The following is a 144,179-nucleotide window of genomic DNA, read 5'->3' as shown; positions in this document are numbered from 1 at the left end:
TGTACTCAATTGACTATTGATTACTAAAGGTTTATATCAAATTGAGGATTTCTGTGGTTAATCACTGCTGAGCTTGACAAGCATTAGTTCCCCGTACATTATTAGAGCGCTGAACATCCTGGAGGGTTGTTCAGAGGATAACAATCTACACAATTAGAAAGAATTCACAGTAAGTGTCTAATGATTAGCTTGCCCCTGTCCTTATGGCCAACAGGACGTTATCCGTTACTTTTGATGCAGTTATCCAAAAACAGAGTAATGGAAGGACGGAGCCAGCATAAACATGGGAACACCACCCTCCGGAGGTTGCCCTCCAAGCCACGCACCACCCTGACTTGGAAGTACATCGCCGTTCCTTCACCGTCGCTGGGTCACAATCCTGGAACTACACCAACCCCCCCAAGAGGATTGAGGGTACACCCACACCTCAAGGACTACAACGGCTCAAGGAGGCAGCTCACCTCCACCTGCTCAAGGGCAGCTAGGGACGGGCAATGAAATGCTGGCTCAGCCTGCGAAACCCACATCCCTCGAATGAAAAAAAAGGGCAACTTGATGGGTTTTGCAAAGTTTGCGAGAGAATTGGCGGAAGGGGTTAGTCTGCAGGACCTTTGGATGGAGTTATTGAGTACAGCACAGAAAGTGGCCCTTTGGCCCATCACGTCCATGCCAACCTTTCTGCCCATCTATACTAATCCCATTTGCCCACATTAGGCTCGTGTCCTTCTATGCCTTGCCCATTCAAGTGTTAGCTTGAATTGTCCCCAACAGTATCCAGCCCGGTACACCCGTTTGTGAGGGGAGCAACCACAGGGGGGACTCCTTCCCTCGCTGCCTGCACTTACGGCCCTCCCTGGTGGTCTCTCTTTCTGTGGTGTGACCGACTCACAAAATATACTCGCTACCACATGTCCCCATCCCGGATGCTCCACGGTGAGTCCAGCCATAGCTCCTCCTGCTCTCTGTGGTCTGATGGGACCTGCAGCCGGACACACTTCCCGCGACACTGGAGATGTCCCTGATCTCCCACACCCTACAGGAGGACCATCCCACAGCTCAAGCCCTCACTTTCTTTTATCTCCAGTCCCTTCTACTAAGAACCTTTCCCAGTCACTACTCACCTCTTCGTCAAAGCCCGATGCTTACCAAAGTCTTCACGTTGACCTCAACAGCAGCACTTCGACCTGACAGTCCCTCCCAAAGCGGCCTCTACCACGATACCTGGCATTCCTTTCGTTCCTCACTCACAGCAGTCCCACAGGTGCTACCGGAGCTTGCTCTACACCTTGCCTCTCCGTTTAGAAGGAACATTTTAAAGTGCTTAGGATAATGGGAATAAAAAAAAACTGCAGATGCTCGAATTCTGAAATATAAACAGAAAATGCTGAAACACTCAACAGGTCAGGCAGTGTCTGTGGAAGAAGAAACAGTTAAGGAACCCAGCGCCATGGACCCAGACCTGAAACGTTAACTGCTTCTCTCTCCAGAGATGCTGCCTGACCTGCTGAGTGCTTCCAGCATTTTCTGTTTTGATATAAGGCTGATGGAGCTGTCACAGTTACACAGAGGTGGGGCTGAACTGGGGGGCATTACTGTTGGAAAGGCAAAGGTGGATCATGCTGTATGGATGCTGGAGACCAGAGTGAAGGGATAGCAGAAAAAGGGTGGATTGAGGTCAGTGGGTAGGGTGAGAATTTTTATGTCAATCGGCAGCGAGCTAAATGCCATTGAAGGTTAGTCAGGGCAGGGTTTGTGTGTGCGTGCGTATGTGTGTGTGTGTGTGTGTGTGTGCTTGTGTGAGCATGCATGTGTGTGCGTGTTTGTGTGTGTGAACATGTCTGAGTGTGCGTTTGTGTGTGTGTGAGCATGTGTGTGTGCATGTGTCTGTGTGTATGCGAGCGTGCATGCGTGTGTGAGCATGCGTGTGTGCACGCGCACATGTATGCGGGCGTCCATGTGCACTTGTGTGTGTGGGCTGTCTGTGTATATGTGTGAGTGTGTGTGTGCGTGCATGTGTGTGTGTGGACATCCGTGTGTGCGTGTGTGTGTATGTGCGCGCATGTGTGTGGGCATTTGTGTGTGCGTGTGTGCGTGTGTGTGCGTGTGCGTGTGTTTGTGTGTGCGCGTGTGTGTGTGCATGTGTGCATGCGTGTGTGTGTGTGTGGGTGTGTGGACATCCGTGTGTGTGTGTGTGTGTGTGCGCGTGTGTGTGTGCATGCATGTGTGTGTGTGTGTGCGTGTGTGTGCGTGCGTGTGTGTGCGCGTGTGTGTGCGCGTGTGTGTGTGCGTGCACGTGTGTGTGCGTGTGTGTGTGTGCGTGCGCGTGTGTGCGTGTGTGTGTGTGTGTGTGCGTGTGTGTGCGCATTGTATTCATTCTTTCCCCCACTGCAGCTTTTCATCATCCAACCATAACCAGTCAACACTTACTTGCGACCACTCACCACGACACTACCCTCCTCAGTCTACGAATGATCCAGCTACCCCCCTCGCTCACACCTCCAGCCCTCTCCCCATCCCCAATAATCCCCCTTCCAGCACAAACCTCCAATGTACCTGGTCAAAGCTCAGCCCCTTCCTCTGTCTTAATCATTAATTTATTGTAAAGGCATAAAATGAGCATGCAGTCTGGCATTGTGGCCTATGACTGGTTTCAAGAAGCCTCTTAGTGACTAATTGCCATATAATTAACTGGTAATCTGAGGCAAGAGGCTTATTCCACAGCCCAGCATTTCATACTGATAGCCCAGAATGAAGAACTGTTGTACCTGCAGGCTACAGTCTGATCCACCGTTGCTAATTGGAAAAAGTGCGCAACGTGCTGCATTGATAAAGCACCTTCTCAAACAAAATCTCTCAAAGTTTCCAAGCCAGTGAAGTGTTCCTTCCGTGTAGCTGCTGCTGTACTGTAGGGAATACGGCAGCCAAAATGAGCACAGAAAAGTCACATTAATAGCAGTGAGATAAATGATTAAACTATCTGTTGCAAAGGAGTAGGTTGAGGGGTAAATGTTGCTCGGGACATGAAGAGAACTCCTCTGTAGAAGACCCTGGGACCTGACCGTGCAGGCAGGCTGCTTATTTCTCATCCAAAAGCTTACTCTGGAGCTTTCCCTCACCAAAGTGTCAGTGTATATCATGGGCCTGCAACTCTGGAGTGGGGCTTCAACACCTGACATTCACCAATTTTTACAGATGCACCGTAGAAAGCATCCTATCTGGATACATCACAGCTTGGTACGGTGACTGCTCTGCCCGAGACCACAAGACATTGCAGACAGTTGTGGACACAACCCAGTCCATCACACAAACCAGCCTCCCCCTAACTGACTCCGTCTACACTTCCCGCCGCCTCGGGAAAGCGGCCGACATAATCAAGGACCCCTCCCACCCCAATCATTCTCTCTGCTTCCCCCCTTCTATCGGGCAGAAGATATGAAAGATTGAAAACATGCACCTCTAGGCTCTAGGACGGTTTCTATCCCACAGTTGGACTGTTATAAGACTCTTGAACGGACCTCTTGTACGATAAAGATGAAGATCTCTCAGTCTACCTCGTCATGGCCCTTGCACCTTGCCTGCCTGCACTACACTTTCTCTGAAACTGTAACACTAAATTCTGTATTCTGTTATGGCTTTTCCCTTTGTGCTACCTCAACGTACTTATGTTTGGAATTATCTGTCTGCACGGCACGCAAACAAAGTTTTTCACTGTTATCTTGGTACATGTAACAATAATAAACCAATTATTAACCAGAGCTGAGGTTCTGCCGCCTGACCAATGGTGAAGCCTTTAATGCTGCTTCTAAATCTACTTCCACTATCTGATCTGCATAATCCCATCAGCCCTTCCTTCCTGGTGAAGCCGTCCCACCCGCCCTGCTTTCAAGTATGTTGTAATGCCCTACAGTGTAAGTGGTTCCACATTACTTTGGGATACTGGGACTGATGCTATTTCAAGTCACAGGCAACTGTTAGCTATTACCCTACTCTGTTGGATACTTTGTGCTGTATTTTTTATGCACTGACGATTAATTGTCTTGCCTCAGTGCTGCTGTGTTGCACAGCCATTCCCTACTCATGAATTCCAAAGTAGATTACCCTGCCAGCATATGTTACTCTCTGCCATTCACTGCAGTGACCAGCAGGATGAGATACAAATCCGTTGTTATGAAACACTTGCTCTACATAAGGTCTTTGCTTTGTGTGGAAAGTAAAAGAACACATTGTAAATTGAGGTCCTAAATGGGGTGAGGTACGGCAGGCTCTGGGAACATTCCAACGCCACGGCCAAATATCAAAATGTACGGCTCACAAAATTCTGACAGGTAATTTGTCACGGGGTTCGGGGTGACTGATGGGGGCAGTGGGCTGAGCCGAGGAGAGGTTCTCTCTTCAAAGCTGCTTTGCAGGGTTAATTTAACTCTGCCCCCACCCACCTATTTCCTCAGTGCTGCTGGGTTTGTGTCTCAATCCACCCACCGTTCACCGTGCATGAAGAGCTAGTGAGTAACCTCAGGCCCCCGAGGGCGGGCAGTGCCCACGAAGCCCAGTGATCCTCTCCCACCTTATTGAAAGCTGACGGTCCAAATTTTGAAGCAGGCGTGGTGATTTTGTCGTGCTGGAAAAAGGCAGCTCTGTGAAGTAGTGTCGGCTGTAAGTCGGAAGGTCACCTGCTCGTCCGTCCCCCTGTACACAACACAGGCTGACAGACCTGTGCAGACCTGAGGGAGTGCAGCTTCGTCAGACTATCATCTCCTGTTTATCTCCTTGGCAGGTTGCTCAGTTACATTCTGGCCGCAATGGCACATCAAAGGCAAACTCTGCTGGCTGGGAAATGTTCTGGGACATCCCCAGGAGTTTTTATAAAAGCTTTTGATTTTATACAATAGAGTCAGTGAGTCCTACAGCGTGGGAACAGGCCATGTCTATCCTGACTAGTGGATACCCATCCCCATGTTAATCCCATCCTCCTGCCACAGCCTTCTATGCCTAGGCAATGCAAGTGCTCGTCTAGACACTTTTTAAATGGTCTCAGTCACTCAGCTTCCACTATTTCTCTGGCAGTGTGTTCCCGGTACTCACCACTCTCCTGGTGAAAGAGTACCCCCTCAGGTCCCCTCCATTCTGGGCACTGTTGACACAATCAACGTCCTCAACAGACATCAGATGTCTTCCTTGCTCCAGCACTGTGCTCGGTCTCTGAGCAGAGGCAAGCACCTTCTGTATGTGGTTATCCACTGCCCGCACCAGATAACTGCTGTGAGGACATTGCGTCAGGGAGGCCTAGTACTAAACGTTGAAGACAGCTGGAAATACTTCCCCTCTATTTGTCCTCCATTTGCTCAAATTCTTTGAGGATCTAACAAGTAATCATGGGGAACTGCCCCTACTTCCTCAGGAGGCTAAGGAAATTCGGCATGTCCCCTTTGACACTCACCAACTTTTATCGATGCACCATAGAAAGCATCCTATCCAGATGCATCACAGCTTGGTACGGCAACTGCTCTGCCCAGGACCTCAAGAAACTGCAGAGAGTTGTGGACACAGCCCAACGCGTCATGGAAACCAGCCTCCATGGACTCTGTCTTTACCTCTTGCTGCCTTGGTGAAGCAGCCAGCATAATCAAAGACCCCACCCACCCGGGTCATTCTCCCTTCTCTCCTCTCCCATCAGGCAGAAGATACAGGAGCCGGAGGGCACATACCACCAGGCTCAAGGACAGCTTCTATCCCATGGTGATAAGACTATTGAGCGGTTCCCTTATACAATTAGATGGATTCTTGACCTCACAATTTACCTTGTTGTGACCTTGCACCTTATTGTCTACCTGCACTGCACTTCCTCTGTAGCTGTGACACTTTACTCTGTACTGTTGTTGTTTTTACCTGTACTACATCAATGCACTCTGTACTAACTCAATGTAACTGCACTGTAAAATGAATTGACCTGTACGATTGGTATGCAAAACAAGTTTTTCACTGTACCTCGGTACAGGTGACAATAATAAACCAATACTAATACCAATACCAATACCCGTAGATGTAGTGTATTTAGATTTCCAAAAGGCATTTGACAAGGTGCTACATAAGAGGTTGGTGCATAAATTAAAAGCCCATATCATGGGAGGAAGTGTGTTAGAATGGGTTGAACACTGGCTGTCACAGAAAACAGAGAGCTAGAATAAATGGGTTCTGTTCAGACTGGAAGGAGGTAACTAGTGGAGTACGGCAGCGATCAGTTCTTGGTCTGCAATTGTTCACGACTTACATCAATGACCTGGAGGAAGGGACAGTTTGTGAGGTTTCCAAATTTGCCGATGATACAATAAGAGGTGGAAGGGCTTGCTGTGATGAGGATGCTGTGATTCTGCAATGGGATACAGATAGATTGGGAGATTGGGCAAAAGATTAGCAAATGGAGTTTAATGTGGGGAAGTGTGAGGTCAAGGCATTTTATTATCTAAATAGAGAGAGACAGACTGCCAGTGAGTGAAGTACAGAGGGATCAATGTGTTCTGGTGCATGAATCACAGAAGGTTAGCAGGCAGGGCCAACGAGTAGTTTGGCCTTGATTGCAAATTGGTTGGAGATTAAAAATAGGGAGGTTTTGTTGCAATTGCACAAGGTGTTGGTGAGGTCTCACCTGGAATACTGTGCACCATTTTGATCCTCTTACCTAAAAAAAATGACACATCAACATTGGAGGCAGTACAAAGGAGATTCACCAGGCCACTTCCTGGGATGAGACGGTTATGCTACCAAGAGAGACTATAATAGCTTGGGCCTGTATTCCTTGGAGTTTAGAAGAATGAGGGGTGACTTTATTTAGACGTACAAGATCCTAAGGGGGCTTGACAGGGTAGATGTTGGGGCGTTTTCACTAGTGGGAGAGTCTCAAACATGGGGACATAACTACAAGATAAGGGCCGGTCATTTAAAACTGAGGTACATCGAAACGTCTTCTCACAGAGAGTAGTGAACCTCTGGAAACATCTGCCCCGGCAGGAGGTGGAAGCTGGATCATTAGAAGTACTTAAAGTGGAGGTGGATAAATATTTAATAAATGGAGGTACAGAGGGGAGTGGAAAAGTGGGACAGAAGAGGAGTTGAAGCCAGCATAGATCAGCCAGGATCATATTAAATGGTGGGGCAGGTTTGAGGGGCCTGATGGTCTACTCCTGCTCCGATCTTCTTGTGTCCTGAAGCTTCGCCTGCTTTTCGCTCTGCAAGGCTGGGAGTGGAGTGGGATTGCCTGCGATGTGACACGGGAGGCACCACAACGTGGTGAACGGGCAGGCAGATCAGGTGGCCCGTCAGATCCCATCATTGCGTTTGTGTCCAGCCCTCTCCCACTCCTCAACCCAGCACGGAGAAAGAAGCCATTCAGCCGCCTTGGCCAACATTCCTCCCTCGGCACGCCCACAGAAAATGCAGTGGAAGCAGATCAAAGGGAACTTGTCAAAAAGAATTAGACGCAAATTGAAAAAGAAGGGTTTGCAGAGTGAATTGGAAAAAGAACAGGACTGATTGGTTGACTGCTCCCTCAAGGCACCTGTTCTGCTGTGGTACAATGGGTCAATGTTCTCCTACAGTAATATTAGGTGTTAATATCCTGTAGATCTTGTGCTTTAAATGGCTAATAAGCTGCTTATTAAACAGTCCATAGTCTTCCATGACACTTTCAGGCAGTGAATTTCAGATCAAAGAAAAAATTGTGTTCAAAACAGAAAATGCCAAAAGCAAACAGCGGGGCAGGCAGCATCTGTCGAGGTAGAAGCAGGGTTAATGTTTCAGATCAGTGAGCTTTCCTTGGGATTGGAGTGTAAGAGTACTCATTGATTCACTTCTGGTGAATGATCGATGACCCAAAACGTTAACTTGTTTTCTCTCTCTGCAGACGCTTCCTGACCTGCAGAGTGTTCCCAGTATTTTCTGATTTTGTTTCAGATTTTCAGAATCTGGAGCGCTGTGCCTGAAAATTAAGTGTGTCCTGTTTCCTGAGGAGTTATGTGATAGTTGACCAGGTCTCCGGGCTGCATGGCTGTGCAGAGGGGACATTCACTTTGCAGGGACAGAGCCTTGTGCTGCTCTGTTCCTGAATGTGTACCTCAGACTGTTTCATACATATACTTGCAAATTAACAAATTAAATATAAAGTGAGTAGAAAATTCAACTAATTGAGTGCATAAAGCAAGCTCTGATTGAGATGTGTTGCAGCTGCAATATGTGCGAATTGCTGGAGGCCAGTGAGATGGATCCCCAGAAACCAGATCTGCACCTTGAGAAACTTCAGCTGAAGTAGTTCGGGAGCAGTTCAAGAGAGACGCAGGTTAGTTGAAAGCTTGACTCTTGGACGACTGAAATACAGTGAATTATGTAATTATGGAAGGGTTCATTGACTGAGGTAGATCGGAAGATTAGATTAATAGGTTTGCCAATAGATAAATCATGGGAAACACTTATAGAAATATTGTAAATTTCTCAATAAATTTTCATTCCATGGAGGAATAACTCCATGAAGAAATGATCCAACCGTGGCTAACCAAGAGTCAGGGACAGCATATGATTCAAAGTTTGGAATGTTTCCAAGAAGTTAGCCTGAGGATCAGTAGAGTTCTTGGAAACAGCTAGCAACGAACAAACAGAAATATAAATAAAAAATTAAGAGCTTTGAAATTAGAATTGATATCAGGGGAATCAACTAGTATGGGTCTAGCGTAGGAAGGGGACATTAAGGTAAAAGGTCAGACGTGAGCTTCTGGAATTAAAACAGTGACATTAAGAAAATGCTGGAGAAATTAATGAGGACTGTGGTGGAACAAGTTCCCTGGACCTGGTCGTAAATGGACAACAAATGGATTAATGACATGCTTCCAAATGCCCCAGGTTTTGGAGCACACACAGTTGTGCAGCTGGTACAGCCGCTGCCCCACAGTACCAGAGCCCTGGGTTCAATCCTGACCTCGGGTACTGTCCGCCTGGTTTCCGCCTTCTCCCTGTGACCACATGGGTTTCCACTGGATGCTCCATTTCCAAAGACATGCAGGTCGGCAGGCTAACTGGCCGCTGTAAATTGCCCTTAGTGTGTGGATGAGCAGCAGAATCTGGGGGTTTTGATGAGAATGTGGGAAAAATAACGGGATTAATGTAAGAATCATGTAAATGGGTGGGTGATGGTTGGTTGAAGGTGCCTCAGATTCTACCACTCATGTTCTGATGGGCTGAAAGGCCGGTTTCCATGCTGTATCCCTCTACAATTCCATAACAATCCCAACAGATCAGAAGGCCATAAAGTGACACTGCGACATAAAGAAGAAAGGAGACAGAACTATGGACAATTCCTCTGCCCCCAACTCACCCCCCAACAGATGCTGCTCGACTCACTGAGTTCCTCCAGTAGATTGCTTGTTGCTGTGGGACAGTTAGTCCGAGCAATGGCATCAGCAAAATGCTGAACGAGCAAAGCCATGCAAGAAATGGCAATATGGATAGGCGGAATCAGCAATTTTATGGAGGGAACCTCATATTTGACAATCTAATGAGTTTTTTAAGGATGTAATTGGAGAGATGGATGTAGAGAACTGGTGAATGTGCTACTGCTGAATTCTCATAACGCAATTGATAAGGGGCCGTACAAAGGACTATTAGTTACAATAAGGGCTCTCTGATTGAGGATGAGGTATTAGGGAGGATAGACGATTGATTACAAAGCAGGGAGCAGAGAACTGGTACAAACAGGAGCAAAAAGGTGCAGATGCTGCAAACCCGAAACAAATACAGAGAATGCTGGAAGCACTCAGTTGGTCAGGCAGCACGTGTGGGGAGAGAAACAGGTGTCATGTTGAGGTCCCCCTTCACCAGGACTGGAAGAGTGAGAGAACCAGCATGTTTTAAGTTGCAGAGAGACGGAGAGGTGGAGACAACAGAGAAACGTCTGTGACAGGTGCAGACCAAAGTTGGTGAGATGATGATTACTTTAAGATCCAGCAGTTGGAGACAGAAGAGGTAAAATGAAAGGAATTGAAGCAGAAAAGTACAGCCACAATGGAGAGAAATAAAGAGAGTTACCTGAAATTGTTAAATTAAGTGTTTAAGTTTGTAACCCACCTGCTGGAAGACCTTCCTTGAGCTTACATTGGGCACCTTTAGAGCACAGTAGGAGGTCTGGGGCAGAACAGTGGGAGTGGGACAGAGGATTAAAGTGACAGGAGACTGGAAGTTTAGAGTCGCTCTTGCGGACTTGTTCTGCCAGGCAGTCACGCATCTGTGTTTGTTGACACAAGGGAGACTACAACATGATCACTGGATTAGAAGAAGTTCCAGTGAATTGTTCATTTCACCTGGAAGAGCTGTTTGGCTCCCTAGGTGGTAGGGATTGAAGAGGTGGGTGTTGTATGTCCTGCAGTTGCACTGGAAGGTCTCATGAGAAGGAGGGTGGTTGATAGCGCTGGAAGGTCAAACCAGGGAGTTGTGGAGGGAACGGACCCTTTGGAAAGCAGAAGAAAGACATATCACGGTGGAATCCCTGGGAGATGATGGGAGTTGTGGAGGATGATCTGTTGGATGTGGGGGCGGGTGGGGTCAAGGTGGGGACAAGGGGAATCCTATCATTGGTCTGGCTGGATGGAAGTGGGAGTGAGGGGAGAAGTGTGGGAAATAGAGGAGGTGCAGCTGAGAGCCCCGACTACTGTCGTAGAAGAAGAGCCACGGTTAAATTGCTAAATTATCTTGGTAAATTGGTTTATTATTGTCACACGTACCGAGGTACAGTGATAAACGTTGTCTTGCATGTCATCCATATATCAGTATATCCAGGTAGTACAAGGGAAAACAATAACAGAATGCAGAATAATGTGTTACAGTTACAGAGAAGGTGCAGTGCAGGTAGACAATAAGGTGCAAGGGCCATGATGAGGTAGATTCTGAGGTCAAGAGTCCACCTTATTGTACAAGGAGACCATTCAATAGTCTTATAACAGTGGGATAGAAGCTGTCCTTGAGCCTTGTGGTACGTGCTTTCGGGCTTATCTTCTGCCTGATGGGAGGGTTTGAGAAGAGAGGATGTCTGCGATGGGTGGGGTCTTTGATGCTAAGGGCAAAGGAAGACTCCTAAAGGCACTGGTGTGTAAAATCTCATTGTCAGAGCAGATCAGCAGAGGGGAAAATCAGCCACAATCTTATTGAACAGCAGATTCGAGGGGCTGAATGGCCTGTTCCCATTCCTGTTCCTTGTTCTGATGGTGTGGAGCTGGGGTGTTGCAGAAATGCCTGGAGACAATGAACCCCCACAAAATATCTCGAGCTCATGCATTCTGCGAACCTTTCCAAAGCAGAGTGCAGAAGCGCTAGGGCCTATCAAAAATAAATCAACTGTGTCTATGTTGGGTTGGTGACCACATGAGACCAACTGAATTCTAAAGCCGGGTGGACTCACGGGCCATTATTACCATCAGGTTATTGCTGTGTTGGCTTTCTTTTTTTCCTCTTTGTTTCTTAATAACATTTTGTGCTTGTTGCCTGTTCCTGTGCGTTGTTCAATTTATCTTCCAGTGATCCAGATTAATTGATAGTCATAAACTGGAAGGAAACAATGAATATATCAGGGCCCACAGAACAGGTCTCAAGCAATTATAAGTCTCATTTATTCATTGTAAACTGCTCCTTGTTAACTCCTTCACTGCACAGAGCCTGCAGCTCTGTCAACCTCCACTTTCTACCCACACTGATTTCCATTTTTCATTATGGAAATAGGCTACTTAGGGTCATGGAGACATACAGCACTGAAACAGGCCCTTCAGCCCATCGAGTCTGTGCCAACCATCGCTACTCCTGCATTAATCGCATTTCATTCTCCCCACGTTCCAGGTTCTACCCCTCACCTACACACCTGGAGTAATTTACAGCGGTCAATTAACACAGTCTTTGGGATGTGGGAGGAAACCGAAGCATGTGGGGGAAGCCCACGTGGTCACAGGGAGAAAGGCAATTCCAACAGATTGGGACTCAAGAGGCTGCAGAGAGTTGTGGACACTGCCCTCCCCACCACTGACAGCATCCACAGGAGGTGCTGCCTCAAGAAGGCGGCATCTTCATCAAGGGCCCCCACCATCCCGATCATGCCCTCTTCTCACTGCTACCGCCTGAAGTCCCACACCACCAGGTTCAGGAACAGCAACTTTCCTACAACCATCAGGTTCTCGAACCAACCTGCACAACCCTAAACCTACCTGAGCAACGGAACTCTACAGACAACCTCTTGCACTACCGTGGACTTGTCTCTAACTGTGTCTTTATTTTTTGCACTAAGGTCTTGCTTTTGTACAGTTTTTTTTTGTCCTTCTTCACTGCCTTGTAATAATTGATGCATAATGGTAGTGTAGCGGTTAGCGTAATGCTTTACAGTGCCAACGACCTGGGTTCAAATCCGGCTGCTGTCTGTAAGGAGTTTGTACGTTCTCCCCGTGTCTGCGTGGGTTAGGAAGTTGTGGGCATGCTATGTTGGTGCCGGAAACGTGGCGACACTTGTGGGCTGCCCCCAGAACATTCTATGCAAAAAGATGAATTTCCCTGTGTGTTTTGATGTACATGTGACTAGTAAAGATACCTTATTCTCTGTATTGTCTGTACCTAAATGCCTGTGATGCTGCTGCAAGCAAGTTTTTCATTGTACCTGTACCTCACTGTACTTGTGCACATGACTATAAACTCGATTTGACTTGACTTGACCAATTCTGTACAGATAGCACCGGGGGTTGGGATCGAACCTGGGTCACTGGAACAATGAGACAGTGGCTCTACCAGCTGAGCTACTGTACCTCTCCTAAGTGCACCTCTGACTGGACAGGTGTAAATCACAGCACTGCACACCCCTACTCAGGCTGCTGTCCAAGCAGAAAATCTAAGCTGACATGTTTAATGGATCTTTGACACTAAATCTGTGTATTGTCCAGCACAGAAACAGGCTGCATGGCTGGTCAATATACAGCCGCAGTTTTGCTTCAAAAAAGCCACCTCGACTCCTCCTCATCTATCTCTGTTTTGTATCTGTGAATCACTTCCTATGCTGTTTGCAATGTCTTTCTGCATCACTTTATCCTGTGTTTGGGGCAGTGACCCCTCCCTCTCATATCAGCCCTTCCCTTTATGGGCTGCATTTTGAGGGTGAAGCTTCATGGGCACTTGGACGGTGTGATGGGGGAGGGAGAGGTACCTGCCCTCCCTTCAGCAGCTCACCCTCCCCAAGGCTCCACACTGATAGAACATTAAGATTGGAGGGGGTGGAAGGGGGTGCGGGGTATCTGTGCCAGGGGATTGCAAGGGTTGTTGGGGAGTGTGGAAAACCTTGTACAGCAGCACACCCTCCTGCTCCTCCCCACTCCCCGAAATACACTGTCCACCCCTTGGGCTGAACAGCTGCGCACATTCTCCGTACCTTCTGCCCAAAACCATTCGACAGTGGTCCCCAGGGTCCAGTGCCTCCAGAGTGCTGGAATCGCTCTGGTCCCTTGTGCTTGACCTGGGCTAGGACACTGGCTGCCGCACAGGGTGGTGAATCCTGTCCCAGGGCAACATTACCCATTCCTGTCAGATAGGCAGCGCAAGGTCACCCCAGTGTGGAACAGTGCTCCATCGTGTATCAGTCTGTTGTGTCACAGGATGGTGGGATGTAACATACAGTCAATCAATGGTGAGAATCACAGGTCACCATGTTAGACAAGCACAAGGGCTTGTCAGAGTGAGGCCTCGATCCTGGAACAAAGGAGCCTGGATAACCGGTTTGCTGAATGGGGATTGACAATCGCGCTCGTGCGCGTGCTTACGCACGCACACACACACACACACACACACACACACACACACACACACACACACACACACACACACACACACACACACACACACACACACACATTTCTCAATTGATTCTAGGCTTTTTGTCTCTGGTCCTGGCTCTGGGAGTTTATTCTACATGCTGATCATTTTGTTCGTGAAGAAAAGTGCCCTGATAAGTTTGGTTTACTTTCACTGCTGAACACCAGTGGGTGAGGTCGGGCTGCGAGTGCCAGGGTCCAACCTGTGGATCTTCAGGCCAGACTGTGCCATCACTTCGTTGTCAGCCGTCCTCCAGTCTTTTCAAGAAAATTTTTTTTTCACGTAAAATGACAGAGTAGTTTTCTTCACGGAAGACGTTTGTGTACTGCAAAGTATTATACAATTTACTTTGACATCTGTTGAGATGTAACTTGGACACGATGGTGTCCTGAAATAAACTTGTGACTGGGCTCCCGGCCTTTAATCCTTCAATACCAATATCAAACAGTTCACCAAACACGATGGCTGCGCCTCACCTAAATCAATTACTGATATTCCTGAATTCCCTGCTTCTCCACCTTTAACCGGGGAATCCGCCCTCTCAGATGGGAATGCGGATCTAGGCGGGAGCAGTGATGCAGAGAGGCAGCTCCATAAAGACACAGTGATTTTTTTGGAGGTGTTCGGGATTGCAGCTGTCCTCGTGTGTGTGAGACACTGAGATGAGTCACAGGGTCATTCTTTCACCAGGTAGTGAGAGCCATGACTTGGAGCGAGAAGCGGGACTCTTGGTCGCTAGTGCCTAGTTCAAGTAGTAACAGTGGATCCAGGGTCAGTGGTGTGTTCCTCCTGCCAGATGTGGGAGATCTGGGAGATCCAGTCTCCCTGATAGCTACATCTACGGGAGCTGCATCCAGCTGCAGCTCCTTACAGACCGTGTTAGGGAACTGGAGCTACAGCTGGATGACCTTCGGCTCATACGGGAGCATGAGGAGGGGATGGTAGCCACACCTAAGTTGCTGGGTGACTGTCAGGGGAGGGGAAGGGAATAAGCAGGTGGTGCAGAGTACCCCTGTGGCTGTTCCTCTCAATAACAGGTATGTCTCTATGGATACTGTTGTCGGGGGGGGGGGGGGGACCTACCAGGGGAAAGCCACAGTGGTCAGGTCGCTGGCACTAAGTCTGGCTCTGTGGCTCGAAGGGAAGGGAGGAGAAGAGGAGAACGGTTGTGATAGGGGACTCTATAGTTAGGGGAGAAGACGGGAGATTCTGTAGATGTGAAAGAGACTCCCGGATGGCATGTTGCTTCCCTGGTGCCAGGGTCAGGGACGTCTCAAATCGGGTCCACAGCATTCTAAAGGGGGAGGGTGAGCAGCCAGAAGTCGTGGTACACATTGGTCGGTAGTAAAAAGGATGAGGTCCTGAAAAGTGAACATGGGGAACTAGGTAGGAAGTTGAAAAGCAGGACCTCAAGGGTAGTAATCTCTGGAGTTCTGCCTGTGCCACGCGCCAGTGAAGGAAAGAATAGGATGACTTGGCAGATGAATGTGTGGCTGAGAAATTGGTGCAGGGGGCAGGGTTTCAGATGTGTGGATCATTGCGTTCTCTTCTGGGGAAGGTACAACCTGTACAAAAGGGATTGGTTGCACCTGAACTGGAGGGGGACCAATATCCTTGCGGCCAGGTTTGCTAGAACTGTTGGGGAGGGTTTAAACTAGTTTGGCAGGGGGATGGGAACCTGAGTGATGGGTCAGCGGATGGGGCAGTTGGTGTACTGGTTGATGCAGCATGTAGAGAGACTGTGAGGAAGGATAGGCATTTGAGTGGGCAAAATTGCAGTCAGTTGGTTGGGCTGAAGTGTGGCTATTTTAATGCAAGAAGTACTAGGAACAAGGGTGATGAAATTAGAGCATGGGTCAGTACATGGAACTATGATGTGGCCATTACAGAGTGTTGGCTATCACAAGGGCAGGAATGGCTGCTGGATATTCTGAAGTTTAGATGTTTCAAAAGGGACAGGGCGGGAGGTAAAAGAGGTGGGGGAGTGGCATTGCTAAACAGGGACTGCGTCACAGCTGCAGAAGGGGAAAATGTCCTGGAAGGATCATCAACTGAGTCAGTGTGGGTGGAGGTTGGAAGGGAGCGATCACTCTATTGGGAGTATTCTATAGACCCCCCCCCCCACCCCCCAACAGCAACAGAGACACTGAGGAACAGATCGGGAGGCAGATTTTGGAAAGGTGGAAAATTAACAGGGTTGTTGTCATGGGTGATTTCAACTTCCCTAATATTGATTGGCACCTCCTTAGTGCAAAAGCTTTGGATGGGGCAGAATTTCTTAGGTGTGTCCAGGAAGGATTCCTGGCACAATATGTACACAGGCCGACTAGAGGAGAGACCATTCTGGATCTGGTACTAGGCAATGAACCTGGTCAAGTGTCAGATCTCTCGGTGGGTGAGCATTTTGGAGACAGTGATCACAACTCCCTACCTTTACCCTTGCCTTGGAGAGGGATAGGAGCAGACGGTATGGGAAAGTATTTAATTGGGGGAGGGGCAATTATAATGCTATTAAGCAGGAACTTGGGAGTGTAAGTTGGGAGCAGATGTACTCAGGGAAATGCACAATGGAAATGTGGAGGTTGTTTAGAGATCACTTGCATGGTTTTCTGGATAGGCTTGTCCCATTGAGGCAGGAAAAGGATGGTAGGGTGAAGGAATCATGGTTGACAAGAGATGTGGAATATCTAGTGAAGAGGAAGAAAGAAGCTTGCTTGAGGTTCAGGAAGCAAGGATCAGACAGGGTTCTAGAGAATTACAAGGTATCCAGGAAGGAGCTTAAGAATGGACTTAGGAGAGCTAGAAGGGGTATGAGAAGGCCTTGGCAAGTAGGATTAAGGAAAACCCCAAAGTATTCTACTCATATGTGAGGAACAGGAGGATGACTAGAGTGAAGGTAGGACCGATTAGGGATAGAGGAGGAAACATGTGCCTGGAGTCGGAGGAGGTAGGAGAGGTCCTGAATGAATACTTTGCTTCAGTATTCACCTGTGAGAGAGACCTTGATGTTCGTGAGGACATCGTAAAACAGGCTGATAAGTTAGAACATGTCGATATTAAGAAGGAGGATGTGATGGAACTTCTGGAAAAACATTAGGATGGATAAGTCCTCAGGAACTTCTGGAAAAATATTAGGATGGATAAGTCCCCAGGATACTACAGGAAGTGAGGGAAGAGATTCCTGAGCCTTTGGTGATGATGTTTGTGTCCTCACTGGCCACAGGAGTAGTGCCAGATGATTGGAGGGTGGCAGATGTTACTCCTTTGCTCATGAAAGGGAATAGGGATAACCCTGGGAATTATAGACCAGTGAGTCTTACTTCAGTGGTAGGCAAATTATTGGAAAAGATTCTTAGGGACAGGATTTATGAGCATTTGGAGAAGCATAGGCTGATTAGGGACAGTCAGCATGGCTTTGTGAGGGGCAGGTCATGCCTCATGAACCTGACTGAATTCTTGGAAGATGTGACAAAACATATTGATGAGAGTAGAGCAGTGGGTGTGTATATGGATTTTAGTAAGGCGTTTGATAAGGTTCCCCATGATAGGCTCATTCAGAAGGTCAGGAGGCATGGGATCCAGGGAAACTTGGCTGTGGGGATTCAGAATTGCCTTGACCATAGAAGGCAGAGGGTAGTTGTAGATGGAGGTCAGTGACCAGTGGTGTTTCGCAGGGATCTTGTTCTGGGACCCCTGCTCTTTGTGATTTTATAAATGACTTGGATGAGGAAGTGGAAGGGTGGGTTAGTAAGTTTGCAGATGACACGAAGGTTGGTGGTGCTGTGAACAGTGTAGAAGGTTGTCGAAGTTTACAATAGGACATTGATAGGATGCAGAGCTGGGCTGAGAAGTGGCAGATGGAGTTCAACCCGGAAAAGTATGAAGTGATTTACTTTGGAAGGTTGAATTTGAAGGCAGAATACAGGAGTAATGGCAGGATTCTTCGCAGTGTGGAAGAACAGAGGGATCTTGGGATACAAGTCCATAGATCCCTCAAAATTGCTGCTCAAGTTGATAGGGTTATTAAGAAGGCGTATGGCGTGTTGGCCTTCATTTGTTGGGGGATTGAGTTCAAGAGCAGCTCTATAAGACCCCGGTTAGACCACACTTAGAATATTGTGTTCAGTTCTGGTCGCCTCACTATAAGAAGGATGTGCAAGTTTTAGAAAAAGTGCAGAGGAGATTTACCAGGATGCTGCCTGGATTGGAGAGCATGTCTTATGAGGATAGGTTGAGTGAGCTCGGGCTTTTCTCTTTGGAGAGAAGGAGGATGAGAGGTAACCTGATAGAGGTGTTCCAGATGATGAGGCATGGATCGAGTGGACAGCCAGAGACTTCTTCCCAGGGCAGAAATGGCTAACATGAGGGAGCATAATTTTAAGGTGATAGGAGGAAAGTACAGGGACGATGTCAGAGGTAAGTTTTTCACACCGTGAGTGGTGGGTGCATGGAACACGCTGCCAGGAGTGCTGGTGGAGGCAGATACATTAGGGACATTTAAGACGCTCTTAGATAGACACATGAATGATAGAGAAATGGGGAGCTATGTGGGAGGGAAGGGTTAGATAGATCTTAGAGTAGGTTAAAAGGCTGGCACAACATCGTGGGACAAAGGGCCTGTACTATGCTCTATAAGTCAGAGAGAGGTAAAGCTCAGAAACGGGCTCTTTATCTCACTGAGTCTGTGCTGACTACCAAACACCCATTCACACTAATCCTGTACTAAACACATTTTGTTTCCTCACATCCCCATTAACTCCCCCCTCTCAACTACACACTAGGGGCAACTTAGAGGAGCCAAGTAAGTGGCACATCTTTGGGATGTGGGGGGAGACCAGAGCACCGAGAGGAAACCAGGGAGAAGGTGCAGACTCCACACAGGCAACACCGGAGGTCGGCATTGAACCTGGTGGCTGCTGTGAGGCAGCGGCTCTACAAGCAGCACTCTGCCACCCATTGGTCAGGAGACAGTAAAGTAAGATGAGATTTCTTTATTAGTCACATATACATCGAAACACACAGTGAAATGCATCTTTTGCACCGAGTGTTCTGGGGGCAGCCCGCAAGTGTCGCCACGCTTCCACAGCTTCCTAACCCGTATGTCTTTGGAATGTCGGAGGAAACCGGGGCACCCGGAGGAAACCCATGCAGACACGGAGAAAACATACAAACTCCTTACAGACAGTGGCCGGAATTGAACCCGGTCGCTGGCGCCGTAATAGCGTTACGCTAACTGCCTCACTACTGTGCCCACCAAGTGTGCAGGGAAAAGACAGACAGAGTTCTTCAAATGGCAGACTCCACCTGGAAAAGTGAAAAATGGAAAAAGTGAACTTCTATCCAAAGAAAACATTCAATGATTCAACCCCAGCAATCCACAATTTGAAGGTTAATCTTATCAAACAGTTAGTTGCGGGTTGACAGCTGCATTCTGCAGACTTTAATGGTACATGGTGCCTGTTAAAAGGGGAGGGGAACTGCCACAATTCCTGGAGCAATCAATGCACGTTCTCAATGTTAACTGAACATCAAGAACTGCAGATGCTGCAAATCCGAAACAAAACCAGAAAACATTCGGCAGGACAGGCACTGATGGGGCAGGAGGTGTCTGATGGGCGGGGCGGGTGGTGTGTACCCTTCAGCAACAACAGGCTAGTTACTTCAGCCTCGGTGGTGGGGAACATTCTAGAAACCATAACCAGGAACAGTATTGGCAGTCACTAGGGTATATGAGGATTGCTTAGTGATATCCAGCACAGATTTGTTAAAGGCAAGTTGTGTTCGACTAACTTGATGATGTTACAGAGAGGGTCAATCAGGACAATATAGTTCATGTAGATAACTTAGATTTGCAATGGACATTTAGTAAAGTGCTGTGTAACAGCCTCATTGCAGGGACAGAACAGATTATTCCTGAGAAATGTGAAATAGGAAGGTGAAGGAGAGGTGATATAAAATCTTCTTGCAGAGGGTTTTGAACCTCAGGAGTTCTCTGCCTTGGAGGGTTGTGCACAGTTCACAATGTATATGTATCTCAGGGTATATGTGCACAGTTCACAGGGTATATGTATCTCAGGGTATATGTGCACAGTTCATTGAAAGTGACAGGGAAGAAAATGATGAAGGAAGTGTGTCCATGTACTTTATAATTAGAGGCACAGGGAACAAAAGCAGTCATGATGAGCCTTAAAAAGTATTAGTTAAACCAGAATCAGGGTATTGTGTCTCAAGAAAAAAGCAAGCCACTTAGGGCTGAGATGAAGAGAAATTTCTTCATTTGGAGGCTGGAGAACCTTTGGAATTCTATTCCCCAGTGGCCATAGCTGCGATCCATAGATTCCTTGACATTAGAGGAATAAAGGGAGATGGGAAGAGGGCAGGAAAATGGTGTCGCGGTTGGGGATCTTGTTGAATGGTGGAGCAAACACAAGGGGCCAGTTGGCCCACACCTCTTCCTACTTCATGCGTCCATTCCAGGAGAAGGGTTCAGAAGGAAATTACTAAAACGATTCCAGGATGAGGGACGGAGGTGCTGGGGTTGTTCTCCTTGGAGCAGCGGAGGTTGTCAGGGGATCTGATAGACCTGTTTAAAATGATGACTATCTGGAAAAAGCAGATAGAGCGAATCCATTCCCATTGACGGGAGGTCAGGAACCAGAACATGTAGTATGATTGGCAAAAGAACCAAAAGTGACATGACGGAAAGTACTTTTACTTAGCAAGCAGCTGGAGTTTGGAATGCAAGGTCAGGGATAGTGATTGCATCGGGAACTAAAGCAGTAATGATGTTCAAAAGAGAACTGGATCACTATTTGAAGAAAAAATTTGCAGGGCCAGGGGGCTGGAGTGGGGGGAGGGACAAGCTAGATTGCTCTTGCAAAGAGCCAATATGGTCTTAATGGGCCAAATGACCTCCTTGGGCGCTGTAACCATCCTGTGAACAGAGGAAGCCATGATACAATACAAGAGGGCATGGCTTTAAGGTAATGGGTGGGAAGTTCAAGGGAGATATCAGAGGGAGGTTTTTCACCCAGAGAGTGGTTGGTGCATGGAATGCGCTGCCTGGGGTGGTGGTGGAGGCTGATACGTTGGTCAAGTTCAGGAGATTGTTAGATAAGCATATGGAGGAATTTAAAATAGGGGGATATGTGGGAGGAAGGGGTTAGATAGTCTTAGGCGTGGTTTAAAGGTCAGCACAGACATAGTGGACCGAAGGGCCTGTATTGTGCTGTACTCTTCTATGGTTCTATGGTTCTATGGAAACAGTTTTGCCAAAAGCTGATCACCCTGTAAAGGTCGGCCCCACAAATTGCTAGTTAGGCTGCACTCAGAGTATTGTGCGCAGTTCTGGTCTCCGCGCTGCAGGAAGGATGTGATTAAGCTAGAGAGGGTGCAGAAAATGTTCTCTGGGCTTGGGTCATAAGGAGAGACTGGATAGGCTGGGAATGTTGTCCCTGGAGCAAAGGAGGCTGAGGGGGAACCTTATAGAGAGGCTCATAAAATCATGAGGGGCGTAGATAGGATAAATAATCGCAGTCTTTTTCCCAGAGTACAGAAGTCTAAAACCAGAGGGCACAGGTTTAAGGTGAGAGGGGAAAGATTTAAAGGGGACCTGAGGGGCAAGTTTTTGACAGAGAGGGTGGTGGGTGTGTGGAACGAGCTGCCTGAGGAAGTGGCAGAGGCAGGTACGATTACAACATTTTAATGACATTTGGACAGGTTCATGGCTTAGAGGGAAATGGGCCTAACGCAGGGAAGTGGGACTTGTGTAGATAGGTGCCTTGGTCAGTATGGACGAGTTGGGCTGAAGGGCCTGCTTCCATGCTGTATAACTCGATGAATCTATAAACGGCTTCAGCAGGTCGCTGCCCTGAGCAGCTAATTGTTCCAGAATTTTCCATTTTTATTTCATGCCTCTCGTTCCTGCAGTACCTGATGGCAGTGCACGTGTGCATGTTTCCCGAGGTCTGTGTGTTGGGGAGCTCCCTGCCTCAGAGGGTAGACTGCTGCCATTAGAGTTCACTAACATTCAGTTATTTTGGACGTTGTTATTTTTACAAGTTTCCAGCACGTGACACAGTGAAAATATTATCTGCCTGAGCATGTGGTGGGATCGTACACTCCAAGGAGAATAAACGAGTCTGGAGGTGGAGTCTGCATTTAAGATATTGTAATAAGAACATGTATTCGACTGGGAGACACGATGATTTGCTTTCTAGCATTCAGTGCAGTTACTGCTCATGAAAAATAAATCTGTAGAAACCATGTCCTCAGGATGGAGGGAATCACTCTGTTACATGGTAGCAAACCACTCAGCTATCACTGTGGCTATGCTGGTCGCTCCGTACACCACACACATACCCAGAAATACTCCCTCCCACCCCTACCCGCTCACACACGCGCACACACACACACACACACACACACACACACACACACACACACACACACACACACACACACACACACACACCCAACACATGCCTCCACACAACCTCACACTACTTCTCAGACACCTACAAACACCCACACACACACACGCAGCTCAACATGCACACACCCACACACACATCCACACACCCTACCACATACGCACTCCACACACCCCCCACACACCCACACACACACATCCTCACATACCCTACCACATATACACTCCACACACCACCCCTTCACCCCGCACAACCCACATGCTCACACACAAACACACACACACAAACACCACACACACAAACACCACACACACAAATATGCACACACACAAACACACACACACAAACACCACACACCACACACACAAACACTACACACACACACACACACAAACACCACACACACAAACACTACACACACACACACACACGCGCGCACACACACACACACACACACACACACACACACACACACACACACACACACACACACACACACACACACAGACTTAGTGCTCATTATCCACTGATGTGTTATCTGCATACTTGTGAGATCAGCTCAATCAGCTCTAGGCTCCATGTCTAATTTTTTTCTGGTAAATATATCTGTATTCATGTACACATTGAGGAACCAATCGTTGTAGAAATCTGGTGATCAGTTTACAGACTACTGTCAAATGGCTCCTTGCTGTGTCCTGTTTTAATACTTACACAGCAGCACTTGTGATTTTCAAATCTATTACTGCTTGTAAGTAGTTTGATAACTAATATGATTTCTTTTTAGATATTTAAGCCTTGCAGAGAATTTATTAATGCATGTCAATGCTTTTAGGGCATATTTCCCCCATTTATTTGGGAGTGTATTGAGTACAAGGGAGAGAGCCTTTGTGGTATCCACTTTTTTTGCTATCTGCAGGAAATCTCTGCCCCTATCCCTCAAGGGCTTAGTGTGCACACACCTACCTCACAACTCACTCTGTGCATGGATACCTCAAACACACAAGCACACTCACCTCCCACACATCAGACACACACTTGTGTACACACATACCCTACCCACTCAATAAGACTCAAACATGCACATGTAAGCACACTTACGTAAAAACATGCACAGTCACACTCACCTGCAAACATGCCCACGTACACTCACCCCTACCTTACACACACTTCATGAACATATCTCACACGTGTACGCACAAATGCGGGCACACTCTCAGCAACGTACATGCACGTGAATGACTCATTGACTTGTGTGCACTGGCACATTTGTACTACACACTTGCATGCATATGCAGACACACATTCACTTGCACAAATACTCACATTCAAGCTAATACACACACACAAAACCACACTCACTGATGTTCACACACACACACACACACACACACACACACACACACACACACACACACACACACACACACACACACACATCATTTAAGCCGCAGGCTGCAGGTATTGCTTGAATCACTGAGTTGTTGGGGACTGGGGCTCTCTGGGGACTCGGTGCAGCTGTATGATTTAATGGGAATGGCCCAGAGGCAGGCATATTTGCATAAACTCACCAGAGCTGCAATAATCACGAGACGGAAAACACCAGCAACAGCCAATGTGATTGAAAGTAATCTCTGTGTTTAGCATGAGAGCAATTGGAATGAAGATTAGATTTGAATCCTCTTTTATTGTAATAAAAGCAAATTAACTTCTGCTAGATTAAATGGCTAAAATTTGGGTTTCCTTTATTGGTTGAATGGGTTCTGTTGTCAGTTATTCAGTTAACAATCCAGGAGAAAAGTAAGTTACTTGTTTCTGATTTTCAGGGGGAAACACTGGGGAACAGCTTGGCAGCAGTGGGACACTTTTGCCGGGATTTCTGACTGAGACTTCCAGGGATGGAGCCAGTGGGTTTGTGGCTGTAGTCGTTCACAGGAAGGTCATGGCATAGGGGAGTATATCCCTCAGCACTTGCCCCCTGTGGTCTATGATTGGTAGTACCCTCACCCTTGTAATCCAATTGCCTCCCACTCCTCTGCACTGCAAACCCCTGCTCCTCTTCTCCAAGGACTGAACAGGGGTCACAAATCTAAGGATCAGGAGTCACCCATTCAGGACTGAGATGGGATGTTTCTACACTCAGAGGGGGACGAATCTGTGGAATTCCCTGCCCAGACACTGCATGTATTCAACACAGTGATTGATATGTTTTAGATATTGAGGGAATCAAGTTTATAGCTCTAGTGTTGTTGAGATAAATGATCAACCATATTGAATGTCAAACCTGAGTTACTGAGTGCTTCTTCTCCTGCTTCTGTCCCTTATGACTTTGTGCTCCTTTGTTAATATCAAACCCCCTCCCCACCCCTCACTCAGAACATTAACCTCAGGCACCTAGTAATAAGACCATGAGCTTTATCCCCTAATCCCACACACACCTGACCTCCACTGTCAATCTGATGACTCAGTGCTCTCTAAACATTAAGTCCTCGTCCGGCAACTATCTAATTGATCCACTTCCTCACCAGCCTGAACATCTGTCTGGGGAAAGGGTTCTAAGCCTGCACTGCCCTTTATGTGTAGTCCATCAGTTTGAGCAGTCTGCCTATAATTCTGGGCTTGCCCACCAGAGGAGATCGCTCGTCTCCAACTAATCGATCTAGTCCCTTAATCATCTTCAAAGCCTGGCCACTCGGACTGGGCACCTTGCTGCATCCTTGGTGATGGGGCAGAGGTAACTCCAAAGGAAGAAATTCAGTGAATCATGGAGCTGGAATGAGGAAGATCCAGGACTGAGGTGTGAGCTGGTGGTGATGGAGACAGAGAGAAGCTATGAAGGAACATGGGAAGTGAATGAGCTGAGGCATAACACAGAGAGGCAAAGGAAACGACAAGAGGAGCCAGAGATGGAATTCTAATATTGCAGCTGAACTGGAGAAAGGCAAATGCTGAAAATAATGATCTGTAACTAACAGAATGATCTGTATGGATGGCATGCAAAGCAAAGTTTTCCGCCACATCTTGGTACATGCAACAAGAATAAACCAATTACCAATTAATCCTCACATAAATTCCTGCTGAGGCAAACTTTGAAACAGAGACTGCCTTACAGTTGTCTACCTGCACTGCACTTTCTCTGTAGCTGTGACAGTTTACTCTGTACTGTTATTGTTTTTACCTGTACTACATCAATGCACTCTGTACTAACTCAATGTCACTGCACTGTGTAATGAATTGACCTGTACGATCGGTATGCAAGACAAGTTTTTCACTGTACCTCGGTACAAGCGACAATAATAAACCAATACCAATATACAGAATTACGAGGAGCATGAATAGGGTAGATTGTAGGAAATATTTCCCCATAGCAGATGTATCTGAAACTAGAGGTCTAGGTTTACAGTAACGGGTAAAAGCTTCAAAAGGGACCTGAGGAAGAACTTTCTCACCCGGAGGATGGGTGGAATCTGCCACAGCGGATGGTGGACACAGGGACTCTCAAAACATTCTAGTACGTAGACAAGCATTTGAATCACAAAGGCACAGAAGGCTATGGACCAAGAGTTGTAAGAACGATTAGTATAAATGGTACTAGATGGTCAGCATGGACAGAGTGGGCCGAATGGCCAGTCTCTGTGCTGTAGGACTCTGACACTACAAACGCAGCCTTATTGAATTTAAAGAAAACATGCTGAGGATGATTGAACCCAGGAAACCCAGCTTTAACTGGTGTCTGGACCGCTTCAAAGAGGAGCAGAGACTGTTGCCCACACAGTTTGCGGAAGGCCAGCTCCATCTCCCCAAAGGACGTTAATGAACAAGTTGGAATTCATGTCAACCAAGTCTTTACTGGTACCAGCATTCCTGTATCTGAATATTTCTAATTGAATTGCATTCTCGTTCAGTGGCACAGCCAGTAGGGCCGCTGCCTCATAGCGCCAGAGACCTGGGTTCAATCCTCACCTCGGGTGCTGTCTGTGTGAAGTTTTCACTCTCTCCCTGTGACCATGTGGGTTCCTTTCAGGTGCTCTAGTTTCCTTCCATGTCCTCAGGACACGCAGGTTGGCAGGTTGATTGGCCGCTGTAAGTTGCCCCTAATGTGTAGGTGAGTGGTAGAATCTGGAGGGAGTTGACGGGAATGTGGGGAGGGTAAAAAAGAGGGAATAATAAAGGATTGAGGTAAATGGGTGGTTGATGGTTGGCATGAACACAGTGGGCTGAAGGGCCTGTTTCTGTGCTGTATGACTCTGTGCTTCAATGGTTCTATCATTGAGCTCAGAATTGTTACTCCACTAAGATACCCACTGCACTACTGGGCTCTCAGTAGCTAATGCTTGGGGCTGGCGTTTATGGAGAGGCTTGGCAATTGGCTTTAGTTGCAGTTGTCAGAAGCAGCAACTTAAAGGGTTGAGAAGGGTCCAGCATTAGTTCACTACTTGTGTGCTGGCAGAGAGATTAACAAGTGCTGTAAGTCTTTTATCTTTGCAGCCATTGATGTCAGTTGAAAATGGGCCCTATCATCTGTGAGGTGACATTCTGGGAAAATGCTGGACTTCACAATGGCTTGCTGTGCACATGAAGCCTTCAATTTATTGTAGTATTGAGAATATCTATTCTGGAATGTGTGACAGCATCTGAGTAGCCAGTATATTTAGATAGCATTTGTGTGCATTCTATGAGTTGTTTGAAGAATTCCTATCTTGAATTAATCCAGACGTCCATGTATCTTCCTGAATATTACACACTGCTGTACAGAAGCAAACAGAATCTCTATCAAACTTGTGTGTTGGATGTGGCAGGTAGACAATGATTCACAGCAATGTAATTAAAGAATGTATTTTCCTGTGGCATTCAATTAAATTCCATCTGCTTAACCTTCCTCATTAACAAATACAATGGACAAATCTGGTCTGTTTGGAACACTGGAATCTCTGTTATGACAACATGCCGCTAAATAACGTCTTTAACATAACACAACACACCAAGGCACTTAATGAGCACTTTCCATAAAAAAAAACTACTGTCAAAAAGCCATATTGAGGACTTTGGGGGCAGATGAGAAAATGCTGAATCAAAGAAGATGGTTGTAAAGGGAATCTTAATGGAGAGGAGAGAGGGGAAAAGATGGAGAAGTTGAGGTAATCAAGAACCCAGGCCGCAGATCACACCCATCAATGGTGAACTGATCAAAATCAGCATAAAAATCAGAGGTCTGGGCAGACCTCAAAAGCCTGTCGAACTGCAGGTCCGAGAGATGAGGAAAGTAAGGCCGGGGAGGAACTTGGAGGATTTACAACTGAAGCATTAGTAGAACAGGAGTTGCTGGAGGACAGGGAGAATGGTGCATTGGACTTTGGGTGAAGTAAGGTACAGGTAACAGTGTCCTTAATGTTTGCACTGACTGAGAACCTGGCCTGGGGAACATGAAATGGTCAGGTAATGTGTACAACATTGCAGTGATCATTGGAATGTTATTTTCAAATCAGATAAGCAGAATTTATTTAGTTAAAACACTGCAGTGTTGTTAATGGGCTAAAAAAAATCAGAAAACAATTGATTCAAGTCCCAGTATAACAGCTTGAAGTTTAAAATAGACATACAACAATCTGGCATTGATTAAAGGGACCATGAAGCTGATGGAAATACCCCAAAAATTGTTTTAGGGAAGGAAACTTGCTGTCCTTGTTTAGTCCGCCAGAAGCATTGGTGCTGTTTCTCTTTACTATCCTTTGAAGAGGCCTGAATAAAAAGCTATAATATACTAAGAATACTTATGAAAAGATACAGGGACAACGGGGTGTTGTGTGGCAAAGCATTGTGCTCAATAGGATAGAATCAGAATGGATCCAGCAGCTCAGACTGTGGACCATCAGCATCAGCAGAGCTTCATTCACTGCAGTCTCGAACATCAAACACCAGCATGGTCCCTCTCTCTACCATTCATATCAAGGCAGGGGACCAACCCTCGTTCAACGATGAGTGTAGAAGAGCAGGCCAAAGGCAGCTTGAGTTGGGATCCCATATACACTACAACAAGAGGTATGAGACCAGACGACAATCCACTGTGGTAGTAGACCAGCTGCCTCTCTAGTTGACAGCTCACAGTGTAGATAAGAGGTGGCTTCCATCCCACAGTAATGAGAATGAAGTTCCTCTGTGCTGGGGATGATTCCAATTGACTTTCTATTTGATTCCCATTGACATCAATTCCAGTAAGGCTCTTAACAAATACAATGGACAAACCAACTGTTGCTTTGATGTTAAAGGCTGTTACCTCCACCTCCTTTTTGCCCTGATTGGAAACAAGTGGTCCTGGTAAACTCAAACTGAGCATCAGTGAGCAAGGTATTGTTAAGTGTCAAATTATAACACCATCAACAATACCGTCTGTAACACATATGGCTTACTCAGTACTGGGAGTATCCCTCCATAAGGAATGTAACACGTGCTCTTTAAGTCATCAAGTTATACTTTTAACCTGACACAAACGTTACAAATCCAGAAATTGGCGGAACTGGTTTGCCTGTCTGGGAGTGAGGGTCTTGTCCCCCATGTTATGTTTTTCTTTTGTTTAATACATTATCCTGGTTGTTAAATTGAATAACCAATTACTTTCTGTGATCTTGGGGAGTTATACTGAGACACATTCCACCATTTTCTTGATGATCGCGGGGTGATAATTAGTCAGATTGGACATCCTGCTCTTTGTGAAACTGAGGCGGTGTCCACATTGAGAGGTCAATCACCTCAGCTCCAACAGGTGCTCCACAGGGCAGTATCCTAAGCCCAACTATCTGCAAGGGCTTCGTTAGCCAGTATGCCTCCGTTGGCGGCACGGTAGCGTAGCGGTTAGCGCGACGCTATTACAGCACCAGCGATCGGGGTTCGATTCCCGTCGCTGTCTGTAAGGAGTTTGTACGTCCTCTCCCGTGTCTGTGTGGGTTTCCTCCGGGTGCTCCGGTTTCCTCCCACATTGCAAAGATGTACGGGTAGGTTAATTTGGGTTTAAAATGGGCGGCGCGGACTCGTTGGGCCGGAAGGGCCTGTTACTATGCTGTAAATAAAATTTAAAAAAAAATTTAATGACATCTCATGATCAGAAGTGGGAACATTTGCTGAGGATTGCAGCCAAGACCATCTTCAATTCTTCCTGACACTGGGAAATATTTTGTCCTCATCCCTGGGTCTGTATCCTGGAGACCCTTCACCACACTGGGAGGGGGACCTACCTCATGCGGAACTAATGCTTCAAGAAGGGGGCTGGCCCTCACTCTCTGAAAGGTAACTAGAACTGGGCAAGGCCCAGATCTTGGCAATGAATCCTTTTAACTCATCACAGCAGGGTTTACCTCAGATGATTACACCGGCGCCGCCTCACAGCGCGTGGACATTCTCTCTGACGAGTTACCGGTGTAGGCCACTTACCACCAGAAGGTAATAAGGGATGAGGAGGTAGGAGGCCGCATCCCAGCAAATCCTTTGGAACATTTCGGTTCCCTTCCATGTAACTCAGCCCCACCTTCTGCATACAGCAGTGCGGTTTCCATCGTTCCTCTCATTAATGGGGATGGAGGCTCAGAGGCATCCCTGGGAGACTCTGCTCATCACTGCAGCCTCACACAAGCCGTTCTCATTTATCATTTCTGCTGCTTTCTAGCCAATTACCATCCCAACTGTGCACTATAAAAGACTGTGCATAAGCCACTAATTGATAGCGCATTTCATTTAATGCTAACACTCACTGACTTTCCTTAATTTAATCTGCAGTTTGTATGTTTGAAAAAATGTCCTTTGATCATTTTTTTCTCAAGTGGCCAGCACCATCGGCAGCCACCACCGTCATCCCTGGCCCCACCAGCTGTCAACACCACTACGACAACATTCCCTCCACCGTGTCTTATTGTGAGCTTCCTCCCAATATTCTGTCCCAACAAAGGTCTTCAAACCAAAATTCGGTCGTTACCCACCCCAGTGTCCCCCATCGGAATCCGGGCATAGTTGTCAGTGTGGCGTTTCCTGGTCTTCCTTGCCCAGCTGGTCCCCGACTGTCCCACCACATAGCCCGTGCTCCCAGTCTACGCTAGACAACTCCTCCCTCATCCCGTTGTAGTCTCCCTTGCTTATGCGTAATATGCTGGTTTTAGATCGAACTTTTGCACCCTTCATTTGTATGAGAAATTCAATCATACTGTGATCACTCTTTCCAAGAGGATTCCTAACTACAAGATCGTTAATTTTACCTGTCTCATAGCACAGGACCAGACCTAAGGTAGCATTTTCCTGAGTACGCATGCATGGACCGTTTGTCAATCATCCGAGAGCAGTCCCGACATGTTCATATTTAAAAATAATGTCAAAGAATAAAAAGGTGACTTTTTTAAAAGCTACAAAACAGAATGGTGAGATAGTATCATAGAAAACAGACTCTAGGAATGGGAGTTAAAGCCAGCTCCAAATTGGAATGACGTGGAGTGAATCAGTGCACCATAACTGGGTCACATTTTCCTCCTTCTCTGCCTTTCGCTAATCCACCACTTACAGCAGTAATTCTCTTGTTTGTGCCTCTTGGCCAACAAGCTCATCTGTGCCTCAGACCCTCATATGCCTCAAATGCCAGGACGACAGTATGAATCTGGCCATTCAGAGCAAGAGTTTCCAGTGGGATGCTGAGGACATCTGTGCTGATTTGAAGTAGTCTTCCACCAGCCAGAAAACAGCCACAAATTTAGGGGTGGCCTGGTAACATAGCGCGGTTACATTACATAGAGCGATAACATTAGCGCGATGCTATTACAGTGCCAACGATCGGCGTTCACTTCCTGCAGCTGTCTGTAAGGAGTTTGTACGTTCCCCCTGTGTCTGCGTGGGTTTCCTCTGGGTGCTCTGGTTTCCCCCCACATTCCAAAGATGTACGGGTGGGTTAACGTGGGTTTAAATGGGTGGCGTGGGCTTGTTGGGGCTGTTACTGTGCTGTATATATAAAGTTTTAAGAGTTTCACTGCTTGACCATCACGCCAACCTACAACCATGCAAAAACAATTGAAAGCACTTAAAATAACTTAATTAAATCAAATATATAGCTCCCCTCGCTTTTTTCCCTGCAGCCAATTCCTCTCTTGTTCTAATGGGGCTGCTGTAATCACTCTGTTTAACCCTTACACAGGCTGAGACAGCAGTTCCCAGCCTGACAGCTGGGAAATACGAGGAAACATGGGGAAATGGAAAGCAGGAGCCGGGGAAGGCCATTTGGTCCTTTGAGTCTGTTCCCCATTCATAGATTCACAGATTCACAGACAAATACAGCACGGAAACAGGCCCTTTGGCCCAACTCGTCCCTGCCAACCAAGATGACAATCTATGCCAGTCCCGTTTGCCTGTGTTTGGCCATTACCCCTCAATACAATACAACCGTGGCTGTTCCTCTGTCTCAAGCATCACATTCCCTCTCTCTGAAAGGGCAGGATAGAGTGGGCATGGAGAAGATGTTTCCAGTAGTGGGAGAGTTGAGGACCAGAGGGCACAGCCTCAGAATAAAAGGGTGTCCCTTTAGAACTGAGATGAGGAGGAACTTCTTAAGCCAGGGGGTGGTGAATCTGTGGAATTCATCGCCACAGACGGCTGTGGAGGCCAAGTCACTGGGTATCTTTAAAACAGAGGTTAATGGGTTCTTGATTAGTAAGGGTGTCAAAGGTTACAGGGAGAATGGGGTTGAGAGGGAAAAATAAATCAGCCAAGATGGAATGGTGGAGCAGACTCGATGGGCCGAATGGCCCAATTCTGTTCCTACGTCTTATGGTCTGATAATCTCTCCCCAGACCCCAACCTGCTTCATGTATCTTGAAATCTATCTACAGTAAAATTCTGATAATCCGACATCCAATTGTTCAGAAATCCTGACGCTCCGGTATCTGGCTCACACACACTCTCTGGAATGTGGGCTGAGGGTCCAGAAGTGAAAGTGGGGTGTTCACTCAGAGCTGGGGGTGTTCGGGGTCTGGATGGTGGTCCAGGTGGGTCAGAGCCGGGGCTGGGGTCCAGGACACCAGGAGTCAGGAACGTGGAGATGTCTGCAGCTGGAGCTGGGTTCGGAAGTGCTTGTATACTTCCTGCACCTTTTAAACACACCGGGTTCACTGGAAGATTTATTATACTACTGCGTAATGTGACAAAAAAACCTGTGACTGCGTATTATATAAATAGACCAGAAAACTGCTGGTCCGTCACTACTGACTTCCCAAAGGTGCCGGATTCTTGGAGCTTTACTGTAACTTCTTAAATATATTCGGTGACTTGATTTCCACTGCCTTCCATGGAGAAGATTCCAGTTTCACCACGGTCTGAGTGAAGGAGTCATAGAAACATACAGAGTGGGAAGCTGATGCTGGCCAGATGTCCTGCTGGGGAGAAGACTACCCTTCAACCAGCACTTGGGAATTGCCCAGTTATGGGCTCACCTGCTGGCAGATCCCAACGGATCTCAAAGGAAGACATCCCCTAGTTGCTTGTTACTGGTTGTTGAGTGGTTTGATCGTATTTGCGCCTGAGCCTGAAGAATGGGCCTTCATTGCAACACACGGGAGCCCAAAAGCACATCACAGAGGTTAACATTTGAGTAAACCTTCTTCCCACTGAGCTGTCAGTCACTAACTTGCCCAGTAATGTCCATTGGGACTGACTTGTACTTGATGTCACGTCACCTGAGAGAAAAACAGTTGACCTCCCTTTCACTAGATTAGCTCCCTCCCAGCTTGCCTCCCCTCCCCCACCTCCACTGTCCCCAATTCCTCTCCTGTCCCCAGAGTGGGCAAACTTTGAACCCCCCTGCTCTATCCAGTCCCTGATTGCCTGTCGTCCTTCCCAGAGAATAATCGCAAGGCAACCATCCCTAAACCACTTGCTCTGTCTCACGTTGAAAGATATTTCAGGAACAGCCGGGGGCAGAGCAGGGCACTGGAGACTTCTGCAGGATGGAAATCTATAGCACTAGACCTTGCAACATTCAAAATGCTGTTACTCACCTAATGTTTCGCTAGCCCGAGGCCAGTTGGATTAATGGGCTATAAATTCCAACTTGAAATACATACGTACACAAAATTGCTTCAGAATTTCATGCTGGATGAGCACATTGATATGCTGCTGGACTACAGATCATCACAGACGTTGATGTGTGAGACCCATCGTCAGACAGCAGTCCAACAGTTAAGTGACAATGAAACACTATCTCATTTAAAGATTAAAATAAACCCCTATGGTTCTGTCTAACTACAGTTCTCCTTCATTTAATTTTACACGCTTTTTCTTCATTTTTGCACTAACTTTATAATATTTATGGCTTCACAGCATGTGAGGAAAATGCCTTTATTACAATCACTGTGCAGTGGTGATCCACTGACTAGTAATTAAGAGGAAAACCAAAATACTGTAGATACTGGAAATCTGAAATAAAAATTGACAATGCTGCAAACACTCAGCAGGTCAGGCAGCATCCGCAGAGAGGGAAGCAGTCAACTTTTCAGGTCCAGACCATTTCATTTGTTACTAGTGACTAAGAGCATCAGGCTAGCAATCGGAGACATGAATTCAAATCCCCCTAAATGAATATAAATTCAGTAAAAATCATTTGGAATTTATAAAAGAACTAGCCTCAGTAAAACTGCCAGATTGAGGTCAATGGTATAGGAGAGGCTGGAGGAGCAGGTTGGAGGGATATGCTGATAGATTTGGAAGAGGAATAGTGGGAGGAGATTCTAGTGGAAAATAGACACCAGCATGGATGTGGTCCTGTTTCTCTTTTGTTCATCCACAGTAAGCTGGTTCAGTAATGTTCTTCAGGTTAGAAACCTGTTATTCTCACTCGGTCTGGCCTACATGTAACTCCAGATCTGCAGCCAATTTGCTGACTCTTAACTTCCAGGAAACCCGGTGAACCATTCGGGAATATGATGATATCAGATGGATCACCAGTATGCCTTCGGGTAAGGAAACCTCCTCCAGATTACCGCCTCCTGTCCTCCCTCAGCTGATGAATTGGTGTCCTCCATGTTGAATAACATGTGGAAGAAGCACTGAAAGTACCACGTGCACAGAACGTTCTCCGGTTGGGGACTTCAGTGACCATCGGCAAGAGTGGCACGGTACCACCACTGATCAAACTGGCCGAGCTTCTGAAGGAGGAAGACTAATCAGTCGGTCTTAGTGAGCGGCCAGGTGGGGTCTATGGTAGGCAGTGAGTGAACCAATGAGAGGGGTAAACCTACCTGACCTCGTCCTCACCAATGTACCTGTGGCAGAGGCATCCGTCCATTGGTAGAAATGACCTCCATGCGGTCATGCAGTCATAGAGCTATACAGCATGGAAACAGGCCCTTCAGCCCAACTCGTCCATGCCGACCAAGTTTCCTGACTGAGCTGGTCCTACTTCCCTGCATTTGGCCCATATCCCTCTAAACCTTTCTTATCCATGTTCCTGTCCATAATTGTAAGCTCTGGCAGCTTGTTCCATACACTCACCACCCTCTGTGTGAAAAATTTGCTCCTCAGGTCTTTCCCTTCTCACTTTAAACCCGTGCCCTCTAGTTTTGGATTCCCCTACCCTGGGGAAAAGTCTTTGTGGAGGCAAAATACCATCTTCATGCTAAGGACACCCTCTGTGTTGTGGGTCGACTCAGAACAGATCTGGCAGCTCAAAACCCCAGACATCCATGAGGAACTGCGGTTCACATTCCCATGGGAGTGCCAAAAAAGAAGAATCGTTGATAATCTGATCACTGATGCCCAGTCTAGGTTTAACCAGGACCACACAGCTCCAAAAATGATTGGAGCCCTGGTCCAAACATGGATCAAAGAGCTGAAATTCTGGAGGGGTGGTGAGTGTGAATGCGCTTGCCTTCAAGGCAGCACTTGTCCGAGTGTGACGTCAAGGAGCCCTGGTGAAACTGAAGCCAAAGGGAATCAAAGGGAGAACTTTCCAATGATTATAGTCATTCCTTGCACAAAGGAAGATGGTCGCGGTTGTTGGAGGGCAATCATCCCAGACGCAGGATAACACAGTCAGAGCTCCTCAGGGCAGAGTCCTCCGCCCAAGCATCTGCAGCTGCTTCATCAATGAACTTCCTTCCATCATAAGATCAGAAGTGGGAATGCTCACCGACAATTGCACAAAATCCAATTCCATTCACAACTCAAAAATTGAAGCATTTCATTCCCTATTGCATTAAAACCTGGACAAAACTCAGGCATGGGCTGAGAAGTGGCAAGTCAACATTTGCAACCAAAAGTGCCTGGCAATGGCCATCTCCGACAAGTGGGAGGTTAACCACCTACCCTTGACATCCAATGGGATTACCATTATTGATCAGAACCTCAACTGGACCAGCCATATAAGTACAGTGGCCACAAGAACAATTCAGAGGCTTGTGGTGTGTGACTCATTTCTTAACACCCCAAAGCTTTTCCACCATCTACAAGTCAGGAGGATGACGGAATTCTCCCCACTTGCCTGGATGAGTGCAGATCCTACAACACTCAATAGGTTCAACACCATCCAGGACAAAGCAGCCCGCTTGATCAGCACCACAGAAATATCATGAATATTTATTTCCTCCACCACCTGCTGATTCCCCTCCAAGTCACACACCGTGCTGACTTGGACGTGTATCACCACTCCTTCCTCACCACTGTCCAAATCCTGGCACTGTCCTTCCAACAACACTGAGAGGGCACCTTCACCAGAAGGGCTATAGTGGTTCTAGAAGGCAGGTCACTACTACCTGCACAAGGGCAAAGAGGGATGACCAATAAATGCTGGCCTTATTTGCAATGCCCAGATCCCAAAATATGAATGCATAAATACAAATCCATTGTTGGTCTGTCCTATTTGTCCAAAGAATGTCTTATGGATGGTGTCTTACAGAATCATAAGTCTTGGTGGTGGGACCTAATTTACAGATGTGAACGAGGTACCTAAGGGTCTGAAATGGGAGGCGAAATGTTCGCATTCATTCAGTGTTGCCCAGTTCATTGCTGACAATGTTTGTCCAACAGACATCCATGATCCAAGCTGCCAACAGATAACAATCCTCTTGTGTTTGCAAAGAGCTGTTTTAACTCCCATGAAACTTCCTTGCAAGATTGGACATGAGTTGTGTGTAAATCAGCCTAGACACATTGTGGTCAGTCCATTCTGCTGGTTGGCGGCAGTCCTTATAGATAGCATCTGTACAAAGTGAAGGGCAGACTCCTCCAGCCGCTGGTTAGGTTGTGTGGAGACATTCTCATGCATCCAACCTACCCGTCCTGGTCAACTTCCGCTGTCTCCCACAGTGAAGATATCCGCTGAGCGCTACTTAAATAAGGGTGCACATTCTGCATTCTCGTCTGGATGGTGAGGAAGGGCAGGGGGGTTGGTTTGGGTTGGATAGGATGTGTCCGATGTGGAATATCCAGTCCTGAGAATCTGACGTCTGCAGTAATCCAGGACCAACCTTTAAACCATGCCTAAAACTATAAAGGTCAGCACAACATGGTGGGCTGAAGGGCCTGTATTGTGTTGCAAGGAATTCACGGGTCTCTTCTCTGGTGGAAGGATGAGGTGATTGGTTCTGTGCGAGGAGGATGGTGGTTTAAGCATCTCCAGGGATCTCCTGGAGTTTACTCGTTTGCTTGGGGAACAGAGGTGTGTGTATGTAATGTTGGTCCAGTTAGTGCTTCTGGTACATTTGACGGTCCTTTTCTCCCACTTCCTTCTCACACCATAAGATCAGAAAGGAGCTAAGGTTCACATTGGTCCTGGATTACTGAAGACGTCAGATTCTCAGGACTGGATATTCCGCATCGGACACATCCTCTCCAACCCAAACCAACCCCCCTGCCCTTCCTCACCATCCAGACAAAGATGCAGAATGTGCACCCTCATTTAAGTAGTGCTCAGCAGATATTTTCACTGAGGAGGAAGTTAAATGCAGGAAGATCTGAAAATCCATGTAAATAGGTGCAAAAGATGCCCTTGGAGAAAAGCAGGATAATTATTGTCTCAGCCAATATTTAACTATAAAACAATATCATTAAAACAAATGATCTGAATTTTATCACACTGTTGTCTGTGGGCAAGATGCTGGCACCATCTCAGCAAGGATCGTGACTGATTTCTAATCTATAATTTTTGGTGCTTTTCTCCACAATTCAGCCACATCTCTTTATATCCCATGATTTAGGTGAAGCTTTATGCCTCATGAATACAATAGATTATTCTTGATAAACCTTGTAACTGTAGTTTGATCTAGAGTAACATTAAATTATCAAATAATTCAAATGAAGCTGTGTAAACAGGACTTCAAAAATTGATTTGGCTGATAAGTTGAATGAAGCCAAACTCAGTTAAGAACAGACTGTTTATTTTAAGCAGAGATCAAATGCAACAATGGAAGAGTAACTGCATTTTATCAGTGCAATGATGAGCTTTGCTTTAAACAGTAGGGTTTCTCGGTCTGAAAACTGGAAGCAGATTCAATAAAACCGAATGGGATGTGCACTTGAAGAGGAAAATTTTTAGGACTGTGGAGAGTAAGGTAGTAGGATTCATTGAATGGTTCATTCACAGAACAGACAGGTATGAAGGGCTGAATGGCCTGTTCTTTTCCTGTGATTCTGCTGGGAGCTACTTAAATAAGAAACGCCAGCAGTAGGTGAAAGAGTTGATCACACTGAGGATGTCAAATGTTGCATACAAACTGGTTTAAAATTATCTTCTTGATACCAGAGAAAGAAAAGTAATAGAATGGGTTAACACTAGTAATGGTAATGACCTACAAGGTACGTTGATGCATCATTTCCAGGCAGAAAGCAGTGGCATCTAGGCTTAATGAAACAAAATAGTGCAAACGCCTGCAGCATTTTAAATGCATTAGTTGGGATTATAAACACTTTATTCCCAGGCCTCCACAATCCTTAACACTCGCTGAAGGGTCCATCCATCTGAAGCAACCCGTTCTCTCAAGACCAGCCACACATCCGTGGCAGAATGGGGATTCCCAGCCTTAGCTCCGATCCCGATGACACACTGCACCTAGAAGCACAGGTACCCGCAGCTGCACGTCCCTGACCCCCTCCTTGCTGCACCTCAAAATACCTGAACTTCGGTTTAAATGAGCCGAAATCCTGTCAGGTACAGAGAGCAGGATACGCCTGTGTGGCTCACTCCACTGATGGTGCACACATCAAAGCAGTCAAATGAAGCTAATTGGAAAAAAAAACTCAGAGCAAAGGTATTAAATCAGCCAGGTGAAGATGAGTTAATTCCTCAATAATTCCACTGTGACACCTGGGAGTGTACGCTCCAGTCACCAATCGATTACTATCGATTCTGCTATTTGATTACACTAATTCAGGAGAGATTTTACATTCAGGTTTATATAATAATAAGCTTGCCTATAAAATTAAATGTAATTTCACCTCAACAAAACAGTGGCCAGCTGAAGCAGGAAAATGTTGCCCACTGCAGCAGTAGTGGATGTCAGAGATGCTTTCTCTCTTTTTTTTTGCTGAATATGACCAAGTAAATGTACTTGCTGATCTATAGTGTGTGGGTGTGGAGGAGTGTGAGGGTGTGGATATGTGAGTCTTAGTACCTGAGTGTATCAATGCGTGTGTGAGTGTGTGTGTAAATGTGTGTGTGTACGTGTGTGTGTAATTGAGTGTAAGTGTGTGCGTGTAAATGTGTGTGTAAATTGTGTGCGTGTGTGTGTGTAAATGTGTCTAAATGTGTGTGTGTGTGTAAATATGTGTGTCCGCAGATTGGATGTCATTTCCTACATTACAATGGCTACCACACATCCATGAAACATTGCTATGTGGTACTTTAAAATGTTCTGAGATTATGGAATGCACCTTTCTCGTACACTGAACTCGCCCACACATGTCTATGAGTATGTATTCTAGATAGAGGAATATGAAATGTGTGACGCACAGACAGCAACAGTTAGATGGGATCAGTCGATGATGTATATTTAATGTAAAGACTATGTAAGTCTTCAAGAGGAGGAAGTCTGAACCCCCCGCGGCAGTGAAACGGTTAAAGTGATCTCATCCCTGCACGGTTTGGTGTGGAGTGAGCCACGATTGTGCCGAGGCTGCCAGTGAGGGCTGGTGCTGGGCGAGCGGTGCGGACGCTGGGCGCTGAGATGCGGGGCTCTGGGCCACGGTGCGGCAGGCACGGAGAGTGCGGGCCATCGCCGTGGCTTGCGGCAGCCTCCCGTGCGTTGACAGCCGGCCGGCATCCTGCAGTCTCCCCCATCACCTCCTGTTGGGCGTGATGGAAGCCGCTGCCTCCCCTTTGTTCTCCCCCAGCCCGGAGATCCCTCCACGGTAACAAGCCCAGCGGACAGCGAGCACCCTGCCGCTTTGTGTGCGAGGGGCAGCGGCGTTTGGCAAGTCTCCCAGGTACGGTGGGCTGGTTTGGAGATGTCTGGGCTTTCCCGCAGCAGCTCCGCCCCGGTTCCCAGCCAGGCGCGGGGCTGAGCACCCACCCACCCACACACACACACACCCCTCCCTTTTTTCCCCCTTGCTGGATTTCCATCCCAACATCTGTCTGCAGAGCAGAGGGCAAAGAGGCACGCCGCGGAGGAGGAGCCCTCCCGTTCTCTGTACACCTCCTCGTCCAACAAAAGGTAAGCAGCTCCTCAAAACGTGAACCTCCCGACGTGTCCGTGCACACCGCAGGGCAGGAGAGTGACAGGGAGGTTTGATGGAAGTTTCTTTGTATTGACGCCGTTAAGGGGAAGGCTCCTCGATTCCTTGTTAACAGAAAATTAACCCAACACAGAAGTGATAGGCTGCCGACGCTAAAACAGCGAGGAGTTGCAGCACCGGGCCGTTTCCTTGTTTGCATGCCTCCTAACAAGGTCGATCTGCCGCTCTTCCTGATGCATGTCATGTGCTGTCGAACTTGATTAGAGATGTGTATTTTAAATGTAATTCTGGGGAGCATTGTGACCCCCCCCCCCACCTTGTGTTAATTGCCTCGGGGACTGTGGTCACAAGGCTAGGCGTCCCCGGGATACCGACAATCCCCACATCTCCGATGTTGAGATAAAAAGCAAAGCTTGCATTTCCGAGGCACCTCCTCCAGTCACTCAGGAGAGACATGAATGTGTGTGAGTGTGTGCTAAACCAGTGTGTGCAGTGTAAATGTTTGCATTTTTTTAGGATTTTCTTTTTTGCTTTTTATCTTTGGTCCTGTTCATTGTACTTTTGTATTCCATTTTCTGTTATTGTTTGGCAAAATCTGACATTTTCGGTTACCTAAGCAACTTCAGCGGAGAGATGCCTCAACTTTTGACTTCCATAAAGTGCAGCTAAATTGAAGCCACAATAATAGCAATTACATACTAGCTCAGATTGTACCTTAATTATTGTGTCTGCAAAACCTTTATTTTCTTTGATGGAATAACAATCACCTTTTGTTTTTGGTCCCATTTCTGCAGGACAGCTGTTCTGGTCTTGCTCACCCTCACCCACTGACCAGCACATCACATAAACAAGTGGGAGCGGTCAGTTGGTCTGAGCGAACATTTGAAAGCCAGCTGCAGATTCTTAAAGCAAAATGAAAAATGTAAATTCCTCATTGTTGACACTTGCCATCAACATGGAGTTTGTCAATGAAAAATGATCAGTTTTCTGGGTAGGAATGTGCTGGTCTTCAGTTTTTACCAGTTGAAATCATACATTTCAATGCCTGTGTATGCCGTGGATGCAGTCTGTGTTAAGTCTCTGTTTGGTGATAAGCTTTCCCTCTTGTGCCGTACAAGAGACCCTCATCTCTCCCCCTTCACACCGTATCTTGGCACCTTCTCCCTCCACTCGATCAGGCGATGGGGATTAAGAATGACTGAGTCCCACTGCAGGAAGCTGAGCACGAATCAAGGCTGACGCTCTGTTGCAGTGCTGCATTGTCAGTGATGCCATCTCTTAAGATGAGAAACTGAGGTCCCATCTGCCTTTATGATTGTTGTGTTATGATTAAAATCCAAGGGAGAAATTTCCCTGTTGTTCACCCCTCAGTCTGGAAAGAGAAGATCGTGCGGTTTGGTTGTTACCTCATTGCTGTTTGTGGGACTTTGTTGTTCTTTCCTTATAGCAACATTGGCATTTTAGCCTGGGATAATCTGCCCAACTACCTGGAGTGAGACTTGAACCTAAATCACTCCCGTACAAAGATGAGCTTGCTATCAAACTGATCCACTAATACATCAACGTGTTTCAGCTAGACATGTAATGATGGGTAGATAAAGTTAGCTGACATGGAATGCCAAACTGGAGGATGTGTGGGAGGGGAAGACGATGGATTACTTCTTCGCTGTATAGTGGTTTAAAACATTTTGGGACATCCAAAGGATGGGAAAGGTGCTGTAGAATTTCAAATCTTTCCTTTACTCCTGAGCTATGACTTAGAAATGCTTTGCCTGTGCTGAGCTTCACAAGATCTCAGAAACGTGACACAAGACTTTTATTTTTTGAGAACATGAAGCACTGTGTGATGTATTTTGCTCAGAGTGTTGGTTGTATTTGGCTTGGTCAGTCTTCACAGCATTAAGGTATAGGTGGTGAGTGTACTGCGATCATTGTGATTGCGGATGAATCTCCCGGCTTCTGTATATGTTCTCTCTCATCCTGTTGCTTGGTGTTGGCACTTCTGCCTGTGGGTCACTTCACTTCTGTCCCTGGGACCCGAACAGATATTCTAGATTGGTGGTGCTGCACCATTGGTTGTGCTGACGTCTGGATGAGATGTTCAATGAGGTCAAAAACACGATGATGCTGGAGGAACTCAGCAGGCCAGGCAGCATCTGTGGAGAAAAGCAGGCCGTCAACGTTTCGGGTCGGGAAGCCCAGTATATAGGAGCTATCTGGTCCCTCGAGCGAGCATTAATGATACAAGAGACTGCAGATGCTGAAATCTGGAGCAACAAACAATATGCTGGAGGGACTCAGCGGGTCGAGCAGCATCTGTAAGAGGAAAGGAATTGTTGATGTTTCGGATCGAAACCCTGCATCAGGACTTGAGACTTAATGACATGATGTTGTTTGTAGAGGAGTTCTGATTGGCATTCTGGGAAAAATTTAAACCTTGGCCAACGTTAGGCAAAACATACTATTTGGGCTTTGTCTCTTTGCTGTTTGTGGGACCTTGTTGTGCACAAATTGATAACAATGGTTCTGACACTGCCCTTCAAACCTACACCCTTGTGTCCTGAGGTAATAAAAGGAGCTGCAGGAATTTGGGCTTTCTTTCTCCATTTTGAGCACTACAAGAGCACTCTGTGAGAGTAGCCTGCTGTTTATCCAGACCATGCTTGCAAAGTTTCAGCGTTGAGAAGGTCTGGGTGCGGGACGTGATTCAGTGAAGATTCTCCATGAACTGCTCAATCCTCAGGCAAACTTCATGGTTCCCTTTTTCTACAGCTTGTCACAGGCTAAAGCCCCATGTAGGGGTAAAGAAGTAAGGGTCGGTTCCTTGTTTTCCAAACTAGAACCAACACAATTGATACATTTGTGTTCTCTGCTGTACAAAATGAGATCTGGCAGTTCTGGTCTCCTGGGCACAGATCCACAGTGTAGAGCTGCCTCTACACTGGCAAATATATGTTACATGGACTCATGCTGGCTTCATGTGGGACTGTGTGAAGAGCTTAGAGCTGAGATAGAGTGGAGGGAAATTCACTCTGCACACAGGCTGACTTGAAGTGCTGGCTGTTTGCTGAAGAGAAGCTCTTATTGGAAGGAAGGAGGTTTCACTGGACTAGAGAGCTTGCCTGCAGTGTTAACCAGACCAGTGCTATTGACCCTTGTGCAAAAACAAACTGCTGGAGAACTCAGTGGGTCAGGCAGCATCTGTGGGGGGGGGGGGGGGGGGGGGGGGGGAGGGGGTGAGAATGGACAGCTGATGTTTCGGGTTGAGACCCTTCATCTGGACTGAGAAATAGAGGGGAGATAGCCAGTATAAAGAGGCGAGGGGAAGGGCTGGAGCAAGAGCTGGCGGGTGATGGGTGGATCCAGCTGAGGAGGGTGATAAGCAGATAGAGGAGGGCGGGAGTGGAATCAGAATCAGGTTTATTATCACTGACATGACGAGAAATTTGTTGATTTGCAGCAGCAGTACAGTCCAAAGACATAAAATTACTATAAATTACAAACTAAATAGTGCAAAAAAAAGGAACGAGGTGGTGTTCACGGGTTCATGGACCGTTCAGAAATCTGATGGCGGAGGGGAAGAAGCTGTTCCTGAATCGTTGAGTGTGGGTCTTCAGGCTCCTGTACCTCCTCCCCGATGGTAGTAACGAGAAGAGGGCATGTCCCGGGTGGTGAGGGTCCTTAATGATGGATGCCGCCTTCTTGAGGCACCGCCTCTTGAAGATGCCCTCGATGGCGGGGAGGGTTGTGCCCGTGATGGAGCCGGCTGAGTCTACAACCCTCTGCAGCCTCTTTCGATCCTGTGCGTTGGAGCTTCCATACCAGGCGGTGATGCAACCAGTCAGAATGCTCTCCACCATATATCTATAGAAATTTGTAAGAGTCTTTTGGTGACGTACCGAATCTCCTCAAACTCCTAACGAAGTAGAGCTGCTGGAGTGCCTTCTTTGTGATCGCGTCAATATATTGGGCCCAGGATAGATCCTCTGAGATGTTGACGCCCAGGAACTTGATAGCGAACAGAGGCTGGGAGGTGATGGGTGGAGGCAACAAAAGATTGCAGAGGATGGAATCTGATAGGAGAGGGAGGTGGAGTGTGGGATCAAGTGAGGGAGGTGGGGAGGGCAGATGGGAACAGTGGGGGAGGGGACCCAGTCGGAGAAGTGTGTGGGTGATGGGCAGTTGTAGTGGGTGGACGAGGGGAGGAAAACAAGTGATAGGAGGCTGGGAGTACATGGGGTGGGTGTTGGAGGGACTGGGTAAACCAGGAGGAGGGACAGAGGGGGAACAGTTTACCTGAAATTGGAGAATTCAATGTTCACGCCATTAGGTTGCGGACTCCTCAGGCAGGATATGAGGTGTTGTTCCTCCATTTTGTGTTTGGCCTCATCCTGGCAGTGGAGGAGGCCGAGGACGGATGGGCCAGTGTGGGGATGGGAGGGGAGTTGAAACGGCTGACAACTGGGAACTCCAGGCGGTCACAGCGGACAGAGCGCGGGTGCTCGGCAAACCAGTCGCCTAGTCTACACCTGGTCTCACCGATGTAGGGGAAGCCACACTGGGAGCACTGGATGCAGTTGGTGAGGTTAGGTGAGATTTGCGTGAATCCCTGCCTCGTCCTTATCATGGACGCAGGAGACCTGAGTGCAAAACTGACGTTCTGGTGCAGTGTTGAGGGAGTGCTGCACTTTTTGCCGGGCTCTATCTCAGACGAGTCACTGAGCTGAGAGCTTTCTGCTGAATGAGGAGGGTAGAAGTGAGCCAATGGCATGATCTGGAAGATGAGCAGTTGTTCCTGAGACCCTGGTCAATATTTATCCTTTATGCCAGCTTGTTAAAATAGGTTATGCTGCCATAATCACATTGTTTCTGTGTGAGTTTGCTGTAAGCAAACTGTTGGATACATTTCCTACAGTACAACAATTATTATACTCAGAAAATACTTAATTGGCTGTAAGTTGCTTTGGGCTGTCCTGAGGTTATGAAATATAAAAGATGCTTTTTTTCCTTTCAAAAGAATCTCAGTCAACCTAAGTGATCAGATGCTGCCAGGATGTCCTTTTCCAGGGTTGGTTTCTCCCCCAGCCTCCACGTGGGCACAGGTTAGGCAATGCTCTGGTTACACAAGATTACAGTCGGAAACCAGGGCTGAAATCCAGCCTACGCCTCCCCTGTTTAACGACAGGATGTAATGAGCCGACGTCTGCAGCCTTCGTGGTCCTCCAGGAAGGTAGAGAGGTGGCTCCTCCTAATTTTAATATCCGTCGTCCTGCTGCCTTGGATCCTCGAGCCCCGTGGTGGAGGGAAGGGCTTTGCACAAGCAAGAGTAGTGAGGCTGTGGTAAGGGAGGGTCACCCAACCGCATTGGCACATCCATTTAAGGCTTACACTGAGGGACTGTCCTCAAATGAAAGGCTGAATGAGTGGGGGAGAAAAGTGCAAAAGGCATTGGGATCCGGGCCAACAGAGAGACCTTGCAATCAGACTGAACAGTTCCTAGCTTCTGGATGTCCCAATGAGCTCGGCAGCCAGTGAAGTACTTCAGGTGTGTGGTCACTGTTGCAGTGCAATAAGTGGATCAATCAGTTTGTGCACAGTAACTTCCCACAACCCATAATGAACTAATGACCGTCATGATTTGCTTTAGTGATATTAATTGCCAGGTGGAAACACACAAGAGGCTGGAATCTGGAGGAACACACGAGATGTTGGAGCAACTCAGCAGGTCAGGCAGCAACTATGGAAGCAAATGGACAGTCGACGTTTCTGATCTGGATACTTCATCCGACTCCAGGTCCAGATGAAGGGTCTGGACCCGAGACGTCGACTGTCCATTTCCCTCAATAAATGTTGTCTAACCTGCTGAGTTCCTCCAGCATCTCATTAATTGCCAGGTGATTTGGTCGGAACCTTGTTCTTCTTCCCAAGTAGCTCTGTGGGATCTTTCACCACTTTCTGAGAGGACAGACAGGCTTAAAGACCATGCTGACAGTGCAGCAATTCCTCATGTGGCATGGGAGGGTCAGCCCATTGTGTCCCACTGAGAAATGAGAAGTCCCCATAACCTTTGGATCCAGGTTGCTAAGAGCTGATGGGAACATACGGGAATAAAACGGGATTAGTGTAGGATGACTGTAAAAGGGTGTTAGATGGTCAGCACAGACTCAGTGGGCTGAAGGGCCTGCTTCCATGCTGTATGACTTAACAAGACCAGCTCAATTCTCTAATAAAAGCAGAGAATGCTGGAAACACTCAACGAGTCAGGCAGCATCCGTGGAGAGTGAAGCAGTTAGTGTATCAGGCCTGGGACCCTTCGACAGAACTCTAAACTTGCTTTGTCTCTGGGAAATAAATATATCATGGGTGCAGTCGGGAAGCTAGCACTGTGCCCACAGCACGATTCACGATATGATCACTGGACCATTAATGTACGCCAGACTGATATTCAATAACAAATATCTGGAAAGGAATGTTTCTTAACTAGAATGTCCAAGGCAGAAAACACATGAGGATGTCACCACCTGAAAATGCTATGCATCCTAACTTGGAAACGTATAATAATAACTGTTGCTGGATCATAACCCTGGAACTCCCTCCCCGACAACACTGTGGGGCAACCCTCCTCCAGCGGACTGCTGTGGTTGAAGAACTTGTCTCACCATCACCTTTGCAAGGGCAATTAGGAACAGGCACTAAGTTCTGGCGTGTCAATGAATAACACATAATACTGAAGTGTAATTATAGGTGTCAGATATGTTTTGTATAGAATAATAATAATAATGGATCCAAATTACTGATCATAGTTTGAGGCCTGTACCATAATGCCTGAAGCCTGTAACGTATAATAGAATAGTTCAGATTTCATTATGAGCCATAAATTGAATCTCTTACAAACTAAATTGAATAACAAACTATAGCCAACTAACTTGATAAGAGTTTTATGTTAAAGTTACAAGGAGGACGGATAAAAGTGGTTGATCTGGTAAATATGGATTTCCAACAGATCTTCGATAAGTGTCGTCAAGATCGAAGGCCATGGAATAAAAGGGACTCTTGGAACATTTTGTGTCGTAATAAGGTAAGGGTAGAATAATGGCTCGGTTGCAGGGCTCCCAGAGCGCAGGGGTTCACAGAGGCCACTCCTGCCCTTTCACTCCCCCGGCAACCTCCTGCCCTGAGTCGCCTTTGCACAAGGAAGCTGCCTACTGTGCCCACTGGTCTTGAGAACCCTGTGCAGGTTCCACTGCCCCCCAGAAGGACCATCCCACCCCTTTCCCCGTCACTGGTACACAGATTCATTCTTTGTCAATGCTCCCAGTTGCTGGTTGTGTTGGAGAGTGACCCTCTCGGGGCTATTCCCTGAGGTTGGCGCTATGAGGAAAGGAATTAGGGGGCATGAGCTTTAAGGAGAGGTTGGACAAACTTGGGTTTTCCTTGGAGCGGCGAAGACTGAGGGGAGACATGATAGAGGTTTATAAAGTTATAAGAGGCATCGATAGAGTAGACAGTCAGTATCATTTTCCCAGGGACAAAATGTCTAATACCAGAGGACATGCATTTAAAGAGAGAGGGGGAAACTTCAAAGGAGATGTGCGGGGCAAGTTTTTTACACTGAGAGTGGTGGGTGCCTGGAATGTGCTGCCAGGGGTGGTGCTGGAGGCAGGTATGATAGAGGTGTTTAAGGGGTTCTTAGATAGGCACATGGATGTGCAGAGGATGGAGGGATCTGGACCTTCTGTAGGCAGAAGGGACTTGTTTAGTTAGGCATTGAGTTACTAGTTTAATTATAAGATAAGATACTTTATTAGTCACATGTACATTGAAACACACAGTGAAATACTTCTTTTTGCGTAGGGTTCTGGGGGCAGCCTGCAAGTGTCGCCACGCTTCTGGCGCCAACATAGCATGCCCACAACTTCCTAACCCATATGTCTTTGGAATGTGGGAGGAAACTGGAGCACCCGGAGGAAACCCACGCAGACACGGGGAGAACGTACAAACTCCTTACAGACAGTGGCCGGAATTGAACCAGGGTTGCTGGTGCTGTAATAGCGTTACGCTAACCACTACACTACCGTCCCTACCCAACACCATTCAGCACAACACCATGGGCAGAAGGGCCTGTTCCTGTGCTGTACTGTTTTATGAGTTACTGACATGGAAATTTTGACCCCTATGTCTTGAAACATGAAGGAGCCCACTTGCACTATTTTGGAACAGCTGCCAATGAGTTTTGTGATTTACTTTTAAAGAGCTGTTTAAAAAAAACTCAATATGGAGATTACTAGTGACGTTTTAACATTGAAAAATGGCACAGGAGTACCTCTTGGACCCTGAGTCCAACATGTCTTGTGTTGAATAATTGAAAACTGCTTGCATTTATTGAATGTGGGCTCAAGCATTAACACGAGAGAGAGAGAGAGAGAGAGAGAGAGAGAGAGAGAGAGAGAGAGAGAGAGAAAGAGAGAGAGAGAGAGAGAGACGTATCACTAGCAGGTGGCCGGATGTGCTGGACCTTTGCTCCTGGACTGAGATCAGTTCGTTTGGACTCTGCCCAACTGCTAATGAGTTGATACAGAAAACTGCTTTGAATGGCCTAAGGCTGTTTCACCAGCATTGACAATCGACAGAGTGGCTCTGCATTGACTGCTTTCGTTGTTGATATTTGTGGGGTGTCTCCAGTATAGCCTCACTCATACTAAACTCAGTCCAAGTGACTCTAGGGAGGAGAATGATCCTTGTGCTGCTGCCTATTCTGCCTTCTTGTGGCATGTTTTAAACCTTGTTCTCCTGTTTCCTTTGTGCGTTCACTGTGTATGGTTGGCAGGGGAAGAGTTGGAGGTGTGTGGTTTCATTGCGATGGTACTGTGAACACCATCTGCAGGAACGATGTGGTGGGGATGGGCTGGGAGGGTTGGAGGAAGGGAGACCGTGTGGAAGTAGGGACAGAGAGGTCAGATTCAGGGAGAGGTATGATTGGAGCCAGCAATGGGGAAATCGGGTCTGTCGGTAAAGTGACAACTGATGCAGTCTAGTTGTTGGAAAATACTGCAGTGTCAACACATTGAGTTATGGCTCCACCATCACCTGTGCAGTCTTCTGCTATTCAGAGCTCTGAAGGACCTTGGGTGGATTTGTAGCATTGGCTGCTTTTATCTTAAATGTTCAGCATTTTTTGTGGTTGTCTTTCTGTAAGAGATCGAGATCTTCTTCTGTGTGCTGTCATTTAGATCACTTGTAAGAGCAGAGGAGTCCTCTGTATCCTGCCAAGCATTATTCCCTCATCTAGCTTCTCAAAGGTAATGGATCCGGTCAGTTGTCTAATCGTTGCTTGTGGGATCTTGCTGTGCACAGATTGCTTGCAGCTTTTCCACAGTACTGCACTGAAGAAAGAGTGTTTCATTGGTTGTAGAACACTCCTGGAGGAAAGAGCGTTTCATTGGTTGTAGAACACTCCTGGAGGAACGAGTGTTTCATTGGTTATGAAACACTCCTGGGTGACTCGAAGTCATGAAGGGAGCCAAGAAGATGTCAGTTTTCCTCTCTTCCACTGTACTTTTTCTTTCTAAGAAGGATTCTCTCCTTGTCCAAGCAGGTACCATACTGGTGCCACTGAGATGTTAAGCATTGTGCTCACCTGAGCTGTGGCCATCCCATTTGTGTTGGATTTGCTTAACCCAGTGTCCTGATCTCTCCATTTTCGACTATGCTCGCTGCTAACTGTGAGGACCAGCCCTCCAACAAGTGCTGACATTTTCTTGGGAGACTCTCTGGTGGCAGGTGTGGCTCTGGTTATTACATTTGCCCGTGTCAGGAAGTTAAGCTGCACATCATCATCGACTGACACACATGCATTGTCTCCACAGTGCAGTGCAGAGGGAGTGCTGCTCTGTCTGATGTGGCATTGGTCCGATGAGACGTGGATGAAGGCTCTCTCTGCACCTTTGTGTGGATGCATCAGGTCTCAAGGTGCTATTTCATAAAAGAGTGAAGGAACTCTCCCTGGTATCCTGGCTAAGATTCAGTCCCTCAACCATGAGAAATAAGCTTTAGGTCATACAATGCTGAAACAGGCCCTTCGGTCCATCTTATCCATGCTGACCAGCAAGTACTCATCAATACTTAAAAATAGGAAATGCTGGAAGTACTCAGCAGGTCAGGCAGAATCTGTGGGAAGAGAAACAGAGTCAACGTTTCAGGTTGAAAACCCTTCATCAGAACTGGGAAGGAGACAAAAAGAGGCTCGTTAACTGGCGGGGAGAGAGGGCGTGTCTCTGATAGGGTAAAACTGGGGTGACCATGGGAATAAACTGTAAACAAGGTCATCTGGTCACTGAGTGAAATGGGAGTAGTTAGAGAATGAGAACATAGGCAAAAGAATGTAGGAGTTGTGAAATGCAGAGCAGGAAGACATGCCCGGCAGGTCAGACTGGGTATGTTCTCCACTCCCACCAACACTAATTCCATTTACCAGCACTTGGTCCATAGCCTTCTCTACCTTGGCATTTTGTAAATGTTGTAAAAGTCCCAGCTTCTGCCACCCACTCAAGTCGTGTGTACCAGATTCCCATCGCATGATTAATTATTCATTAATCATGTGATCAGTCATTTAAAAAAAATTCCCAATCATTGTCAAACTGTGGGATCTTGCTGTGCAGAAATTTGGTTCTCCATTTCCTATAGTACAGCTCATTGGCATAAATAAAATTGGTCTGGATCATGAGAGCAAGTTCATTCTCGGTTGAAGAACAGACTCACTGTTGACTGACCTGTCATGCATTTCCAACACTTACTCTGGTGTAAACTTAGTAGCTTTTGCAATCTACTAAGTTTGACCCCCCCAATGTTTTCCCTGGATGCTGTGAGAACCAGGACAAGTCTTGTTCATCTCAATCTCCCTGGTATTGGTTTATTGCCCCTGTTCCGTGTGTTGTGCAGTTGGTGGAAAGTTAAGGATACCTTGGATCCATCGGTCTGGGATTCTTCATGAGGGAACCGTCCTGGTGGTCCAAGTAGCAAGAAGCAATATGGAGGGAGATTTTTTACAGAGTAACCGGGGCTCTGATTTGACAGATGCTGTGTTGGTGGGTGTTGGACAGGGAAGGAGCACTTGGGAGGGAAAATGGGAGGGCATAAGGGAAGCGGGGAGTCTGATCTCCACCCCTCGTGATTCCTTGTGTCCAAAACTGATCTTATCTCCACATTGTACTATGTCTTGCCATTAACTTGGGCCACAATTTGGATTGGACACTTGACTGCACAGACACAGGGTTGTCCAGTGCCTTAACTGCACTGCACTGCCCTGAGAAATAGACAAAGGCACCTTCAGAACTAGGGAAGGGGGGGAGGGGAAGTCCAGGGGTAGGACCTCGCTGCAGGGAGACTAGGTTGGAAATAAGCCAGTGATGAAAGCGGGGCTGGGGTGGACAGAGTGAGGAGGTAGGAGTTCCTTGGCAGATCAGGCGGATAGTTTGAGTCGCTATAACTAGGAAGATTGTTCAGTGCAATGAAAGCAAGATCTGCATGTCAAGTCTTCCCAGAACCGATTGTCGCTGCCTTATTCTGCAACTTTCAGCCTTGGTTTGTCTACATGCTGGGTATCAGACATCGAGCTTTGAGTCACTGTAATCTGTGGAGGCTGACTGAATTATTCCTGCCTTGCTGTTACATACAGTATTCGGCTGCATGTAAAGAATTTCTCCTCTGCACTTGATGTGCATAGAGTAATGAGGCAGAACGCAGAGTGCAAAACATTCCTTCATTAGCTCAGCGCCCAGGAGAAGCCAATTAGCTCAATGCTGTAGATGTTATTTTTCTGCTTAGTTGCTGCTGCAAAATACCCAGAGGGTTAGGTGGAAAAGCCTTCAGGCCCTGGCTGTCAAGGGGCTGTGGCAAGCTGTGCTAAGTCAGCACTCTCACTGGCTGACTTCCATCCACTGTCTACGTGTGAAGGTTTGCCACCTCCTGGAAGAAGGGTCAGTAAGGTCATTTGTTGCTAATCCCAAACCGGTTTCCGCTCCCTCCACCTCCTGCCGATGCCAGTTTGCTGGGTGCAAGGTTGGGGGGGGGGGTAACAAGGTGGGCCTGGGCACTGGCTGTGCCTGGCACAGATTGTGGCATGTTCCTGAGGGTGGCCCATGACCCTTCACCTGTCCATTGGAACTGTGCCTTCAGCTGCCTGGGCCCTAATGTGTGGTGATGCCTCCATAACTCTCTGTTTCCCTACATCCCCTCCTTTTTAAGACCCCCCTTGAAACACAATTTGAACAGAGCTTCGGGAAATTGTCCTTTTACCTTGCAGCCTGTTTTTGTCTGATACTGACTATTGGTCCAAGGTTCTTTCTTATCTTAAAGGAAAAGTCCCTGATAAAACATTTGTTGCTCTTGCCATGAGATGACCCTTGTATTGCATCACCTTTTGACCCTTTATCCTGGGGTCCCATTAGCCAGAGGGTCTAACTGAGTCATGACCATGGAGAACATGGAAAACAGGCCCTTCAGCCTATCCCATCCATGTTGACCAAGTTGCCCAACTAAGCTAGTTCCATTTTCCTGCTTTTGACCCATATCCCTCTCAGTCTTTCTACACCATATACCAGTCCAAATTTCTTTTAAGTGCTGTAATTGTACCCACCTCCACCACTGCAGGTAGCAATCCAACACCTCTTCACTTCAGGGCACCCAGAGGTTGAGTAAATCCTTATGGAAGTAGAAGTTACTGGGAATGGTATTACTGAGCCAGACTAAAGCTCGATGTTGCCATTCATTTCAAAGGTATTGAGCTGATTTTACACAGCGGATGGTTTAAAGAGATAGCCCCATCACCACTGAACATGCCTGTGACTAATGGAGGTTGAAGCATAAACCCACACATTTATAAGGCAAGACAATTAAATGTGAACAAATGCCATTATCTTACTGAAGAGATTTGTAGTGTGATCAGTTTGGAATCTGTAGCTGGATGCCTGTTAGATACGATTATACAAGGAAACTGTACTTCACTCCAGAGAATTTCTGTTTCTGCCGAAACCCCCCTCAGCACTGGTTAACAGCAATGTTGTAGTATCCAAATGGTAAACGTGGTAGTTTAAATGGTGGAGACTGTACTTATTGTTCTCTCTCACCCACTTGGGCCTGGTCATGAATGCTTTGTTCTGTCTTTTATTAACGTTATGTGTTTTGTTTGGAAGATGAGAAACTACTGTGAGATTTTGTTGTTTTGAGTGTGTAGTGATTTCTTGGGTGAATTTACAATCTGTTGTCAACCGTTGAGGGGCAACTGGGAGAGGAATGTATTTTTCCTGGATTTTGAATGGTGGGGTTTACTGATAATGGGCCGTGATTCCCAAGGTTAAAGGTAGTGTGAAAGTCAGTGGGAGGTAGACCTACTCAGAAGGGGGACAGTATGGAAGAAGGATGGATGTACAGAGCGACCTTTTAATATTCATTTACCAGGCCATCAGTGTGAAGCTATGTCGTTGGCTGATGACCCACTCAGGGGGACGTTACTGTCACACTTTGAGCTTTTGGTGTCAGAGAGTCATACAGCACAGAGACAGGCCTTTGGCCCAACTCGGCCTGCTGACCAAGGTGACGGTCTAAGGTCTTTTTTATTGGTTGTTTTACACCCAGTGGTGCATCAACTGCTCGTCTGTGCTGGCACTCCAGGCTGCAGGAGTACATGCTGAGGGACTCACCGAAGCCCGGTGCAGCCAATGCAAAGGCTCTGTGGGGAAGGACCATAGTGGGGTCCTTACACTCCTGGACATTGAGGGACTGAGTCTGGTGGGGAAGCTCCTCAAACAACAGAAGGATGTATCACCCCAGGGGACGATGAGTGCTACGTAAGAAAAAGAAGTGCCAACACTAAATATATTGACCAAATGACATTAAGAATGTAAGGAGCTTTATTCTTTTGTATATAATTTGTTCTGAATAAATTTTGTTTTTGAAATTTAAAATAAAATACTCCCCTGTGTGACAAGAGACAAGAAACGTCAAGGCTGGAAAAACTTTAAAAAAAAATGCAAATATAAAACTGCCATCTGTTGTTAGGATAGGGAGCCAGAAAGAAATGTTGAAGGAAGTTGTTCGGACTGTCTGCCTCTCCATTATTTCATTCTTGGGTTGCCACCTCGGTCCCTCCTTTCAATAACTGCGCAGAAATCCTTCCATCTGACCATTCATTCCTCCGACTGGATTTTCTTATGATTCTGCTGTCTAGCTTCTCTCCGCTCTGTCCATGAGGACCATGGCAGAAAGAGGAAGGAAGGATGTGTACTTCTATGGCACCTTTCACAGCCCGGGATGTCCCAAAGTGATTTGCTATCACAAAATCTTTTTACAGTGCAGTTCCTGCTGCAAAGGTGGCAAGCACAGCAAGGCATTGTACACAGCAAGCTGCCTCAAACAGCACCGAGAAAAGTTCCAGTTAGTGAGGTAGAAATTCATCCTCTGACTTGTGCTAAACCTACAGCACAGTTTCAGTGGCATTTTGAGATAGGTGGAACTTAATTTTGAAGTCAGGTACAGCTCACAGATGTTACTCCACTGCATGTTTAATCCCATCAGCCAAGGAAACATCTCCACTCTGTTTGGTGTCAACAGACATGGTGGGCAGGCACGGTAGTGTAGCGGTTAGCGTGACGCTATTACGGTGCTAGCGACCCGGGTTCAATTCTCGCCACTGTCTGTAAGGAGTTTGTATGTTCTCCCCGTGTCTGTGTGGGTTTCCTCCGGGTGCTCCAGTCTCCTCCCACATTCCAAAGACGTACAGGTTAGGAAGTTGTGGGCATGCTATGTTGGCGCCGGAAGCGTGGCGACGCTTGCGGGCTGCCCCCAGAACACTCTGCGCAAAAGCTGCATTTCACTGTGTGTTTCAATGTACATGTGACTAATAAAGATATCTTATATCTTAAAAGACACATATCAGCCAGAATACTGGGCTTTTCTCGAAGTGGTATGTGGGATGTTTGGGGTGAATCCCTATTGCTTTTGTTGAGTTATAACACAGGTGAGAATGCATCAGTTCCTCATCAGTGTATCCTTGGTGTATCAGATTGAGTAACTAGAGTGGGGTACAACCCCACAGCCATCTGATTCGGAGGCGTTTCTGCTGCCACTGAGCTGTGCGCCATCCTTGGGATGGAGTTACATCCAAAATATTGGCCTGCCTTTTCTCCTGGCAGTAGCCCGGACATTTTTAGCAGTCTCTCCTTTTCAATCACCCCGTACTAGGGCTACGACACAGAGTGGTGCCCAGGGATCTGACTTGGACATTGTGTGCCAGCTTCAGGTTGGGACTTGCAGTGGTTCTTTCTTGGCACTTACTCATGAGAGTGATGAAAGAACCATAGAACCATAGAACCATACAGCACAAAACAGGCCCTTCGGCCCACCATGTCGTGCCGTCCATCAGACCACCCTCACACTACCTAACCCCTTCCTCCCGCATATCCCTCTATCTCACGTTCCTCCATATGCCTATCCAACAAGCTCCTGAACCTGTTCAATGTATCTGCCTCCACCACCACCCCAGGCAGTGCATTCCATGCACCAACCACTCTTTGGGTGAAAAACCTCCCTCTGACATCTCCCCTGAACCTCCCACCCATAACCTTAAAGCCATGACCTCTCGTCTTGAGCATTGGTGCCCTGGGAAGGAGGTGCTGACTGTCTACTCTATCTATTCCTCTCAATATTTTATATACCTCTATCATGTCTCCTCTCATCCTCCTCCTTTCCAGTGAATAAAGCCCTAGCACCTTAAGCCTCTCCTCATATTCAACACCCTCCAATCCAGGCAGCATCCTGGTAAATCTCCTCTGCACCCTCTCCAATGCCTCCACATCCTTCCTATAATGAGGCGACCAGAACTGAACACAGTACTCTAAATGTGGCCTAACTTGAGTTTTGTAAAGCTGCATCATAACCTCGCTGCTCTTAAACTCAATCCCGCGACTTATGAAAGCCAACATCCCATTGGCCTTCTTAACTGCTCTTTCCACCTGTGAGGCAACTTTCAACGAACTGTGAATATGAACCCCCAGATCCCTCTGCTCCTCCACACTGCCAAGTACCCTGCCGTTTACCCTGTACTCTGCCCTGGAGTTTGTCCTTCCAAAGTGTACCACCTCACACTTCTCCGGATTGAACTCCATCTGCCACTTGTCAGCCCAGCTCTGCATCCTATCGATATCCCTCTGTAAGCTCCGACAGCCCTCCACACTATCCACAACACCGCCTATCTTAGTGTCGTCCGCAAACTTACTAACCCAGCCCTCCACCCCCTCATCTAAGTCATCTATAAATATCACAAAAAGTAGAGGTCCCAGAACCGATCCCTGCAGGACACCACTAGTCACTGCCTTCCAATCCGAGGGCACTCCTTCCACCACAACCCTCTGCTTTCTACATGCAAGCCAATTCCTAATCCACACAGCCAAGCTTCCTTGGATCCCTCGGCCTCTGACCTTCTGAAGAAGCCTACCATGAGGAACCTTATCAAATGCCTTACTAAAATCCATGTAAACCACATCCACCACACTGCCCTCATCAATCTTCCTGGTCACCTCCTCAAAGAACTCTATCAGGCTTGTGAGGCAAGATCTTCCCTTCACAAAGCCATGCTGGCTGTCCCTAATCAGTCCATGATTCTCTAGGTGTTCATAAATCCTATCCCTTAGAAACCTTTCTAACAGCTTACCCACCACAGACGTGAGACTCACCGGTCTATAATTCCCTGGCCTATCCCTATTACCTTTTTTGAACAAGGGGACCACATTCGCAATCCTCCAATCCTCCGGCACCACCCCCGTAGACAACGAGGACTCAAAGATCCTTACCAGCGGTTCAGCAATCTCCTCCCTAGCCTCTCGAAGCAGCCTGGGGAAAATCCCGTCAGGCCCCGGAGATTTATCTGTCTTAATATTATTTAACAACTTCAACACATCCTCTCTCTTGATATCAACAACCTCAAGAACATTACCCCTACCAGCACTCCCTTCTGCATCATCAAGACCCCTCTCCCTGGTGAATACCGAAGAGAAGTACTCATTGAGAACTTCTCCCACTTCCGCCGCCTCCAGGCAAATTCTCCCACCTTTGTCCTTAATCGGACCTACCTTCACCCGAGCCATCCTCCTACCCTTCACGTACTTGAAAAAGGCCTTGGGATTTTCCTTAACCCTACTAGCCATAGCCTTTTCATGTCCCCTTCTAGCTCTCCTCAGCCCTTTCTTAAGTTCCTTCCTCGCTACCCTATATTCCTCACGGGCCCTGTCTGAACCTTGCTGCTTATACCTCACGTATGTTACCTTCTTCTCCCTAACAAGTTGTTCCACCTCTCTCGTCACCCACGGTTCCTTCACCCTGCCATTCCTTCTCTGCCTCACCGGGACATATTTATCCCTAACATCCTGCATAAGATCCTTGAATATCGACCACATCCCCATGGTACATTTTCCTTCAAAAAGCACATCCCAATTTACACTCCCAACTTCTCTCCTTATAGCCTCGTAGTTAGCCCTTCCCCAATTGAAAAACCTCTTGTCCTCTCTGCACCTGTCCCTGTCCGTGACAATTTTAAAGGTTATGGAGCAATGGTCACTGTCCCCCAAATGCTCACCCACCAATAGATCCTTCACCTGTCCCGGTTCATTTTCTAAAACTAGATCTAACATGGCATTCCCTCTAGTCGGCCTGTCGACATACTGCGTCAGGAATCCCTCCTGGACACATTTAACAAATTCTGTCCCATCTAAACCTTTGGCACTAAGCAGGTTCCAGTCTATATTTGGGAAGTTGAAGTCTCCCATTATAACAACCCTGTTATTTCTGCTTCTCTCCAAACACTGCCTGCCAATCTGCTCCTCTATATCTCTACTGCTACCGGGGGGCCTATAGAATACTCCTAGTAGAGTAACTGCTCCTTTCTTGTTCCTTAACTCCACCCATACGGACTCTAGAGATGATCCTTCTACAACATCCGTCTTTTCCACAGCCGTAACAGTGTCCCTGACCAGTATCGCCACCCCTCCACCTCTTCTCCCCCCTTCCCTATCCCTCTTAAAACACCGAAAACCAGGAATATTCAATATCCACTCCTCTCCTGACGTCAGCCACGTCTCAGTAATAGCCACGATATCAGAGTCCCCCATACTTATCCAAGCCCTCAGTTCATCCCCCTTATTCCTGACACTTCTTGCATTTAAGTAAACACACTTCAGTCCATCTATCTTACTACTTTTACAGCCTGTATTCTGCTTCTCCTTCCCCAAAGCCTCTCTACCTGTTTGATCTAACTTTTCCCCATTCCCTTCTTCCTCTGACCTACTCCTCCGGTTCCCTTCCCCCTCACAAACTAGTTTAAACCCTCCTGTACCACCCTAGCAAATCTCGCGGCAAGGATATTGGCCCCCTTCTGGTTCGGGTGTAACCCGTCCTCTCTGTACGGGTCCCACCTTCCCGAGAAGAGATCCCAATGATCCAGAAATCTAAAACCCTCCCTCCTGCACCAACTTCTCAGCCACACATTTATCTGCCACCTCCTCCTATTCCTACCTTCACTATCACGTGGCACTGGCAGCGATCCCGAGATTGCTACCCTTGAGGTCCTGTTCCTCAATTTTCTGCCTAGCTCCCTGAACTCACTCTTCAGGACCTCATCCCCCTTCCTACCTATGTCATTGGTGCCAATATGGACCACAACTTCTGGTTGCTCTCCCTCCCACTCAAGAATTCTTGGACCCGATCAGTGACATCCCGGACCCTGGCACCTGGGAGGCAACATACCATCCGGGATTCATGCTCACTGCCACAGAACCTCCTGTCTGTTTCCCTGACTATCGAGTCCGCATGTCTCTTTCCCACCCTTCCCTTCTGAGCGGCAGTACCAGTCCCAGTGCCAGAGACCTGGTAAGTGCAGCTAGGCCCCTGCAGGTCACCCCCCTCAACAGCTTCCAAGGCAGAAAACTTGTTACTGACGGGAACAGCCTCCGGGGCTCTCTGTCCTGTCTGCCTGCCTGACTTCTTCTTCCTCTTCCCTCCCCTGATCGTCACCATTCTATCTGCCTCCTGAACCTCAGATGTACCTACCCTAAGGGGGGTGACTGTCACCTGATGCACCGTGTCTACATAACTCTCTCCCTCCCTTATGCTGCGCAGTGTTTGTAGCTGCGACTCCAGCTCATCAACTCTGAGCCGAAGTTCGTCCAGCCTCAAGCACTTACTGCAGATGTGGCCATCTTGGACCGCAGCAAGGTCCGCAGCAAGCCAGTACATCTTGGAGCAAACCAATATCCCTTGACAATACATTGTGCCTTTCACAGAATCAAACATTCCAAGGCCCTTGGTGGCTGATTGTACATGGGATTGAGCAAATCAAAACTGGTCTGAAGGTTAGGGAGGTGTAGGCTCGGAGGATGAGTCTGGGTGAGGGTCTCTGCTGTGGTCAGCTGAAGATTGGATGCTGGTGGACCATGCAATGGAGAGACAGGGAGGTGTGAAGGTTGCAACATCAGACCAGAAGCTCCCAGGTTCATGTCATTGCTGAGTTGGCAAATCACCAAAGTCCGGCGACTTGTGCATGACCTCAGTGCCCATGAGCAGAGGCGTTCCTGATTTCCATTGCTGTCCGTTGCCTTCAGGCAGTCCAGCCTGTGATCTGGTTGCGTTGTTTCCCCACAGGGAAAGGACTGGCATAGACTCTGACAATGTGCGAAAGAAAGGCGTGGGTTGAAACCTTGGGGGGAGCAATTGGTCCCTGCAGATTCACGTGAAGGAAATGGTCATGGAAGGAAATTAATTTGCACATCAAAGCAGTGCTGTGTTGGACCACTCCAGTGACGATGGAGAAGGAATTTCGTCAGCACACACAGTGCGAGGTTTATGCCTCAGTACTGTGATGCACAATCCTTTCTGCACATCAACCTTTATAAACCTGGGAGATGTGCTCTCCCTGCAAATGGACACGGGCCTTGCAACATCACAGTGGGGCTTCTTTAAAGAGCTCTGTTCAACCACTACTGCGGATAGAAGACATCGGATGGCCTGCGAAGGAGTGTTTGGAAGTGTGGCGAGAAGGGGCGGATTGTCCTCCAACAATAAGATTGTGGTGACCGACCTGGAGAGAGGGTCGGACATGATGGGCCCCATCCCAGTTCAAAAACGCAGGACTCTGTCGTTGCAGGTTCTGCCGAGTGCCGGCTGGTTCCATTTGCAGCACAGTGGTGCAGCTAGTAGGTCAATCCCGGCGTCGCCTCCAGTGCTGTATGTGTGGAGATTGCACGCGCGTTTCCCCCGGGTGCTCCAGTTTCCCACCCCATTCTAAAGACACACGGATGGGTAGGTTAACTGGCCACCGTAAATTGCCCCAAGTGTGTGGGTAGGTGGGAGAATATGGAGGAGTTGATGGGAATGAGGGGGGGAAATAAAATGGGAGTAGTGTAGGATTAATGTAAATGGGCACTTGATGCTCAGCATGGACTCAGTGGGCCGAAGGGCCTGGTTCTGTGCTGTACAACTCTATAACTCCATCAGTGTCTGCTCTCCCAACTTTCCCAACGAAGATGGTCTATCCCTGTAAGTACTGCATGAGCTGGGCTCTTTCCTTTATTTCAGCATGTCACACCTCATAACTTTGTTATATCTGTACGGAACGATATCACAGCAGCAGCTTCACAGCGTGACTGAAGTACAGTGTGCAAGGAGCATATTGTATCCTCTCGGGTGTACAAGAGACTGCAAGCGCTGGAATCTGGAGGGCAGGGACTCAGTGGGTCAGGCAGCATTGTGGACACAGGCAGATGGTCAAAGTTTTGGGTCAAGACCCTGTATCAGGACTGAAAGTGGCTGATGGATTGTTGTACTGGGCAAACTATAAGCCACAGTCTAAGTCCTGTAGAAAACCTGTGTCCAGTCACTGGATGTCTTCGAGAAAGAAGAGAAGACTTTAATTAACACTGGAGATTTATACCACCGTCTCCACACAGGAGAGTGGCACTCTGTTCTGAGATCTGTTTGCTGGAAGAGGTTACCAGGTGGACAGAGGTAAGTATTTGAGGATGTCCTCAAAACCTCCGTGCAGAAGTGCAACATCCCTACTGACTCCTGGGAATCTCTGAACCGTGACCACTCAAAGTGGAGAAGCAGCATTCAGGATAGGACCGAGAACCTTGAGTCTCTACGTCGGGGGCACGACAAGACCCTGTGAAAGAGCTAGAAGGAGCACACCACCACACAGACCACCCATCCACCTGCCCCATCAGCTACCCCTTGTCCTATCTGTGGAAGAGTCTGTGTTCACGCACTGGCCTTGTGAGTCTCCTCAGTACCAGAATGGAAGCAAACCCTCATTGCCGGGGTCTGCCAAAGAGGAAGAAGAGGATGTCTGACTGGATCATCCTATGAGCATCCTTTCAATGTGCTGCCATATCTGTTCATACCTCAACAAAACTAAACATCGTCCAAGAGCAAATATTAAAGAGACTGGAGTTGACTTCTGCTGTAGAACTTGAGGAAATAATGCTTGAGTGGTAAACTCTCTGTGCCTGTTGATTGAAATGATAAACAGCAACGTCCTGTGGGGAAGCAGATGTTAAGGCTGAATTCTCTAGGGGCCACCAGGAAGGCCTTGGAACATCTTCATTTGGCTGTTGACAGAAATGTTGTCAGCTTCCAGCATTCTGAAGGAAATGTGGACAGGATGAGCAAATATTATCGGGGGAATAAATAATTTATTTCATGGAAATAAGGTATGAATTCAATATTTCTTAAACTAAGAAGAGCCCGGAATCGTGCTGCTAACCTACTGTTTCATATTCTAATTTCTGACGTGTTTGCAGTTCTCTCTACAGATCAGTTTACTTGCTGCAGTGCTGGTAGAAGGGAAGGTGTTGGCTGGGACAGTTTCTTGCTTCAAGGCTTTGTTCCTGGAATCCTCGTTGCTGCCAGCTCTGGTATTTGTTCCCTGGCCTTTTTTTTTGCCAGTAATGAAGAATCAACCATACTGCTGTAGAGATGGGTACAGTACCTTACCAGAGCAAAATGACCCCTGTGATCTCATTGGCACAAACAAATTGACAGGGCTTGGCAAGGTAGATGCAGTGATAATGTTCCTCTTGACTGGGGTACATGGAACCAGTGATCACAGTCTCATAATAAAGGGTTGTGTAGAAAAGTTTCTTCCCTGGGGGATGGGGAGGGAATGGTGAACCTCTGGAATTCTGTAGCCAAGAGGGCCATGGAGGCTCAGTCGCTGAGCAGGTTCATATGAAAAGATCAATAAGTTTTTAGATACCAAGGGAAATGGGGTTAATGTTGGAGGTGCAGAGGTAAAGGATTCGTTCTGATCTTACTGAGTGGTGGGGCAAGCATGAAGGCTGAATGTCCTTCTGCTGCTATTTCTTGCGCTCTTCTGTGATTCGAGGCGGGTTGGTTGACGGCATGGTTGCTGATGGCGGGTAAGAGATGGGAGTTGGACAAGAGGCAAGAGTACACTAACAGGGAGTTCACGGGAGGTTGTTGACTGGAGCAGAGACAGAGTCAGGGAAACGTACAGCACGGAAATGGATCCTCATGGATCACCAGGCTAGGCTAATCCCATTTGCCTTCACTAGGCCTGCATCCCTTAACTCCTTTCCTATTGAAGTATCTGTCCTGCCTTTTAAACACTGTAATTGTTTCTGCCTCTAGCACCTCCTCTGGAAACACATTCCTGATAATCATCGCCCTCTGCGTGGAAAAACCTGCCCTTCAGATTTTCTTTAAACTTCTCCCCTCTCACCTTGAACCTGTGCCCTCCACTCCTAGACTCCCCTGCCTTGGGAAAAAGCCTTTGAATATCTATCCTATCTAAACCCCTCATTGTTTTATAAACCTCCGTAAGATCACCCTTCAGCCTCCTACATTCCAGTGAGAATAAATGCACCCTGTCTAATGTCTCCTTATAACCACAGCCCTCCATTCCAGGCAATGTCCTGGTGACTCTCTTCTGCACACTCTCTATTGCTGCCACATCCTTCCTGTAGTCTGGTGACCAAAATTGTACAAAATGCTCCAAATACAGTGAGCAATGAAGGACAGTCTTCGCCACAACAGGGAGGTGCAGGGCTTGAGTTGAAAACAAAGACGTAAATTGCTGAATTATGATGTCATGTGTTAACTGGACTAGGTTTGATTGTGTAGGTCATCTGGCTAAGGATGGCAGGTTCCTGAAATGCCAAAGACCAGTGAATTTTCAGAGCAATCCATTGGCCGCTGGTCACCTCCCCTCGGCCCAGCCTTTCATTGCAAACTTCTTATGCCACCAGATGGAGAGTTCCCTCTGACACTTAAGAGACTCTTAGGTAGACGCATCAATGATAGAGAAATGGGGAGCTATGTGGGGAAGGGTTAGATAGATCTTAGAGCAGGATAAAATGTCGACACAACGTTGTGGGCCGAAGGGCCTGTACTGTTCTGTAGTGTTCTATGTTCTGAGTTACTGACCCACAGCTTTTAAATTACCAGCCCACGTCCTTCATTAACTAGCCCAGCTATGTCCTGCTGAAGTATCTGTCATACTCTTCTGTTACAATGGCTGAGTCAATACCTGCCAGTATCAGCTTGGCCTCAGATCCCATCAGACCTCAGTCCCAGAGAAGCTGGGCGATGCTTTCAACTTGAGACTGGGACTTGGGAGATGGTAGTCGTGCAGGCTGTGTATCTTTCCTCTTGCTGTGCTTTCTTGGGCTGTTAACATTCTGAATTTCAATGACCTATATTATAAAAATTGAATTTTGAGCAGCAGTATAATTTGGAATGTTGTTCTGATGCAATGTTTCCTCTGCAAAAAATATTCAGCTTCATTAATTGAAGGAGCAACCAAACCTGGGGCTGAACAAATACCATGCCTGATGCTATCAGCAGGCAGATCACTTCTAATAAAAGCAGTGGTGCTTTGAACAATTGCCTCATCTCTCCCTAAATTGCGTTGGTAGCTACAACATGGTATCCTCCACCTCCTCAGATAAAAGGTTGTTCCCCCTGTTGAAAACAAAGCAAATTCAAAAGCTCGGTGCTGCACAGAGCTTGTCTGGAGTGCAGGGCTGTTGACTTCACAAGAGGTGTAGGAGTTACAAACAAAGGAGATTAAAGCAGGAACAGGCAGTGCTGATAATCCAGCATGGAGAGGATTCAGACTGGCTCCCCGTTGAATTGTTAATGTACGCAGGGCACGTTGCAATTGGACACCTATCTGCTCAATCTGTCTCAGCCTTGGCTTGGCTGTGACATTATTGCCTCTGAGCCAGAAAGTCGAGGTTCAGTCACACCCTTTTGGATGAAATATTAAAACCGGAGTCCTCTCCGTTGGTTGGGAAATGTAATGTGGCCGTGTTGTGAGGAAGTGCTGGGGTTCTGGCCTATGCTAATCCCTCAATCAACAGATTATCCAGTCCTTATCCACATATTCTGTATATGGAGGAGCCTGCTGTGTGTAAATTGTTTCCTATTCTGTAAGTGTGTGTACACTTGGAAAAGTACTTCACAGGTATATTCTTTGGGACGTCATAAGGTTTACAAAAGTCTTTTTAAATGCGGATCTGTGGCTCTATACCAAGGCTTTTCTCTGTAGCTCTCTCCTGGCTGGCCTCATGTTGTGCCTCTTGCAAACCTCAACCCACTCAAAATCTGCTGTCTCGGTCCTAAAGTTTGCACCGTCCCGTTTACCCAACATCCCAGTCCTCGGAGACCTCCCTTGGCTGCTGGTTAAGCAACAACTCATTAGAAATTCTTGTCTTTGTTTTCCTCCAAGGCCTTACCACTCCCTGTCTATAACCTCCTCTAACCCACCACCCCTGAGATCTTGACAACCTCTTCTCGGTCAAGCCCATTTCCCTCGTCCCACCAACCTTGGTCGTACATCCGGCTGCCGAGGCCCTTGGCTCTGGAACACCCTTCCTAAACCTGAAACAATAGCTTGAGTGGCTTTATTTTTCAACACTCCTGTGATTCCCCTCAGAATTTTTTACTATGCTGAAAGTGTTATATAAATGCAAGTTGTGGTAGTGTTCTGTGACCAAGGTCAGGGTTAATGGTGTGTTTCTCGACAGTAATAAGCCATAATTTTATTATTCTCTTGGCTTCTGTTGGTGAGACATATTTTATATTGATTTCCTGTTGTCCATTACTTTCATGGTAGGAATTATCAATGACTTGAGCAGTTACAACAGTGTTTACAGAAAATGCTGGAAATAGTCAGCAGGTCAGGCAGCATCTGTGGAGAGAGAAACAATTACTGCTTCATTAGAGCTGCTCTAATGAAAGGTTATTGACTGAAACGTTAGCCCTGTTTGCCTTTCCACAGACATGGCCTGACCTGCTGAATGTTTCCAATGTTTGTTCTGTTACAGATTTCCAGCACCGGTAGTGTTTGCTTTGTATCCAGAATGCCCAGCGCACCAAATAAAAGTTCAGCTGTATTATCAGTGGTGAGAAGTTGGAATGGTATTAAAGCAACTCTTTTTCTACAGCAGGATATGTGACTTTTTCCTGATCCTGTGGGGGTGACGGAAATCATCAGAATGATCTCTGCGAAGGAAAGGCAGAAGAGGAAACTCTCCAAGGACAGCATGACTTTGCTTCCCTGCTTCTACTTTGTTGAGGTAAGTCGAGGCTGTATAAAGTGCCCCAGGGCCAGGAGCAGGGGCAGAAGAAGGTTGTGCCAGCAGTTGCACTGTATAATTCGCTGCATTCTCCTCTGCACTTTACCCCTGCCCTGCTCTGATGCAGGCTAGTGCTTCATACACCAGCTGGCCAGCTTGCCACTTACTATTCACAAATCACACACCGTATCTGATGGAACTCTTGGCACCTCGCCTGCTTACTATGCAGCAGACACTTAGACAAAGAGAGGCTTGGTATGTGACTTTTGCAGACTCAGGACTTTGCAAAGTGTTTTACATGCAGCAAGGTGTCGTCACTGTTATAAATGCTGCAGACTGTACACTGCAAGATTCCACACATTACAATTATCAGGTAATTATTTTTATTAATGTTGCTTGAGGGGTAAGGATTGATCGGTGTTCCAGGGCTGCGTTGTTCTTCAAAGCAGTGTCGTGGCATCTTCTGTGTCCACCTGAAGAGGCAGACAGTGGCGTGGTTCAATGTATCATCTGAAAGGTGGTGTCTCCAACAGTGCTGCACCCCATCACTGCTGGTGGACCTGGAGCTGGGAGTCGGACTTGAACCTGTGACTTTCAGACACAGAGGAGAGAGCACGAGCAACTGACCTACAGCTGACACAGAGCTGCTTGGGAAACAAAAGAGGTCTAATAGAATAGTGCTGTTGGGGCATAGGCATAGGAGACACTTTGACTACAAACACTGCAGTATCTTTCACTGCACTAGGATAAGATTACGTTATTAGTCACATGTACATTGAAATACACAGTGAAATGCATCTTTTGTGGCAGGCCGCAAGTTCCAGCGCCAATGTAGCATGCCCACAACCCGTACGTCTTTGGAATGTGGGAGGAAACCAGAGCACCCGGAGGAAACCCACGCAGACACGGGGAGAACGTACAAACTCCTTACAGACAGCGGCCGGAATTGAACCTGGGTCGCTGGCGCTGTAATAGTGTTACACTAACCGCTACATTACCATGCCTGCCACCGTGTAACAAGGGTGATACCCAAATGTGAACACCTATACAGCAGAACTCACGGAGGTTCCGGCGTTGTTTGCAGTGAAGCTGATGTTACATGGGTTGCAGTGTATAGAACATCCCTTCAAGGTGTTGACTAAAAATTACACATTCATCTTATTCTGCCAGAAAAGCAAAATCAAAGTTTGCCCACAAAGCTGTCCGGTCCAATTTAGCACCAACTGTATTTGACACTTTGCTACTGAAAAGTTTATTAAGAGAGGCTGAAATATTTAATTTGAATAGAGGTGATCTGTAATTGAAAGAAACAACTTGGCAAGTAGCTCCTGATATAATTTTATTTTGATTTCATCTTTAAGGAACTTTTGGAGTGGTAATGTGTTTACTCCTAAATGTAGTGCATCTTCCTTTGTCATTAGCCTATCGGTCTAAGTATAAGGTCAATTTTACCCCTCCCTGCCCTCATACCATAGAACCATAGAACCATACAGCACAAAACAGGCCCTTCGGCCCACCGTGTCGTGCCGTCCATCAGACCACCCTCACACTACCTAACCCCTTCCTCCCGCATATCCCTCTATCTCATGTTCCTCCATATGCCTATCCAACAAGCCCCTGAACCTGTTCAATGTATCTGCCTCCACCACCACCCCAGGCAGTGCATTCCATGCACCAACCACTCTTTGGGTGAAAAACCTCCCTCTGACATCTCCCCTGAACCTCCCACCCATAACCTTAAAGCCATTACCTCTCGTCTTGAGCATTGGTGCCCTGGGAAGGAGGCGCTGACTGTCTACTCTATCTATTCCTCTCAATATTTTATATACCTCTATCATTCTCCTCTCATCCTCCTCCTTTCCAGTGAATAAAGCCCAAGCACCTTAAGCCTCTCCTCATATTCAACACCCTCCAATCCAGGCAGCATCCTGGTAAATCTCCTCTGCACCCTCTCCAATGCCTCCACATCCTTCCTATAATGAGGCGACCAGAACTGAACACAGTACTCTAAATGTGGCCTAACTTGAGTTTTGTAAAGCTGCATCATAACCTCGCGGCTCTTAAACTCAATCCCACGATTTATGAAAGCCAACATCCCATTGGCCTTCTTAACTGCTCTTTCCACCTGTGAGGCAACTTTCAACGAACTGTGAATATGAACCCCCAGATCCCTCTGCTCCTCCACACTGCCAAGTACCTTGCCGTTTACCCTGTACTCTGCCCTGGAGTTTGTCCTTCCAAAGTGTACCACCTCACACTTCTCCGGATTGAACTCCATCTGCCACTTGTCAGCCCAGCTCTGCATCCTATCGATATCCCTCTGTAAGCTCCGACAGCCCTCCACACTATCCACAACACCACCTATCTTAGTGTCGTCCGCAAACTTACTAACCCAGCCCTCCACCCCCTCATCTAAGTCATCTATAAATATCACAAAAAGTAGAGGTCCCAGAACCGATCCCTGCGGGACACCACTAGTCACTGCCTTCCAATCCGAGGGCACTCCTTCCACCACAACCCTCTGCTTTCTACATGCAAGCCAATTCCTAATCCACACAGCCAAGCTTCCTTGGATCCCTCGGCCTCTGACCTTCTGAAGAAGCCTACCATGAGGAACCTTATCAAATGCCTTACTAAAATCCATGTAAACCACATCCACCACACTGCCCTCATCAATCTTCCTGGTCACCTCCTCAAAGAACTCTATCAGGCTTGTGAGGCAAGATCTTCCCTTCACAAAGCCATGCTGGCTATCCCTAATCAGTCCATGATTCTCTAGGTGTTCATAAATCCTATCCCTTAGAAACCTTTCTAACAGCTTACCCACCACAGACGTGAGACTCACCGGTCTATAATTCCCTGGCCTATCCCTATTACCTTTTTTGAACAAGGGGACCACATTCGCAATCCTCCAATCCTCCTGCACCACCCCCGTAGACAACGAGGACTCAAAGATCCTTACCAGCGGTTCAGCAATCTCCTCCCTAGCCTCTCGAAGCAGCCTGGGGAAAATCCCGTCAGGCCCCGGAGATTTATCTGTCTTAATATTATTTAACAACTTCAACACATCCTCTCTCTTGATATCAACAACCTCGAGAACATTACCCCTACCAGCACTCCCTTCCGCATCATCAAGACCCCTCTCCCTGGTGAATACCGAAGAGAAGTACTCATTGAGAACTTCTCCCACTTCCGCCGCCTCCAGGCAAATTCTCCCACCTTTGTCCTTAATCGGACCTACCTTCACCCGAGCCATCCTCCTACCCTTCATGTACTTGAAAAAGGCCTTGGGATTTTCCTTAACCCTACTAGCCAAAGCCTTTTCATGTCCCCTTCTAGCTCTCCTCAGCCCTTTCTTAAGTTCCTTCCTCGCTACCCTATATTCCTCACGGGCCCTGTCTGAACCTTGCTGCTTATACCTCACGTATGCTACCTTCTTCTCCCTAACAAGTCGTTCCACCTCTCTCGTCACCCACGGTTCCTTCACCCTGCCATTCCTTCTCTGCCTCACCGGGATATATTTATCCCTAACATCCTGCATAAGATCCTTGAATATCGACCACATCCCCATGGTACATTTTCCTTCAAAAAGGACATCCCCATTTACACTCCCAAGTTCTCTCCTTATAGCCTCGTAGTTAGCCCTTCCCCAATTGAAAAACCTCTTGTCCTCTCTGCACCTGTCCCTGTCCATGACAATTTTAAAGGTTATGGAGCAATGGTCACTGTCCCCCAAATGCTCACCCACGAATAGATCCTTCACCTGTCCCGGTTCATTTCCTAAAACTAGATCTAACATGGCATTCCCTCTAGTCGGCCTGTCGACATACTGCATCAGGAATCCCTCCTGGACACATTTGACAAATTCTGTCCCATCTAAACCTTGTACGGGTCCTGATTCCCATGGGTGAGACTTTTAACGTGGCAAAAATAACCAACCAAATCACTTCTGGTTCCCTGGCTCACCCATATATCAGTAACTGCTTCAGTTTGGACCTAATTGGAGCCTTCTCGGTGCTCTTGGCCTGTACATCTTTGGGCAGGTTGCAGGCCATCCGCAGAAGTACTGATCACACTCCCGGCACCTCGCGTCTCGGTGTGATGCTCCACAGATTATGCTAGATGACTGCTTAAATGCCACAGGGTTCAATAAGGTGAACAGGAACCATGATTGCTTCTTTACAAAGGCAAATACTTAGAGTTTCCCATGGCTTCACATCCGAAGTCTCACCTAACTGATGCCCAGAGTGAAAAATCAAAAAACTTCGACGGATGTTCTGGCTGTACTCAGCTTGCTCCAAATTTCATTGAGTCATATGACACAGAGACCAGCCATTAGCCCACTGTGTCCATGGTGACGATCACTCACCCATCCACACTAACCCCAGTGTGTAGACTTCGATGCATTAGCGATTACAAGTGCTCATCTCAATACTTCTGAAATGTTGTGAGAGTCTCTGCCTCCGCCACCCCCTCAGGTCATCTGTTCCAGATTCCAACCCCCACTCTGGCTGAAAAAATTGATTCCCGGACCCCCTCCAAGCCCTTTCCGCTTCAGCCCAAACCAATGTGCTCCAGTTTCTCGATCTTTGACACCTCCATGTGGCTGAAAGTATCCTGGCTGAAGGCTAAAGAGACACGGCAAAGCTTACATAGTGCTCATGGGCTCACTGCACCAGAGCTCATTCCAATCCTGTGTAAAATTAATCCACAAGTCCAGGTTTCAAAACCATTCCTTGAACATTTACTCTTTTGACTGCGCCAGGAATAGTGAGACAACACTGCAGAGACCACTGGGTGACCAAAACTGTACACAGTACTCCAAGTGCGGCCTCACCAATGATGTCTACAACTGCAACATCATGTCCCGACTCCAATAATCAATGCCCTAACTGATGAAGGGCAGCACGCTAGATACAGCGTGCAAGGGGCTGCAGATGTTGGAATCCAGAACAACAAACACAGATGCTGCTAGACCTGAGATTGTGAGTTGCTAAAAGATTAGAAGGAGATGTGTGAGGAAAGTTTCTTTTTACAGAGATTGATAGCGAACTGGAAAGCACTGCCAGGGGAAGAGGTGGAAGCAGATACAATAATGACATTTAAGAGGCATTTAGACAGGCGCTTGACCGGGCAAGGAATAGAGGGATATGGATCATGTCCAGCAGATGGGATTAGTTTAAATTGGCATCATGGTTGGCACAGACATCGTGGGCTGAAGGGCTTGTTCCTGCGTTGTACTGTCCCGTGTCCTATGTCTGTCAAAGCTGCTAAGGTTTCAGGGTACGGTAGTGTAGCGGTTAGCATAACGCTATTACAGCGCAAGCGACCCGGGTTCAATTCCGGCTGCTGTCTGTAAGGATTTCGTACATTCTCCCCGAGTCTGCGCGGGTTTCCTCCGGGTGCTCCGGTTTCCTCCCACATTCCAAAGACGTACGGGTTAGGAAGTTGTGGGCGTGCTATGTTGGCGCCGGAAGCGTGGCGACACTTGCGGGCTGCCCCCAGAACACTCTACACAAAAGATGCATTTCACTGTGTGTTTCGATGTACATGTGACTAATAAAGATGTCTTATGAATTTTTCATATATTTTAGCTGTTTATTTTGACTGTGCTTTAATCTTTGTCCTTGTGTTTGTGAGTTAGTATAACCTGAAGATAAGCTACATGAAACATTTAGTAGTTTGCCTTGGTTGTCTGTTCATAAAAACATTTTGTCTGAATGATGATTGGTGGCTTCAATAATTAGAGGAGGAATCTGTGGTGAGAGCCTGATGTTTTCCTCTTCTCAACCTGAACAGGGTGACTTTTCCTCGTTGTTGCATGTCCAGATCTTTGAGCTTCAGTCTCTGGCCTAACACTTGAACCTGCCATAGAGGCAGGAGAGCTACCACTGAGCTAAGGTTCATGCAAGACCACAAGGGAGGTTAGCCTGGGGATGTCTGGGAAGAATGAGCAGTCATAAGTGTAGGTGAATCACCTCACATTCCTTTTCTTCTACTGCGTTTAGGTGGCCGGCTGGTACAGTTATTAGACCTGTTGCCTCACAGCTCCGGAGACCTGTGTTCATTCGGAGCTCTGGTGTCTGTGGATTTGCACGTTCCTCCTGTGACTGCGAGGGTTTCCTTTCGGGTGCTCCCATTTCCTCTCACATCCCAAAAGGTGGTATTGGTAGTGTAATTGGTCACTGTAAATCACCCCTAGTGTGTAGATGAGTGGTACAAACTTGAAAGGAGATGAGGTAAGTTGGAGAATGGAATGGGATTGGTGTATTTGGGTGGTTGATGGCAGCATTGACTGGCTGAAGGGCCTTTTACTCTATGACACATTTCCACTCCCTCTCTTGCTCTCCCCTCCTGTTTTCATCCTGCTTGGTTAGCTTCCCCTTATGTGCTGACATCACTTGCCCAGTTACTTAAAGTGGGAGTGAGTCCCACATTCTAACAGATTTTCTACAAATACAGCAACTACTTTCATTTGCATAGCATCCTGAACATGGCAAAGTAGTTCCCAAGAGTTTCACAGAAGGGTTATCAACCCCCACCCGCGCCCCCCCCCCCCAAAAAAAATGGCATTGATGGACACAGTTGAGTCAGAAAAAATGCAGGCAACAGTGACGGTTTTGGCAGGGTGGGCTGGAGAGAGCTGTCTAGTGATGGGACGGATGAAACTTGATGGATTAAAAGTGCAGCCTATATCACCACCAGTCTGCTTCAGGCTTGGACAGAGGGATGGAGCTGATGGCTAGGGAACAAGGTATATACAGGGGCCGCAAAGCAATGGCACAGTAAAACTCCAGTAATCCAGCATCCATTTGTTTGGAAATCCTGATACTTCAGCACCTGGCTCACCCATTAGTCAGCGGATCCAAAGTACACGGCAGAATCGGGATCTGGAGTGCTTGGAGGTTTCTGGTTCCCTATAACCTCACTGGGTTCACCAGTAAATTCATTGAACTACTGTGTAACATGTCTAAAAAAATAGTGAAATGAAAGAATGTTTGGATGTTAATAAGAGTAACATCCAGCCATTTTAATTCCTCTCCCCATCCCCACACCGACATGTCCGTCCTCGGCCTCCTCCACTGCCAGGGTGAGGCCAAATGCAAACTAGAGCAGGCACGGTAGTGTAGCGGTTAGTGTAACACTTTACAGCGCCAGTGACCCGGGTTCAAATCCGGCCGCTGTCTGTAAGGAGTTTGTACATTCTCCCCGTGTCTGCGTGGGTTTCCTCCGGGTGCTCCGGTTTCCTCCCACATTCCAAAGACGTACAGGTTAGGAAGTTGCGGGCGTGCTATGTTGGCGCCGGAAGCGTGGCGACACTTGTGGGCTGCCCCCCAGAACACTCTACGCAAAAAGATGCATTTCACTGTGCGTTTCGATGTACATGTGACTGATAAAGAGACCTTATCTTATCTTAGAGGAACAGCACTTCATATTTTGTCTGGGTTGTCTACAACCCAATGGCATGAACACTGAATTCTCCAACTTCAAATAACCTGCTCCCCCTCTGTCCCTTTGCTCTCTCCTCCTGATCCACCCAGTCCCTCCTACACCCACCCCACCCCCCCGCCACCCTGTTTCTTTCCCCTCCCCCACCCACTCTATCTGCCCATCACCCACACCCCCCTCCCACTGAGTCGCCTTCCCCCCACTGTTCCCATCTGCCCTCCCCACCTCCCTTACTTGGTTCCAGGCTCCACCTTCCTCTCCTATCAGATCCCATCATCTGCAGCCCTCTGTGGCCTCCACCTATCACCTCCCAGCCTCAGTCTATCTCCACCCTTCCTCATCTATCTATGACCCCTCCTCACCTGGATCCATCTATCACTTGCAAGCTCTTGCTCCAGCCCTTCCCCTCACCTCCTTATTCTGGCTGTCTCCAGAATCTCGACCCAGAAAATCGACTGTTCATTTCCCTCTGCAGATACCTCCTGATCTACTGAGTTCCTCCAGCATTTTGTTTGCTGCTCCAGATCTCAGCATCTGCAGTTCATTGTGTCTCCAATCCAGAAAATCTGCTGGTTCGATCCCAGCAATATCCCAAGGGGGCCGGCTTACTGGAGTATAACTGGAGTTGGAATGTTGAATTGGAAGAAATTTCTACTCACCCAGCATTGGATGTAGGACAAATAGAGAAGGAATTTTGCGATGGGGAGAAGTGGAGAGAGGTGACTGTGCGATAGCACCGGGTGGCCACAGCAATGTGGACACTGACGCGGCGGTTCGAGATGATCTCCCCATGGGCCAGTTGGTAGGTGAAGAAGAGGAGGGTCCCAGCATTGACTCCTGTGGACTTCAGGCGTAACAGGACGGGGCAAGAAGAGAAGCAGTGGGTGGTAATTATCTGGCTGCGATGGGCTGGATAAGAATGGAAGCAGGTGAGGTCCCATTCAGGAGAGTGATAAAGCAAGAGGATGGTGTGGTCAGCCACGTCAAGAGCTGCTGGCAGGTCGAGAAGGATGAGGTCAGGTGGCTAAACTTTGTTGCAACCATGGCCTTTGGCCGCTTTCATTGGAGTAGCTATGCCACCGTGGAGGGGCAGGAGCTGATTGGAGGGATTCAGTCTGAGAACTGCGCGATGCAAGGGCAAGAATTTGTCAGGCCGAAGGTTCAAGGGGAGGTTGGTGATGGAGACGTGGTGGTAGGAACAGTCTGGTAAAGGGTTGGCTTTCGAGGGAGGGGTAATGACAACAGATTTGAGGGAAAGGCGACAGGATATGGGGGGAGAGTATCATTCAGGATATCATTAAAAGCACAGGGAAGGTGGCCGGTCAGCAGCTTAGTGGGAACAGGGTGCGGATGGTGTTAACCTCAGTGGTAAAGCAGTTGGGGAGCTCCGTGTGTTGGAGGTGGCAAATGATGCAGGGGAGGAGTAAGCGAGAAAATACTCTGCAGTAGAATAAATAAGTAAGGGATGTCTTTGCAGTTTGGAGATGACGCCAGAGTATTAAATGGCAAAATTTCCCCATTAGGCATTAGAGGCATTGAAACACCTCTGAAGTGCAGACCTGGAGGCTATGGGTGAGCCATTCTTTGCACAGCAAGCTCCCACAAACAGCACCGATCAAGCCCTCTGTTCTTGTGATGTTGATTAAGGGAAAATATTAGCCAGGCCTCCATGGATAAGTCCATTTTCAAAAACAACATCATTGGACAGTTTACCCGACAGAGCAGACGGTTTAACATCTTATCCAAAAGATTACACTGGCAAGGTCCTTGAGTGATCTGCTGGTGCCAAGCATAGATTTTGAGCATGGTTTTCTGAAGCAGGGTTTGAATCCACAGCCTTCAGTCTCAGAGGCGAGAGAGCTGCCAATATCTGGCAATCCACGGACAGGAGGGGAATGATCATGGCGATTTGACGAATGATGGATTAGTTGGCCCTGGGCACTGTTGTTTGAAAGCTACTCCTTGAGCACAAATGAGGAAGGTTCACTGGCAGAGAGTAATGACAGTAATAACTTACTCATTCATTTGGCAAAAGAGGCAGATGTGTCATTCTGGGACTGTACATTAGGTTGCTCACGTTAATGGAATTGGGGCTGAGCAGGTGGCCTAGCCAATAGACACTGAGCTCTGCAGCCCATTGTAAGATTAGAGATCAGGTTCACTTCCGTACAAACTATCACAGGTTGGGGATAAAGGAGTGGGGAGTTAAGGCAATAGCTTTTGTTGAGAAACAGGACAAAGCAAATTCCAACATAGAACCACACCGTTTCCGAGAATGCAGAGAGTTGATCTTTTGCTCCTCGTCCAGGAGCCATTTACATTCACAGCATAAGGTGTATGTGGGACAGATGTCTACCCCTGAATGGACCTCTTGTGTGCCAAAGATCTCTCAGTCTGCTTCATTATGGCCCCTGCACTGCACTTTCTCTGTAACTGTAACACTATATTCGGAATTCTGTTTTTTTTCTACCTCAATCTACTAGTGAATGGAATGATCTGTCTGGATGGCATTTAAACAAAATCTTTTTGCTGTGTCTCAGTACATGTGACAATAATAAACCAAATACCTGTTCCCCACTCAGTCCTTCCAGTTGTTTTATACGGGGGAAGAGGTAGTCAGAGAACCATAGAATCATGCAGCACACAAATGGGCCCCTTTAGCCCACCTCGTCCATACCGACCATGATGCCCATCTATGCTAATCCCATTTGCCCGCATTAGGCCCGTATCCCTCTACGTCTTTCCTATCTAAGTACCTGTCCCAAATGAGAGGCCTTTTCTTCAAGTGTTTGCAACTCTCCGCAGCGGTTATTCTGGTGAATCTGCATTTCTGCCTCTTCCTGGCCTGGATATCCTCCCAAAATGGAAACAACACACTGGATAGGATCTTGGAATCAGCAGTTCCTCCCATTGGTGACCCAGCCCCATCAGAAAAAGGGCAACCTTCCTTGAACCATTCTGATTCATGGTCACATCTGTCCACCGTACGCTGGGACCTCCCGATACATCTGTCCCTCCACATCTTCACCATTTCAAGAACAGTCTAACTTGTCTTGGGACCAACTCAATGCCTCCCCATCCTAACCTCTAACAGCTATAGTTGTGGTGGAAATTTGGAAGCTCCCTGGATAAATCTACTCAGTCTCAGTTATTAATTGCTCTTTAAGGTTCTGGGGGAATTAAACTGGATTTTGGTATCGAGTCCCAGTCCATTTTGTACCCTGCCAAAAATGGATATGGTATAAATGCTTTGTCTTCTACAACAGAGACTAATTCCTGCCCTTCTCTCTGCCATTGTGTTTATGCATCAGTTGCACTGAAGTGACTTGGCACTTAAGATGGAAATCCTCAATTTATTCTGCTGCTGTTTGCTGTGTCCTTACCATGTTGTGTTACCTGCCAGCTTCAGTCACAACGGGGAGCCAATAATCTCTTCTGTGATGCTGGCTGAGGGGGAACATTAGTCGGGATATGTAAATAGAGGTCACGGTGCGTTGTGGGAGTGCTCTGAGAGTCGGCGGGCTTTTTCTGTCCTTCAATGATGAACATCTCTGTTCCCACCCTGCCTTTATATCTTTGCAAAGAGAGATGTGTTTTTCAGAATCATGCTCATAACATGATTTCTGAAGAACTTGTCCCACGTCTGCTCATGGCACTGTTTTGCAAACAATCAAAAATAATCCCAGTTTTAACCAGACACTGGTTGCTCATAACACAGTTTGTCAAGTTAACCCTTTCTATGCCACAGAGATGATTTCTCTCTGGAACTTCATCCCTTCTTGTTTTAAAATGTTTCTAAAACCTCAGTTTGACGGCAGTTTCCAACAGCTTCCCAAACTCGACCCTCACAGCCCACATCTACAAAATCCACTGCAGTTACTCATCTATATCAGAGACACCCCCACCCCCTGTCGGTAGCACGGTAGTGTAGCGGTTAGCGTAACACTACTACAGTGCCAGCGACCCCTGTTCAATTCCTGCTGCTGTCTGTAAGGAGTTTGTACGTTCTCCCCGTGTCTGCCTGGGTTTCTTCTGGGTGCTCCGGTTTCCTCCCACATTCCAAAGGCGTACAGGTTAGGAAGTTGTGGGCATGCTATGTCGGCGCCGGAAGTGTGGCGACACTTGCGGGCTGCCCCCCAGCACATTCTCAGTAATGTAAGAAGACTCATTTCACGGTGTGTTTCGACGTACATGTGACTAATAAATAAATATCTTATCTTATTCCCCCACCCTCCCTGCAGTTTAACGAGCTTCTTTTGTCTCCTTCCCAGTTCAGATGAAGAGTCTCTGACCTGAAATGTTGACTCTTCCCACGGATGCAGCCTGAGCATTCCCAGCATCTGCAGTTTTTTTGATTTTGTCTTCTCTTTCACCCCGACTACTCTGACAGCACCTGACAAAGCTGTAGCCTGCTCACACCAAGGGTGCAGGCAGCAGGTGCGGGAGGGGGGACACCACCACCTGCAGGCTCCCCTCCAAGTTGTACACCAACAGACTGGGAAATACGACCACTGAGTCTAAATCCTGGAGCTCCTTCCCCACCAGCACTGTGGGAGCACCTTCACCAGAGGGACTGCAGAGGTTCAAGAGGGTGAATCACTCCTACCCTTTCAAGGGCAAGTACAAATAGGCAATGAATTCTGGCCTTGTCAGATGCTGATAAAAGAAAATAAATAAAAAGCAAAACACTCTTTATATTTTTTGAAAATCCTCTGTATTTAGATAAGGTCTTCTGCATTTTGATATATCAAGATGTAGGGTGTCTTGATATATTTTCTGCACTAAAGATTCTGGACTGCTGAGCATTTGTGTTTATTTTTAGTCAGATGTAGCAACATGCTGATATTGTTTAATGAAGGGCCAAGGATAAAGGCGAAGAGTTTCAATGTAAATGAGGTTAACACTATCCTGGAGGCACTGTTCAAACCTGTAACTGTGTCATGTGGGCTGAGGACAGCGTGACTCACACGAGGTACCAGATCTCCCAAAGGGCCCCTCGAGGGGTTCACTTCACAGTGTAAGCAGTGAGGACAAAGCGCAGGCTGCTTCGGAATGCCACCCGAAACCTGCGGTTAGATTAGCCTGTCTGGGTCATTGCAGTTGTTGGTCATTTAGAATGAACAGTTCAGGAGTAAGCTCTATGGCCCCACCTGAATCTCCATCCATCATCTTTCAGCATTTCTTTCTGTTCCTTCTATTTCCTTATGATGTAGAAGGAAGCCATCCAGCCCATCGGGCCCATGCTAGCTCCCGGAGGAACAATCTCACCAGTCCCATTCTACCTCCTCATTTCTCTGTAACCCCACAAATTGCTCTCTTACACATGCCCATCGACTCCCATGGATCCTTTTTTCATTAAACTATGCTAAGGAGTGATTTACAGTAGCCAATTAACCCACTGGCTCTCTGCTTGGGATAGTGATCTCTCAGATTTGCCCTTCGAACTCAGTTTATAGGTATAAAGTGCTTTGGGCTGTATTGAGTTTACAGATTTATTATATACTTATGGCTAATTAAGGCCATAAATGATCAGGTTATTTACCTGCTGGCCATCTTGGGGAGTTTGCTGTACCAATCATCTACTGCTGTGATCACAACAGTGACTGCACCAAACCTGCCTCATTGACAGTAAAGCATTTTCCATATCCTGAGCTCACAGTAGTCACCATGTATGTGCAGGTTTCTCTCTTTTACGGTGGAAAATCAGCAAACCTCAGCAGTTTCCTCCAGTAATAAGCTCATGAAAGAGATTTGTGTAGGAAATTGTTTTCTCTGTGGCGGGTGATGAGATGAGTGGGGTATTGGCAGACGGGCAATAAATAACAAAGATTGCCCTGGGTGTCAGGAGAGAGAAAACAATCTCCCAAAGTTCCATTTATAGATGGGTAATGGAGCCCTAGCTGTGCAGGCCTTCTCCCAGTGGGACTGTACTTCAGTTGCAAGACTGCTGACAGACTTTCCATTGATTTGTCAATCCTGTTGTGAGATGCTTTCAAACAGGAAAGTTTCAAACAGAAGCCTGTCATTGTGCAGCTGTGGCTGGTCCACAGGTGAAGTTACAACATCACGGTGCTTTGTCAGTGTGAAGCTGGGATCTGTGCAATGTGCTCTTTAGATTAACAAGTGTTCTTAATGTAAATGCTGATACAAAAACATCTCCTTCATTAACTCTTGATTAATAGTGGTCTACTGTGTGTGTGTGTGTGTGTGTGTGTGTGTGTGTGTGTGTGTGTGTGTGTGTGTGTGTGTGTGTGTGTGTGTGTGTGTGTGCATGTAAGCATGTATGAGAGTGAAGGATGTTTACAGTGGTCCACTTAATGTGTGACTGTGTGTGAGATTTAGTTTCTCACGTTTTTGTGCTCGAGATATATAGTGGTCCATTATGTTTGTGTGTATATGGGAGAGAGAGAGAGATAGTGGTCCACTTCGGCTTTGGGTGTGTGTTAAAGAAACATAGTGGTCCACTTTGTGTGTGAGATTTAGTTCCTCGTGTATTTCTGTGTGAGATACATCGACTGTGTGTGTGTATTCATGAGATATATAGTGGTCCACTTTGTGCGTGTGTGTGTGTGTGTGTGTGTGTGTGTGTGTTGGTATGTTTATGCAAGTGGACATGGGCAGTTATCTCTGGAAATAAGAGTCTTCACTGATTGTGAAGGTCTTTAGGTTAACAATTGTGACTAAGTGTCTCAGACAGGCCTTTTGAGTATCGCTGGGAAAAGGGGCTCAGGAATGTGCCCGAGGGGAGGTCTTGCCCTGAAATAATTAACAGTGTGCATTGAATTGTGTCCTTGCGTGAGAAGGAAGCTGTGCCGTGTAGTGAATACAAAGGCCCAGCCTGGCTCCATGGCCCTGGTTGACGGGAATTCATTGATGTTGACGAGCCAATGTGATTCCTATTTATTTTATTATAAACTTTGGCCTTAATTACAGAATCACAACAGTTTCTGAAAGGGATTTAATGTGAGCCAGTCACAGAATGAGGTGAACCTTGCTGCCCTGACACACTGCCCACCTTCTGCACAAGGTGACAGGACTCATCATTGCTGCCCTCCCAGTAGAGGTGGTAGATTCTTTCATGGAGCTCACACCGGGGACCAATCTGGTGAAGAATGAGAGAAACACCAGCCCGTAGGACAAGGAGCACACTTCAATATTCTTTCAGACATGGGTACATTCAGAGAAAACAAATTGGGAAGGTTGAAATGGAGCTGTTTCTCAGGAAATAGAGTCAAAACGATTCAGTGTTGCTGGGTTACATCTTCCACTCAGGGACTCCCGGAATACCTCCAGTACGAAGCCTTGCATGAGCAATAGAACCCCTAGCACTAGCTGATGCCTGAGGTCACTGCTCCGAACAGGACATGTGCTGGACTTGCTCTGGATCCTATGGCTGCCTAATTAGTGGCCCTTTACCATAAAAGATGATCATCTGAAATATTTTAGGATCTCTCACTATATTTAGAGGCTGCTATGTAAATTTGGGTTTTCACTGGAAGAAGGTTGTGAACCACTGAACATTCCAGGGTGGAAAACCATAAGGAGAGAAGATTGGGTTTTCAAAAGATCTTGCTATTGACCTTAACATTAATGTGGGAATGACATGATGTAGACTGTGGAAGGGTGTTGGAGGAGCCTTCTGCATTGCTGGCAATCAGCTTTCATTGTTCTTTCCTTTTAATTGCTTTTCTTTCTTATCCCCTCAAACCGCTCTGTATCATCCTTACCCTGAATAGGCAGCAAGAATGAGAACCAATCGTACGGTAAATCACAGGCACAGATTTGCATCATAATGTTGAAGTGCGGTTTATCAACAAGCAGCCACGTTCCATGGCTAGCGGGGATTTGTTTTCATGCGTAGTTCACCACCTTAAAAGATATTTATGGTGCATTTGAGGGGAAAAAAAGTTTTATGTCTCGAGAGCATTAAAATATCAACTTAAGTCCAGGCAGGCTGGAATTCTCCACTTGTGATAACTAGGGAGAAACATATTTACACAATATCAGTGGGATAAATGAGCGGCATCAACAAGGTACTTGTCAGAATTAGTTGCTCTTAAACTAGCAATCTCAGAGAAACTGCCGTCAGTTCAATACGAGAAGTGGAATTCGCACGGTGATGCAGAAGAGATGAATAAAGCATGGCTGGGGGTGTCAGTGGTGTGTGAGGGGGGGTGGTGTGTGAGGGGGGTGGGGTGTGGGGGGGTTGTGGGTGGTGTGTGAGGAGGGGTGGTGTCGGTGGTGTGTGAGGGGAATTATTAGTGGTGTGTGTGGGTGGTATCGGTGGCGTGGCAGGGGGTTCGGTGATATGGAGGGGGACGTGACGGTGATGTGTGGGGGATGGTGGCATGTCCTGGTTGGGTGTGCGGGACGATGGGGTAGATGTCGGTGATGTGTGGGCGGGGGGGGTCGTGTCGGTGATGTGTGGGGGGTGGGTGTCAGTGATGTGTGGTGGGAGGGTATTGATGATGTGTAGTGGGGGTTGGGGATGTCAGTGATGAGTGTGGGGGGTGTCAGTGATGTGTGGGGTTGGGGGGGATGTGTTGGTGATGTGTGGGGGGTGTCGGTGGCAGGTGGGGGGTGTCGGTGATGTGTAGTGGGGGGTTATGGGTGGTGTGTGTGGGGGTTATGGATGGGGTGTGAGGGGGGTTATTGGTGGTGTGTGGGGGGGTTATGGGTGGTGTGTGAGAGGGGGTTATGGGTGGTGTGTGAGGGGGGATTATCGGTGGTGTGTGGGGGGGTTATGGGTGGTGTGTGGGGGGGTTATGGGTGGTGTGTGAGGGGGGATTATCGGTGGTGTGTGGGGGGGGTTATGGGTGGTGTGTGGGGGGGGTTATGGGTGGTGTGTGAGAGGGGGTTATGGGTGGTGTGTGAGGGGGGATTATCGGTGGTGTGTGGGGGGGGTTATGGGTGGTGTGTGGGGGGGTTATGGGTGGTGTGTGAGAGGGGGTTATGGGTGGTGTGTGAGGGGGGATTATCGGTGGTGTGTGGGGGGGTTATGGGTGGTGTGTGGGGGGGTTATGGGTGGTGTGTGAGGGGAGGTTATCGGTGGTGTGTGGGGGGTTATGGGTGGTGTGTGGGGGGGTTATGGGTGGTGTGTGAGGGGAGGTTATCGGTGGTGTGTGGGGGGGTTATGGGTGGTGTGTGGGGGGGGTTATGGGTGGTGTGTGAGGGGAGGTTATCGGTGGTGTGTGGGGGGGTTATGGGTGGTGTGTGGGGGGTTATGGGTGGTGTGTGAGGGGAGGTTATCGGTGGTGTGTGAGGGGGTTATGGGTGGTGTGTGGGGGGGGTTATGGGTGGTGTGTGGGGGGTTATGGGTGGTGTGTGGGGGGGTTATGGGTGGTGTGTGAGGGGAGGTTATCGGTGGTGTGTGGGGGGGTTATGGGTGGTGTGTGGGGGGTTATGGGTGGTGTGTGGGGGGGGGTTATGGGTGGTGTGTGAGGGGGGGTTATGGGTGGTGTGTGAGGGGGGGTTATGGGTGGTGTGTGGGGGGGTTATGGGTGGTGTGTGGGGGGGGTTATGGGTGGTGTGTGGGGGGGTTATGGGTGGTGTGTGGGGGGGTTATGGGTGGTGTGGGGGGGTTATGGGTGGTGTGTGAGGGGAGGTTATCGGTGGTGTGTAGGGGGGTTATGGGTGGTGTGTGAGACACGGGACTGGGGTACTGATAACTGACCTTCACTTTGCAGCTCCCCATTGTGGCTTCATCGATCGTTACCCTTTACTTCCTGGAACTGACGGACCTGTTCAGACCCGCGAAGGTGGGCTTCCAGTGCTATGACCGAGCACTCAGCATGCCCTACGTGGAACCCAGTGAGGAACTTATCCCATTACTGATGCTCCTCAGCTTGGCATTTGCTGGTCCAGCGGCCTCTGTAAGTAGCTCAGACTCTCCTCAGCAAGTACTACTTGGCCAAGCTTTAGAACAGCTCCCCCACCTCCTGTTCGGTTGGACCACGGCTGTATCAGCTCCACTTACTGGGTTAGCTCCAGACCCTACAGCACTTAACAAAAAAGACCCTGCTATTAGGGAGTATTTATACTGAGCAGGAACAGTGCCACTGACCTCTGTACCCGGGGCTTATTCAATGCTGAGTCCTCTTGCAGCACAGCGCTGGCTAAATATGCAAACCGTGATGGACAGGAAAATCTACTCTGGTCCTGTATGTATCTAAGGGATTTCGGCAAATCGTCCCCCTAAGTTATGTCGGGGATTGGGAGAACTCTTGTTGACGTTTTCCCCGTGGTTAGATCTGCGTCGGTACAATCTACATATTCCTCAAGTTGCCCATTCTGTTAGATTCTGGTGCTTTGACTGATGAACCAGCCAGGCCAAGGCTTTAGGCCCATGAGGTTCAGGCACTCGGTCCTGTCCCCTGACTCGGTCAGTACTTGCCACCTGCCCCGTCCCCGTCCCACCACCACCGTCGGCTTTGTTACAACCTACTGTACATCGAAGTGGTTGTTGCTCACATAATACGGGTACTTTAACTGTGTTGTGTTACCGGTATTGCAGCTGGCTGTTTTCATGGTACCTCTGTCATGTGGTTTTTCCTCCACAGATTATGATTGGCGAAGGGATTGTCTACTGCTGCCAGTCAAAACTGAAGAATAAAGAACGTTCTGAAGGCAGCATTAACGCAGGTGGCTGCAACTTCAACTCCTTCCTGAGGCGCACCGTAAGGTTTGTTGGTAGGTTCAGCAGTGCTGTGCACCGTACTTCATGCATTATTTGAGAGAGTGAAAGGCCAGGGTCTATCCCATTCACAGTCTATCATTCTGGCAATGAAGTTGATGGCTAGACATGGTATCACTTTCCATCAAGTAGCCTAGGGAAGGGATGCAAGGGAAGTGACACGCGGTGGAGGGTTTTGTCAACTCTTTATCCACAATTCCACAAGGTCCTTGGCAAAGGTGTGTCTGGTGGAGCAAACTGCACTCAGAATTCATTAAACGATTGATCGGAAGTGAATGTATTGGAGAGATACATCTGGGAATCGTTCAACGCTCCCTTTTGGCTGTTCGACAGTGTTGTGGATCACCAAGTCAAAGTTATACAAAGAGCAAGATCTTCAGTTGTGAGGTTTCCGTGCAACAATGTTGTCAGGTTCTGTGTAATGCTGCATTGAAACTGGCCGTGTGGACCGAAGACGGGGGTTTGGAGACGGTCCTGTCCCCAGCAATACTGAATATTGTTTCTCTGCAGCGAGCACAGGTTGTGACGTTAATCTCCGGCTTTGATGATCTGAGCACCGTTCAGATACATGGACGAGGGCAGGCAGGGGAAACACGCTCATCCCTCCAACACTCCTTCGCAACTCTGATGTCTTGTGCATCACAGACACAAAGCCTCATATAATGTCGAACCGTGAATCCCCTGTGAGAGAGATAAAATCAGAATAAACTCCTAGTCAATCTGTGGAAGAAACTCTTCAATACTGTAGGCGAGGGAAAGTGTTCCAGGAAACCGCCCCGCCTCCGATTAATGTTATATCCAGCACAAACTGATCTGTTCTTGTCTTCACTGCACCAGCCTCATCTGCAAGCCACCTTTCTCTGGGAAAAGCTTCACCAGGTCTTCCCTGACCACTAAACTCCATCTATTTAGACTGAGCTAACATGCATTCTGTTTCCTCCTCCATCATACTGATGTTAAACAAATCATCCCCAAATCTAACTTTATTAATGAATCAGAACTGAGAATTAATCAACTGGGCTACCTCTGTGTCTCTTTTGAACTGTACAATCACCCATTGTGTTCAGGAATGAGGGGGTGATGTGGAAACCTTGGTAGTAGGGGAGGTTCGAGAGCTAGCAATCAGGGACAGAATTAGCAGCCACTTGTTCAAGTGACGATTGATTACAGAAAGGCAGCGTGGATCTGCTTAAGGCAAATCACGTCTAACTAATGTGACAGTTCTTTGATGAAGTAACAGAGGGTTGATGAGAGAAAGTGGTTGATGTGATGTGGATGGACTTCAAAAGGCAGGTGATAAAGTACCATATTGTAGGTTTGTCATCAAGATTGAGAAGCATGGAATGAACGAGGCTGTAGAGGAAAGGATGAAAATTAGCTGAGTGACAGGTAACAGAGGGGAGTGGTGAAAGGTTGGACTGGAGGGAAGTGTAGAGTGGAGTAGTCCAGGGGTTGAGACTGGGAATACTGTTCTCTCTCATCTTTTAAGTGCATGTACAGAACACAATTAGCACATCTGCAGTTGACACAAGACATATAAGCATCATGGACGGTGAGGAGGAGAGTAACTAACTTCAAGAGGTGCAATGGTGGCAGATGAAATTTGATGCTGATAAATGTGAGGTGTTACATTTCGGGAGGGAAAATACGAGGCTGTATAAAGGAAGAAACAATTCTAAAATGGGGACAAGGGCAGAAAGATTTTGGGGTGTATACACCTCTGTGCTGCCATTGCTTGTTGATCTGTCCTGCTGGTGGGAACAGCTATATTGGTCCCTGGTCAGACCCCACTTGGAGTATTGTGCTCAGTTCTGGTCACCTCACCTACAGGAAAGATGTGAAAAGCCATAGAGAGGGTACAGAGGAGGTTTACAAGGATGCTGCCTGGGATGCGGAGCATGCCTTATGAAAGCAGGTTGAGGGAACTCGGCCTTTTCTCCTTGGAGAGACGGAGGATGAGGGGGGGCCTGATAGAGGTGTATAAGATGATGAGAGGTATTGATAGGGTAGATAGTCAGAGGATTTTCCCCAGGGCTGAATTGGTGGCCACAAGAGGACGTAGGTTTAAGGTGCTGGGGAGTAGATTTAGAGGAGATGTCAGGGGTAAGTTTTTTACTCAGAGAGTGGTGAGTGCCTGGAATGGGCTGCCAGAAACGGTGGTGGAGGCTGGTACGATAGGGTCTTTCAAGAGACTGTTAAATAGGTATATGGAGGGCTATGGGTAAGCCTAGTAATTTCTAGGGTAGGGACATGTTCTGCACAACTTTGTGGGCTGAAGGGCCTGAATTGTGCTGTAATTGTTCTATGTTCTATGTTCTATGTTCTAGGACATACCCAGGGGTTGTAATAGATGAGTCTGGCACATTGTCTGTAAAGGCCCTGATGCAGGGTCTTGACTTGAAGCATCAACCATCCCTCTGCCTTAACGCATCCTCCCTGGCCCGCTGAGCTCCTCCAGCAGTTCGGTTTTTGTTTGTAAAGTATGATCCAATGAGCACGACTGTGTTAGGCTGTTGTTCGACTAGTCTGCAGGACGCCTCTCCCAACTTAATCACAAGATGTTTGTGAGCAGGTCTTTGCGGCGTCGGCTGGGCTGGGAGCAACTTTGTCCGAGTCCGTTGCCTTGGTCGACACTGGGCTTATGTGCCCAGTTTTATTCCTTCACTCTTCGAATGTATTAGGGGAGGATGAGTGACATGCTCAGCCATTTTAGAGGGCATTTAAAGGTCAACTACATGTGTTGGGTCTGGAGTCACATATAGACGAGACTGGGTAAGGATGGCAGATTTTGTTTCCTGAGGGACGTTAGTGAACTAGTTGGCTTCTCTTTGAAACTTTCCCATCGCAGGCAGTGCCATACTGCACCCTGAGTGCATTGCAGAGTCAGCCTAGAAGTTGTGCTCAGACTCCCTGCAGTGGGATGGAACCTGATAAGCTACGGGTGTTAACACCAAGCGGCAGCTGACGTTTCATGTCCACTGATGGCACAATGGCGCAGCTAGTAGAGCCACTGTCTTGGATCTCCAGTGACCTGCGTTCAATTCTGGTTTCTAGTGCTGTCTGTGGGGAGTTTGCACATTGTCCCTGTGACTGCTTGCTTCCATAGAGTCCTACAGCATGGAAACAGGCCCTTCAGCCCAACTCGTCCATGCCGACTGTGTTGCCCAGTGAGCTAGTCCCATTTGCCTGTGTTCGGCTCATAGTCTCTAAACCTCTCCTATCCATGGACTTATCTAGATGGCTTTTAAATGTTGTTAATGTGTCCACCTCAACCACTATTTCTGGCAGCTCATTTCCAAATCCGCACCACCTTTTGAGTGAAGAAGCTGCCCCCGATGTCCCCTTTAAATCTCTCTCCTCTGATCCTAAACCTATGCCCTCTTGTTTTTAGCAACCCCTCCCTGGGAAAAAGACCATGTGCTTTCACCGTCTATGCCCCTCGTGATCTTATACACCTCTATCGGGTCACCCCTCAATCTCCTACGTTCCAGGGAATAAAGTCCTCATCTACACAACTGCTCCTTGTAACTTAAGTCCAGGCAACATGCTGGTAAATCTTTTCTGCACTCTTTCTAGTTTAATATCACCTTTTCTCTCACAGGGTAACCAAAATTGTATACAGTATTCCAAGGGAGGCCTCACCAATGTCTCATATAACTGCAACATGACTTCCAAGCTCCTATACTCAGTGCCCCAACCGATGAAGGCCAGCGTGCCGAATGCCTTCTTCACCACCCTGTCTACCTGTGACACTGCTTTCAGCAAACTATGTACTGGCACTTCTGCTGGAACAGTAATGGCAATATCAATTTCAGAAAGGGTAACCATATTCTCTATGAATGCAATTACTAACTAAGAATTACTAACGTTCTTTTGATTATAGTTAGCTTTATAACTGAAATCGTTCCCCTCCACCACCACCACCGCCCCCCCCACCCCTCACCACCACATAACAAACAGGCTGATCAACCACGGAAACCAAGACAGCCACATTATATGCCTGTCCAATGTTCATTGATGTTTCCATTTTAATAAATGGAAATCAAAAAAAACTACACAGATGCTGGAAATCTTAAATACAAATCAAGAAATTATAGGCCAGTGAGCCTCACATCAGTGGTAGGGAAGTTACTGGAGAAGATTCTTGAGGATTGGATTTACCTGCATTTGGAAAACCACGGCCTCATTATGGACAGTCAGCAAGGCTTTGTGCGGGGCACGCCACCTCGTACAGACTTGATTGAGTTCTTTGAGGAGGTGACAAAGGCGATTGACGAGGGTAGGACAGTCTGCATGAATTTTAGTAAGGCATTTAATGAGGTCCCTCGTGGTAAGCTGATCCAGAAGGTTAAGATGCATGGGATTTACAGTGACTTGATAGATTGGATTTAGAGTTGGCTGGCCCATAGAAGACAGAGTAGGGGTGGAATTGTGTTATTCTGGCTGGAGGTCCGTGACCAGCATATATAATTTGGATGAAAGTGTAGATGGTGGATCAGTAAGTTTGCAGATCAACTCCCTAAAACTGGCTACTCAAGTAGATAGGATGGTAAAGAAGATATATAACATGCTCGTCTTCATTGGTTGGGACATTGTGTATAAGAGCAATGAAGTCATGTTGCAGCTGTATAAAACTGGTTCAACCGCACTTGGAGTGTTGTGTGCAATTCTGGTCACCCCGTTACGGGAAGGATGTGGAGGCTTTGGAAAGGGTGCAGAGGAGGTTTCCCAGGATACTGCCTGCATTAGAGGGTATATGTAAGGAGAGGTTGGACAAACTTGAGCTGTTTTCTCTGGACCATTGGAGGCTGAGGGGAAACCTGATAGAAGTTTATAAGATTATGAGAGGCAAAGATAGGGTAGACAGAATCTTTTGCCCAGGGTAGAAATGTCAAGTACTAGAGGACATGCATTTAAGGTGAAGGGGGAAAGTTTAAGGGAGATGTGCAGGGCAAGTTTTGATTGTTTTTTTGTTACGCAGAGAGTAGTGGGTGTCTGGAATGCACTGCTGGGGGTACTGGTGGAAGCTGATACAACAGTAGTGTTTAAGATGCTGTCAGATAGACACATGAATATGTAGGGAATGAAGGGATATGGATCATGTACAGGAGAGTGGGACCTGCCGTCTACATTCCCAGTGTTGGGACCTGCCGTCTACATTCCCAGTGTTGGGATCTGCTGGTCTACATTCCCAGTGTTGGGACCTGCCATCTACATTCCCAGTGTTGGGACCTGCTGGTCTACATTCCCAGTGTTGGGATCTGCTGGTCTACATTCCCAGTGTTGGGACCTGCCGTCTACATTCCCAGTGTTGGGATCTGCTGGTCTACATTCCCAGTGTTGGGACCTGCCGTCTACATTCCCAGTGTTGGGATCTGCTGGTCTACATTCCCAATGTTGGGACCTGCTGGTCTACATTCCCAGTGTTGGGATCTGCTGGTCTACATTCCCAGTAAAGGAAGATGGGAGCAGGACACATGGGTGTTTCTCAGCCAGCACACACACTGTGCGTGGACTGGCTGCCTTCAGCTGTACACTTAATGACAAGCTTGCTACCTGAACAACTCATTGTACCGACTACATGCAAAAGCACAAGGCGTGCTCTGGTTTCCTCCCAGGTCCCAAAGATGTGCGGGTAGGTATGTCGACTGATGACTGTAAACTGCCCGTAGAGTGTCAGTGAGTGGTAGAATCTGAGGGAGTTGATGAAAATGGAAGGTAAATAAAACATACCATTAATATAATGGGTGCTTGATAGCACATATATGGTGAGCCAAAAGGGCCTCTTTCCACGCTGCGTGACTCCGTGGCTGACAGACTCTCATCCTTGAAGTATGCTAAGCTCCTGTCCCTGTAGAGCCTGTTTTAAATTGAGAACAGAATGGATTAGAGCGATGAAATTTCCAATAATTTATTTCATTTGAGGTGATTTCAGCAGGCTGTTCTGGCTCACTGTGACTTTAATTCAAATTCAGTAACATGAAAGGTCATCTCTCTCTTTGATTTTTGCATGGTAACGAATCTGAAAGCCAACATCTGTGTCCTCAACCTGTACTTCAAAGGAAGTTTGTTTTGTTGAACCTGATGCCATCTGGGCTCTGGGCTCCAGAGAGATCATGCTGCTGAGTTGCAGAGTTGCATCTATGAATAATTCTTCCTGTAGAAAGCAGATAAAGAGAGTTAAGTCGGCAACCAAAGGAATAGGAACAGGTTTCAAATTTTTTTGTGCTGCTTATAATTGAATCCCCATTTCTATTCAGTGTTGAGTATTTAAAGCAACACAACTGCTCTCTGGAGATCACCAAAGCCTGAAGGGAAATGAATTCTGACAGGTTTATTTCACTTCTCACTGCATTGAGCCTGTAACACAATATTGAGCATTAATTACCACTAATTTGATCAGTTAAATTTACATAGAGTGTCCTGATAAAGAATATTGCATCGGCGTGGTCACAGCATTGGTGTGTGATAAAGTCTCGATGGGTTGTTAAAGGGACAGAGCACTCTTCTCCACAGATGAACTATTGCCATAACCAGGGGTAAACTGGTTTCCAGCTTTTTCATCTGCATTCTAGGGGATTTGAAGCTGTCGTCCCGAGACAGTAAAGATATTTAACCTGCTGCCTTGGATCAATAATGGAAACTGTAGGATCAATGAGTTTCAGGGAAAGCTCTCCGGGAGCAACAAGCAATCTGCTGGGGGAACTCAGGAGGGGTTGAGCAGCATCTGTGGGAAGAAAGGAGTTGTTGACATTTCAGGTCGAATCACCAAGCCTTCTGTACCTTGGAGATTCAAGTGCTCGTCCAGAGACTTCAACGTTGCCCAGCTCCAGTGACCCCGAGTTCGATCCTGACCTTCGATGCTGTCTGTGTGGAGTTTGCACGTCCTCCTGGTGATTGTTTGGGTTTCCCCTGGGGTGCTTCAGTTTCCTCCCACGTCCCGAAGACGTCCAGGTCGGTAGGTCAATTGGCCGCTGCAAATTGTCCCTAGTTTTCAGGCGAGTGGTAGAATCTTGAGGGAATTGATGGGAATTTAGGGAAAATAAAATGGGATTAGGGTAGGATTAGTGTAAATGGGCAGTCGGTGATCGGTGTGGACTCGGTGGGCGAAGGGCCTGTCCCCGTGCCGTATCTCTCTGTGACAGTATGACTTTACCTGCATTCACCACCCTCTCAGACAGTGTCACTTTGGTTTCTTAGGTGTCCACGTCTTTGGACTCTGCGCCACAGCCCTTGTGACCGACATCATTCAGCTGGCGACTGGCTACCACGCCCCCTTCTTCCTCACCGTGTGCAAGCCAAACTACACCCAGCATGGTATCTCCTGCGACCACAACCCTTACATTACCAAGGATATCTGCTCCGGCTCAGACCATCACGCCATTGTGTCTGCAAGGTAATCTGGGATTCGCATTTGGTATTCGGCTCTCATTAGAACCTATTCATCATTAAATCTGGAATTGTGTTCAGTTCTGGTTGCCTCATTATAGGAAGGATGTGGAAGCTTTAGAGAGGGTGCAGGGGAGATTTACCAGGATGCAGCCTGGATTGGAGAGCATGTCTTATGAGGATAGGTTGAGTGAGCTAGGGCTTTTCTCTTTGGAGCGAAGGAGTATGAGAGGTGACTTGATAGAGGTGTACTAGATGATAAGAGGCATAGATCGAGTGGAGTCAGAGACTTTTTCCCAGGGTGACAATGGCTAACATGAGGGGACATGATTTTAAGGTGACTGGAGGAATGTATAAGGGGGATGTCAGGGGTAAGTTTTTTACACAGAGAGTGGTGGGTGCATGGAACGCACTGCCGGCAGAGGTTGTGAGGGCAGATACATTAGGGACATTTAAGAGACTCTTAGATAGACATGTGAATGATAGAGAAATGTGAGCTATGTGAGATGGAAGGGTTAGATAGATCTTAAGCAGGATAAAATGTCGGGACAACATTGTGGGCTGAAGGGCTTGTGCTATGCTGTAGTGTTCTATGTTCTATTAAATGGATGAGGGCCTCTTTAGAGTAAACCTCCTCTGACTGAGTGACCTACTCCTGCTCCAAATTCCTGTATAAAATGGTCTGGTCCCTTTTCTCCTGAAGGTGTTGATACAATCCATGAATTCATCCTCTTCATTGTTTGAGCTTTTCTTGTGTCAGCGTGCTGTAAGCTGGATGCATCTTCCTCCACCAGCAATGGAGAGTTATGAACAGAACCGTCTAACATTGTTCCACTCGTCTTTTGTTTGTCCAGTACATAATTATTTTGGTACACGTCTCTCTAATTTGCTGACTGGTATTCTATCCTACATGACCGTGCCACTCACTCTGTGGATGGCTTCCATCCGTGTTTTCTGCCCCTTGCTGATTCGTAGCTCCATCATCTAAAGTGATTCCCTTCCTGGATTTTCCTCTATGTTCCTTCTTCTCCTCCGCATTTATCCCACCCGGTCATATCAGGGTTACCCACCTCCTCTTCCATTGCATCTACCTCATATAAAAGTATTTAATTCCAATCTTGATCAATTGCAAATATGTCTCCATAATGGCTATTAGATCGTACCCATTTATTTCTGTTTGTTCTATTAATTCACCTATTGTGTTATGCTTCCTCCATGCATTCAGATAAAGAGTCTTCAGTTTCAGTCTCTGTTCCCCTTTTCCCTGCACTGACTCTAGTTAGACGTAAATTCTAATGCCTGCATGCGTGCATGTGATTGTCACTGTTCCTGGCTGGTGAGTGCAGTAGTGCTAACAGCCAACGTCAAGCCCCTCAATGTATTAACAAATTCAGGTATGCATCCCTGGGAACAGCCTGAACAGAGCATTCATTGATTATTTCTTTCAATATATTTTTTATGAATATGACACAATTGGAACATGTCTGTTTTTATTTTAATTGTACTGTCAAATCAATACATTCTATTTACAATGCATCAATGTCATTCACATTTCCTCTTTAACCAATGCACCCATGAAGTGTTTGATCACACATAGCAATTGGGCGGGCTACAGCCCCAAAGTGAAACGAAGAAATTTCACTGTGAAAGACACAGTGGAAGTTATAACACCAACCGCACAGAGCAGTTAAAATGCAAAGAGAATTAAACGTAAAAACAGACCATTCATTGTGGTGGTAAGCATTCTGTTTGAACCACAGGCTAACTGTTTGATGTTCCTAACTCAGTCAGAGGGCAGTTAACAGGCACCAGGTTTTGTGTCGGTGTACACTTGACAGCATGTTTGCTTCCCAAAGGACCCATTGGGATTTTACAACAGATTTTCATTCACTTCAAGCTGCAGTAGCTGGATCTGAGTTCTCTGGATCACCTGTTTGTCATTGCGTGGGCTAACAATTTAACTTGTGGATGCAGGAATATCAATGTTAAATTTACGGGTGTATATTTAATCTTTTCTCCAAAATTATTCAGTGTCCTGGTGCACCAGGCTCTATGGCAGCACTGACATGTCCGTGATCCAAACCGTGCCTTCTCTGAGTATTGCTCCCCCCATCCCTCCTACCCAAGCCTTCGCCACAGCCCCCACCACCCCAGTCTGCCATGGTATGTCTGGGCATTCATTGAGAGAGCTTGGCCTCAAGGTAACATCCTGCCACTGGTCAACTCACTCTAGTGGAACTACTCTAGTACCAGACCAACATGTGGGGATTGAAATTATACAATGTGATGTTTGCAACAGAGACATTCACATAAGCTACCCAAAACATTATCCGGTACACTGATGATGATAAACTGATCTGTTCAGTGAGACAGAAAGCATCAGGAGACATCTGTGGAGAGAACAGGACACTAATGAACTTAATGCTGTTGGGCACAAAAACACAGAATGAATTGGGATCCAAGCCCCAACTCTTCCATTCCCCAAATGTATGCTCGAAACTCTCCGAGTGGCTGTACACCAAGCTTTAGAACTGTGGTCGGAGACATTGGGCAAAAATCTTAACTTCCTCCATTCAACTGAAATAGCAGCTCTGTACTTGGCCCTGAATTCCTCCGGGGTAGCCACTTTAAGTGCCATGATATTTCAGGCAGTAGCATTGTCTACATTACCTGGTCAGGACTCTACTGTAGTCACTCAGATTGGATCTCTACGACTTTGAGACAGAAAATATGACACAAGGATATTCTCAAAACTTCCTTAAAGAAGGAATCCTGACCCACGGCCACTCAAAATGGAGAAGGAACATTTGGGAAGATATTCACCCCCTTCAAATCTTTACGCTGGAAGCTCTCAGAAGCCATGTGCAGACTACAGAAGGGGGACGTGGATAGGGTAGATAGAGGCATAGATACGGTCGATAAGGTCTTTTTCCCAGGGTGGAAATATAAAATACTTGAGGGCACAGGTTTAGGGTGAGAGGGGGGCTGTTTAAAGGAGATTTGCAAGGCACATTTTTCATACAAAGGGTGGTAGATGCCTGGTAAGTGCTGCCAGGAGAAGTGGCTGAAGCAGATATGATAGCAACATTTAAGAAGTATTTAGACAGGCACATGAACAGGCAGGGAATGGAGGGATACAGACCATGTGCAGGCAGATGGGGTTAGTTAGATCAGCATCATGGTCAGCACAGACATGGTGGGCCGAAGGGCCTGTTCCTGTGTGGTTCTCTGAAGGCACAACATCCCGAGCTACTCGCCCACCTGCCCCACCAACAGCCGAGTCCGAGCTCCTTTCTCCATGCCCATTTAACTGGATTGGGAGCAAGTTATCCTCAACCCATTTTGCAGGCCCAGGACTTCTCCAATGGCATCATCACCAGCACTTTGAAAGACCCAGCACAGACAGGAGCCCAGTGTTTCGGTGGCCAGCTGTGAGAGAGGTTGGCCTGATGAGCAGCATCTGGCAGGGAAGATGGGATAGACTTGTGGGATTGGGGTTAAAGGTTACTCTGCTCAGCAGGAGGTAAGGAGCACTCCCTAAGCCACACAAGTCTAGTACAATAGAGCACGACTTCAGGATTGAAGGGCGCCCATTCAGAACAGAGATGTGGAGAAATTTCTTTAGCCAGAGAGTGGCGAATCTGTGGAATTTGTTGCCTCGAGCGGCTGTGGAGGCAAAGTCATTGAGTGTACTTAAGGCAGAGATTGATAGGTATCTGAGTAGCCAGGGCATCAAAGGTTATGGTGAGAAGGCGGGGGAGTGGGGCTGAATGGGAGAATGGATCAGCTCACGATAGAATGGCGGAGAAGACTCGATGGGCCGAATGTCTTATGGTCCTTTGCTCCTTTGTCTTATGGTCTATCACCCCAGCATCCATCCTTCCAGGCTGGTAAGATGCCTGATATTTCTGTCATTTGATATTTATGGAGGCCATGTTTAGCCGCCCCCATGTAACTGAGTCGTGGGCATTAAATTGGCCCTGGGCCTCCCACTCCAGTGCCTGGAGCTGTCAGGAAATTAAAGGACCCTCTCTGTGGGCGGGTGTGGATTGACACACAGATCGTCCAATGGGACCTCGGAGAGACGTTTTGGGTGTTCACTGGGAATCCACTGCCGTGCAGCTGCCTCCCGACCTCTTCGGAGTTTCTTTATTTAAAAAAAATCATTGATGTGGAAAATTTATGGTGGAGTTTTACAAGTTGCTTCTCCTACAGGTGGAAATGCCTGGTTAAGGAGTTAAATAGTGTTCTTAGAGCTAGAGGGATTAAAAGACACGGGGAAAAGGTGGGAACTGGGTTCTGAATGTGGAGGAGAAGCCATGAGCATGTTGAATGGTATAGCAGGCTCAAAGGGCTGAATGGCCTGCTCCTGCTTCTATTTTCCCTGCTCCACCAGTGGAGGGAACATCTGTGACAGGGCAAGGCAGCCCGTTTGACCTGGTCTCCCTATCATATATTCCCCTTGTCCTGTCCACCCCATCCCTCCTGCTACCTTCTCTGCCACTTTAATTCTCCATCCCACTCCCACTCTGACTCTTATCTGTTTTTGGTCTCCAACCTGATTCAAGGAAGCCCAACGTTGGCTCAAGGAACAGCACCGCTTCTTCCATTTAGGCATGCTGCAGTCCAATAGTGAATTAACAATTTCAGATAACCAGCCTCTCCAGTTTGTGTCAGAACTGACCAGTTATGGCGTAAGAGGAGGGAAATGCTGGGATTCAGGTGGCATCTGTGGGGAATGGAGAAGGCAAGGTTGTTGTTTCAGGTTGATGGCTTTTCATGGTTGGGGGTTTTGTCTGCTTGGGGTCTTGTCTCCGTCTGTCTGTATCTCTTGCTCGCTCCCTCTCTCTCTCTCTCCCCCCCCCCTCTCTCTCTCTCCCCCCCCCCTCTCTCTCTCTCTCTCTCTCTCTCTCTCAGCAGTTGCTGCCTGATCTCCTGAGTATTTCCAATACTTTCTGCTTTTGTTTCAGACTTCCAGCATCTGCATGTTTTTTTTTGGTTTTTTGCCTTTGTTCACCCTGACCAGATCTGATATAATTCAGTGCTTTTCTCTCTCTGTGGTCACCTTTATTTCAGAATTGCTGTGTTCGGTATCTCACAGTGCCAGCAGTTTTGCTCTCTCTCTATTTACACCTCCACCAGCCAGGCCAGGTGCCTCCTTGTTGTCACCACTCTGTGTCCCCTATTTTCTCTTTGTCTCCGCCCTTTCACAGACAGTCCCATCTTTCTCCCGATCCCTCCCAGCTGCCTTTAAGTCTTGACATGCTTGCTTACTAGCGTTTCCAAGTTCTGACAAAGGGCTTCGACCTGAAACATTAACGTTGTTTCTCTCTCCACAGATTCTGCTTGACCTGCTGAGTGTTTCCAACACTTTGTGTTTTGTCTCAAGTGTCCAGCATCTGCATATTTTGTTTTCCTTTTCGATTAAATAAATAGGACAGTCTTGAGGCGCTGAATGGCCTACCCCTGTTACTATGTTCTTACATAAATCTTTATTTTAAGAAAAACTGTAACGTTGTTCACAGGATGAGTAGCTGTCCAGTATAATTGGGAGATGACCTACAAGCAGTGATGGTCAGTGTGCTGAAAGCTGGAGTATACCAGGAACGCTGTGGTGAAGTTTATAAGCTCTCTGAGTGTACCTGATATAAAAGCTGACTCTCCCTGGCAAGTCCACGTTTCAGACACGCCCTGACCATCTGCTACTATTTATCTTGCATTTGTGAGTCAGGAGCAGTGTTCCTTTAACACATTCATTCTTTCTTTCTGCCACTTTTGTTTGTAATTTTGGCCTTGTTGCCAGTTGCAGTCTGTGGCTGCGGGAGAAACCTCCACTGACACCTTGCTCAGTGATACTTCAATAGGAAGGGATATCCTTGCAGTCGTACCGTATATCATCATATCTCAGAGAGTTGTGGAGTAGAAGGAAGTTACAAAGATTTGCAGGGACAACACCAAGAGTGATTTGAACACACGGATGAGAACTTGAAAGTTGAGATGCAACTCAGCTAGGAGCTGGGTTCAGGGATAAGGGGTGAGTGGGACTTGGTGCGAGTTGGAAGGGCAACAGTTTTTAGCATAGATTGGGTTTATAGAGAGAGGACAGTCAGGAGGACGTTGAAGTAGACTGACCTGGAGGTAATAATGTCACAACTGAGAACTCCAGCCGGATCTGATGTGAGATGGAGGCAGAGACGCCGCTGTTACAGAGATGGGAGTGTGGAGTCTTGTTGATGGTGCTGGAACCTCTTCTGGGTAATGAGGTTCCAATCTCAACCTCAGAAGTTGCCAGGGGATGGAGTTTGTGGTTTCAGTCTTCCCTTGGTTATTTGAGGACCTTTCTGCTCGTACAGTATCAGAAGCAGAAACACATTGTGACAACTCAGAGGCACTGTCTCTGGGTCGAGCTAAGTGGTGCTCAGGACAACATGGGGTGACGGTTTTGAAGACACTTCCTTTGGTATAATGGAAGGACAGGAGCTGATGGGTTGAAGCATTGACCACTGATGTGAGAGGTGATAAAACGTTCGAAGAAGAACAAGGGGAAGGAGATGTACCACCAGGCTCAAGGACAGTTTCTACCCCACTGTGATAAGACTATTGAACGGTTCCCTTATACAATGAGTTGGACTCTGACCTCACGATCTACCTTGTTGTGACATTGCACCTTATTGCACTGCACTTTCTCTGTAGCTGTGACACTGTACTCTGTACTGTTATTGTTTTTACCCCTACTACGTCAATGCACTCTGTACTAACTCAATGTCACTGCACTGTGTAATGAATTGACCTGTACGATCAGTTTGCAAGACAAGTTTTTCATTGTACCTCGGTACAAGTGACAATAATAAACCCATACCAATACCAATACCAAAAGGATGGAGGGGTTTTGTGTCACGTTAGAGAGGGGTTGACAATGGCAGGTCTGAAGGAGGAGGGAACCATTCACATTATAAATTAACATGGGGACAAGGTAGGGAAGTTGGGTGGTCAGCTGGTGCGAGTGGGATTGAAGGAGCAGGAGCTGAGCGATGATGGGGGAATTTAGAAGTAGAACCAGAGGGAGTGTGAGCTCTGGGGAGATTTAGTGAAGAGAGGGAAGCAGAGGCAGCTGAGTCCCTTGTATGCGGGAATGTCTCATCAATGTGGCAGTGGGTGAGTGGATGTCCTAATGAACTGAGGCCATTCAGGCTGCTTGTGAATCCCTTACAATATGATCCATGGGACTGGTGGAATGCAGAGATCACAGCTCTCCTTCTGCCACCTCTTGGCACTGAGAGCCAGCTTCACATCAGAGCGAAGAGTAATGACTGCATTTGCACACACAAGCCAGCAGCTTAATTATCATGTACGTTGCCAGCTAGTCTCGCAAGTTGTTATTCTTGTTCTCAGAGAAAGAGACTTGTATTATTAAGGAGAATTGATTTTCCATTAAGTGTTCTTTGAGCCAATTGGAACCTATAATAATGAAATCTTTCTTACATTCCAGCAAGACTGAGGCTCCAACAGAACGGATCAGCCTCTTGATAAGCCTTTCCCCATGTTGTGCTAATTCATCCATTAGCTTCTCAAGCCAACGTGAAAAGGGCCTTCTGTTTCCCTGCTCTCTTTTAAGGCACCCTGTAGTGTGCGCCATAATTTCTCATGTCCCTTCACACAACATGTGGTGGGAATCTGGAGCTCCCTCACCCTCCAAGGAACTCCAGACTCTGCGGGGTCGATTTCAAAACAAATATGAGCCCAAGGTTTGGGACACCAGGTCACCACAGAGAAGGATCTGAAGTGTGTGTCGGCCATAATGGTGAAGAAGTTTCCTGGCCTTGTTAAATGGCCAACTCCTTTTCCTGTGTTCCCAGCTGAAAGATAAGCCGTTCCATTGTGGCAGGGAATATTTTAGTCAGATGCCAAACTCCAGGAATCTCCACAACTGTAATACTTGGTACATGGAGTAAAGTAATGAAATAACCCTGACTTTAGCTGTCAGAAATCAAGCTCCATTGTAAATATCAAGGTTCCATGGTGTAACTCAAAATGATAAATATATTTGGTGGGTTCAGCAACACTGGGATGGAGATACCGCTGGTGAAACCTCACTTTATCTTCATTTTTATACTGGCACAACACACAGTGAAGAATAAAATGGAAGTAGGTGCATCAGGTGAAGTGAGTGGGTCAGATCACGGCTCAAGATGAGGTTCTCTTCAGTTAAACACTTTACTGTGTTCTTATCCACAGGAAGAGCTTCCCGTCCCAACATGCCACAATCTCCGCCTTTGCCGCAGTTTACATCTCGGTGAGTCTCTCTGCTCTTTGGCTTGTGTAGGGTGAAGGGAGTGGGGATCAGGAGCTTTGCAGTGCTGCCATCGTAATTAGATCCTGTAGAATGTAACGATCTTGTTATATTTTCCTTTCCAATGTCTCAAATTACTCCCATTGTGCTGGATCACACTGCTCCCTCACCAGGGCTGGAGACCAGTCTCACCAGCCCTAGAAGGAGATCGAGTAGAGTTGCCTTGTATCCTTTGCGATTTGGGCATCAGACCTGATCGACACCTAGATGATCAACATCTAGATGATCTGATCAACATGTTTAAAAGGATTTGATACAGTGTACAAACTGTTCCCTAGTTGGGAAATCGAGAATGACAAGTTAATGCTGGTTCATTGGGAACATAAATCAGGAAACTATTTCTAATGCAAAATCTGGAATTCTATACCCTGGAAGACTCTATATATTGGAGCCTTGGGTACTGAGATGCATATATTTCTGGAGGGAATGGAGATATAGAGCTGAAGGGATTGGAATTGAGGTACAGATCAGCATAATCTGATTGAATAACTGAACAGGCTACTTGATATCTCTCATGCTTTTCTTTCAGATGTACTTTAACTCCACGATATCTGACTGCACCAAGCTGCTGAAGCCAGTTCTGGTGTTTGCCTTTGCAATTGCTGCAGGAATCTGTGGCCTGACCCAGATCACTCAGTACAGAAGCCACCCGCTGGATGTGTACGTGGGCTTCATCATTGGGGCGGGGATCGCTGCATATCTGGTGAGTAGCAGTTAGGTAGACATTAGTACTACAAAGAGCCAATCATGGGGAAAAGTGTCCTCCAGGTCTCTATCATTCTCGTGAACAGGCCTCCCAAGGACCCCTGGGGAAAGTGAGTTGATTCAATTCAGCCCTTTTCGTCCTACACCACCTGGTTCAAGAACAGCTACTTCCCTTCAACCATTTAGTTCTTGAACCAACCAGCACAACCCTAATTACTACATCAGTGTAACAACACTATGACCACTTTGCACTACAATGGGCAATTTTTTGTTCTAATTAATGCACTTTCTTGTCTGATTTTGCGTAATTTATGCTTTTTTTGTGAATGTTGTCTATCTGATGCTATGTGCCTGTGATACTGCTGCAAGTAAGTTTTTCATTGTACTTGTGCATATGACAATAAACTAGACCTTGACTTTCAACTTTGACTTTAACTGTAAACACCCAAAGTGCTTCCCAGGCCACAGGATTCACGGTAACATGCAGCCACTGAGCACAGCAAGATATCACATGTGACAGCAAGACAAACTGCCAGATAATTATGTGGTGATGTTTGAGGGATGAATGTTGGACCAGGGTGAATGGCAGTGAGTTCTCCTTGGCATCTTAGACCAACGATGACGTCACAATGGGAAGTGACGTTGCCTCAAACAGACCCCATGCCTTCCGACCATGGAATGGGATCTTCCAGATCTCTAAGAGGGCAGATCAGGCCTCAGTTGAATGCCTCATCTGAAGGAGAGCACCTTCACTGGTCCTACCCTCGAGTGCCAGTCCAGACTGGGTGCACTTATCTATGAAGAGCTACTTGAATAAGTTGCTCTGACCCTGGAGAAGTACTATCACTGAGCAACTACTGATGTCAAACATGATTGGCTGTATTATGGGAAACCTTTTTGTAAGATCTACCCAAGCAAATAACAATTGAGAAGCAGTGCCATTTAACGAAAGTGACTGAAAGACAGAAGCTTAGGAATGCCATGCCAATGAATGTTGCCTCAAATAGTCACTGCAGGAATCAGTACTAAGCCACTTACTGGCCTGTGGCTTGGTGTATTGAAATATTTTGATTAAATGCAGCCTAGTTCCATCCTGGCTGATCGACTGTTTATTAACAAAGCCAGTTGCTGATTCTGCAGAATCCATAAGGTGCATCCAGTGGGACATCCCGAGATGGAATCTCATTCATGGGACATCGAGCACCAACAGAAAATATTACCAGGGTCCTTGCCAGCAAAAATCAGAGTCTCAGCCCCTTCAACACAAGACTCACATTCAAAGTCTTCCCATTTTGCTCCATAAATTATGTTGTCATTTTGACATAGTAATCTCACACATAATCTACTCAAAGATGTATTTTGACATTGTTTATGAAATTCCACCCTTATTTATGTATTGTTTTTAAAAAGTCACAGGATATATTGTGTGCATTTCTGGTCACTCATCTATAGAAAGACCATCATTAAACTGTTAAGAATGCAGAAAAGATTCACGGGGATGCTACTGGGACTGGGGAGCTTGAGGAGAGGCTGGCTAGGCCAGGACTGTTTTCCCTGGAGTGCAGGAGGCCGAGGGGTGACCTTACAGAGGTGTATAAAATCATGAGGGGCATAGATAAGGTGAAAGGGCATAGTCTTTATCCCAGGGTAGAGGAGTCTAAAAAACAAATCTGCCATTCCAATTTGGTGAACCTTGTCTGCCCTTCCTCTATTGCAGGTAGATCCTTCCTGTGATAGTGAGATCTGACCTGTGTACAGTACTCGAGGTGTGGTCTAGCCAGGGCACTATGTAATTGGCACAACATGCCTCTTCTCTTGGACTCAAATCCTCTTACTTCTCTCGTACTCAAAGCCAATATTCCAATTACCTTCCCAACTGCTAGCTGAGCGTAGGCACACAACCACATTCCTCCGAACCACATGACTTTTCAATCTCTCACCATTTCAGGAATGCTCTGCCTTGCTATTTTCTCTGTTACAATAGACGACCTCACATTTTTCCAGATTGCTCCATCTATCATGTTATTCACCGTTCATTTAGCCTGACCATGTCTTGCTGGAGCATCCTCAGAACCCGTGTAATCGTCCAGCTTTGTATCACCGGACAATCAGTCACCAACAACTGACATTTATAGAGCCCAGTAAAATGCCCGGGTAAAGGTCAGAGTATCTAGGAGCATGAATAAACATCGACATCAAGCCACATAGAGTGTCAATAGTGGTGAAGGAGCTTCTTAAAGGAGGAAGGGATGAAGTGGAGAGAAGGCAAACCTCGGTGATGCAAATTCCGGAGCTCTTGTCCAGGAGCTAGAGAGACAGCTACAGAGGAGTGACGAAAATTGGGAACGTTCAACAGATGGACTTGGGCCAAATGATCCATTTTGCTTAAACGGAAGGATCCAATACCCCCTACTACTTTTCAATGGTTCTCTCAAACTATATCATGTTTAAACTTGGAAAAAATTAGGAGTGGTACTGTTGATCCTTCACTTAAATTTGAGGAAGTTTGGAGTCCATTTATTCAATATTTTCACATGATATAGATCCCCTTGTAATAACCTTTCAATTTAGAGGAATGGAGTTGATGACATAATATTGCTCTGTTTCTACTGAGAAATTTTAGTCCAGTTTTTTTTTTCTGTTTTGTTTTGAATTTTTTTTCTTTTGCTTAATTTGGTTTGATATATTGTTTATAACTTTTCTTATTGTTTTGGGGATTTTTTTTCCTTTCTTTTATATTTTATAATAAATCTTTTTCTTTTATATTATATTCATTCACTAACAGATCGTTGGATCTACAGATTTTTTTTATAATTAATTGTCCTTTATGATTATCCATGTCATGATTGTTCTCCTGATCTCTTTGTATTACATGTACAAACATTGATATATTAATCTGTATTAATTTGAAAGCTAATAAAAAGATTGAAAAAGAAAGGGAGGAGTGTAGAAGATGTGGGGGCTGTAAGTTTGGAGACGGTCACAGGGCTGGAGGTTGAATGGAGAATTTAAGATTGGGAAAGGTTACATGCAGGATTGCAGGACTGAGGAGACTGCATGTGTGGCTGGATGGGGCAACACGGGGTGAATGAGGCTGCAGGAGGTTACATGGAGCGAGGTAAATCTGGACAAGGTTGCCTGGAGTTTTAGAATTCTGGGCAAAATATCAGGGAGGACTGTGTGGCTGGCGGAGGGTACGTGAGTGTTTATAATTCTGGAAGGAGTTGGGTGGAGAACTGTGTTGCACAGAGGGTTGTAGGGCCGGAGGAGATTGTGTGGCGAGCTGAGCTCAGAGGTTACGTGGATGGTTGTGAAACTAGCGGGGAGTAAATGATGGAGGTTATATGGAGGGCTGCAAGGTTACAGGAGGTTATGGAGCACGGTAGAGTTCGAGGAAGTTACCTGGCCTTAAGATCGAAGGGGGTTAAATGAAGGAAGATGAGGATGAAGATAGACAGGCACATGAACACGCAGGGAATGGAGGGATATGGACCATGTGCGGGCAGGTGGGATTATTTAAATTAGCATCATGGTCGGTACAGACATGGTGGACCGAATGGCCTGTTCCCCAGCTGTACTGTTTCCAGGACCTCTTTTAAAACTGGAATACCAGTGCAGCAAGTTTGCTGAGCTGCACAGTGGTGTGTCTGTGGGACAAGGTGACTTGTTGGGAGATGCATCACAGAATCTTGGATCAGGTCAAATGTTGGCAAGGAGTTGAATTTTGTGTTTATTGTCACATGTACAAGTCCATGTGTGCACGGGTGCAATGAAAAGCTTACTTGCAGCACATAGCATCAGATATGCAGAATTCATAAGAAAAACATAAATCAGACAAAATTTTTACAAGAAAGAACACAATTAGAACATTAAAAAAGTTCATTTCAGTGTAAAGTGGTCATAGTGTTGTTAAACTGTAGTGATTAGGGTTGTGCCGGTTGGTTCAAGAACCGAATGGTTGAAGGGAAGTAGCTATTCCTGAAGCTGGTGGTGTGGGACTTCAGGCTTCTGTACCTCCTGCCTGATGGTAGCTGCGAGAAGATGGCATGGCCCGGATGGTGGGGACCTTTGACGATGGACATTGCCTTTTTGAGGATTCTGTCCGTGGGTTGAACCAGCAGGAACGGGATCAGTTGAAACTTGCAGGTTGTCAGAGAAATCTCTGCTGCCTTGGCTGTTTCCCGACAGCAGTGCTGGTCAGGTTCTGACTATCTCTTTTCTTCACTGCAGCACGATTAGCAAGGCTAAGTCCAATTACAAGCCAGCCCAACGAAGGCCGCACCTTCCTCGGCTACACTGTGGAGCAAGGTGACAGGCTGTGGAATGAAATAATTCCTGGCTATGTACATGTCTGTCAGTGAGCTGTTCCCATGGGAAACACTTCACCACGGTGCTGGCTATGGGTATTAATTATACATCTGAATGTGACAATTGATGAATGTTCTAGGATAATTATAGCTGAGCAAATGTTACGACAATATACTGTTTACTGAAGCAAGTCTTCATCTGTGTTTTAAGATGGAACTGAAGAAAGAATGAGTGATTTCCTGACAGCTGTAAATATAATAATAACTTGACATCCAAACCATTGTTTTCTCACCTATTGTAAAGATCAGTGGAACCGTAAAACTATCTGGTACCTTGTAAGCGAGAGCTGTTCCATTTTGAAAAGGAATTGCGGATCATCATTGGAAGAGTACATTCTGTGATGCTCTCAAAAAGGATCCGTCACAGCGATCGAATAGCTGGGGGCCATTTAGCCCCTAGAGACTGTTCTGGTATTCATTTAGATCACGGCTGCTCTGTATCTCAATTCCATTTAACCACCTAGGCTCCACATCACGCAACAGACTTTAGCGAAGACCTAACAATGCCAATCCAGAAAACGTCAGCCTCTCGGGGGGGAGAGCGCCACATTTCTGCCGCTCTTTGAGTGAATGCACGCGACCTGGTTTCTTTTCTGAATGGTCTTGCTTTAACTTCAATATTAAGCCTCCTGACTTGCCCAGCGGCAGAAATAATTTCTCTTTTTCTACCCTATTGAATCCCTTCACCTCCCTGATCAGGTCACCTCCTTGACATTGTGCACTCGAGTGAATCCAAGCCAAATTTTGCGAAGCGAGCGCATAATTTAACTCTTTATTCTACTTGGAAGAATAGTTCCAAGACACAATTAGAAGGGCACGCTGATCAGGATGGTAAATCAAGGAGGGAACATAAAATTATAAGAAAATAGGAGGAGGAGTAGGCCATTCGGCCCCTCAAGTCTGCCCCCACCATTGAATATGATCATGGTGAACTGATCAGAATCAGGTTTATTATCACTGACATATGATGTGAAATTTGTTGTTTTGCGGCAGCAGTACAGTGTAAAGACATAAAAATCTATCAATTAGAAAAGTAGATAAATAGTGCAAATAAAGAGGAATAATGAGGTAATGTTCATGGACCGTTCAGAAATCTGATGGCAGAGGGGAAGAAGCTGTTTCTGAATCATTGAGTGTGGGTCTTCAGTATCCTGTACCTCATCCCCGATGGTAGTAATGAGAAGAGGGCATGTCCCAGATGGTGAGGATCCTTAATGATAGATGGCGCCTCCTTGAGGCATCGCCTCTTGAAGATGTCCTCGATCGTGGAGGGTCTTGTATCTTCTGCCCAGTTGGGGGGGGGGGGCGGGGGGAGAAGAGAGAATCACTAGGGTGGGAGGGGTCTTTGATTATGTTGGCTGCTTTCCCAATGATCTGGCCTCCGTCATCGTGGCTATCCCTCAAGGTTGAGGATGATGGTCTTTGTTCCGTTGATCAGAAGTAGCCCACAGAGCGAAGATGCCTGTGCGTGTATTTGTTTAACGTGTACTTGATGTTTCACTGCAAAAAGCACACGATACTTCACAAATCAACCAACTGATTCCAATGGCATGGAAACCACGACGATTGGAGCTGATGGATTTGTTGCAGCCTTCATCCGCCTTCACAGCTGTTGAGTTTGAAATAACTTTGTCCGCCTGTTCCACCGTTGAGGTCTTGGTTGGATTGTTCCTTGTTATGGACCTCACCATCGACCTTACCACCATGGGTGACCCTACCAGGAGCATAGCTCCAGATACCATTGCTCTCGGGATCTCAGGGCCACACAAACTTCTCCACCACGGCAAGGTGACAATCCACCTTGCCTCCACAACCCTCCGGGGCAGAGAATTCCAGAGATTCACCACTGTCTGCGAGAAGAACTTCTGAGGCATCTCAATTTTAAATGACCACCCCCAATATTATAACTATGTCCCCCTCGTTTGAGATCCTTCCACTTGTGGAAACATCTCAACGCCCACTCTGTCATGCTCTTATAGGATCGTCTATGCTTCAATTAGATCAGCCCTCATTCTTCTAAACTCCAAGGAGTATCAATCTCATTCCTTTAGCCGCTGGTAGTAGGAGTCTCCTGAGGTGTGCTGACGATTTGGGGCCAATAACCTGCCTGGGTGACGTAACCAGTGTCAGCCCATCCATGTGTTGGGAACCGTAAGTCAAAAGGTTTGAAGAACAAAGGTACAGTCCAGTCAGTGAGGAAATCTGGTGATACTTAGATCGTGCGGAGGCAGAAGAACAAGGAAAGTTGGGACCTACAAGATTCAGAATGAAGTTCGAATTCTAAATGTGGCTCACCTTCAGGAGAAAAAGTGCATTTTGAAACTTTTTGATTTTTTTTTCAATCTGGTAAATTGATTTATTATTGTCACATGTACCAAAGTACAGTGATAACTTTGTTTTGCATGCCATCCATACAGATCATTTCATTACAACAGTGCATTGAGGTAGTACAAGTAGTGTAACGCTGTTACAGTGCCAGTGACCTGGGTTCAATTCCGGCCGCTGTCTGTAAGGAGTTTGTATGTTCTCCCCGTGCCTGCGTGGGTTTCCTCCGGGTGCTCCGGTTTCCTCCCACATTCCAAAAAGGTGTACAGGTTAGGAAGTTGTGGGCATGCTATATCGGTGCCAGAAGCGTGGCGACACTTGCGGGCTGCCCCCAGAACACTCTACGCAAAAGATGCATTTCACCGTGTGTTTCGATGTACATGTGACTAATAAAGATATCTTACAGAATGCAGAGTAAAGGATCACAGCTAGAGGGAAAATGCAGTGTATTGCAGGCAGACAATAAGGTGCAAGGTCATAACGAGATAGATTGTGAGGTCAAGAGTCCATCTTATTGTTCTAGGGGACGGTTCAATAGTCTTATAACAGCAGGATAGAAGCTGTCCTTGAGCCTGGTGGTACGTGCTTTCAGGCTTTTGTATCTTCTGCCCGATGGGAGGAGGGAGAAGAGAGAATGTCCAGGGTGGGTGGGGTCTTTGATTATGCTGGCTGCTTTGCCGAGGCAGCGAGAAGTGCAGACAGAGTCTGTGGAGGGGAGGCTGGTTTCCGTGATGTGCTGAGCTGTGTTCACAACTCTCTGTAGTTTCTTGTGTACTCAGGCAGGGCAGTTTCAAACTTCAAACGGAATTTGAATTGTCACACTCGAACGTGAAAGCTGCTAACTGCCATTCCTTATTTTGCTCTCACAGGGGTTTCACGCGGTGGGGAACTTCAAGGCATCGGAGGATACCTCTCCCAGCAGACCTTCTCCGAAGAGTGGGCTGAGGCCCCTGACACACCTCCGCCACGACTCGGTCTATCAGCAGAGCAAATCCCTCAGCACGGACGAGCTGAACCCACAGCCCAGGCTCGATGGGTTGGAGCAGCAGCTGGCGCAGAGAGAGAAGAATTCCCTGAACAGCCTGAAGCGGGCGAGTGTCGACGTGGAACTGCTGGCGCCACGCAGCCCAATGGGGAAGGAGAACATGGTGACCTTCAGCAACACCCTGCCCCGCGTCAACACCCCCAACCTGGATGAGGCTGCCCGCCGTCACATGACCATCCACGTCTCCATGGATGCCTCTCGGTCCAAGCAGCTGATTTCCCAGTGGAAGCAAAAGTCAATCGATGGCATGTCGCTGGATCACGACCCAGCCATCAGCCAGTCGCAGCCCCAGATGCGGGCAGCTTTGGAGCTGAGAGGTGCGGGCTTCGACCAAGAGGACGCTGCCCCCTCATCTCTCTATCCCACGGTGCAGGCCAGGAGCTCGGAGAGAGGCGGCGGTGCCCGGGTCCTGATCCAGTCGAGGCCTGGGCCATCCCAGCTGGTTCACATCCCCGAGGAGACCCAAGGGAATGCCAGCACCTCCCCCAAGAGTAACTCAGCTCGGGCCAAGTGGATGCTCATGGCAGAGAAGGGAGGAGTGCCGCGACCCAACAACCAGCCCCGCATCATGCAGGTCATTGCAATGTCGAAGCAGCAAGGCATGATAACCGTGACCCCAAAACACTCCGAGGGCTCCAGCAGCTCTGAGTCCTCCCACTACAAATCTCCCTCTGACCGTGACTCTTCCAGCATCGTCACCGTTGATGCCCACGGATCCCATCCGGTCGTGCATGTTTCCTCCGGGAATGGTGGTGGACCCTGGGAATGGAAGTCCCCTCAGGGCAGCATGGACATCCACGAGGCTTACGAACTCAATGACCTGAACCGGGACTACAGGAGCTACAGATCGGCCAAGCCGAACGGCAACTCTCCCGGTTCCTCTGCCAGCGACCTGGAACAGGAGGACACGCGCTTCTGCAGCGTCGCCACCATCAACGTCACCGGGGCCGAGAGGAGCGAAACCAATTCGGATACGCTGACCATTGGCTCGAGCCAGGACTCGACGCTCAGGAGAAAGCCCAACACTGTTTATCTGGGGGAGCGGGAATACCACGCTGATGGCGAGCAGGATGCTTACTTGAAGAAACTTCAAGCTAACAGGAGATTCAAAGACTAGACTGGTCCTTTTGAAATGGAGTGACAACTCTTGTTCTGAACCACTCGGAGCAGTAACTCCCTGCAGTTCCAAACTGTTTGGAATTGGTTATAGATGTAACGCTTTTGTTCCCACATGAAACCTGACAGGAACAGTTGCCTTGGATTTCCTGCTATCAGATCTTTACAGATGATAATTCAAAGTCCTCTTCAAAATCGATTTCTTTATAGTTTTTCCCTTCAAACAAAAGACATGCTAAAGGCTAGAAGTAGAGACCAAGGTCAAATAATCCAACCTTCCGGGATATTGGTTAGACATTATCTGGAAAGAATTGCATTTAATAGCACCTTTCATGACTCAAGGACTGGACCATGGCTAATTAGTGACTTAAGAGGCCTGGATATTATGGTTTGTTTAAACTCGCATGATATTTGTGTTTTTATCGACTTCGGGGTTTTGGATTTGTTGCCCAGCATTTAAGTTGTGGTTTTAAATTAGTCATGGCTGAGGAAATGAGAAATGAAATTTGTGTAATTTGTAGTTCACCTGATGGTGTAATTTGTTTTACCGTAGCTTCCTGGTATACTGGCCAACAGAATTTGCAGAATACACGTGGAGATAAAGATCTAGTACATCTGTGCCAAACTATTGCCAACCTTTACAACAAAGGGTTTGGTGTGACCTTGCTGATGGTCCTATTGCATAAGAGCTACTTTGGTGCTAAAATCTTTTGATTAACAATGTTACTGTTTATAAACCAGCCAGCAAAGTTTCCTTGCTCCATGAGGCATCAATCTGGAACTCAGAACAACGAAACAAATGCACAATCCTGCAGATGCTGGAAGTGTGAAATAAAACCGGTACCGGTTGGATCCCAGCAAGTCAGGCTGCATCCGTAGAGAGAAACAGAATTAACTGTTTCGGTTGTTTCAGTTCGAATTCCGGTAAAAGGTCATCTTATTGTAATATTAACTCATTCACCCCAGACGTTGCCTGACTCCAAGTATTTCCAGCTATTTTCTGTTTATGTACGAATAATTGTGAATTAATCCTAACACGTGATCACCATGAGATAGAAGAAAATGAAACCCCTAAGACAGATCTACTGGAAAACAGATTATTAGGTCTTAATGTAGGACAGGAATTGTCCGGTTTTGAAATGCAAGCAATATATTGGAATGCAATACATTAACTGTTGGAGTCTATGTGAATACCCACACCAACTGGGACGTGGATGACAATTGCTGCTGTCTGTAGTGTTTATCTCGTTGGTAGGTTATAAATGAACTTTGCACCTCGTAATTTAGCAATCCCAGATGGCAAAACTCATTCCAAAGCCAGCACTGTGACGTTCTCACATGTTTGGGTCAGTCGAACCAGTTCTTAGCCACTTGCTAATCTGTCCAATCCACTGAATGTGCACCTCCAGCTGCCCAGGTTACCTTGCTGTCAGACTGACACACACACAAACACATAGAAACTGGAGAGGCCTTACAGCCCCTCAAGCTCATTCTGCTGAATGTCCCCTCCTATTGCTGAAGATCGAATTGGGTGGAAAATGATGATTCAGTCATGAAGAAGTCAGATCAAGTGAGCAATCAGCTGTTTTTAGCTTCAGGTCTGAAGTGTCCACTTTGCACAGAATAAAGGCAATGTCTTGATTCTTTTAGATTAACCATTTAGTGATGAAATGAATTCCTGATGATTAGGAGTTTTACAGGATTAGAAACCTATTGAGAGCCATTTTTATGGATGTCACTGGCTTATTCCGAAAGCTACACAGAATATTTACTCTGAAAACACTAGCCTGCTCGATGTTTAGCAACAGTCATGTTGCGCAGGATGGCTGGTCAGTTTTATTTTTCAGCATTAGTTGGTAAAGCCAGCACACCTGAAGCGGAGAGTTGACCCTTGGACCTCTGTTTGGACCTTTGGCAGGGTTATACAGCCACAATGCCACTCATCCTAGGGTGCATCATGGGAGGGGTGGGTGTGGGGCAGTCGGGTGGGGGAGGAGGGGAGCGACTTTGAGTTTAAGTGATGGGTAAGGCCAACAATAGGAGTGGTGAGTTTATCGACCGTGATGAAATACTTGAATGGACAAAGGAGTGAGAAGCAGTGGAGAGTCTAATGGGTGCCAAAGGACCAGCACCGGTATGTGAAGAATGACAACGAAGGGTTAAATCTAACTCGGTGATGTTGGGAAGCTGAGGTACCAGATGAGAACAGCTGAACACAGGCACACTCCTGGAAACCCTACATTTAAATATTTGGTTGTGTAAATAGACGTTTACTGACATATTGGAGGTTGGCTCCAAACAGTTCTTCTGTTCGTGGTTGTCTGAATGATTACTGTTTATAGAGTAACTTTGTTATTAACTGTGAGGAATAATGTGCCTGATTTTGTGAAGCTAACTGTTGTGCTATGCCAGTGATATGAATGGTAGCTCCTGCTGTTCTGAAGAATTTTGTACCTGGAAGGTGTCACTTGGACAGAAACAAACTAAGACTAATTGTGAATTCAATAAATGTCATTTTAAGAAAAGAGCTGAGTGGATTAAACAGGATTCGGTTTCTGTGTGTGTCATTCCTAATAGTGTTCCCAATTTTTATGAGCTGCCCTTTTCAAGGACTGGATTTTTTCCATTACTGTACTTGCCTCATTGACTTCCTTTAACACATTCCATAAAATTCACCCCTTTTGACCAGGTTTCTGGTTTCATGTGGGTCAATCAAATCTCTTGCAGTGTGATAGTCATACCAGGCTAAAGGTGCTATATAAATGCAAGTCATGTTGAAAAGGCAGATTATTTTGGGATGAATATAGACATTCAGATGCTTGTGTGTGAGACAAGAAACTGCATCTATCTGTAGCCAGTAACACAGCAAACACCCAAAAAGTGCATTGGCGGGAGATGTACAGACATTTCTCTGCCTTCGCTGAAGCAACATTCAGATTCTGGCTCAGGGGGGTTAATGTCTGGGGTTCTGGTGTGAACAAGATAATTTAATTACTCACATTGTTTTCTAATTTGAAATGAAATCCTCCTTTCAAATTTATCGAGAAGGTCATTTGATATGGTCCCCCTTCGTCTCAGTAAGCCGGCAGAGTGGTTAAGTTGTGGGCTAGTCATCCCGAGACCGGCATCAGTAGCCCAGGGTCATGAGTTCAAATCCCACCACAGCAGCTGGGGTGTTTGAATCCAGTTAATTAAATACAGAATTTTAAAAAAAGTTAGTATCAGTGGAATTGATGGGTGACCCAGCCTCTCGTATATCCCTGTGGGTCACTGGTGGTATTTTGGGAAGTTAATTTGATGTCCATGGATGTGGAATCTTGTGACTCCAGTGCGGCATAGACCCAGGGACAGTAATGTAACAAGGGGATAATCTGCTTTAGTGATCCTGATCAATATTGGCCGGTACACCAGGGAGAGCTTCCTTGAACAGTGATTCATCTTTATCTACCTGAGGGCAGATGGATGTTGGAGTGTCCATCTGTTTGATATATGGCACCACTGACCATGCAGCACTCTTGTCAGCATCACACCAGGGTGTTATCGCAGGTTAAGCTTCTCGAAGGATGCTTAAACCCATACTCCTCCTGACGCCTGACAACATGACTGAACTACCACTCACTTTTCAGGAGACTGTGTGTGAGGTGCGAGCATTCCAGCTCTCTGTTAGTACTGTGTACGAGTGAATCGACTAATGTTACTGAGACAGATCTAGGTTTGGAGAACTGATATGACAAAGGAAATGGAAGGGGCATTTTACGAGCCTGCTACAATGCGAAATTAAAAATTACTTGCAAGAAAATAAGACAATATTTGATCAGATAAATACTGACAATTGAATTTATAATGGAATGCACGATTATAATTAGTTTTCAACCAAGTGTTTAAACAGACACAGCACAAGAGTATTGGAGATGATTAACTGGGTTGCTGAGACAGAGTGTCAATAGGCCAATATTTGTTCATGAGCCCAGCAATGGGCTCTCTCAGTGTTTCCTGGTCATCCCAAAGGCATGCAGAAAAGCTGAGGTGTGTAATAGAAAGATAAGATTGGATCAACATACAGTGTGTTCAGAGTGGTTTGGTTAATCCAATCTGTAAGGCAGTCTCTGTGTAAGTAGTGAGCCAATGGGAATGAGCATAGAGTGGAAATGCAGGGGTATCCCAGCATTAGAAGGAGGTGGTAGTAAATCTGACACTACTGTCCAGATAGTTTGACAGGAAAGGGAAGTAAAGTAAAACCTGAATGTTTAATTTCAAACTCTCTCAACTTAAGTCATTATTTTGTGGCATTTAAAATAATGAAACTACATTGGACGGCACAGTGATACAGTGACCCTGGTTCAACCCAGACCTTCGGTGTTGTTTGTGGGGAGTCTGCACGCTCTCCTAGTGACCGTGTGGGTTTCCTCCGGGTGCTCTGGTTTCCTCCCACAAAGAGGACAGAGGAGATTTTCGAGGATGTTGCCGGGGCTTGAGGAACTGAGTTATGGAGAGGGGTCGAGAAGGTTGGAGCTGTTTTTATTGGAGAATGAGGGGTGATCTTATAGAGGTGTATAAAATCATGAGGGGCATAGATCGGGTGAATGCACACAGTCTTTTCCCCAGGATTGTGGAATCAAGAACTAGAGGACATAGGTTTAAGGTGGGAGGGGAGAGATTTAATAGGAACCCAAGGGGCAACTTCCTCACCTTGGAGATTCAAGTCCATAGTTCGCAAGAAGTGGCAACACAGGTAGCTAGATGGTATAGAAGGCATATGGCATACTTGCCTTTATAGGTCAGAGCATTAAATATCTAAGTTGGGATATTATGTTATAGTTTCACTGCACTTGGTGTATTGTGTGCAGTTCTGGTTGTCACACCAGAGGAAGGATGTGACTGCACTGGAGAGAGTGCAGAGGAGATTCACCAGCATGTTCCAACAAGTAATCTGTTGGAGGAACTCAGCAGATCGAGCAGCACTTGTGGGTGTCAAGGAATTGTCGATGTTTCATGTCGAAACTCTGCATCAGGTATCAGGGTTTTAACCTGAAATGTCGACAATTCCTCCTCCCCACAGGTGCTGCTCGACCCACTGAGTTCCTCCAGCAGATTGTTTGTTGCTACAGATTCCAGCATCTGCAGTCTCTTGTGACTTCACCAGAATATTGCCTGGATTGGAAGAGTTTAGTCACGGGGAGAGATTGGAGAGACTGGGTTTATTTTCCCTGAAGTGAAGGAGGCTGAGGGGTGAACTGAGAGAGGTAAACAAAATTAGAAAAAGAATAGATAGTCCATAATCTTTTTCCTATGGTAGGGGTATCAAAAACAAGAAGGTGTGGGCTTAAGGTGAGAAGAAGCAGTTTTAAAGGAGATCTGAGGGGTAAGTTTTTGCAGAGAGTGGTTGCTATCTGGAACTCACTGCCAGAGGAGGTGGTGAAATCAGATACAATTAGTACGTTTAAGAAGCATTTAGACTTAAATAGGCAAGGCATTGAAGGATAGAGTCCCACTGCAGGCAAATGGGATTAGTGTTGATTGGAAAAAATGGCAGCATGGACATGATAGGCTGAAGGGCCTGTTGACTCTATAACTTTAATTACATAAAACTCTGATAATCTGCAACATGATGGTTCGGCATCTGGCTCTCCAGGTGATGTTTCCTGCACACCCCTCAAACCAACAGGGGCCCTATTTTCATGTTCCCTTAAAATTGTGGCCCCTTTTCTTACAATCCCTGGAAAATTTACTGTGTAACATCAAAACATCAAACGATGAATTAAAGGTGTTTTAGGATATTAACAGGAATAATGTGTAATAGTCCGGAAAATCTGCTATCAAAGTCCCGAGCGTGCTGGATGAATGGAATTTTACAATGGGGTCTTTCATTGAACTCCTATATCACACAGTTCCTGACCAGTACATCTATGTACGTGGTATCGCTACCAAATTCTGCAACTAAATGGTAAATATTATCTGTGGATGTATACATTCCCAAGCTCAGAGCTTTCTCCATTTGACCCAATGAGCCTTGTGTTGCTGTTCAACCTCCATTCTAAACAACAGTCTGAATCACATATTCCTGCTCAGTTTTCTTCAAACATTGTCATGGCCTCTATTTTAATCACAGACTCTGCTGGTGCATTCAGTACCCTCATGATCTTCTCTATGGCAAAGGTTCCCATGATCTCACCCATTCATCTCCACAGTTAATCTTTCATCCAGATCACCCCGCTATGCAGTGTGTGGAGCAGACAAGTAAACTCTCCAGTGGGGAACTGATTAAACACCATGAGTGGAAACAGCTGAAGTTGAGGAGTTTTGACAGCAGTTGCCTTCTTCTTCTGTGTTCATGTTGCCTTGTTCTCAAGCTGTCTTCTATCATGTTGCTCATTATACTGATTAACCTCCCTGGTTAAACTCAAAAATCAGCCTGATTGATGCTGAGATCTAAGGAGGCAGATCTGGTCGGTAAGTTTGTTCAAGAGAAATTCATGAACCACACTCAGGAAAACCTGAAGTATTTTACAGGCGATAAGGTATGTTTGAGATTTGTAAAATGTGGTAAGCACAGCAGTGACCGGGCATTTTGATTCCAGACTCAATCCCAAATTCAGGTAACTCACTTTCTCAGAATTGGCCCTTTCTGCTGTAACTCATCCATCTGTGATTTTGGCTCTGTTTTTCTCTCTCAGTGAGTACAGCCTGACCTGCTGGGCATGTCCACAGCCCTGCAATTAACAACATGGACAAAGAAGCATAATCATCCTTTAAATATCTCATTTTCCCATTTCTCCTGGTCTCACCCTATCCCAGGTATTCCCTGCACCCTATCTGTCCCTCCCCAGTCATCTCTGCAACTTAACGCTAATTTGCTTTTTCTCTCTTTCCCAGTTCTGATGAGGGTCTCCAACCTGAAACATTAACTTTGATTCTTTCTCCACAGATGCTACCTGGCCTGCTGAGTCCTTCCGGGATTTTCTGTTTTTCTTTCAGATTTCCAGCATCTGCAGTTTTTTTTCCCACTGCAGCTAATTTATTTTGTAATTAAGATTCTGTAACAAGCAGTGAGGATATAAATGATAATTCGGTTCATCAGTTGAGGATAAATATTGATTGGGGCTAATTGCACTTCTTTCAAATAATGTTGTTGATCTTTTAAATCCAATTAAAGGCTTTGAATGAACATCTCTTCTGCAATGTGGAACCTCTGACACTGTAGCATTCCTTCAGCCTTATGCGAGGGTACATTGTGGTTTAAGAAAATGGATGGTTTGAGATCCATTGTAGGTACACTGCAAGAAGGAAAATAGCAACTGCACTGACATGCAGTGGGCAATGAATCATTTAAATAGGAAGTTTAAATTGACTAGTGTGACATTAGTTACAGAAATATCAAATATTTTCAGAGATCTTTTGGATATCTTCCCATCCATCTGCATAAACTACAAACAAGCAGTGGGCTCTGGAATTAAATACATGCTGCGTTATGAATATTAGAAGATCTGCAGTAGTATTCTGTCAAGTATTCAAAAATAACCAGCAGTTAGCAATCATCACCCTGTGTAGGCGGTTAACGAGGATAAACATTTCCCGACAGAATCTGACAAAGGTAACAATGATAGGCTTTTCTTATTTTGCACTACACATCATCACTCCCATGCTTAAGCTTAGAAGCAAGAACAAATATCTACAAACTTTGGGCAGTGCACTTTGGTTCAAACGTGTGACCTTGCACAGGGAAGTCCAATTTCAAACAGTGGGAATGGAAAGCTTGAAAACCAACTCAAGTTAACAGCCAGAAAGCCGCTCTATGGCTTACCACACATGTAATTGACTGGCAAGTGATTGGAGATGCTTGTGATTTAAGCCACGTTCAAAAGCATCCACGTTCCTTTGTCTGTATTGGGCAGGTAATGAATGTGCTTCAGTGCACGGAAGGCCGAGCTTAGTTTTTCTATTTGTTTTCAGGATGTGGTAACACAGCTCAGGCCAGCATTTCTGGTCCGTCCCTAGTTGCCCTTGAGAAGATGGGGAATCACTCGGATGAATCACTCCACTCAGCGTGGGGAGAGCTTGCCCTGAAGTGGTGGGGCAGGGAATTCCAGGATTTGGACCCAGCAATGGGAAAAAACTGAAGTCGGCACGGTGCGTGAGGGGCCTCCAGGTGGTGTTCCAGTTGCAATGTCACTTTTCTCGATTGTGGTTCTTGCAAGGGTGGAACCTGGTGACAATGTAACCTTGCTGTTTGGTTGCACATACTGCAGTAGTGGACAAGAGGATAGAACAGAGAGACAGGTGAAGCTATAAATATTGGTATTGGTATTGATTTATTATTGTCACTTGTACCAAGGTACAGTGAAAAACTTGTCTTGCAAACCGATCGTACAGGTCAATTCATTACACAATGCATTGAGCTAGTACAGAGAACATTGAGGTAGTACACAGTGCATTGAGGTAGTACAGGGTAAAAACAATAACAGAATACAGAGTAAAGTGTCACAGCTACAGGGAAGTGCAGTGCAGGTAGACAGTAAGGTGCGAGGTCATAACAAGGTAGATCGTGAGGTCAAGAGTCCATCTCATCATATCAGGGAACCGTTCAATAGTCTTATCACAGTGGGATAGAAGCTGTCCTTGAGCCTGGTGGTATGTGCCTTCTGCCTGATCTTCTGCCTGATGGGAGAGGAGAGGAGAGAAGAGAGAATGGCCCGGGTGGGTGGGGTCTTTGATTATGTTGGCTGCTTCACACTATATGGCATTGTAAATGGTCCTCAGCTTCTCAGGGCATACCCAGCCGCCACCCTGCTCCAGTGCTCATGGCTTTGAGGTGTACAATTCAGTTCAGTTTCGGGTTACAGGTGATATTCATGACGGGGAACTCGGAGAGAGCTGAAGGTCAAGGACAGATTGATGTCCTTCGTTCTTCAAGATCTTCACATCTCAGCTGCTGTGTTTCCCAGGTACCCTCTGCCCTGAGGTAGACATAGTCTCCATTGTGCCGCTTTCATTGACTGACTTCAGCAGCCAAAATGGTCTGTTTCATAGACCTCATGGATGCCCGAGAAAGATTCAGTGGCCAGCACAAGTGCAAGGACTCCAGGAGATTGGTCTCCTCCATGAGGATATAACATCCATTTTGGGATTCTTCAAAAACATGAGGCTGTTTGAGTGTCCGCAGCTTTCCCAGCTGCTTGTTGCCAAGAAACCAGACGTCTGGTTTGACAACACTGGGACCACTGTGTACAGCTCTGGTCATCACACTACAGGAAGGATGTGGTAGCAATAGAGAGGGTACAGAAGAGACTCACCAGGATATTACCTGGAATGGAAGGCTGTAGGTATCAGGAGAGATTAATAGGCTGGGTTTGTTCTCACTGGAATGTAGGAGGCTGAGGGGTGATCTTATAGAGGTTTACAAAATTCCTTGGAGTGACAGAGGATGAGGGGTGACCTAATAGAGGTGTATAAGATGATAAGAGGCATTGATCGTGTGGATAGTTAGAGGCTTTTTTCCAGGGCTGAAATGGTTGCCATAAGAGGACACAGGTTTAAGGTGCTGGGGAGTAGGTACAGAGGAGATGTCACGGGTAAGTTTCTTACTCAGAGGGTGGTGAGTGCATGGAACGGGCTGCCAGCAACGGTGGTGGAGGCGAATACGATAGGGTCTTTTAAGAGACTTTTGGATAGGTACATGGAGCTTAGAAAAATAGAGGTTTATAGGTAAGCCTAGTAATTCCTAAGGTAGGGACATGTTCCGCACAGCTTTGTGGGCCGAAGGGCTTGAATTGTGCTGTAGGTGTTCTATGTTTCTATGTTTCTATTATGAGGGGTATAGATAGGATAGATAGTCAGAGCTTTTCCACAGGGCAGGAGAGTCTAGAGCTGGAGGGCAGAGGGCAGAACTTTAAAGCAGGTCTGACCGGTAAGTCTTTTACACAGAAGGTGATGGTTATTAGGAACGAGCTGCCAGAGGAGGTGGTAGAGAGGGTACAGTTGCAACAGTTAAAAGGCATTTGGACAAGTACATGGATAGGAGAGGCATAGAGGGATATGGGTCTAATGCAAGAAAATGGAATAGTCATCCTTGTTGACATGGATGAGGTGTGTCAAAAGAGCCTGTTTCTGTGCTGGACATCACTATGATTCTGCGATGACAGTTAGATACTTCATGTGATGCCACGTTACATGGTTGAGAAGCAGTCACACTGCATGACTCTGATGTCCAACAGGATCACAACACTAGCACACACAGAGAAACAGGAAAAACAGCATGTTCCATGCTACAAGGTACCTAACACGGTGACGTAGAGGGAGGACACCTCACAGTGGGGGCGGCACGGTAGTGTAGCCGTTAGTGTGACGCAATTACAGTGCCAGCGATCGGGTTTCAATTCCCGTCACTGCCTGTAAGGAGTTTGTACGTTCTCCCTGTATCTGCATGGATTTCCTCTGGGTGCTGTGGTCTTCTCCCACATTCCAAAGACGTACGGGTAGGTTAATGTGGGTTTAAATGGGCGGCGCAGACTCGTTGGGCCGGAAGGACCTGTTACCGTGCTGTAAATAAAGTTTAAAGTTTAAAAAAACACAAGGAGCAAAACACAAAGCGCTGGAGGAACTCAGCAGGAGGTCGGGCAGCATCTATGGAGGAAAATGGACAGTCGACGTCGACTCTCCATTTCCCTCCACAGATGCTGCCTGACCTGCTGAGTTCCTCCAGTGCTTCATGTGCTGTTCCAGATTCCAGTGTCTGCAGTCCCCTGTGCCTTCACAGAACAAGGGAATGGTTGCCATCCATGCAAAGAATGGGCAGCATGTAATGCCTTCAGGGAACAGTAGGGCTGGCTGAGGCAAGTGATGCTGAGGGGAAACGGGAGCCAATAACATCCCTCAGCGACGAAAGCCGGACAGAGCTGTTGCTTGTGAACACTGCAGAGCAGCAGTTGTGCAGATGGATGCCAGTAAATTCCCAATGCACATTCGGATGAGTTGTGTCAGTGTATAATTAGACCCCTGTTGGGATGTATGCAAGTGGCAGAGAGCCAAGGCAATCCTAGGAAATGCTCTTCGGAAGACGTGGCCAAACAGGAGCTTTTCCCTTCCTCTTCATATTCAAAGGGACTGAGCTCCGAGTCATTCCATCCAATCTGTGTTCTGACCTGAAGCCCAGAACTCCCCTTCCCTGTGTAATCCCACCCACGGACTGGGGCTGGGCCGCTGCCGCCTCAAACGCGGGACCCTTCTCCGTGTAGCCTTGGCGCACGTTGGCGGGGGTGATTGGCGGAGACACCAGACTGGGTCAGCAAGGGCAGCCTCAGAATAAAGGGACGTTGCTTTAAAACTGAGATGAGGGGGAATTTCTTCAGCCAGAGGGTGGTGAATCTGTGGAATTCGTTGCCACAGAGGGCAGTGGCAAGCAAACTGGATGCTACTTTAACTTTGACTTAAAGGTATAAACAGCTTTAAGCTGAGTTCCTCCATTTTCTGGTTTCCCAGTCCTTTCACCAGTGAGGACAGAAGATCATAGGCTGGGAAATACAGATGTGGGAAACTTTGGCTTGCTGTTCAGTACACGTTAACCAACTAAAACAGCTAAGTTAATATTTTTTTAAGGTGTTGGAGAAGGATTGAATATAGAAATGTAAATATTTTAAATATGGTCTGCAGCTGTGAAGCTCCTAATTACAGTGACACGATAGTGTAGCGGTTAGCGTAACACTATTACAGCGCCAGCAACCCGGGTTCAATTCCGGCCGCTGTCTGTAAGGAGTTTGTACGTTCGCCCCGTGTCTGCGTGGGTTTCCTCCGGGTGCTCCGGCTTCCTCCCACATTCCAAAGATGTACGGGTTAGGAAGTCGCGGGCGTGCTATGTTGGTGCGGGAAGCGTGGCGACACTTGTGGGATGCCCCCAGAACACTCTACGCAAAAGATGCATTTCACTGCGTGTTTCAATGTACATGTGACTAATAAAGAAATCTCATCTCTCATCTCATCCAAGTCATTGGATGTATTTAAGGCAGAGATTGACAGGTTCTTGATTGGTAAAGGGGTTAAAGGTTACGGAGAGAAGGGTGTTAAAAAAATCAGCCATGATTGACTGGCAGAGCAGACTTGATGGGCCGAATGGCCTAATTCCGCTCCTACATATTGTGGTCTTATGGAAGGCTGAGTACTGTGCACAAGAACACACGGGCAAAAGAAACTAGAAGCAGGAATAGGTCACCTGGCACATCAAGCCTGCCCTGCCATTCAATAAAAACACCGGAAGAGAAGCCCAACACTGTTAAGAAGCAAATGGATTATTTTCTTGGAACAGTGGAGGCTGGAGGAGACTTAAATGAGGTTTGGAAAGCATTGAAGGCCATGGATAGAATAGCTTGGAAGGAGCAATACACAAAAAGTGCTGGAGGGACTCAGCAGGTCGGGCAGCATCCATGGAGGGAAAGAAACAGTCGACGTTTCGGGCCGAGACCCTTCACCAGGACTGGAAAGGAAGAGGGCAGAAGCCAGAATAAGAAGGTGCAGGGAGGGGGAAGAGCACTCACAGGCAGGGGATAGGCGAGTCCAGGTGAGATGGGGGATGGTAGGTGGGTGGGGGAAGGAGGCAGAAGATGTAATAAGCTGAGAGGCGACAGGTAGAAGAGGCCAAGGGCTGAAGAAGAAGGAATCCGGGAGGAGAGGGCAGTGGACCATGGAATAAAAGATGAGGGAGGGGAGGAGAGGAGATGGGCAGGTCATCAAGGCAAGGGAAGGGAGCCTCAGGAATAAGGGAAGACAAAGGAGTTGGGGGGGGGGGGGAGAAAAAGAAGGGGTGGGGTTACCGGAAGTTAAAGAGATCGATGTTGAGGCCGTCAGGTTGGAGACCCCCAAGGCGGAACATGAGGTGTTGTTCCTCCAACCTGCGCCTGGCCTCAACGTGGCAGCAGAGGAGGCCGTGGATAGACGTGTCAGTGTGGGAGTGGGATGGGTGGCCATTGGGAGGTCCTGACTGTTGCAGCAAACGGAGCGAAGGTGCTTGACGAAGTGGTCACCCAATCTGTGTCGGGTCTCACCGATGTACAGAAGGCCGCACCGGGAGCACTGGGTGCAATAAATGACTCCCTCGGACTCACAGGTGAAGCGCTGCCTAGGGAGAATCTATCTTCCTTAGTGGAGGGGCCAGACACCACAGGGCACAGATTTAGCACCATTGTTAGGGGGGGTTAGAAGGGAGTTCAGGAAAGGTTTCATCACCCCGAGGCTGGTGGGGGTCTGGGACTTGCTGCCTGAGGGGGTGGGAGAGGCAGAGACCCTCTTTCTGTTTAAATAGGACTGGAATGTGTATTTGAAGAGTTATGATAAGATAAGATAAGATTTCTTTATTAGCCACATGTACATCGAAACACACAGTGAAATGCATCTTTTGCGTAGAGTGTTCCGGGGGGGCAGCCCGCAAGTGTCGCCACGCTTCCGGCGCCAACACAGCACGCCCACAACTTCCTAACCCGTACGTCTTTGGAATGTGGGAGGAAACCAGAGCACCCGGAGGAAACCCACGCAGACACAGGGAGAACGTACAAACTCTTTACAGACAGCGGCCGGAATTGAACCTGGGTCGCTGGCGCTGTAATAGCGTTACACTAACCACTACACTACCGTGCCTGCAGACACAAGAAATTCTGCAGATGCTGGAATCTGGAGCAATACACAAAAAAAGTGCTGGAGGAACTCAGCAGGTCAGGCAGCATCTATGGAGGGAAATAAACAGTCAACGTTTCGGGCCGAGACCCTTCGTCAGGACTCGACCTGAAACATCGACTGTTTATTTCCCTCCATAGATGCTGCCTGACCTGCTGAGTTCCTCCAGCACTTTTTTTCTGGTGTATTGTTGAAAAGCTATGATCTGTGGGGCTACTGACCCAGTGCTAGAAAGCAGAAGGACACTGCGCAGATCTTTTTTGACCATCACAGACATGATGGGCCAAATGGCCTTCTGCATTATAAATCTTCCATGATTCTGAAACAAATGGGTAAGTTATATCAGACCCAACCAGTACGTTCTGGCCACCTGACTTTAGGCGTCTTGGTGCTCCTGGTCACCCCCAAAGTCTGCCGCTTGCCTGCTGATATAGTGGGGAGACTCGGATGGCCTCAGATGGTGGTCTTGGACACCTCTGGGCCAACTTCACTTTGCACCTCCTTACTATTAGATGCAGTACCCAGGGTTGGCTGACAGGCACCAGCAAGGACACGCGAGGAAGCAGTGGTGGGTCTCCGAGTGGAGTCATCCTGAGAGAGATCAATAGGTTTGTTCTCCACAGAATCACTACCACAGGGTTGTTTCCCAATGAGAAACATACAAACAGTACAGCTCAGGAACAGGCCCTTCGGCCCACAATGACTGTGCTAACCATGATGCCAAATTAAACTAATCCCATCTGCCTGCACGTGGTCCGTATCTCTCCATTCCCTGCCTGTTCCTGTGCCTGTCTGAATGACTCTTAAACGTTACTATCATATCTCCTTCCACCACTTCCCCTGGCAGCATGTTCCAGGCACCCACCACACCGCAAAAAACTTGCCTCATACATCTTTATGCTCCCCCCCCCACCTTGAACCTATGCCCTCTGGTGTTTGACATTTCAACTGTGGGAGAAAGAGTCTGACTATTACCCTATCTATGTCTCCCATAATTTCATAGACCTCATGGATGCCCTTCAGCCTCCGACGCTCCAAAAAAATATCCAAATTTGTCCAGCCTCCCCCTATGGCAATTACACTCCAATCCAGGCAGCATCCTTGAGAACCTCTTCTGCACCCTCCCCAAAGCCTCCACATCCTTCCTGTAGTGCAGTGACCAGAACTGTACACAATACTCCAAATGTGGCCTGACCGAAGTTTTATACAGATGTGACGTGACTTCCTGACTTTCTTATTCAATGTCCTGACCAGTGAAGGCACCTTATTCACCACCCTATCCACTTGTGGATCCACTTGTATCCATTTTCAGGGAGCTGTGGACTTGCACCCCAAGGTCTCTCTGTACAACACTACTCCTAAGGATCCCACCATTTACTGGATACTTTCCTCTTGCAGTTGAAGCTTCCGAAATGCAAGAGCTCACACTTGTCTGGATTAAACTCCATCTGCCACTTCTCCGCCCAAATTTCCAACTCATCTATATCCTTTGCCAACCTTCTTCAGTATCCACAAGTCCACAATGTCCGTGTCATCTGCAAACTTACTAATCAGACCACCTATATCTTCATCCGACTCGTTAACATATATTACAAACAACAGAGGCTGGTGATCTGTAGGAAGACAGGTTCCTGGACTAATGTGCTGCCCTGTAAGTGGCTCTGTACATTACATCTTCATAAAGCAATGGCTCAGCCAACACAGGAGGATCACGTCCGTTGCTGGGCAACAGACTTTAGGAATGTGGTGCCGTCCTTAAAAAGGGTGTAGGAGAGATTTGCTGGAGTGATTCCAGGCATGGGGGATAGGCTGCGAAGCTGGGGGAACAAAGGATCCTCTTGAGGTATTTGACATCATGAAGAACGTGTAGATGGAGAGAAGTTGTTCCCTTTGATGAAGGGATCAAGAACTAGTGAATATAGAATGAAAGTAATTGGCAGAAGAACCAAAAATGACCTGAGGATAAATGTTTTCATGCAGCAGGTAGTGAGGGGAATGCGAGAAGTATTTACTTTACCATTTTCAGCTGGCAAGTCCGAAGAGAGTGTGTCATAAAACAGAAAATGCTGGAACCACTCAGCAGGTCAGGCAGCATCTGTGGAGGGGAACAGTTAACGTTTCACCTCAGAGACCCTTCATCAGAACCGAAGAAGGGAGAAAAACAAGATCTTTGAGAAGGCAAGGGGAGGGATGTGAAGATCAAAGGAAATAACTATGGTAGAGTGAGATGAGAGTGATGGCTCCAAGGCAGTGGAATAGCTTGCTGTGTGGAGACCCTTGCTGAGTGTGTGATGAGGGAGATGAAGGTTACCTAGGATACCCACATTGATGATGAGTGTTGGTGGGGTGGTGCAGCAGACAGTGTGTGAGAGTGGTGGTGCAGCGAGTGAAGGGGACCTTCTGTGACCATGACCACATGTGAGGTCTTTGAACATTTCAGCACAGCGTCCAGGTCCTTGGGTTTTGACTCCTGGGACAAGCATCCTAGGCATCTACCAGACCTCCCGCTGTCAGAGTGTGTCCTGATCTAATATTCCCAAAATTCCCAGGGTGTTGCCCATCCTTCTGGGCACCTCAACTAGGTCAAGTGAATGGGTCTGAGGAGAGCCCACTCTCTGGTGGAGGCTCCACTGCAGAGTGGTAAGGTTATTCAAACCTCGAAAGCCTCATTGGCAACAGGAGAGTGAGCAGTCCGCTGCTTTCAGCTTCTGTAAGAAGAAGGTACCAAATGATTTCCCTTCCTTCCCAGGAACCCAGTCCCTGAAGAGCAAAATGCAGGTCTCTATGGAGCCTCTGGCCTGTTCCCTGAGGAAAATGTAACAGGTAGGTCAGGGTCAGTGACATCCCTTTTCCTTGTTGCGGGTACAGAATGTCAACCTCTCTCCATCTCATGGGATCCCTCTTTTATCTCTGTGCTTAGTGCCTGAATAGGTCAGTCTCCATTCCAAAGGAACAACAGATAGTGCTAGAGACACTCAAAGGCTCGGACAGCATCTACGGAGAGAGAAACAGAGTCAATATTTCACGTTGATCATCTTTCGTCAGACCCTTTTAACTGATGAAGGGTTATCACCTGTAATGTGAACTGTTTCTCTCTCCACAGATGCTGCCTGATCTGCTGAGTGTCCCCAGCGTTGTCTGTTTTTATTTCAGGTTTCCAGCACCTGCAGTTTTTTGCTTTTCCCTCACTGGACAGAACCATCACAGGAAAATCGCCCCCACAGTCTGAACACAGGGCAAGTGGAAACTCTTTGTACATTTTCTTCTTCTTGTTGTTCTACTTCATTATCTCAGGTAGACCCTCGGGATTGACGATGATGGGTTCTGGGGTGACGGTGGGGCTGATGTGGGAACCACAGATTCTTCCACTGATGGAGCAGGAGGAGGCTGACGGGATAGGGTGGGTGGGTAGTTTGTGCCTCTGCGCTCTCAATGCATGGAGCAAAGGTCCTCAGTGCCACTTAAGTGCTTCTTCTCCACTTTGAGTGGCTGTGGGAAGAGTTCTCAGGAGTCAGTGGGGATGACGCACTTTTTCAAGGAGGTTTCGACCACATCCTTGAACCTTTTCCCCTCACTGCCTGTTGATCTGTTCCAGTGACAGAGCTTGGAATAGAGACAGAAGAGGCCGCAGGTGTTGGAAGCTGGAGTAACAAACAATCTGCTGGAGGAACTCGGGGGATCGAGCAGCATCTGTGAGGGGGAAAGGAATTCATGGCATTTTGTGTTGAAACCCTACATCAGGAGAATAGAATGTCAGTGGCACAGTGTCAAGTCAACAACCTTACCCTCAAAGAACACCGACCCTGCGATGGTGCTGAGATTGAGATGGTTGAGAACTTCAAGTTCCGAGGTGTAAATCTCACCAATAGCCTGTCCTAGACGCTATGGACAAGAAAACACACAAACACCTCTACTTCCTCAGGAGGCTAAAGAAATTCGGCATGTCCCCCTTGACACTCACCAGTTTTTATAGATGCACCTTAGGGAGTGTTCTACCTGGATGCATCACAGCTTGGTAACTGCTCTGCCCAACGTCACAAGAAATTGCAGAGAGTTGCAAACACAGCCCAGTCTGCCACAGAAACCAGAAATCATTGACTCTATCTACACCTCCTGCTGCCTTGGGAAAGCAGCCAACGTAATCAAAGACCCCTCCCACCCCGGCCATTCTCTCTTCTTCCCCCTTTCATTGGGCAGAAGATACAAAAGCTTGAAAACCCATACCACCAGGCTCAAGAACAGCTTCTATCTTGCTGTTATAGGACTCTTGAATGGACCTCTTGTACAATAAAGATGAACTCTTGATTTCTCAATCTACCTTGTCATGGCCCTTGTGCCTTATTTGTCTACCTGCACTGTACTTTTTCTGTAACTGTATCACCATGTTCTCCATTCTTAGAACATAGAACATTACAGCGCAGTACAGGCCCTTCGGCCCACGATGTTGTGCCGACATTGTATCCTGCTCTGAGATTTATCTAGCCCTTCCCTCCCACATAGCCGTCCATTTTTCTACCATTCATATGCCTGTTATTAGAACCTAAAACATTGAACATAGAACAGTACAGCACAGGAACAGGCCCTTCAGCCCACGATGTGCCGAACCAATTAAACTGATGATGCCTAATTGATGTTGACCAATGCCGGATTGTGATTCTCGAAGCAACGTGGGGAAATGAAGTCACAGTGAATCCTGTGACACTGCACAATCTCCGTTAAGATGCGGCTTCCTGGTGTACAGGTCCTCGCTGAGGTCCACATGTTTGCTTCTGAGTGGAGAGCGCACTAGCCCCCATCAGCTTACAAGGCCTCCAGTCCTCTGACGTATCCACAGTTCCCCAGGTCACCGAGCTGAATTTAATGGTGCGATAAATGAGCACTGGAAAGAAAGACATCTACAGGTAGCAGTTAATCACTATTAATAAGCAGTTAACAACCAAAAAAGCAATCATGTTGCCAGCTCTATTTGCGAATGATGTTGCAAACGTTTACAGATGACAGTGAATTTGGAAGGCTGACATTACAACCGCAATGCTACGAGCAGAAGCGCTCACTGTCACACAGAGCGAGTGAAGATGTGTGGCACATTCTCACTCAGAATAATGGCTTGTTATCGACAAGTCTTAAGAAGGAGGGAGGCAAGGATCAGAGCTAGAAAACTGAGGGAAACCAAGGGGAAACAATGAGAGAAGTGGAAGGGGGCACGGGGGGAATGGAGAGCAGGGGCGGGGGTGACTGGGGGAGGAGAGAGTGGGGAAGTCAGAGAGAGTGGCAGATCTGAAGGAATGGAACGCAGGGTTATTGAGGGAGTGGATCAAGGAGGGAAAAGTAATGAGAAGGGAAATGAGGAGATGAAGCATGGGAGGGTCTAGAGAATGGGCAGGGGTGTTAGTGGAGGGTGCGGGCACTGAGGAAATAGGGATGGGAGACAGGAAGGGAAGATGGGGGAACTGGGGGGATGGAGAGGGTGGGTGACACTGAGAGGTCGATGAGTGTGGGGGCATTAAATGGAGAGGAGAAGTTGGGGAACCGGGAGTGGGGGCTGAGAGTATGGAAAGGTGGGGATGGAAGTAATGGGGAGGAGGGACAGGGAATGGAGAGTGGGTGGTTCTCTGTGCTTGGGGTTTGGTTGGACAGGGAACGGAGGCGAGGCTGAAGGGATGGAGAACAGGATTGGGGAGGCGAAGTGATTGGGGAGAGTGGGGGACTGAGGGAGCGGAGGGGGACGGTGAAGAGATTGGGAGAACTGAGGGGGATAAAAGTGAGACCATTCACAGCAAGGGAATGAGGAAGTGGGTTTAAGCTGGGAGGAGCTTGTTCAGGTTGAAGTATTAAACAGAATCAGTTTTTGTGTTTACTGTGACCCAGACGGTGGGTGCGGATTTCCCCAGAATTGGAGTTTCTTTTCCAGAGAAGCTGGAGGGCAGGTGTCCTCTGAACCTTCTCTCATTCACACCACACTGAGCACACTTCCACAACAAATGTGATTAAATTGCTTATTGTTGAATTACTGCTCGGGTTCTGGCAGGGCAGCAGGAGGTGACGGGAAGTTGTAATCTTTTTCTTGCTGACAATCCGCTGTTTACGAGAGATTTCAGATGTGAAGGCATGATTCGGACTGTCAGTTCTGCGGTTGGTGGGGTGATGTTGGCTCAAGCTGAGTTCTGGTCGGTTTCATTAAGTTGCAGCATGATATGCCACGGTGCTGTTTGAAGAAGAGAAGGAAATTCTTGCCAGTGTCCTGGCCAATATTTAACACTTACATAAATTAATGGCCCATTATTGCTGTTTATGTGGTCTTTGTTAACTGCAGTGTGTCCTATATTGCAACATTCATTACATTTGCCAGCAAGATACTTTTGGATGTGAATGGTTCCATAGTACTTTCTTTGTTAACTGTTTGCTATGGTGAGCCAACAACTCCTTTATGATCGCACAGGGAGGGAAGAGGTTAAACTGGGTGGACTGTGGATTTTCGTCGCTGGGTAACTTCTCTGTCCCCGTTCCACTCAGTAAGTAGAAGCTCCCCCTGCAGTGAAAGCCCCATTGCTGCGGATCACACAACTACCATGACAGCTCATTTCAGAACAAGATGAAAATGTGCAGATCCACAGCTGTGGGGAGGCTGGCTTTCATTAAGTATTTAATAAGGGCAGATTGCAGCTAGTGTGGGGAAGTATTGAGCAGAACAGGTCAATTAGCTATCACACTCCTTCACCAGACCTGCTTGTCAGCAACACCTATCCAGAACTGAAAATGAGCTCTGAATCAAATGCCTACAACCCTTTTTTGCTATTGCTGTACCTATGTATAGTATTTTTGCATCTCAAATTAAAATACCGATGCTTCCATTTTGAGTAGGAAATATAATTTTTAGCAAGGGAGTGAGTAGTGCTGGAATCATTTTTATCCAGGCCTGAATCAATTCCCTTTGTGCATTCAGAACATGTCATTCCTTTACACAGTCAGATGCGGTAATGATAGAACAGCAAGAGGCAGCAGTGGAGACTAACAGCCTCGGGGGAACAGTAAAACACTGCGTTAAGAATAGATGGCTCTGATATTGTGAGCTAAGATATGAAAACATGGGATGCCATTGATTATTTTGCTGCAATGGTCACTGGTGTGTTTTGCAATGAGGCAGGGGACTGGCAGATAATTGCAGTACAGTGGAGCCTAGTGCTAGTGATACCCATTGAACTGACAGGTGAAATCTGACCCTTGCAAACAATGGACACGCACAAACAATGGAGACCCATAAAATACCGACAGATGACAGATATTTAATATTGCAAATGGTGGAAACATTTGAAATGTTGGATAGTCACAAACTATGGACCGCCGTAATGCACCATCTTAAAATACTGAGTGCATTTCCAACAATTCATCTGCTCCCAAAAGGAACTTTAAAAAAGTGGTCAATTAGTTAATTGCTAAATTGGTTTATTATTGTCACATGTACGGAGTGTTTTGCCTGCCATCCACACAGATCATTTCATTACATTATTGAGGTAGTACAAGGGAAAAGAATAACAGAATGCAGAATAAAGTGTGTAACAGTTACAGAGAAAGTGCAGTGCAGGCAGACAATAAGGTGCAAGGTCATAACAAGGTAGAATGTGAGATCAAGAGTCCATCTTATCTACTAGGGAATCGTTCAACAGTCTTATAACAGTGGGACAGAAGCTGTCCTTGAGTCAGGTGGCACATGCTTTCAGGCTTTCGTATCTTCTGCCTGATGGGAGAAGGGAGAAGAGAGAATGGCCGGGGTGTGAGGGGTCTTTGATTATGTTGGCTGCTTTACTGAGGCAGCGAGAAGTGTAGACAGAGTCCATGGAGGGGAGGCTGGTTTCCGTGACGTGCTGAGCTGTGTCCACAATTCTCTGCAGTTCATGCTATAGAGGTTGCCAAGGAACTGTGATAAAGCCCAAAAAACTGTGCTAAGCCTGTTATAATTCCTCAATGGATTTTTGCACATCCACGGGTACTCAGCTGTACGGATGCAACACTGGTGTTCCAGCCCTCTCCTCAATCACACCCCTCCTGCAACTGACAATAATCTCTAAAGTAAGAGACCGCCATTGCAGTTTCAGGGGCTGGAACCTGTGTAGAAGCCGCTCAGACTGTTTGGTCAAGCAAGTAAAGTAAAAGTAAATTGCTGGTGTGTTGATATAATGCAAATTTGCTCCCACACATTCAGTCGAGCCAGACACTTCCCCTCCCCCACTCCCTGCCTGCTTGAGGAACAGTGAGATTCCTCATGGAAAAAAATCCAACCATTGGGGAACAGGCAGCTAAAGAAATTTGGCATGTCCGGTTGAGCACTCACCAATTTTCATTGATGCACCGTAGAAAGCATCTTACCTGGATGCATCACAGCTTGGTATGGCATCTGCCGGTGACCACAAGAAACTGCAGAGAGCTGTGGACACAGCCCAGCGCATCACAGAAACCAGCCTCCCCTCCATGGACTCTGTCTTTACCTCTCGCTGCCTTGGTGTAGCAGCCAGCATAATCAAAGACCCCACCCACCTGGGTCATTCTCTCTTCTCTCCTCTCCCAGCAGGCAGAAGATGCAGGAGCCTGAGGGCACATACCACCAGGCTCAAGGACAGCTTCTATCCCACCGTGATAAAACTATTGAATGGTTCCCTTATACGATGAGATGGACTCTTGACCTCACAATTTACCTTGTTTGACCTTGTACCTTATTGTCTACCTGCAGTGCACTTCCCTGTAGCTGTGACACTCTACTCTGTATTCTGTTGTTGTTTTTACCTGTACTACCTCAATGCACTCTGTACTAGCACAATGTGTCTGCACTGTGTAATGAATTGAACTGTACAAACAGTATGCAAGACAAGTTTTTCACTGTACCTCAGCACAAGTGATAATAATAAAGAATTCCAATACCAAATCTTGAAGTAAATGGACTGGCCTGTAAAAGGGGACAAAGGGTATCAAATATTTGCAACTTTTGTGAGTACGTTATACTTTTAGAGAAAAGTAACTGATAAAGGCAGGAGGGGGGAGAGAACGAGCTCTCAATTCACTGAGTGAGGGCAAGAAATGTTAGTGGCGCAGGTCAACGTAAGTAGCCAGGTGACCATCAAGGACAACCGCCAGGTATGTCTGCTCAGTGGTAGTGGTGGAGCTCACCTCCCGATGCGATGCACTGTGAAATATTCAGAAAGGCAGGAAGAAGTATCATGACCTCACCAGATGTGTGAAGGTCAGAGCTCTATATCCTGAATACCTCCTTTACTCCCACGCATTCAGTCGAGCCAGATATTTCCCTTCCCCCACTCCCTCCCTGCTTGAGGAACGGTGAGATACCTCATGGAAAACACTCCAACCCATCAGGGAACAGGCAGCTGTTTTCTGGAAGGTATCTGCATGGATCTGCAGCCTTTGGCTACAGAAGCATGATCCACACTGTCGGCTGCTCAGTCCTTGGAGATTCCTGAGACAGTGTGAACTCTGGAAGTTGCTTAATCTCAGGATGTTGGGATTTCTGCTCCCACCACCAGCTCTCAGGTGATTCCCTCACCTGTGCCCCACAGCCAGCTCTGCCGGGCAGCAACTGTTCGTGGTGGAATGCGGAAAGCAGAAGCTGGCACTTCCAGGGATGAGCTCAGTGTGCGATCATCATGGACATCAGCTGTCACTGAGTGCTGGGATGGTGGCAACCGCAGGGGAGGCACGATGCAGTGGTAGAGAGTAAAAGGGATGGAATACAAGTACAATGAAGTCTTAGGGTTTGCAACATAGATGAAGTTTTATTTAGTAATTATCATTATGTTAATCCTTCGCAAAGGAGGAGGGATTTATGTTCGGTCTAAGTTTCACTGAGTGAAGAGCTTTTGCTTAAATTTTAAATTTCACATGAAACAAAGGCATTGTGTAGAACAATGAGTGACGTGCTCAACAGAGATGGACTACAACAGTCCCACAGCACCAGATAAGCCCTCGCAGTGTGAGAGATCACATTTCACTGAGGCACAGGTGCCGGGGTATTTCCATTCATCATCGTGAAAGGAAACAGCTTTTAGAAGGCAGATCTACCCAGTGCCTCAATACTACATGCTGATGAGAGGGCAAGGGCACTACTTTCTATCATTGCCTGAGGGTACCGGTGATGTGCTCAAGTGGTGTGCAGGCTTTTGTAGACTGATCGCAGGCCTTCTCCTTCATCTCCAATGAACAGTAAAGCATCTATCACGAATGGTCACACATTACGTGAACATGGACTTTGTCTACACTTCACGCTACCTCAGTAAAGCAGCCAACACAATCAAAGATCCCACCCACCCCGGAGATTCTCTCTTCTCCGCCCTCCCATCGGGCAGAAGATACAAGAGCCTGAAAGCACGTACCACCAGGTTCAAGGACAGCTTTTATCCTGTTGTTATAAGACAATTGAATGGACCTCTTGTACGATAAGATGGACCCTTGACCTCATAATCTACCTCATTATGCCCTTGCACCTTATTGTCTGCCTGCACTGCACTTTCTATGTAACTGTAACACTTTATTCTGCATCCTGTTATTGCTTTTCCCTTGTACTACCTCAATGTACTGATGTGGTGAAATGATCTGTACGGATGGCAGGCAAAACAATGTTTTTCACTGCACCTCAATACATGTGACAATAATAAACCAATTACCAAGTTAGTTTTTGATGTGGCCATGTTAAAGCAGTCTCAGTCCCCATTCTCACAGAATCCCAAGTTAATTGAGGTGTAATGATGTCATTCCCTTCACTGAGAGAGAATCAGTCCCTCAGGGTCTTGCATCCCTTCTGCTGGAATTAGATGCTCATGGAGTCAAATTCCTAGAACCATGTGGCTTCATGTGGCTTCACTCCTAAAGCTGCATCAGTCTCCAGGCCATCCCATGGAGTCATAGAGTACTGAATTAATACAGCACGGAAACAGGCCTTTCAGCACACTGTGTCCACACTGACCATCAGACACCCATTTACACTAATCACACATCCCATTTTATTCTTTCCACTTACCCATCAATTTCCCCCCAGATTCTACCACCCCCTTGCACTCTAGTGACAATGTACAGTGGCCAGCGAGCCTACTGTACTGTATTGCACTGAAAGTGCTGTGCAATAAGGTGCAAGCTCACGATCTACCTTGTTGTGACCTTGCACCTTATTGCACTGCACTTTCTCTGTTGCTGTGACACTTTACTCTGTACTGTTATTGTTTTTGCCTGTACTACCTCAATGCACTCTGTACTAACTCAATGTAACTGCACTGTGTAATGAATTGATCTGTACGATCGGTTTGCAAGACAAGTTTTTCACTGTACCTCGGTACAAGTGACAATAATAAACCAATACCAATACCAATACTGACATCAGAGAACGTTCAGGCACTTACAGCCGTGATGCCTGTCGTAACAGTCCTGGTCCTACCGAGCGAACACCTTGAAGTGTAGCCTCGTTGATCACCAGGTCCCGCTGCTGTTTCTCACATAACATCCAGCCGGTAGCTCTTGCTTTAAACTGGAAATTGGCTAAGCCACAGATTCTGTCCTCAGACAGCTTGTGCAGATCCTTTGCAGAGGCCTTGTGCCTGCTGCTTTGGCACTGACTACAGCTGACACCATAGACCTCCTTATATTGGGGGGGACCTGCAAAAGATGGAGAACTGACGGCATTTTTGTGTGTCTGTGATCCGAACTTTGGCAGAGCCTCTGAGTGGTCCCCGTTCCAGTGTAGGAACTGCCACCAGATTCATCTGAAGTCCTCTGGATAATGACAAGAGGAAGAGATCCTGGGTCATCATCACACTGTTATGCCTGGCTTCAGAGAGGCTCTTTTCCCTTCATCCTTGAGGATGTTTCCTTCAAGTGTGCCCTTCGCTTCACCTGAATCAGCTTCCACAGGCAATGACACATGGAATCAGGCCATTTGGCCCGCAACACTTCTGTTGACATCGACCTTCAACAAGACCAAATGGCCCTATCCTAGCTGAGCGCAGAAGGACACGCTGATGGTTGGAATGGACATCTCGCTGTGTTGGACGGTAGTAAAAGCTCAGTTGTCCAGGCTTAACAGGTGCTGGTTAAATTCAATGTCAGCCTGGGCTCTCCTCTGGAAGTGTTGGTTACCAGAGCGTGAAGTTTTGGATAGCCAAGTGTTCATGAGTCCTCACAAGGCAGTTATCCAATTCCTATATAAGGTACTTCACTGCCCTTCCTGGGAGTCTGTCCCAGCTCCCTACCACGGCTGCCTGAACTAAAACCCCTGCCCCTTCCTCTGGTGACCACCCCTCCACCCACAGAAAACCTCCCTTTTGTGATCTTGAGCGCCTTTCATTAAACCTGCTCTTCATGCTATTTGCTTGGAGGACGTTCTCCACTGAACTCCACTCACATTTACCCATCCTGTTCCCATTTTCTGTTGTCCGTTCTTCATTTGTCCACCAATCCAGTTTCAATGATGCCAGAACACCCACCACTATCTCCACAGTTTTGGGGGACGAACACACCCTCTGGTCTAGTTCTAACCTTTTCTCTCTCTGGGCCTTGTTCTTGTCTCTTTGGCTACAGGACACAACTTTCTCTACCTCTCCTGCCCATGGGATAATTTATTGGTATTGGTATTAGTTTATTACTGTCGTTTGTACCGAGGTACAGTGAAAAACTTGTCTTGCATACCGACCGTACAGGTCGACTCATTACACAGTGCAGTTACATTGAGTTAGTACAGAGTGCATTGATGTAGTACAGGTAAAAACAATAACAGTACAGAATAAAATGTCACAGCTACAGAGGAAGTGCAGTGCAATAAGGTGCAAGGTCACAACAAGGTAGATCGTGAGGTCAGAGTCAGCTCATTGTATAAGGGAACCGTTCAATAATCTTATCACAGTGGGGTAGAAGCTGTCCTTGAGTCTGGTGGTACGTGCCCTCAAGCTCCTGTATCTTCTGCCTGATGGGAGAGGAGAGGAGAGAGAATGGGTGGGTGGGGTCTTTGGTTATGCTGGCTGCTTAGCCAAGGCAGTGAGAGGTAAAGACAGAATCCATAGAGGGGAGGCTGGTTTCCATGATGCGCTGGGCTGTGTCCACAACTCTCTGCAGTTTCTTGCGGTCACGGGCAGAGCAGTTGCCGTACTAAGCCGTGATGCATCCAGATAGGATGCTTTCTATGGTGATATTTATGAAGACATTTACTGGTGCATTTCTTTAACCAGCATGGAAACAGGCCTTTCGGCCCACAATGTGCCTGCTAACCACCAGCCACCCATCTACACTAATCTGACACTGATCCCATTCTATTCTCCATACATTCCCATCAACAACCCCCAGATTCTACCAATCACATAAGATCAGATAAGATAAGATAAGATAAGATAAGATAAGATAAGATAAGATAAGATAAGATAAGATAAGATAAGATTTCTTTATTAGTCACATGTCCATGGAAACACACAGTGAAATGCATCTTTTGCGTAGAGTGTTCTGGGGGCAGCCCACAAGTGTCACCACACTTCTGGTGCCAACATAGCACGCCCACAACTTCCTAACCCGTACGTCTTTGGAATGTGGGAGGAAACCGGAGCACCCAGAGGAAACCCACACAGACACGGGGAGAACGTACAAACTCCTTACAGACAGCGGCCGGAATTGAACCCGGGTCACTCGCGCTGTAATAACATTACACTAACCGCTATACTACTGTGCCTGCCGGTGGGCCACATACACACTGGGGGCAATTTACAGCAGCCGATTAACCCACCACCCCATTCATTCTATACCCCAGTACTCTACGTGAACGAGTTGCGTGTGCCCGCAATAAAGCTACCTTTATGTCACTTCATTTTTGACATACTAATCAGTGGAGATCACTCCTTCCCCTTACAAACCATCTTGTGAAGTAACTACTCACCCACATGGGCAGGGCCTGTGTGTCGGAAGTAGAGAAGGAATAGGAAGCCGACTGATTTTACAGTAAAACATAGGAGAAAGAAACAGGAGGAGAACATTCAGCCCCTCTTGCCTGCTCCACATTCAGTAAGACTAGCCCCACAATCCTTGACTCCCTTAACATAGTGGCATATTGTGCAGCAATGAGCACTGCTCCCTCACCGCTCCAGGGTCTGGGGTTCAATCCTGGCCTCTGGTGTTGTCTGTGTGGAGTTTGCATGTTCTCCCTGTGACCTGGGTGCTCCTGCTTCCTCCCACATCCCAATGACAATTGGTAGGTTACTTTAGTGCTGTAAGTTACCCCTTAGTGTGGGCAAATGGCAAAAGAGTCAAAGAGAAGAAGGTGAGGGCTACAGGGGACAGGAGACAGGGAAACAGACTGATGGGATTGCTCTCCTGATAGCTGGCATCGATCCAATGGGCCAAATGGTCTCCGTCTGTGTGGTAATAAATAAATACATCCAAAAATCTCTCTACCTCTATCTTGAAGACTTTGGTTTGCAATGGTTGCATGATTCTCCCAGAAACAGGAGGATGTCTTGAGCCGACTCTATTTTGGAAAATCTCTCTGCTACCCTTCTTTGTGCTGTGGCCACTGATTGTGGAGTTGGAGATTTCAATTGTTCCCCAGGCATTCACAGTTTGAGAGGAGAGTTCCAGGTTTCTGCCTCACTTTCAATGGCAAATTTTTCCTATAGGAATAAAATTAAATTGCTAACTGAATGCACGTTTGGAACAGAGCCAGGGGATTGTATTTCTTTTATTTAGCAAAATATCATTGCGGCAAGTCTGTTTTTGTCATGCTTGGTGGATTACCGCTTCTAAATAAATCCAGGGCCAGTGGGGAAAAGGAGCAATGTATAAAAATCTCACCAGCTTTAACTCAACACTGGGGGAAATGTTGAAGGAAAATGAGAGCATTGAGTGTCACAGCCTCTTTCAATACACAAAGTCCTTTGTCTCCGCCAACCAAGAGGAATAATGGAGAATTCTTCTTGAATCTGGTTGGCCTCAGAGAGTTAACACCATTTCATGCCGGCACAGAAGTTGTGATAGTAACCATAGGTTTGCCATAGGCCTCTTCTCAGTGCAGGGTGGATTCAAGCAAGGTTTTGCCATCGCACCAACCTCTGCCTCAATCTTCCTCACTGTATAATTGCACCTCACCTCCAACAAGCTCCGCATTGTCCACATATCTGACTCCAGACTCCTGAAGCAGGCACTCTGAGCTCAGTCATGGAGACAGATTTTCAGGAATACAGAGGAAACACTTCAAAAAGGTTCTCAAAGTCTCCTGTAAAGAATGTAACATCCTCCCTGACCATCCCTGGTGCATGACTGTTTAAAATGGAGCATCCAAGAAGGTACTGAGTGTTTAAGTCAATAGATAAGAACATATAAAGACCACATGCAAACAGCCCAACATCCCAACAATCCCTCCACCCATCCTGCAAGACACCTCCTGTCCAACCTGAGACACAGTCTGCACACCCCAGCTATCTCAGGGCCCACAGAAGCAAAATGGAATCACACTACCCCTTGATCCAGAGGGACTACCTAAGGAGGAAGTGAAAATGTGTGTGTGTTATGATATGAATGTGCATAACATGATTGGGACTACCTTCAGGAACGTTTCATGTGTAAGGATATATTAAAGTTTGTAGACTTAGTGAGTGTATGAATGTGTGTGTGTTTGTGAGTGTGTGAGTGTGTGTATGTTTGTGTGTATGTGAGTATTTGTGCATGTGTGTGAGTGTGAGTGAGTGTATTTATGTGAGTGTGTGTGAGCATGTGTTTTTGTGTGTGTGAGGGCATGGGTGAGTGTGAGTGTGTATTGTGAGTGTGTGTGAGTGAATGTGTGTGAGAGTGTGAGTGTGTGTGTGTGAGAGTGTGTGAGTGCGTGTGTGTGAATGTGTGTGTGAGTGAGTGCGTGTGTGTGAGTGTGTAAGTGAGTGTGTGTGAGTGTGTGTGCATTTGTGTGTGTGAGTGTGTGTGTATTTGTGTGTCAATGAGTGAGTGAGTGTGTGTGTGAGTGTGTGTGTGAGTGTGTGTGTGAGTGTGTGTGAGTGTGTGTGTGTGAGTGTGTGTGTGAGTGAGTGTGTGTGTGAGAGTGTGTGTGAGTGTGTGTGTGTGTGTGTGTGAGAGTGTGTGTGTGTACGTGTGAGTGTGTGTGTGAGTGTGTGTGTGTGTGTGAGTGTGTGAGTGAGTGTGTGAGTGAGTTGAGTGTGTGTTTGTGAAGTGTGTGGTACAGATTGCACTGGGTATTAAACTCAGATGAGACGTGATGTATTGAAGCAGGAAACGTTTGCCCACTGAGGAGAGTAACAGATGGGAACTTTCTGGAGCAGAAAGGGATCAAAATACGAAGGAGCTACAGCCGGGATCCCCGTGTGACCGCTGGCATGTGAACCCAGCTGCTGCTGGTGTGGCCACAAAGCACAGGCATAATCAATGGTTTGCAGCAAGACAAACCCACAGCCGCTGTTTGTGGAAACAAAGGACAGTCAGACTGAGAGTAGGGGGCGTTTGTGCAGGAACAGTAGGGAGGGCAAAGAGCTGGAGGATGGGAGGGTCAAGTGTTTTGTTTTAATTATCGTGGGAAACTCCACAATGGCCCTTGACATTTGTTACATAATGAGGGGTCACAGTTTGATTGTGGCTTGCTGTCTGTCAGCATCAAACCCTTCCTGAATGCAGTGCCAGTGGGAAACACCAGCCAGTCCCAGGGAGACATTCACCCGAGCTGGTGTCCCAAAGCTACCGAAAACCCACCAGCAAAATCCTCTGCGTGGCAACAGGTCTCAGGCCTAGATTGGATTAAGTCAGTGGGTTTTCTTGATTTTGCTCAACAAGATTCACGGTGATGAATTGAGCTGAAGCAACTTCGTGGGTAACTAGTTATCTAAATAAATGGAGTCACCAGTGAAACATAGGACAGAGAAAAGTACAGGCCCTTCAGCCCATCATGTCTACAAGGGCCACGATGCCAAATTAAATTAATCCCATCTGCCTGTACGTGGTTTGTGTTCCTCTCATTTCTTCCCTCTTCACGTGTCTGTTTAAAAGCCTCTTAAATGCCACTGTCATATCTCCTACCATTTACCCTGGCAGAGAGTACAAGGGCACCCGCCGCTCTCTGGGTCAAATATTTCTCCCGAACCTCTCTTTTAAATGTTCCTCCTCTTACCTTAAACCTTTAATATTGGAATTTCCACCCTAGGAAAAAGACTTTAGTATCTACTATCTACCCTATCTATGCCCCTCATGATTTTACATACTCAGTCAGGTCGCCCCCTCAGCCTCCGACACTCTAGAGAAAACAATCCAAGTTTGTCCAAACTCTCTTTATAGTTAATACACTCCAATCCATGCAACACCCTGACCAACCTCTTCTGCACCCTCTCCAAAGAGTAAACATCTGCCCTTTCTCCGGCCACATTTCCGACTAATCTATATCCTTCTGTATCCTCTGACAACCTTCCTCACTGTCCACAAACTCCACCGATGTTCCTGTCATCAGCAAACTTTCTAATCAGACAATCTACATTTTCACTTAAATCATTTATTTGTGTTACAACAAACTGAGGTCCCAGCACTGAGCCTGGGGAAACCCTTTCTAATAGCTTAACTAATACAATAGGACAGTATCTTTCCAAGTGGGAGCAATATTGGCAAAAGCCTTCAGTGTGAGAAGCACATTAACGACTAAACTAACACAGCACCGACTACTCCGTAATGGCTTGACATCTCTTTCCCTCATTCCTTCTTCTTTTAATGCACACTCGCTCTATCTGATTCTGTGCCTACTTTCTCTCTCTCTTGTTGTATCCCTCTCTGTCACTCCCTCCAGGTTATCAAACTGATTTTCTTTCATTTTTATCCTCTAGTCCTCTCTCTTTATTTTCCCTCTTGCCTACTCAGTCTCTGCAGCTCACCCAGTCGAGCTGATTTCATTTCTTAAACTTCCTCTGTCCCTCTGTTAATCCTCTCTCTCCGCCTTTCTATCGTTCTCTCCGGGTCGATTGATTTCTCTGTGCCCCTTCGCTCCCACTCCATCCCTTCTGGTGTCATCCTCACCTTGGACTCATCCTAAAACACCCTCTCTCTTTCTCGATGTCTTTCTCCCTCTTTCTCTTTCTCATTCCCCTTCAATCTCTGTTGCTTGTACACTCTCCTCCTCTCTATCTCTCTCACACACTCTCTCATGCTCTCTCTCTCACATTCTCTCGCTCTCTCTGTCACTCTCTTTTTCTCTCTCTCACTCTCCCTCTCTCTCTTTCTCCCTCTCTCTCCCTTTCTCTCTGTCTCTCACACTCTCTCTCTCTCACTCTCTCTCTCACTCTCTCTTGTTCTCTCTCTCTCTCTCGTTCTCTCTCTCATTTTCTCTCTCTCACTCTCCCTCTCTCTCTCTCCCTTTCTCTCTCTCTCTCACACTCTCTCTCTCACTCTCTCTCTCTTGCTCTCTCTCTCACTCTCTCTCTCTCTCGCTCTCTCTCTCTCTCTCTTGTTCTCTCTCTCTCACTCTCTCTCACTCTCTCTCTCTGGCATTACCTCCCATTTATTGGATTTGTGTCTCTCTCTCTCTTATATTTTCCACTCTCTTGCTTTGTTTCTTTTCTCTCTCTCTGTGCTTTCCACACTCACTCTCTCGCTTTCTGTCTCTCCCTCTCTGATTCTTTCAACCTTTCAGAGTCCATTCCTCTCTGGTATGTGCGTAAGTTCTCTCCACGTCGCTCTGTCGCTCTCTCCCCTCCCTCCTGCACACTTTGCCTCACTCCCTTTATCCATTGCTTGCCGTCTCTCCCCACTATGTGTGCGCACACGCAGGTGTTCGCGTGTGTGTGTGTTTGTGTTTATGTACCTGAGAGGGGTATAGAGAACGAGAGAAAGAAAGAGAGATACAATCCCACACGATGTGACACATCTGCACCTTAGAATTTTCTCCCTCCCACTGTAACCACCTCCCACAAACCCCTCCATTCAGTCCTCACCCCCGCCTTCACTGGACACACCAGCTCACATGACCAGCAGTCCCCCAGCCTCCAGGTCTGTCCCCAGCTCCCACCCACAGACCTGGCCCCATTCCACTGCACTCTCCATCTGCACATCTGGCCCCACTCCCCTCTGTGTTGGGGGGACACATCTGGCCCCACTCCCTGTGTTGGGAGACACATCTGGCCCCACTCCCCTTGTGGTGGGAGACACATCTGGCCCCATTTCCTCCTGTGGTGGGAGACACATCTGGCCCCACTCCCTGTGGTGGGGGACACATCTGGCCCATTCCGCAATGCTGGGGAGACATCTGGCCCCACTGTGGTGGGGGACACATCTGGCCCCACCCCTCTGTGCTGGGGGACACATCTGGCCCCATTCCTCTCTGTGGTGGGGGACACATCTGGCTCCATTCTGCACTATGCTGGGGGACACATCTGGCCCTGAGCCCCACCAAGGTCCAGCCCCTGGCTTTTGCAGAAACTGCACCTCGAGCTGGTGAAACCGGTCACAAGAACACTGCAACACCGCGCTGTAACACTCTAAACAGACACTGCCTCATCAGTTGAGTGTCTTCAGCAGGTTCTGTTTCTATTTCTGATTTTACACCCCTGAGATTTAACATTGAAAGTAACATTGGCCTGGAGTTGCAATGGAGGGAGAGTGTAGAGGTGGGCTGGAACTGCTCCCAGCTTTAACAGACGGGTGGAAGGAGGATTTGATGTTCGTTCATTCACCAGCTGCCGCACACTGGTACCAATCAACGTGTTGGAAATAAGTAGGTCAGAAATGCAAATATGGAGCAATTTGCCACCTTGCCTCCTATTAATAACCAGGCAATGAAACTTCAAAGGGTGCATACATTATTCATCAGCTGTGCTGTAAATCCTTTCTGTTCCAGCGATGGGAACACTTAGATTCATTTACAAAATAGCCACAGGCACACAGACCCACAGTCACAATTGTTTTTTGTTGCCAGGGTTCACCCCCCCCCCCCCCCCACACACACACACACACACACACACACACACATAGAGGCACACATACACCTCAAATGCACACACACATCACACTCGCACACACATACACATATACACACTCATACACACACATATACAAACACATACACACACGTACTCACACACAAGCACACATACATACACAAACACCACACACCCACCCACACACACACACACACACACACACACACACACACACACACACACACACACACACACACACACACACACACACAATATTGCAGCGCAGTCCAACCCCCAGGAAGCGGTTCATGTCTCTGTGGTACCAGGGTTTTGGGCAGGTTGCTTGAGACACAGCAGTGGGGGCAGGCTTTGCCTCTCTCCCCCATCGCACAGTGAGGAGGATGTTACACTGCTGCACTACACACTTTAACCCTCACCTGACCGGGACTGTGGAGGCCACACAGTCAGCTTGAGTTACAGGAAACCCACCCAGTGATATTGAGCTGAACATTCAATCACACATGAAAACCCGTGTCAGTGGAGGGCTGTAGGGGAACAGTGCCAGTGTGTCTGGGTGAAGTGTGAACAGTTTTCATGCACATACTTCATGTGGGGATTCGAGAACCAAAGCAGCAGCGATCACGACCTGTCGTCCATTAGTGACCGTGAGCCACATCAGGAGTTTGTGCACGAACTGCTCCATTTGACTTTGCATTCGCATCTCTTAAAGGGGCAGTGAACACTGACTGAACACCAACATTTTTTCCTAAGTTCTGGGAATAGTCAGCAGGTCGGGCAGCATCTGAAGAGAGAGAAACAGAATTCACGTTTCAGGGCGATGATCCTTTTGCTTTCTGACTAACTTAATGCTGCCAGGGTCATTGTGGAGCTTGGGGAGACACAGAGCCCACTGCTGATTCCACTGACGTTCACCTCAAATTCCCACCCAGCTTTTCCGGCTCAGAATCGTGGCCAGATCCATTTCAACACTCAGGACGCAGCCTGAGAAGTTCGCCTGACAGGGGTAGTCTCTGCACCACTGACATTAGCCGTCCAACCTATGAGATCTGCAGCAGGACCTCATAGGCTGTCAGTGTGGGCCTGGATTCAGTATTTGAAGGGGCTTCAGGCTTCCCACTGGCAGGTTTGCAAATGCCCCGACCCAGGCCAACAGCAGCTTCTCCCTGGTGTAAGGATCTCGCTCAGACTGACTGCTCTGTGTTCCCACCACTGTCCCTTCGCAAGTGTCCCACAGCCAAGGACAAAAGGCTCCCGCTTCCCACGGAGGAAAGTCCCACCCCAAAGCTACGCTCCAGAGCAGCTCAAGCTCCGTCTTTGAGGCACCTCGAGGGAACAGCCGCCCACAAGCCTGCTGAGGCTACAGGGGCAGCACTGGGTGCAAGACGTTGAGGGCAAACAAAGCCACGAGAAAGGCAGGTGCTAAGACTAATGCCAGTGGTGTAGCGTTCAGGCACAGTAGTGTAGCGGTTAGCGTAACGCTCTACAGCGCCAGCGACCCGGATTCAAATC

At 47.0% G+C, this 144,179-nt stretch overlaps 1 protein-coding gene across 3 annotated transcripts; it reads left to right on the top strand.

The window, feature by feature from the left end:
• The first annotated feature begins 39,612 nt into the window (after window positions 1-39,612).
• On the top strand, window positions 39,613-111,020 carry LOC127582605 (phospholipid phosphatase-related protein type 3-like). 3 transcript variants are annotated; one of them, XM_052038043.1, is made up of 9 exons: window positions 39,613-39,737; window positions 46,993-47,067; window positions 65,501-65,632; window positions 82,768-82,953; window positions 83,641-83,770; window positions 90,975-91,170; window positions 99,399-99,456; window positions 100,043-100,216; window positions 107,780-111,020. In XM_052038043.1, the coding sequence occupies exons 3-9, from the start codon at window positions 65,552-65,554 to the stop codon at window positions 109,070-109,072; spliced, it is 2,118 nt and encodes a 705-aa protein (XP_051894003.1). In that variant the 5' UTR covers window positions 39,613-39,737; window positions 46,993-47,067; window positions 65,501-65,551; the 3' UTR covers window positions 109,073-111,020. The 3 variants fall into 3 exon arrangements, with proteins under 3 accessions (XP_051894003.1, XP_051894002.1, XP_051894001.1); XM_052038042.1 differs by lacking the exon at window positions 39,613-39,737 and adding an exon at window positions 39,840-39,967 and having other exon boundaries at window positions 65,504-65,632; XM_052038041.1 differs by lacking the exon at window positions 39,613-39,737 and adding an exon at window positions 39,840-39,967.
• The last annotated feature ends 33,159 nt before the right edge of the window (window positions 111,021-144,179 follow it).

The sequence above is a fragment of the Pristis pectinata genome, chromosome 24, assembly GCF_009764475.1.
Source record: "Pristis pectinata isolate sPriPec2 chromosome 24, sPriPec2.1.pri, whole genome shotgun sequence".
In the NCBI taxonomy this organism is placed as follows: Eukaryota; Metazoa; Chordata; class Chondrichthyes; order Rhinopristiformes; family Pristidae; genus Pristis; species Pristis pectinata.
The sequence above is the reverse complement of the archived record's forward strand: the minus strand, read 5'-3'. Positions and strand labels throughout refer to the sequence as shown.

Bases quoted from the DNA above. Each gene is read 5' to 3' on its own strand.
- LOC127582605 (XM_052038043.1), top strand. From the start codon at position 65,552: ATGATCTCTGCGAAGGAAAGGCAGAAGAGGAAACTCTCCAAGGACAGC. The intron at 65,633-82,767 runs GTAAGTCGAGGC...TTCACTTTGCAG, and splicing joins CCTGCTTCTACTTTGTTGAG to CTCCCCATTGTGGCTTCATC. The intron at 82,954-83,640 runs GTAAGTAGCTCA...TTTCCTCCACAG, and splicing joins TTGCTGGTCCAGCGGCCTCT to ATTATGATTGGCGAAGGGAT.